Source organism: Lonchura striata, chromosome 7, assembly GCF_046129695.1.
Source record: "Lonchura striata isolate bLonStr1 chromosome 7, bLonStr1.mat, whole genome shotgun sequence".
NCBI classification, from domain to species: domain Eukaryota; kingdom Metazoa; phylum Chordata; class Aves; order Passeriformes; family Estrildidae; genus Lonchura; species Lonchura striata.
The window spans coordinates 13,693,835-13,838,013 of NC_134609.1; the positions used below are offsets into that span (position 1 = coordinate 13,693,835).

At 44.4% G+C, this 144,179-nt stretch overlaps 1 protein-coding gene across 8 annotated transcripts; it reads right to left on the minus strand.

Annotated features, from left to right (window-relative positions):
- Window positions 1-24,356: 24,356 nt before the first annotated feature.
- Window positions 24,357-107,132, minus strand: PAX2 (paired box 2). Of its 8 annotated transcripts, none has more exons than XM_031505242.2 (11): window positions 107,011-107,132; window positions 103,079-103,244; window positions 101,563-101,760; window positions 73,126-73,211; window positions 70,987-71,106; window positions 49,497-49,672; window positions 47,566-47,692; window positions 36,409-36,618; window positions 32,691-32,792; window positions 26,766-26,852; window positions 24,357-24,833 (listed from the first exon to the last, which is right to left on the minus strand). In XM_031505242.2, the coding sequence occupies exons 1-11, from the start codon at window positions 107,051-107,053 to the stop codon at window positions 24,712-24,714; spliced, it is 1,437 nt and encodes a 478-aa protein (XP_031361102.1). In that variant the 5' UTR covers window positions 107,054-107,132; the 3' UTR covers window positions 24,357-24,711. The 8 variants fall into 8 exon arrangements, with proteins under 8 accessions (XP_031361102.1, XP_021403632.1, XP_031361101.1 ...); XM_021547957.2 differs by having other exon boundaries at window positions 24,357-24,852; XM_031505241.2 differs by having other exon boundaries at window positions 103,079-103,247.
- Between the last annotated feature and the right edge of the window lie 37,047 nt (window positions 107,133-144,179).

A 144,179-nucleotide genomic window follows, 5' to 3' on the forward strand; every position in this document is an offset into this window, starting at 1 on the left:
GTTCTGTTAAAGCCAACAAGAGTAAAATAATTTTCATTGTATGTTTTCCACATACTTGAACAAAATCAAGTCACTGCTGTAGCATCAAGTCACTATTACACTAGAAACTGATACACTATGAAAGGCATATGATTTTTAACAGTAAAGGACTAGATTCTTTTCCTGGTTGGACTGATGTATATCACAGACGATCCTTTCCAGGTCAGGGTGAACCCTGACAGGCTGAATAAAGCCTGATCAAGATGCAGAATTACCTGGGAAAAGGGAGTAACAGGGAGACCACAGAGACTTGGTAAAAGCTTTTTTCATCACCTTCTCTCATGGCTATACACAAAAACTCTACCCCTACTTAGACTGTCCCAAAAATACACCCCAAGCATCCCTTGCAGAGACCTTTGCCTCTGTATCAGGGGCAACTTCAGCCAAGCAGTGAGGTGGGCATACTGACCTTTTCTCCCCAAGGACTATCTCATCCATCCTTGAAAGGAGACCTGAGGAGCAGTGTGCAGTCTCATGCCCTACCGCACTTCTCAAGTGGTAAATGGGTAGCACAGAGAGAGGCTGTGGGATCTCCACTGACACCAAACATGTCACTGAGCTGCCAACACAATGGGAGCTGGGAGAGCTGCTGGCCTGGGATCGGATGTCAAGGAGAAGTGCAGGAGGTGAGAAGTGCCAGGAATACTGCTTCCCAGCTGGCTCTGGAAACAGTTTATGCTTGTGTCCATCTGCACTCAGATCAAAGCCTCCCTGAATTATTCAGGTGCTCTTTGAAAATTCTCATCATGCAGAAAGTGAAGGCAGCTTGGCTTTACCTGCTGGAAAACAAGCACTCATTGTAAGCTCCAGGGCCAAACCAAGGTTCCTCTGCTCACACAATGACAGCAGCTCCTCCCACCTTTATGGCAAAGTTCTCTCCTCCTGTTACACCAGTTTCTTACATATATGTCTCAATGTGTGGGCCCTCAGTCCTTGCAGGCTTCAGTAGTACTTTGCATCAGCCTTGCAGTCCTGATCCTGCCTTCTCCACTGATACATGTGCTCCCGAACAACCACTGGCAAACACACCTGGATGGTGTTGAGTGCTTCCAGCTGTATCAGTGAGAAGAACATTCAGTTCAGCCTAAAAAAATATAAGATAACAAAATCTTGAGATTTCCAGGAGGGCAAGGGCAGCATGTAATCTTTTGTGCTGTGATGCTGCAAACACTGTTAAAGTAATTGGGCCCCGGCACTGACCTCCACACTCTGAGAGCTGCTGCACACAGCAGCTTAAAATAGAAAAATGGCCTGAGAAGGATGAGATGGGGTCAGAGCTTTCTGCTGTCCTTTAAGCTACCAACAACAACTTCTTCTGGGGAGTGTGTCCAGAACTCCTTGTATTAGAAGAGCTGTTTTTGTGTCATGGGCAGATGCATCTGTCTTATAAGAAGGGACTACGTGCAATCTTCATGTTGCTTTCTGCATATTAAGCCCCCTGCTTATCCAAGGCTGGGATGACTCCAGCATTATAAACTGTTATGTCTTTGCAATATTTAAGTTGTGTATTTTCTTTTAAATGTCAGCAGCAGGAGAATAATTATTACCCTAAAAAGTAACTTTCACTATAGAACATAGCTTTACTAGGCATGTAACTGAAAGCTGAAAGGGTTAAATGTAAGATGAAAACACTCAGTCATCCTGTCATTTTTGCTTTTGGACTTTTCAGGCTGTTTTCTGACTTGCTGAACACTTGAAAATAGCAAGCCCCATTATTAGAAAGCTCATCAGCCAAATACCACCTTTCATCCTCTGCTGTTGACTAACAGCCTAGAGAGTCAAGCTGTTCTTAGAAGAAAAGGTATCAGCATTAGTAGTGCTTATGATAGTCCACACTGATCTCCTAGAATCACAGGATTCTTTTCCCTGATTGACAATATTAGTTACGCTGCAAAGTCTGTGTCCTTGATATGCATAAGCATGGATGATGATGGTCTGTACCCTCTGAAACCCCCAGACTCCTCCTCATAAATCATTATCAGCTGCATCACAGTGCAATTGCCCAGTAGACAGTGAAGAGGTTTGACATTCTCACACTAGGATCTAGTGACCTGTTGTGTTTTAGCTTAGACAGGTAAATTGTCACTTACCAGAAGATACTTCAAGGACAAATGTGTGTTTCAGAGAGGAAGTGACTATGCAGAATGATGTTCACAGCAAAGCTGCAGTGAAGGAACACTCTAACTGAATTTTTTAACCAGCAGAGAGAGTTCCTTGTGGCCAAAATATGGAGCAAACATAAACAAGCAAAATACAGGGTGCTCCTTCTCTCAGAGTAAGTAGATGGAAGTCCAAAATATCTTTGCATACATGGAATGAAATCTCTATTGCCTTTCTAGACAATGAAGGCAATCAGAATCTCCATAAGAAAGTCTATCCAAGACAAAAGTAAATTTTCTGACCTGACTGTTATCAGGTCCTCCACCATTAAGGCTATTTCCTATCTGATTTCTTCTGTCATGACTGCTCTGTGAAAGGGTAATTTATTTCTGGTAATATGCAGGATTATTTAAATATATTTCTTTTTCTTCTGTTTTTGTTATTTGTAGTATCACTACAATATCTGAGTGTCATCAGCAATACTTGTGGTTTCAATGAATTCATGATTCCTAATACAAAGAAGCTATAATCTACTGAAAATCAGTTAGATGGTCCTTTATGAATATTATCTGCAATTTGAGAGAATTAGTTTTCAATATGATCCCTTTTCTGAATATCTGAAATATGAGGTTTTTGAAGGCCAGCAAATGACAATTGTATATTGAAGTTTCACTTTTAAAATTCATTGTTTTCCCTATCACATTTCAGATGAAGCACAGGGAAGAAATGAACAGAACTAGCATCGATCCTTGAGGTCATTGAGTTAGATTTTTCCCATATGAAAATCACCAGGCTTTTTTGACTAATACTGTATTATAATGATTACAAAAAGCAAAAAGAGTGGTTACTGTTTCTGCATGCATGCTAATAAGGCGGCTACCTAAGAGTCAGTCATCTTTACCACTGTGCAGTGCAGACTGTGCATCCTGCAGATTAGCTAAAATCATCTTTGTCCATATGAATTACTCATTAGATTAAATAAAAGATTCTCTTTGTTTTCTTACATGGAATTAAGGAACAGAAAAGATTTTTTTCATCTAAATTCCTCTATTAAAATGTTGGTTATTAGTTACAAACAGATGCTAAAAAGCACTCTTAAAACATGATTGAGAAACACTACCATAGCTGATTGTGGAAGGCATTTGTAAGGATCCCATGTGACTTAAGTAGTCTTTTGTCAAATGAGTTTCCTGATCAGCCTGTACCTTGCACCACACACTAAGGTTTACCTATTACTGAGTGATTACTGAGAGTGCAGCCATAAATAAAGATAAATATGTAGATACAGATTGCCATTAGATCAGATGTTTGTTTCCTGTCTCTTGTTGTTCAAGAGATACTTTAGAGATACTGTTGTCTCAAGGACACGATATATTTCTCTCCCTGGCTTGTATAGAACAACTCTCTCTTAAGGAAATTGACACAGTTATTCTAATTTGTCATCTAGCCTGCGATGCTGTAAGGTGGTTGTGGAATTGTAATCTTGGAAGATTGCCTTTTGGATAGGGATAGCGATGGGTACAAGGAAATAGCCCAGTATAGCCCTCCAAGGTGTCCTCCAAGCCTTAGAAGGTTCTGACGTAGGTCCAAATCAGGGGAGTATGTTTTTGTAGTTTGTGGTATTAAACTAAATCTAATATGCCATCTGATGTGCTGGAGGGTCTCTGTGTATCTAAACTTGCAGGTGTGTTCTCCCCTCTGTGTACCATGACAGGCAGGGAAAGGATTTCTGGCCTCTTTAAACTGAACCATGGTGGGCTTGGGAGAGGTAAAGGCAGCAGCATTTTGCCAAGATGCAACTGCAGTAGTTCACCAACTTAGACTTTTGGTGTGGTGTCCTTATTGTGCTGATAAGAATGAAGAGACAGGTGTTTATTTAGAGAGTCTGCAGAAGAAATGTACTTAACCCTTGTTCTTGAATATTCCAGAAGGCCAGACCAGGAATCCAGAACTTGGGATTATAGCTCTGTTTTTTCAGGCATCAGGTGAAATCATATTGCAGAATAGTCTGACTTGGAAGGGACCCACAATGATCACTGAGTCCACCCCCTGAGTGAATGGCCCATATAGAGGTTGAAGCCACAACCTTGGCATTTATTAGCACCTTGCTCTAACCAGCTGAGCTAATCTCAGGGTCAGCTGGAAGGGTCCAACAGTGCAGTTCTTCACTGGACATCAAGTGTGAAGGAGAAGTTGTTTCTTCTTCAGTGGGGTACTTGAAAGAGCAGAGCTGCAAGTGAGAAATCTAAAATCTGCAATGCTGGTGCAGTATCACCACTCCCAGGATTTCTTCATGTTTTTAAGCTGTCTAATGGAGGATGAAAAATTTGGTTCTACTGGCCCGATTGGAAAATGCATGTCCTGTTAGATTAAACCAGAATACATCCCATTGTTTTATAAGCAGACAAGAAAATGTTAAAGAGCAGCCCATACATCATCTGAAAATCTATACCGTGTTGTAGAGACATATGTCTGTCTCTTGCTTAAAGGTGGAGATACATTTCAGGGCCTGGATTGATGGTTTTTTGTGAGGGAATTGTTTTCAAATCCTAAAGCCACAGGAGGATGAAGAGCAAAATGGGGTGGTGGAGAACTGAGGTGGACTGTATTGGGAGTTTGTATAGCCTTTGTTTTTGCTCTTAAAAACAGGCCAGACAAAAAGGCTGACCCTGCCTTGGTGAAGGCATGGTCTTTTCAACCTCCTAAGGTCAACTTCAGACTTATTTTCTGTAATTCTGTGAAAGGATAGGATTATTGCTGTTGTTATAATTCTTTCTGTTGCTACCATTTGAGGAGCATTTCTCAAACATCAGGCATTGCCTGGTGCTGTACTTGTGTGTGAGAGAAGGATGGTCTTGCCCTCAGAGAGCTTACAAATATGAGCCAAGAAGCAACGGCCAGTACGGACAGCTGGGGGAATACAGTAAGGAGCGATGAGACACTATTGATCAGCAGGATAGGCAGTACTCATAATACATCAGCAGCCTAACTGCTGTCAGATTTTTGCAGGCATCATGGCTAAGGAGAGTTTGAAGGAGGATAATGAGGAAGCTTTGCAAATGAAATCTCCAGGCTCCCACCATCCCTGCTCTAGAGCTGGGCAGCAGCAGGATAATGGTTTTCCTTCTACTTCTGAATGTTCTTGTGTCCCCACCTGCACTGCCCACTCTCACTGAAGGCACAAGTGGTCCTCTTCCAAACATGCTTCTACCCTGTATTGTAGCAGGATGGTAGGAGACAGAGCCAGAAAAAGGCCTGGCCCTCTATCTCACATGCTGTGGGATCTCTCCCAGTGACAAGAAGTAAAGTTGATGAGTCTGTATCGAGACAGTGAAGTGACCCCCGTGCTGCTCCACATAATTAATAAATAAAGCACTGGGGGAGTTTTTGCCATGCTGGCTGCTATGACAGGGCTGTCTACAGTGCACTTAAGCATTAAATGACCAATTTCTGTCAGACTAACTTCCCAAGCCTCTCTCTCTCACACACACACACACACAAAGCTAGCTTCCTCGCTCCCTGCACTTGGAGTTTTTCAGCAACTGATGGCTCCTGGTTCATTTCTGTGGAATTAATTGGTCCCTGAATGAATTCTGTTGACAGGGCAATTTATCATGTGTTTGGGTTGACAGTGTTGGATACCAGTAAAGGGGGGGAGTGGTGTGTGAGTAGGATGAGGGGAGATGGACAGGATGGGGGTGGGTGGGAGGATGAAGAGGAGGAGTGGAAGAAAGAAGAGGTGGAGAAGGAGATTGTTTAAAAAATAAAATGAAGGGCAAGAAAAATTATATTCCTTTTTGGCACTCTTCATGCAACTCAGTGCAATGGATAATGCACAAGAGGGATTGGGAGAGGAAGGGAGTGTCACGTCTCCTGTAGTGGGAGTTACGATGCTGCTTTTCCACAAATAACACCATGGCTTGGGAGGAAAAAAAAGAAAGAAAAAACCCCAACAATAAAAGCTCATAGTTGTTCTGTGGTGTCTTTGGGGCTCAGCCAGAAGCCTCCACCTGTAATGCTTATATCTCTATTTCTCCCTCATAACAAAATGAGTGGGAAATTAGGGACACATCTGGTTAACCCTCAAAACCCTGATAGGTGCCCAAGTACCGTTTCAATAGGTACTGAGTGATGTCTAGAACCTTGTGATGCATTGGTGTCTGTCATTGTCAGGGACATCCAAGAAGGAATCACATCTTGCAAAACAAATTCTGTGATTTGGGTTCCTAGTTTTCTCTCTGTAGGGGTCAGAAATGGGTGCCTGGTTTTATACATGCCACTGATGATCCCAGGTTACATCATTTCACATTGTCCAAGACTGAGACAATGCAGGGCTTCCCAATATAGTTAAAATGACATCATTGTTACACTTTCTTTAAAATGTCATGACTCTGGCATAGGGATTCACTTCTAGTCAGAGCAATGTAGATGATAATTTTAGTGCTTTTGACTTCACCACTTCTGAATGCAGAAGAGTGGGTATGCATGAACATACATGTGCTACAGCATGGATAATGTTAAAACCAACCAAAAAGAGAAAGAAATTCAATTTGGGTGCAACAAAAGTATTTGCATAAACATTAAATGGATTTTTAAATTATGTATGTTCTAGAAATATTTGAGTGCCCTAAAGAAATGTACTACAGACTTGGTCAGGGGGAGATAGGTCTGTGAAATGTTGGTTGTATGCATGAGTAGAGGACAGGCTTCATTATCTTCATCTTCACCTCTGTCTCCTCCTGTGGACTTCTCTCCACTGCAAGTAGAATATATCAAAATACTCAATGCTGAGATCAGTGGAAGAGTTACCAGTAGTTTTCCTGCTCATCTCATTGCATCAACATTAAGTCAGAGCTCAGCAAGTCAGAGCTCGGAACTGCCATCCAGAGCCTTTTCCTGCAGGCTAGTGGGGCCTGTTTTGGTTTTGGAGCACTGTTGCTCAGTTTACCAGCATCCAGACATCATCTTTATCTTGGGACCCAAGGTTTTCTCAGTCCAGCTGTCAAAATGAGTGCCCATATTATAAACAGCCTGGAGACATAACTGATTTTGAGTGGCAAATCCCAAACCAGGGTGTTAAAACACAACAATGTGTGGTAGATGGTCTCTCATTTTTTTCGGTCATATTAAAAGCAAATGCAACTATAATTCTCATCTGGTAAAAACTATGCAACTGAGCTTTGAGGAGACCAATTGCTTGTTTATAGTGGTCTTTACAATGTTGTTTTTATACTGGGTTGGGTCAAGCCTCTAGCCTGCATCCTGACAGATAACATACGAGCATCAGAACTTCTAGGGTGCTAAAACAAAGTAGGTTGGGTGAGAAGATGTAGAAAGCTAGCAGCTATCATAGTAAAGCTGCAAAGGATTTGAGACACTCTTTTTGTAGAGCTCCCAAGTTTTCTGCCAGTTAGAAAGACAATTAAAGTTACTGTGCTAAGAGCAAGTGCACAGGAAAGAACATTGGAATTGTCTCTTTTATTTAGAGTGACTCCACACAAAGATATAATGTCTAAATTCAGATTATTTATAAAAGGATTTTTATTCATCCTTAGAAGTAAGATTAGTAGTATTACAGTTTATAAATATGAACAAAAATGAAGGACATATAGTTTGGTAGCAAAGAATTCTGCAATATAGTTTGATCACAGTTTGGTATCTGAGAAGCTCCAGCACCTAAAAGTTGATACCAGGTAAATTCAACCAGAAAAAATGTGCATATTTCCAACAGTGCAGGTAATCAGCTGTCAAAATATTACAGTTAGGGTTCACTGTATTTTACAGCACTTGAACCTTTACAGTTGGTAGCAAATATTCCTCAGCAATAGATTCTCCTACTTCAACTCCAGTTATTGGACGCACAGCAGGAATTAATTCAGAGCAGTCCTATGGGTATCTCATATCAGAGGCCAGACAAGATGATCACAGTGCAATAGGAGTCTCCTCTGGGGTAGCTGTGGCAATGAACTTGAAAACAGCTATCTTAAAAGTCAGTGCCTGATTCCAGTTTCACTTGCTCACTGTTTACATGAATGTTACTCTTTTGACTTCAGAGGGCTGACTGACAGTGGTGCATACAGAAGGCAAATCAAGCTTCTGAGAAAAATGGTTATGATCAAGCTGTCCTAAGACAGTGAGGTGAACATGACATAGGACACATTAAAGGAGTAAATGGGCATATTTTCTCCTATAACACTGAATCTTGAAGACAGGAACACAAACAATTTTATTTAAAAATTACCCCTAAAAATTGAAGAGAGAGAATAAAACCTGAAAAAATTACAAATCTTCCTGCATTGTGAAATACAGATGAAGAAACTCCTGTTGCTGAAGAGGCAATGGTTCAGAATGGAACTCTGCATAAAATAGTGGAGATAAAATTAACTATGATAAGCTCCAATAGGGTTGTATTTAGAATCAACCAGGATATAGTAGGTAGCTAAAGCAGCAAGACAAATTACTTAAAATTATTCAATATACAGCTCCCTACAGCAGGCCCCACAACTGGAAATGCTAACCAAAGTTGCAGGATGTTTCCTCCCATTTAATGGTATTTCTGTGGATTTAGAAGTATAGGATTTGTAAGAAAGGCTCATGTTTTGCCTGGTTGACCAACTCTAGCAGTAATTTCAACAGATTCTTTACAGGAAGGTAGAGCTGTGCAATGGGCAATGGACAGAGGAATCTCCTCCACTTTGTTGTGAGCTCAGATAATCTGCAGAATGCTTGTTGAGTGCTCATAACTCTGGATCTTTTTCTGTTTATAAAACTGTCCAGTGTTTTCTGGAATCTTAATAACTTCCTGTGGTTACAAATTCAGTTGGTCAAAATACAAACTGATGAGGAAAAATTTTAATCAGCTTTTAATTTGTAATTTAATTGCTACTTTGTAATTTAATCAATTGCCATCTTTTTCTTGTGTTCATGTGACCTGCAGAGTCTTGTTCTGCTAAAGAAGCCTGTGGCTTATCTTCTGGGGAGTGTTTAGGAACCATTTTAATGAATTCCAATTAAGAGTCTTTCTGACACCAGGGGATGCAGAGGTCAAAGAATGCCCTGAGCAGCACAGCAACAGACCATGTGGAGCACAGATAAAGGTAAGAAAATGTCACAATTATAAATTTGAGCAGAAAATTCCTGAAGACATGAAAAGCATTTGAATTTAGAAGGATTTTTGAATGAATTGTGCAGCTAAGATTTCCGCCTGGAGCCCTGGAGAACTATGTAAAGATTCTTGTATACTTGGTGGAGAAAGTAATAACAATGCTATGCCTCATTTATGTAGTGACTAATCTGGAATGGAGGTTTACAGAAAGTTATAGATGGTCTAATCAGAAACAAGAGGTTTTTATTCATGTGTGACTTGTAAGGGAGAATTATTGTGGTTGCTTGAAATAAGAGATCCCTGAGTGCCTTCTGGTGTGCTTGTGATTCAAGCAGGAGATGGCAGTGGTCTGCGTAGTAATTTGTCTTTAAGCAACTCTGTTTATGGCTAGTAAAATGCATTTTAGGTGACTAACCCAATATCTAAGTGGATATTCAGCCAGGAGCAAAACTGACAGATTCTCACTGACATTTGAAGAGTCAACCTGTGCTTTTAGCCCAGCACAGGTAACTTGCCATACCAATACTGCAGTGGTAACTGAGCTTGATAGGAATTCTCCAATGAATCTGAGCAAGTTAACCATTATATAGCTGAAGATCCTGCAGGATTGAGAAAAGGACAAAAAAAGCAAAATCTCATTGTTCAAGTTGAGAATCATAATGGGTTGTATATACAAGTTGGTTGCTAACAATATATGTATTTTCAAACACTGGAGTCATGCCTAAATTCACAGCAGAAACTTCTGTGAGTAGCAGTCTGCTACTTTGGCAGCACAGAGAGTAGCATGAAGGAGTTCTTTAGCACTGTGTTTATTCAGGGAACGTGAAGTCCTCCATGGAGATCTGGCTGATGTTTTTGGTTTTAAACTCTTTCCCCTCCTCCTTCTAATGACCATTTTCTTCTCTCTTTGGCTTTTTCAGTCACGGCTGTATCTTAAGTGACTTGTTCAGCATTTAAGTAAGAGGTTGACAAAAAGTTCATTTTAAGGGAGAACTATAATACAATAGAAATAGATGGCAGAAACAATATGTTGTTATTATTTTGGCCCTGCTAACCAGAACTAGAATCCTGTTTTTTTTTTTCAAAGTTGATCAGTTTAGGAGCAAGCCATATTAGACAGACTGCCCATTAGTTCTGTGTGTCAAAGGAGAAACAGTGTCAGGAAAAATGTTTTCTGTCTTTGCTAAGCAATCCAGACGATCAGTGGCTTACATATTTACCATGCTTTGAGATAGAGTTAATGGGACAGGGTGAGAGGATCTGCAATCACAACCCTTATTTCTGAAAAGAAGGAGTGTGAGGAAGTTCTTGCATCTGTGTGATTGTTGTCAGTTTGTATCTCCTCTGGTAGAAGCATGGGGTATTTCAAAATTAGTATCTGTTTTGGCAAATTAAGAACTATTCTGGAACATAAACCAAGCTCATTAACCTAAGCTTTCAGCTGCCTTCTGAGGTTTTTGGTTGGCCATTTAACGTGGGCTCTGATGCTCACTGTTAACAGACCCACATAGATACGTATTGTACAAAAAACATGTTCTGTGCATAAGCAACCAAATAACCCAGGCTCAACTTTTCTGTGTTCTGAGTGGTTGTGCAAGGGAAGAGATAACCAAAGCTTTGATTTTCCTGAATTAAAACCTTAGTAGTTCAGAGATGACAAAAAACCTAGTACCCTTGCCAATGTATGACTCACTTAGAAGGAAAGGCTCCAAAAAGCCTTCCAGTCACCTCAGAATGGAACACAAAAATGATGAGGCCCAGCCTGAGATATGACCTTGGAAACATCTTTCTTTCCCTGCAGATTGTTCACCATGAGTCTCAAATATTCTGGTGTCCCACTCTCTTCTGAGGGAATGGATGATATCTGTGCTCAGGCTCAGCTTGGGAATGCAAACAGGTCTCAGAGCAAATAAAAATTTATTTCTTTATTTTAGTTTTGTTGTATTATCCAAGTAAAATACAAATGAAGATGTAAAACACATGAATAAACAAGAAATAATGAATCAAAATAAGTAATCCATATTCAAAGACAAAACTAGAAAGGCACTTTTGACAATATTGGAGATATTGATAAAGACTGACAGCTCTCCAGAATCAAAGACTGTTCTGAGTTACTTTTAGTTTTGTTTCTACTCTCACTCCCTTCTTTTGGTGGTAACTTCACACCTGGCATTATGACCCAGAGCAGGATTTTCCAGGAAGGCAGTCATTTCAGAGAATCCAAGGAGAAGATCTATGCAACATCATCTGAATGTTTCACAACAATGGTATTTTGTGGCCTTTTCTCCAAAAATATTTTGCTGTTCAAAGTTTATTTTATGGGAACTCTTTGAGACTTCTGGAGGGGGCCAGGGGCCCATTATGGTACCTGCTGTACAAACACAAAGCAGTAAGAGAATTTCTCCTGCAGACAGTAATATCTAAATCTAGTGAGAGTGATCAGCTGATACAGACAAAGGGGGAGCACAATGAAATACTTGGCACACAGGGTATAATTTAAGTTTGTTTTGATTTATACTAAAACCTAAATGGAAGTTGAATGGTGAATATGTTATCTAGTTGGTAGAAGAACAGGGTGAGATTTTTCCTAATCAACCTAAACCCAAGAATTTTCAAAGAAGAGCAAGAATAAATGAATTAATTAAAGCTAAGTTCTGAGTAGATAGAGATGAAAATAATGGATGGGTTTTCAGGGATCTTTAACTAAAAAATTCAAAAAAGCTAAAACTCAGTGTGTAATGTGCAACTGAGTGTCTGAACACTTTTTAAAGTCTTGTAGTAAAAATACTGAGCTGTACATATTTACATACCTAGCTCACATTTGAGCCCTTTAGAAGAGCTGGTCACAACTGCAGAGACTGAGCCTCTGGAATATTTTGACAAAGGAGAAACCAAATACCAAAAGATTATGCATTTCAGAATACTGGCCAGTTTCTTACAGTTGCCAGGCAGTGACCTTACAAAGCAGAGTCCTGGGATGGGAGTAAATCATGGAAGGAATTCCACTCCTGCGTGCATCCACAAGAAAAGATGCTTATAAACAGGGAAAGTGCTGGGCTATTGGTGATTCTGGGAAACCTGTGGTGGTTGCTGACATCCTTGAGTGAGTTACATTTTAGAGAGCTGCTTTTGGGAATCTTGGCTGAGTGTCTCCCAAAACATTGAAATTAATTAAAAACCTCATAGCCATTCTTTGGCCTATTGGTGTGCTTCTGTGACCTCTCTGTTAGCACTTTGTTTCCACAAAGCAGTCTTATAAAGTTTCATGCTTTTTCTTGTCACAGTGTTTTCCAATTCATTTGCTTAGACGTTCTATGTATTACATGTATGTATTCCCCAGTGTATACCAGAAAATGATGCAGCAGGTAGAAAACCTCTGTTGAAGATTCATTATCTTTTCTTTCATTTACTGTCTCAAGAATCTGTTTTAAAAAAAAAAAAAAAAGCTACTTGATGATGGTTGCCTTTGCTTTTATCCATACCTGCATAGAGAGCAGGAGGATCCAGTTGGCAGAGCTGGTGGGATTTATGTGTTGTTCCTTTACTGTCAATGATCAGGTGAGCAATGCTGAATGAGCCCTTCCCCTTTCAGTTTGTCTAATGATAAGTAGGCTGGTCAGGACAGGAATGATGTCTTACTGTGTACAGTACTTAAGGCTGCACTTACTGTCTCAGTATCTGTAGGTGATATTAATATGTTTCATAATTACAGTTTGTAATGTTCCTTTCAAAGACTGCCTTTGGCTTTGTGTACTCATTCAGTACCCTGTAACCTGCCTGCTGAAAGCAGTTTTTTAGCAGTGTGTTCAAGACCTCAGACACTGATGTACAGATTGTATTTTGACCTTGTATATGTAGCCCAGTTGATGTGTATATGAAAGCTAACTGGTATCACCTGGTCAATATTTTACCAGATTCATTTCACGTGTAAATCTGTACTTTGTATGTCCAGTTTGGCAAGTCTCAAACACTCAGTAAGTAAGAATAATGACATGAACTTTAATGTCGTAAAGAGGTTTCTTGCAGTTTGATTTTAGGCCTTTTGTCTTTTGTTTTTGAGCCTGTAATTGACACTGGATGGTATAACCTAAAGAACTCACAACTGTTTTAGGGAGGCTGAGATTTCAATCTTTCGTCACATATCCTTCTTGGAGGAAAAGCACAAAACTTTGATGAGACTTGTACAGTAACTGTAAGAAATAGTCATGTGCTGTATTCTGATTTTGAGAGAACTGTTTGGCTACTGCATTGCCAAGATAATTACAATGATACCTGCAAACAGTGTAAATGACATATGAAGGCAGAGCTGTCCTGAGCAAAACAAAGTAGAAAGAGAAAATGTAAGCACCTGAGATGAGGTTTGTGATGGGGTGCCTAAGAGGCAACATAGATCCACCATCAAGCAACAGCTCTGTGGAAGAAAAGGTTCATTTATTGGTTTAGTGGCAACCTAAAGCAAGTATGCAAATGAAACACTTTTAAAAACAATTTAAAATCAGTTTTTGTAAAGCAAAAGAAAAAATTAATAAAAATTTGGTCCCCTTTTTTTGGGCAGACAGCAGAATTCAGAATTTTCCAGTGAAAACTGGACAAGTTGCGATGTCCTATGAAGTTCTGCTGTCTCTAGGGATTGTTCCCAGAGTATCATCAGCTCCTAAGTGCCAGCCCCTCTCAAGTCCCATGGAGTGAGCTATTGATCTTTGCTGCCATTTTATTCCCTCTTTTATACCTTTATATGAAATACTTCCTTTGACATGCAAACAGTTTGCAAACCCCTTCTTTCCTAGCAGACAGGTAGAAATCCTTTCTCTGCTTCTCCTCAGTGGGTGACCAGATAGGAACAATGGTACAGCAGCTTTGGAAAGGGGTTTGGAATATGTGCTGTCTCTCCTCTCTGGTATTGTGGCTTAGTTCCCAGGGCCCCAGGGATGTAGCATGTCATATTTACTGCTCCTTCTACATCCTTTTAGCCACCAGAAAACTTGCAGTTTAAGAAATCAAAGAGCTTGCTTAAGATGTGAAAAAAGCATTTTCAGAACAAAAGGTGATGCCAGTTCCTTGCCTCCCACCAGTGCTATGAGGAAGGAGCCAAGCTGCAGATTGTACTGAAAGTGAGAAGGGTAAACTCCCCCTTTCTCCTTTCCCATCCCAGCCCCAACCCAGCCCCCAATAAGGCTTCATCTCTCTGGGAATCGAGTTCCTCTGAGCGTGATGCTGAGCCAGAGGAGTGACAGGTGCCTCCTGATATGCCTAAATGAGAAGAACCAATCGGAGGAGCCTGCCCAGCTTTTGTTGTCATCTGGCTTTGCTCACGAAAGATGAGTTTGATTGACAGATGCATCAAGGTTCACAGTTTATTGGTTTTTGCAAAAGAGCCAGATCTGCCAATTTAGACAGGGGAGTGACACAAAACTTTCCATCTAAATGGACTAATTTTACCACAGGGAATTCCCAGGCAGAGCGCTCCAAGGCAGGCGCAGTCCTGTTTTATTTTTTAACAAGGACTGAATGACAAATATAAACGACAGTTCTAGGCTGACGGAACATCAGCATTTGACACTTCACAGGGGAGCGGTGAAATAAACAATAGGCAGAGAAATTGAATTAGAATCAGATGAGAGTCAGCTAGAGAGGGAGAGGAGGGCCTGATTCTCTACCAAATCATTTTTAAAAGAGCAAACTGAATACTAAGTAGCTATAACATGCTCACATTTTGGTTGATTAGCAAATTTAACCTATTAGCATATTATACTTGCTTGATGTTAATGGGTTGCTGGACAAAGGTGGATGAGGGTGTGTACAAGGAGTTTCTGTTCATGATGGTGCAAACATCTTCTGCTAATCTTACCCTGTTACTGATAGACTCTACCAAGTTAGGGAGCAAAAAGTATGACAAGCTAATTTAATTTCTTTCCTGTTCTCTCTGGCACATTGCCTGCAGAGTTCTGTACAGTCTTCCTGTGTTCTGGCACTTACTAAGTTTTGCGTACCCAGCTTTGTAGCTTTGGCTCAATTCTTTTACTGCTCTTTTTTCTCCGGGACTTTTCAAGTTCAAACAGGCAATTCATGACATTTTAAGGAGAATGGTTCTGTGCAGTCTGTCTGGCACTTTCTGACTATGAACTGTATCTGCTTGAGAAAAAATGTTGGCTCAGCTGGTAGCATTAGCAAGCTATTATCCTATTTCAACTCGATTTTGACAGGGGGATACGATATATAAACTTTCTTGATGGATTAGATAGCTAACTGTTAGCTAGATGTTGCTAGTTAAAATTTGGGTTCCTGGATTTTATGTCATGTTCTGAGATTTGAAGCATATCTAGAGAAATTATTTTCAATTTTTTTTCAATTAGCAAACAGTAAGAACAAAAAGCAAGAAGTAGAAGAATATCTGCCTGTACAGTTCAGCTATGTCCATAAACTCACCTTTCCAGTTACATTAAAATAATTTTCCTTAAAAATAAATGAGTGATTTTAAAAGCATACACTAAAAACTACCAGTCTTGATGTTAGAGAAAGCAGTATAAAAATAGGGGACTTTGGATTGATTTGCTTGGTAATGATGATTTGACTTCCATATATGAGTTTGTGAAGTATGTATGTGGAAGCTGCCTAATTATCCAGGCAATGTAACTAACCATTGCTGATGTATTAAGGCGGTTTAAATGCAGCTCTGTGGTTAAAACAGGATTCTCATGGATGCTGACATGAAAAAAAAAACCTAAAAAGCTTCTTTCTTCTGTGCAGAGAGGTTCTCTACCTGTGTGAAGTTTTACCATGTTCAGTCCATTTGAGTTTTCTGTGTAAGTTTTGTTTGTCTTCTTTTCATGAATGTCCAACAGGATGTGTTTTAAATTAGGTTAAAAGTCATTACAGAATCATAGAATGTTTGGGGTTGGAAGGAACCCTAAATTTTGTCTCAGTCCAACTCCCCTGCAGTGGGCAAGGATGCCACCCTCTAGACCAGGTTGCTGAGAGCCCCATCCAGCCTGGCCTTGAACACTTCTAGGGATGGGGTATCCATAACTTCTCTGGGCAACCTGTTTTAATGCATCACCACACTCACAGTCAAGAATTACGCCCTAAAATCTAATCTAAATCTATCTTCTTTGAGTTTGAAAAAAAAAAAAAAATCCAAACAAACCCTTCAAAACAGTCCCCTACAGCTTTTCTCCCAATGGTCAGAAGCCACAGAAGATTGCAGTTTCAGAGGGGCAGCATTTGCTTACAAATGGCAGCAGAAAGGTTGCCTATAGTAAAGTTGAATGTTACCTCCTTCATGAAACCTTTTGTTCCTTACTAAAGGGGACTGTAAAGAATAATGAAAACGGTAAGGACAGAGAAGGTCCTTTGCCTGTGTGGGGGAAAGGGAGCAGTGTGGAGAAGCCAGTAGTACCTGAGCATGGAATGTGGGGTGCTGGATGCTCTCCCCAGTGTGTATAAGAAACATGTGGGGGGTTATAGCTGGGAGGGTAGGAGGCAGAGAAGGAGGAAGAGAGTTTACAGAGAATCCATGTATTCCTCATTGTCAGCAATATCAGGGGTCAACATGCCTGGAGAAGAGCTCGCAAGGCACGGAAAGGGATCTTGAAGGAAGGGCATGGCAGGAGACAGAGACTGCCAGAAGCAGCCAAGGTTTACAAGAGGAGTTCTCTTGCTACATGGACAAGAACCAGTAGAAAACAGTCCTTTCCAAGCTGCTACTACAGAATGTATTTCCTGGTAGAATTTTGAACCTGAAATTATCAAATAGGCTTTGGATGGCATCTTCCACCAAACTGTTACACAGGAGAAAACAGGAAAAAACCCAAGTCTTTGATTAGCTTTGGTATCAGACCAACCCTGTCAGCCTTGCCAGGAGTTGCTGGGCCATTTCCAGGTCTTGTGACATTTGAGCTGCTTCCAAAAGCACTGAGCCACAAGGTCCCTATGATGCAATGAGATGCTTCCTTTTCACTGGAGGTAAGTTTCTGTCTCTTGCAGAGGAAGAGGCACATTAATAATGTAGCTGTAGATGTCTTGAGAACACGGAAACTAGAAGTCAAATAAAAGTTCTTTTGTATTTATTTTATATACATGTATATGAATATACATATATACAAAATAGTGTTGTATACAAATTACATTATTTCTAATGTATCATGTGATTTCTGCCTGTACTTGGATCATTATTTTTAAGTAGGAGGTGCTGGCATTACAAACATTCTTTACTTCACTGCAGACAGTGCCTGAATCATGTAAGTTAACTGTCCTAAGGATATTTCTCTGCTTTCTTTTCTAAAGCAGAGGAAAATTTATATGTGGACTGTTTACAAGGCATATCTTCATTAACTGCTACTTTTTTAGTGAGTGGATCCTTCCCTTAATATTTTAAAGCATTTTTCTTTGGACACAGACATCATTGTATAGATTTACTAGATTATAGTTTTCAAGATGAATTTTTTCCTTGTTCCTTTCCATTAATATTATGTTTGCTGTTCTTCCATTTTTGCCACTCCCCAGGTTGTTACAGTTTTTCAGTACTGATTGTGTGTCCAGTAAATTCTTCTGCTACCTAAATTAATACCTTGAGATGCATATTATATTTTCTTGCCTACACTCATTAAAGAGTGTATTTAAAGAAGGTTGTCTCATCTCAGAATGTTCAAACTTTTCTTTATTTTTCTTGTCAGAGTAATCATAAAGAGGATTTCTTTACTTAAGTGTTGTATAAACCCTCACAATATAATTTTCCTCATTAGGAGAAAGACTGGTGCTCTTTTTAGTTTTATCACATAACATTTTCACACTGAGAACTCCCATTGATTATGCAGGATTATAAAAGGAACATAATACTAGTTTGAATGGTGGAAATAGCTCTTTCATGCAAGTATTTATTTTTGCAAGATATATAAGTTCTTAAAAGTTGCAAAAGTTTTGTTGTAGTTCTACTGCCAGTTATGGAGACTTACACGGGAATGTCAGGGTGAAGATCTCTGGGGCTGTATTTTGTGATACAAATAGGATAATCATGCTAATTTCTAAATCATTCTTGTAAGATTAGTTTACCAGGATGAATTCTGAAAATCCATTTTGCATTTGTCTGACACATCTATTTGCTGATTCTTAGCCTGTCTTTCACCTCTGTCAGTGAATGTACATTCATAATTTCCTTTTATTCCAGTAAATTTAACATCTAGGATTCATCTACTAATTTGCTTTTTGATTCTTATCACTAAATCTTTGGTAGAGAAAGAGAATTCTGATGCATAAAAAATGTCAGAATTAGGGAATCCAGTTTTATTCCTATTTTGAGTGCAAGCCTATCCCTACTTCACATCCCAGGCCTGTCTCTCTCGCAGGCAGCAAACCCTGGGAACTTGAGGCCTCCAACTTCAGGAGACTTGGAGGCAGTTATGCTTCAGTATTTTGAAAACTGAATTGCTTTTACAATCTGTTTGTATTTCAATAAATTGACTTTCACTTACAGAAAATGTCCTGTTGGGGGATTTTCAGCCTATGCTATTAATGCTGCAAGGGATAAATAGAAAATAAACAAAAGGCAATGCTTTAACTCTCTGATGAGCAGAAGTATTTGATTTCATGACAGCATTTATGCGTAGACTTTCCTTAAGATACACATGCAGTGTCAGAAAATGGCTTTCATGAGGAGTTGTGAAAATATTTTATAATTACTAAAAATTGTAGGAGAAAAATTGGTGTGGTCTAGCCTGACTTCTTGCTACATTTTTAGTCCGCTTCCATGACCTTAAACTGCTTAAGACTTCCTGGAGAACTGATGCTTAACTGATGAGAAATTGACTGAATACCTCAGTATTTGGTATGTTTATAGCATACCTGATATAATGTCCATCTGTTTGTTAGGTGGTTGATGAATAGCTTGGAGAATGGATTATTTATGACTTTACATTGGGTTTTGTTCCCCAGTTCACCTAGACAGAGTCTCCCAGATGGGGCTATGAGGAAAGAAGCTTAAAGGGGAAGGAGACTCTGGGCTTTACCCCACATCTTTCTGATGTTGTGGCTATCCAATAGCATGTTGATTTTTTCAACTACCTGGGGGTACCTGATGTGTTATGGATCATTGGGAATCAATTGAGTGAGATCAATAGAGGAGGGAGTCCTGCTGGCAATGCACAGGAGCGTGTGGCAGCTGCTGAGGGCTCAGAGGCTGGATTGTGCTGGAGGGTGTTGCAGGCACGTTCAGCGCCGTCCATCACGCTGCGTGGTAGTTGTTAACAATTGTAATGTTGTTTACATGGTGCCCAAAGGGTGCCAGGTACAACAAATGTAACTTCCAAAAGACCTCAAGGGGAATCTATTGGAGAGTGGAGTGTTGGGGGAGTGGAGGAAGAGAAAGAAAGGAGAGGGAAAGAGAAGCAAGCCAGAAGCCACAAAAATGACATAGAAAAAAAAATTGCTTTTATTTCTCATGTGCACAAAAAGAGAAAAGAAAAGAGTCAAACAGAACTGAAGTGATGAGGAAAAGCCAAGAGGGGCTGCAGAAACCTAGAATGGATGTGACCCTGCACCTGGCACTGGCACCCTCCCTCCCCAGTCTCATGTCTAGCTTAGCCTGGAGATCATCAGCAGAGCTGCTCTGTGGTTACATTTGTTATCAGTTCTGTAATTTTTGGTTTGGTCCCTCCCTACTTTGCAAGTTTGCCACCATCCTGAGCTCAACCAAAGAGCACTCTGTGGTATTTGTGTGTCCCTCAGAAGCCCTCAGGCTGAGGGCCCAAAAGGGGCAGCTCAGCTATGATTCTTATTTTTTTTTCCAGAGGAGTGCTTTTCCTTAGAGAGAAAAGGGTAGAGTTTTTCCAACAGTTCAGCAAAACAAAAATTCCTTTAGGAAAATGTTAATAAGCATATATAATTTTATACTCAAGAGAAGAAAGAGGTGCAGGGCTTTTTGCTTTCATTTTCTTGTTTAACATCCTCACATTATGTTGTGATCAATTCCAAAGTCTTACTCTGAGTTTGATTCATCGCTATTGATGGGTCAGACAGCATGCAAACTTCTCCCTGTTTCCACTGCAGGGCTCATTGCCACCAACTCTCCACAACAGATTTACAGGCCTCAAGTGGCAGCTTTACTGCATCCACCTCATGCAATCCTCCCCACATCCCTTTGGGCCAAAAGGATTAGGGCTTCAGAGAGCAGAACTCAAAGGTACTGCCCAGTTTTGAGTGCCATAGTCCCTGTTTTTTCCAGCCAAGCACAGAATTTGAGATTTCATGAGATTCTTCCCCCATGATCGAGAGGAGACAGAGGACACCTAGTCTCACAAGATTTCTGCTTGGTCCATTAGATAAAGCAAATGTAGCAACAGAACTAGGAATGACCTGAGAAGAAAGAAATGAAGGGAGAGCTAAGGACGAAGAATAAAGAAACAAATAATGATTTGTGTAAAAAAGGAAGAAAGAGAAATGTCATGGAAACACCAATTATTATTCACAATAATGCTTAAAATTTTGATAGAATTTTCTATCCAGAATCTCAAAGCACTGAGCCGGTGCTAATTAATTCAGCTGTGTAATCCCTCTGTGAACTAGAAACTGTTGTTATTCCCATTTTACAGAATGTTGAAATTGAGGTGTGTGGGGAAATTGGACTTAACAAAGATTTTCTAGAGCCACAAGGAGAACTAGGGTGTTTGAGGTCCCAGAAACCTGTTCTCATATCAGTAATACTCTTCTCTCCCCAGGTAGAAAAGTGCTTTGGGAATGAGAAATAATAAAAGAGAGGGATAGAAATTGAATGGAAGGAGGGTATGAGAAAAAATGTGAGAAAGGTAAGAGACAGCAGAATGGAGGAGAGGTTTGTGTTATAGACTTCACTGGATTTTGCATAATTATTTCTTCCTCCAATCCTTGTTCCTTTTTTCCTGTAACACTTTTTAAAGGAAAATAATTACACCCCCACCCCCCCCCCCCACCTATAGCAAAGCAGCTGTTGGCCTATTGGGGAAAAGGTCCTTAAAAGGTTTGGCTGTTCCCTCAAGTTCTGGATTTGTGCTGTGCTTTATTGAACACATTGGTTTGTTTTCAGTGAGCACAACGAGACTTGCACAGTACACACAGCGTGTTCCTTATCTACAGGATGAGACGAGGCTGTTTTAATAACTACCATGATGAAGATGGAGATGAACTTATATACAAGAGGAATTGCCTTCACATTACACACATTATCTTCCTACAAAGCAGCAATTGTTTTTTGCAAATAACATAATATTAAATAATTGGTAGAATTTTTGCGTTTCCTGCATAGTCCAGTCTAATGGAATCTAGATGAATATTGATGGTTTTCTTCTGCATAATATCACCACATAAATCCCCATGTCAGCTACTAGACTTGGGCTATAATACTGCTTTACAATGCATCCACCGACTGTAAATCAAAACAACCAACACAAGAAACTCTTTGGCAAATGTAATTCAGTACATTCGCATGAGGGTCTGCAGATGGTGGTGGAAGAGGATTAGAATGCCCAGTCCTTTGTATAATTCTGCTTTCCTTTGAATTTTTCTGGTCAAACTACATGATGTACTTACGAACTTTCCAGACCAATCCAGTGCCTTGGTGGAAATCCTCTTTTACCAGTGGAGTTAAACCAACAATAAATTTGGCCTTCCAAGGGTCAAATCAAGCCAGCATTGAGTGAGACAACTAAATCCTGCTTTCAGACTCTAGCTCATGTCCTCAAGTTTAGTGAAACACCATTAGAAAAATAAACATTTCAGAGCTTCTGGCTTCTCTCAGCCTGGGCCCTGGGCTGCAGGTGGCCAAGTGTGAGGTGTGACAGTCTCCTTTTCTCTGGCTTCCTCAGGAGCTTCTCTTTGCTGGTCCTGGGATTTCTTGTCTCTGCACTGACTACCTGCTGAGTGAATCTGTGTGGTGCACAAGTAGAGCAGAGGTTGTACTGAGAGACTAAAAGAGAGATCATTCTAACAAGGTTCAGCATCTATCTGGTGTCTGTGAAGGAAAACATAAGGAGTGGTGAAAGCATTTGTTTAGAAATTGAACAGAATTTTTTCTCTCATTGAGTAAGGTCAGACAACAGGCCAAATTCTCGTCGTGGTGACAGTGTAACCACTCTGCTATTTGCATCAGGTTACTCAGAGGTAAAATGTGCAGAATGACACTTTTAATAGATCAGAAGTAACCTCTTGGATTTTATTCTGTACAGGAACAGATTTTAGCTCTATATCTTCTATGTAAATGTCCCCACAAACACCCTTATCATTTGGGCACCCCATTAAAGAAGACACAGACCTATAATCAGCTAAAGCCATGCAAAGGCTGAAAAAGTTAGGTGAAAAGGGCCTTTGGGATCAACACAGCTGTTTACTGATGGTGGGTTTCATACATACAAGTTAAACTTGGAGACAGAATACCAAGTCCACTACCACATCTCCTCAGAGACTTGGAACTTTGGATTTTAAACATGATGTTAGCTGTAGAGATTGCTCCACTGTTCACTTTTATGCCCTTTGGGAGTTTCATTCTCAATCCTGTCTTTGTCCATGGACAACAGCCCACGAGTTTTATCTGAAACCTCTCTAAAACAACAAGGATCTACTTTGGCAGACTTGGTGCCTGGGGACAGGCTATAGCTGCCTTCATGTTTTCTTTGAGTAATTTTGAGGAAGTGTCAGTGCAACGAACAGTTTATGAGTTTGCTGACAATACAGGATAATAAGCATTTCTATTGACATTTAGCCTTTTGCAGAACAGTGTTTGTCCATCACTTGGGAACCAAAATGAGCAGAGTATCCCTTGAGAATCATCAGGTGAGCATTTGGGATAAGGGGTAAATATTAGGGTGCACAATATAGGATTGAAGATGAAAAGATGAGGCTGTGTATTGGGTCTGGCTGGTAGAATGCAAGCATATGGATTTGAATGGGGGCCTATAAATTAGTAGGTGTATGAGCAGATGGGTGGGGAATCAAAGGGGGGCCCATATAGTAGGGTTATAATGGTTAGGAAATTAGGTGTTGGGCACAGATAATGAGGTGGTTGTCACCAGCAGTGGAGATCTGGAGAATGGGTGTTGGGCATATCTAAAATTGCAAAAGTTGGGATGTGGGTGAATTGAAGTCATCACAGGTACAGATTTTAAGGTAAAAGGACTGAAGGCTAAGGACTAGGGAACCAAGCAATTATCCCAGCCAATCCTGAATTTGTCCATCTCAGTCTCAGCTGTCCAGAGGGCAATCAGATGGGCCCACATGAAGCCCCACACTTTCCACCACACAGTGCAGTGAGAGCGCAGCTGGGCTTGTTTTCTTTGTTTGCCAACCAGTGACATGGAAAACGTTTGTTGCCTCAGAGTGCTTTTTTTTGTTGACTGATGTATTTGGTAACTTTGTCAGATGTGACTTGTCCACACTGCTCCCCAGAGACAAGATTTGGGAAAGGAGGGGGAGGAGGAGGCGACCGGGTGGAGCTGGCATCCAATCCTCTCCAATACCATCATCCCATTGTAGTGCAAAACAGAAAGGAAACAAAAACCTAGAGTGAAAGAGGAGCATCAAACGTCAGAGGAACTTGTCTGCCATTCAGGTGGTGGGGAGAGATGGGACTTGGAGTTTTATTTTTGTAGGGTTTTTTAATTATTATTTTGGTTTTTTTTGTTGGTTTTGTTTGCTTGGGTTTTTTAGAAAATTGGGGATTTTTTTGTTCCTTTTTACAGACCTTCATGACAAAGCATAAAAACACAGTTATATTTATATATCTATTTATATATTTCTTCATTTCGTTGGTTTGTTTGTAAATGTTGCTCCGTCCTCCTGTCTGAGCTGATTGTGTGTCACAGAAATTGTGGGTGTATGTGTGAGGTTCCTCCCAACTCTGGCCTGCAAAGTCACGACCCATGAGGCGCAGCCAGCTCTGGGGCAATCCATGCTGGAAAGTGGGGATGAGGTGCACAGAGAACCCCTCATGGGGTGCAGATCTTTACTCGGTCCATTCTTCATTTGCCAGATGGGCCAGGTGCTGCCATCTCTGCTCTAGCCAGACTGTTCCCTCTGTCCAGGGAAACAGGGTGAGCATCACAGGTTACACACGCTCAAGAGTCCACCACAGAAGAGTGTATCTTTGGGGAACAGTGTTTCATGAGCGGCATTCTCCCCTGCTTCCCTGGCCCTTACTGCTCCTAGAAAGGGGTCCTGTAAGGCAATGGTTGCCAGCTGCATTGCTTCCCAGTCCCCCTGGAGTCCTGGAAGCCCAGGGGACTTTGCATGGCTGAGCTTTACCCAGGGGTGTTGGCGGGCTCCTGCAGGGGAAGCCGCTTGGCCGCAGGCTGTTTCTGGCGAGGGGCTGAGGGCGGGGGGAACTAGGGGGTCTCAGTCTCATGTGGTGAGCGCTTGGTCCGGCGCCTTCGTGGCGAAGAGGAAGGAACTGGACTGCGGGGAGGAACGGAGAAGGTCTCTTCACCCTTCCCAGGGATGGAGGGAGGTGATCAGACAGGTACAATGTGGAGGCCTAAGCTGTCGCCCTGCAGTTTCATGTGGTTTCCATGGTAACTAGTGGCGGTCATAGGCAGCGGCAGCAGTGGGAGGTGCGGAGCCCCGGGATGTGGCACTATAATAATAAGGGGAACCTGAAAGTTAACACAGGAGAAGAATGGACTGGTTGAAAGGACAAACAGTAAACAAACAAAAAAAAAAACAAACCAAAAAAAACAAACAAAAAAAAAAACAACAGAAACAATCAAACTAGGAAAAGAAATAAAGGACAACTGAAAACAAAAGGAAAGGTAGAAAAAAAGAAAAGCAAAAGAACCAAAAGAAGAACTTGGAGGCTGAGCTCCTGATGGGATTAGGGAAAGGCAACGGAGGGCCACACTTCACTCGCTAGATGCTATGGTGGCCTCTGGATAGGATGCCCCTCTATGGGAAGGAGATCTTTTTGCATCCTCTGACAATCAATAAGTAAGCTCATGAGCCCATGTGCTGATTTTGGCTGGGGTAGTTAGTTTTCTTCACAGTGGCTGGTAAGGGGGTGTGTTCAGGATTTGTGCTGAGCACAGGGTTGATAATACAGAGATGCTTTTGTTATTGCTGAGCAGGGCTTACGCAGAGCCAAGGCTTGTTTCCTTCTCATGCTGCCACGCAGCAGTGAGGAGTCTGGGGGTACATGGGAGGCTGGAAGGAGACACAGCTGGGACAGATTATGTGAACTGGCCAGAGGGATATTCCAAACCAGAAAACACCCTGGTCACTGTGTGAAAGCAGGGAAGGAAGGAGGAAGGAGAGATGTTTGGAGTGATGTTGTTTGTCTTCCCAAGTAACCATTATGCATAATGGGGTTCTGCTCTCCTGGGGATGGCTGAACACCTGCCTGCCCATGGGAAGGAGTGAATTCATTCCTTGTTTTGCTTTGCTTGTGTGCGTGGCTTTTGCTTTCCCTATTAAACTGTCTTTATCTCAGCCCAGGACTTTTCTGGTTTTTATCCTTCCAATCCTCTCCCCAATCCTCCTGGTGGGGGAATGAACAATTGGCTGCATGGGGCTAAACCACAACAAACATTGCAGCATGATATGCCACACCTGATCTGTAGCCACAAAGAAAGCGTCTGGGCCAGATGCTCTGAGTATACCTGAAAAAGTATACTGGGTCACTTTAAAACAAGGAGGGGAGAAATGAAACAAAATTACAGGGTTTTATTAATTGGGATTTGGGTCACAACTGGCACGAAAGCTCTTTAGATGGTTATCGAATGTGTGTTAAATAGTGATTGATTATTAAGATCACATTTACTGAAGTTTAACAGCACTGGAATAAAATGTGCATCTATTATCCAGTTGTTAAACCTCAGTAAATACATAGGGAATAATCACAACTGATTTATTTTACATATAATAAATCTCTTCTTATTGCCCTGCAAAGAAATACTGTATCAGAAGTGAAAGTCTCATAGGAGTTTTTCCCCCCTCTGAAAAAAACCCTGACTATTTCTGAGCATATCAGTCACTTTAGATGGATATATATCCCTGCAAGAGAACTCTACTAGCTATTATAAATCTTATGACACAGCCTGTCTCCTATTCTAGACATTAGTCCAACTGGTCCAGTAGAGAGAAATTCTATGGGATTTAAAGATTTCCCAGGAATTGACTCTGGATTTAGCCTGGGAGAGGAGTGAAACCTTATCTGAATTTTTAACCAGACCTTAAAAGTATGCTGGTTGTGGCCTAAGAGTAGCAGAACCTAAATTTAACTTTTGATATAATTTGGAATGAATTGTGGATGCAGTCCATGGAGAAGCCAGAACTGAACTGTCTCATGAAAGTAGAATCCACTTCAGAACTGATATAAAATATGCATGAGGTATATATCCATTTCAAACTGGACTGCAGAGTGAGGAAAAAGGCCTCTCACCTGCCCAAATACTTGAAACCCCTCTTCAGAAACAAACAAACAAAAAAACCCAAAGAGGACAAAGAAAAGAAAACAAAGAGACAAACAGAAGGAGCGCGAGGCTGGGGGTGTGTGTGGGACAGAGGTACTCACTTAGTAATGCAGGGTTGCTGAACCGCCAGGCCTCGTTGTAGGTCGTGTACTGAGGGTGGCTGTAGGGATTCCCTGAGAACTCGCTCCCTGGAAGAAACCAAGGAAGGTGTGAAATACAGTAAGGAATAAAGATCTACATCTGCTATTCCATCAGACCAGTGTTCATGCTGAATCCATTTGCCAGCAAGAAAACTGGTGTATGTAGCTTCCTTGTCTAGCTGGAACTCTTCCCTTCAAGTCAATGCAGTGCCTGCTCAGTGCAAAGTTGCTTACCCATACCGTTAAGCATTACAAGATTGACTTCTTCACAATCAAAAAATCAGTTCAAATTCAATAATACAAATAAATTATTAAAGTGGGGGGTTTTGTTTCCTTTTGTTTTTTTTTCATTGCCTTCTGTCTTCCAATTCTCAAGCTGCAGTAGGACAGTATATGTAAGATTTATTGCACTTAATTATCAGCTTTCTTATGAATAACATTGAAAGTTCTCCAGTAATGTCAAGATAGCAGGCATGGAAGGCTGATGGGACAAGCTCACAAGAAACTCTTTGGAACTAGCAGTGCTGTTGATGGCAATATGTATTGCAAAATTGTTTTATTAGGGTACTGAGTGTGATGGCTTATTTGTGGAGATGAGTATCATTCATTTTTGGAAAAGTTCTGAGTTGACTGTGCTTAAATACAAAACAAAATGGAAAACACATGAATCACTTTCTTTCTTACTCTGAATGATGGTATTAGTCAGAAAAGTGATTCATACATGATTAACCTCTCTTTTATGCTTAGAGAGTTATAGAGAAAACTTGCTGCATTCTAGCTCTGGAAAATGTTTTTCTAATGATTAGCACTTTAGGTACTGTGCTGAATCTGAAAGACAAGTTGTGCTACAGTTCTCCTTTTCATATTAGGAAAATAGGCCCAAACCAATATACGTCCAAATTTTGTGACCTATTAAGACTCTGAACTAAGATCTGAATGGTGCAGAGTTTTCTAAAACATTCAGTTTTATTGTGCAGAAGGAGCTGAGTCTCCCTGTTTCTTAGAAGGCTGTGCAGGCTATTTGGTAACTGAAGGGGCATGGTGCTGCATTCAAAATAAACAAATCTCCCCAAACTTAAACATGTATGCTTCTGTTACGGAAAATCATAACCTCATCTGATCATAAGCTCAATTTAATGTAGTATCAATAGACTGTGGGCAATTAAGTCCATCTGATAGGCTTTATATGCTTTCAGATGGACTTGTAGCTTCTGGTCTGCCTGAAGACAGAGGTGGAATTGTTACAATGGAAGTGTTTGAAAAGCACTGGGCAGTTCTTGATAGATCCTATGCAACAGGAAAATAAGGTAATGCAAGATGGAATGGATGCCTATGATACAATTACCAAAGAATGTCAATTAATTATGGCATAATCTCTGCAAATCTCCTCTTATTGTGGTGTTAAAGCCAAACCCACAGATTCTCAGATGGTGGAAATGAAGTCTGTTCAGGTTAGGGGATTCGTACTGTTTTAAACTTGAGGAGAATCTTTCTGGAAAGGTTTTTAGAAGTACTCAGGGTGATAATCAAAGCAGTCAGTCAAAAATGAGTATGAATCAAACCAAATCATCATCCAAAGGTATTTTAATCACAGTAGCTTTTAGTTTCAGTATAAAACCTCATTTTGTGTCAGAAATCTTGCTGACTACTCTTTTAATGATAATAACTCAGCATAATTCCATAGCTAGAAACATCCTGCATGGAAAATACAACTAGCTGGGAAGGAATAGGTGAAACCTGCAATGCACAGTCCAGATTTTTCTCTACTGAATTGACTTATCTGTGGAATATACTGGAATGGGTTTGCTTCCCCAAGAAGGAGGAAAAAAGTATCCTCATGAGAATTTTTGCTTTTTGAAGTGTTTCATATGACATAACTTCACTGTATGGAGAGAAATTGTTCTGATATTTCAAGTCTTTTCTCTCACTCCCTGCTGAGTTGCCACCCTAAACTGTTTATAGTGTTGTTAAAGCATGGGTTAAGCACAGGAGGAAGAGCCACAGCTATGGAGCATGGGGAGGAGGGAGGGCAGCCACTGGAAACAGTGTTTATTGACGAGGAGTGAAAGCATGCATGCAGCAGGATAATGAGCTTTTGAGCTCAACTGTGACCAAGAGGAACTGAGCTATCGCCTTCCCCGATCACTAATGAAACAAGTGTAATTTCCTCATCAGCATTGGATTCTGTTTAACGACTCCCTACCGCTGCCGTTCCCAGACCTCTGCAGGCTCTGCACTGCTCTGTGTAAACTTCACTTCCTTCAATGGATGCTCACTTCACTAAAACAGTTTGCAGAAACTTGACGTCCTTTCTGGGAAAGAGGAAGAATTAAGACAGGGATCAAAGGTATTCTGTACCCTTTGTAGGAAACTGCCCTCAGACATGTAGGCTGAGTGTAGCCCAATACCTGATTCTTCTGTCTGTGAGTGACTAACCCCTGCTTTTCCAAGTGTGTGCTCAGGACCACTTGCCTTCATCCATGCTTACAGCCTGGGACCTGAAGTTAGAGGAATGGCAAAAGCAGGAACATGTATCTTGTCACGTCATCCACGTAAGCCTCGGAGACATGTGCATTTGCTGGCCATGTTGCACGAATGTAGTGCTACATGTAGGAGACAAGCTTTTTCTCTAGGCTACGCAAGTAGAAATCTAGTGAAAGGTTGTCATGGATAGAAAATAGCAGCTTTGATTAGCACTAGTTAAACAATCTTCTCAGAAACAGTTTTCCACTGGAAAATGCTGTCTCATTGAAATGGAAATGTTTTGCTCAAGCTTGTCAGCTTCAATAGAATTTTGGAAAGAAAAGTTCTGAAGTTATTGCAAATTGAAACAAAGTATTATGTTTCAACTTTCTTGTTTTGTTTCATTTTGTCTTTCTTGTTTCATTTAATTTCCTTTCAGTTCTTTCATTATTTTAATATGTCTTGGCATCTAGAACATGTTGATGTTATTGAAATGTTTCATCCTGATATTTGCAAACTGAACTATTGCAAGGTTCTGACTCCTCATACCAATGCAAGATGAAAGCAAATATCAAGGAATCAGAATTTTGAATGGGTTAGAAATCTGATTTCTGAACAGTTGTGTGTTTAGCCCTGCACTTTGTTAAAAGAAGACAGAACCTCTTTCCCATGTTTTCTCACATCTTAGCAATAGGTTGTTTGCATGTTAGTATGTTTCTTAAAGATACTTCCTGAGCAGTCATCTCACCGACTTCTTGTTTCCAGTGTAGTTAAAGCACTGGCTCCTGAACTTTCTTGGCCTGAGGGCACATAACAAACCATTGGCACCAATGTGTTTGATAGTTCAAACTGGACTCCTAGCAGAGGTTGCAAGTCAGCACAGAGGATCTCAAGACGCCTATATTCTGTGCAATCTGTGCTTAGGGAATCTTTACCAACACTATTTCTCAGCATCTGTATTTAAATCTTATTGGTTTAGTGCTCTAATACAGAAATGATGAGGCATGAAGTGAGCCTAGCAGGTGGCAGGCTCAGAAAAAATAAGGGATATAATTTTCACAAAATACATAGTTTAGGTATAAAACTTGTAAAAGTTTCTATGCTTGTTAAAGGCTTATATGCGTTCAGGAGACTTTTTTTTTACATTTGTAGAGGGAATACCTATCGAGATTTTAATATTAAATAGAAGGAAGTCTGGCTTAAAAAGATCCTTAGCTGCAGCATGGAGGCTGGGAGATCTCTGGAGAAAGTTCCAATGCATGTTTGCTCTACTCTTATATTCTTCCTCATATTTCCCCTGTTGTGCCCCTGACACAAAGTAGTGGCTGCAGAGATCTACAGAGTGACCCATTAAAGCAAAATCTTCTGTTTCTTCCCAGGAAGCCTCTTTATCTCCATCTTGTTGGCTTTAGTCACACTAGAAAACAGGAAGAAAAGGGCTTCCTGGCTGGGTCTGACCAGTGGGGTATGACTGAAACAGCCAGAACCTGATGCTCTGTTGAAAGATGCAGTAACTACTGCAGGATGCCCAAGTAGGCCACTGGAAAATCTCCCTCTGAATAAATGTTGACATCAGATTTAATGGGAAGATATCCATTTGACCAGAACAATTTTTTTAACTTTGAAGTATAACTTAACTTTTTTTTTCTGTATAATTATCTTCCTTTTCTTTTGGGGAATATTTCTGGTGTTTTTTGGTGGGTTTTTTGGGGTTTTTTTGGATACTACTATCTTATCTGCAGCCTTCATATCAAGGAGCTGAAATACATTATTCTTGGATAAATGACCCCTGATACTAGTGGTCTTAAAATTTTTGTCCCAGTTTAGAAGTCAGTATCATCCTTGTCATGAGGACATTAAACTTACACTGAACAGTTTCTACTCAAAGAGCCAGCTATTTTGATATTATGAATAATTTCTGTATGCTGTGGCCTTCTATAAGTTTTGACCTTAAACAATCTAAATATTGTCAACTGAATTTACCTACTGTTACTGGGGGGACTTGTGTGGGAGGTGTTAATTGAGTTTATATTGTCTCAGTGCATGTCCGATTCTGGAGCCAAACCACCTCTCTGAATAATTTAGTGTAGGACATGCCCTAAAATTTGCCACTGGAACAAGTTGCCCAGAGTGGTTGTGGATACCCAGTCCCTGCAATTGTTCAAGGTCAGGCTGGATGGGGCTTTGCACATTCTGTAAAGATGTCTACCCATGACAGGGTGCTTGAACTAGATGATCTTTAAGGTCCCTTTCAACTCAAGTGATTCTATGATTTGTCACTTAAAGATGTTCAGACTTTGACCTGAAAACATTTCCTGACAGTTATATTTTCACTGTCCTCACTAATGTTAATGTTCATTTAGCTGGCTGTTTTGAGACTTGGGTGAGGGTTAAGTTAGGCTTTCCACTCATAAGCCCTGGCAAATCATATGATAGTAATTTAAGAGCTTTCTGTCCTCAACTTTTTGCGGCTCCATTTCTGGACTCATCTCTTCAGAAGCAGAGGTTGCAGAATGGGCTGTGTACCTGTCCCTTAATCATCAGGACTCACAAACCATAGGCCATAAAAAGCAGAAATCAGTGGCAGATGAGTCCTGAGTTCTGAGCTACTGTATCTGAGGAAAAGCAAATCCTGCCTCTTCATTTATCTACTGGGGACAACAGTCATCAGAGGAGAGTAGGTAATAGAGCTTGAGGTAATACTCTTCAGTTGTCCTGGAGTAAATGGTTCGCTCTTCTTCCAAGAGTAGGGGATTCCATATGCTGAGACAAGGTATTTCTCCAAAGCATTGGGTATCAGAGAAAGAGTTTGTCTTTGGATGTAGGATTAGGTTGGTAATTTCTTGGATAGGAGATAATATTTTACAAACAGGAGGTGTTAAGTTGTTGGTTGCTAAGAGTGAATAGTTAGTTTCTCGTGAAATGCTGTTAATAATTTCTGAGTTCTTAGTAAGTTTAGGCTATATATAGACAGTAGGTCTTCAAATACTGCAGGTATTAAATTGCCATTGATAATTTTCAGCTTGCTGGCCATGGATTTAGACAGAAGGTGAGTTGTCACCCTTAGCTAGTGGATAGGTGAGTATCTTGAGCCATGAGCAGTACATAATTATCTGCATGAGTCATTGGAAAATAATTACATTAGTTAATGAATACTAGGGTTAATTAATTACCAATTAATTGCCACAGGTTATAGCTAGCTAGCTGCCCATAGCAGCAGTGAATCAGTTACTAGGGGGAAAGAGATACATTACAAAAAGTGTTGCTAGCTACATCGGTTATAGGCACCTGATGGTTTCTTTATGAAAAGAATAGCTCTTCATGGCAGCAAAGCGATAGCCAAGCCAGCTGTGACAGCTCTCACAATGCTGGTAAGCGCTCAAACATGTGTGCACCATTACTGAGGGTTGGCAGCTGACTTACCAGGAACCATTCCTGCAAGAGTTGATGTTGGGTAGCTGCCTTGTCCAGTTGGGGGAACATGGGGTGGGTAGCCAGGCAAGGTGGTACTTGCCATATCACGACCTGAAAAGGGAGAGAATCGGGACAGGTGATCAATACAGATAAGATCTTTCAATACTGATTTGGTATCACCTCTTGTCCCACTGTCACATGACTGGATAGGCAACTGCTGCACAGCCTTCTCTTATGTTGAGTTCTGTCCACCCACTGAAAATTCTGAGTTAAGATTGGGGCACTTTTGATCTCACACTGTAAGGATGGATGTTAAAACTTAGCTTTTATGAGGCTCAAAAGAATTTGGTTTGTTTCATTGTAGATTTTGGATCTATTTTAACTAAATCAAAATGGCCTTGATCTGCACAGAGAATGGCAGCATATTCATTGCCAGAGTAGCTGAGGTCCTGTCTATATGCAGTGGATGCAGTTCCAAAACTGTGGTGATGTTGCTTTAGGGCATGATCAATGTGCAAGGCACTGGGAAGTGATCCAAGAGTTTTCTGTGCATGTCTCTCTTCCCGACTTTGCCATTCACCTGCTGATTGTTTTAGGCAAGTCACTTTACCTCTCTGTGCTTCTTTTTATGCTGCAAACTCTTTGGTGCAAGAGCACACTTTTAGTACATTTGCACAGTGCTCATCACGAAACCATAAATGGTTGGACTCCTTCCAGGTGCTGGTGTACTATATGTAATAATAGGATCGTGCAAATTAGTTTGAGTCTCACTTCATTTTTATCACAGGTACAAGTTTTTGTTTATAATACTTTAAGTTGTGATATCTTTTCACCCCCAAAGAAGTAGAGAGGGGTATGGACTGAGTATATGATTGTAGTTTATTTTTCCTCTCTTAGGAAGTGCAGCTGGGGGTTTCTTGGTTGATGCCAGAGGCATTTCCTCATTTGGACTGGTTAGCCTGAAAATGGGCCAGCCAGAAGGGCATTTGCTGTTAGTGCTTATTGCATTTAAATGAACTAAAATAATCTCAGAAGCTGCTGGGAGTTTCAAGCCAAAGCAAAACAAAACAAACAAAGAAAAACAAAACAAAACAAAAAGCTAAATAAATTAAGATAATCTTTCCCCCACAGCTGCTGAGAGATTTACAGCTCAACCTCCAACACTGCCTACTGAGATGTCAGCCTGTTCCAGGCATCAAAAGCCTTTCACATTCCCTAGGTGAAGTGTAGCTCACCAAGAAGTTTGTGGTCTTTGTTCTTTTTTTGTTAAATTTTGTCTCTCCTGGCAAGAGTCTGATTCACCTTTAGGAGTGAGAGGCTACATATAGCTCATTAACACCACTGGAGTCACTGGAACCGTGCTGGGATATGCCAATGAAGGAAGAAGCGTTGGTTTAGCTCTACCAGCAGAATGATAACTGATAAAAGCAGACCCTGGAACAAGCATGAACCTTGGCTGGGGAATCAGAAATAATTAACAGTTACAAGGCAAAGCAAAAACTAATAAGCATGGAACATTAACCTGAAGGGAGGAAGTTTCTCTGGGATGAGGCAGGCTAAACCAGTGTCATTGCTTTCACAGGTCTTGAGTAAGGATTACTGAGGTGATTTACTCAAGAAAACAGAAATGCAAGTTCATTCTTTCTTCCAGAAGAGGTTCCCAATCAGTGGCTGAAGTTCCTAGCTTATGTCCTCTAAGTCAACAGCTGGGCCATTTTCCAGCCACTCCCCAATACTGATAAAAATAAATACATAATGTATCAGGGATTAATATACTGCACTCTTTTACTCTTTTATCACCATCATTCCTTTAGTGACTTGTAGCTGTATGTTAAACTGTATGAATAACACCTGGTAGATATAGTCATTTCTTTCTCACTTTGGTTTAAGGCAAGAAATTTTTACGCTTAAAATTCTTGTTCTTTTAGTTTCATTTATTGACTAACCTGAGAAAAAACAACAAATGATGAATGAGAAAACAGTGTCACTGAAAAGTTAGAGATAACATTATCTAGCTGCAGGCAAAATTAATTTGTTTTGACATTTTCATTCAGGTGGGATCACGTATACACTCTTTCTGCTACTTGATGTGTGCACATATGCCCCTGTGTTTTTATTCAGACATGAGCACGTGGAGGTTGATGTCCAAAACTGAGCATGGAAAATTTGTTGGGAAGTGATCATTTGTCATAATCTCAGTCTTGAAAAAGAAGATAATGAACAAGTACTGTATCGGTAACATCAGTAAGAGTCTCACAGAGAAACCTCTTAAAATGCTGTTACATAAAACAGGCCCCTTCCATAACCTCCTCCCATTACAAACAAGTAGACAGGATTATTAAATTCTTGTACTGCAGGGCTATGGCAAAGCTAGCTCATAATATGCTTCCAACTGCAGCCATTCTTCTTCCTGCAAGAACCTTCTGAGTGAGGAACAGCACCTAATCACTGTGACATTGTTTATGCTTTTGAACACTTTGTCCTATGTCTAATTCCCTATAAGAGTCCTAAGGCTTGAGCCTCTCAAGAATCACAGTGCCTTCTAGGCTAGAAGATGATCATACGTAACAGTATTCCCAAATATCTGTACTGTTGGAGCCACTTCTTTGCTTAGGAAGTTCCCAGAACTCAGAGGCTCTTACTGACTGCAGTTAAGGTAGGACCAAGATGGTCTCATGAACAGAAGCCTTCTCTGCTGTTACCTGCTGTTTTCCTATGTGGAAATGGAAATCTCACATGACAAAGGAAGGATATTAAGTCAAAAGTGAAAAATAATATAGGAACATGAAGGAGGCAGAAGTAAGATATGTTTCTTGAGTATTAGGAACTGTGATCTGAACTAAGACTTGTCTGTTCTGAAAAAGCCCAGATTTCATCCTTTGAAAAATGGTCAGTGGTCACCCAAGATGATACCCACTATTTCACCCAAGTCACCCTTGAGATTCTGCAGCAATGTTGCTTCTGTCACCTGGCTCAGGAGTTTCCCTTAGTACCTACCTGAAGCTTGACCTTCCTCCTAATTTTTCCCTCTTGCCTGCTGGTCATAAATGCTGCCATCTTCTGCAATCTATTTCTTCACTTCTGCTTTTCCCTTAAAGGCCACCTACTTCAGCTCTGTATTCCTTTGGCTGCTCTTGACATTCAGACATGATGCTGAGTTTCTTAACTGCTTGGTCTACTGTGTGAAGGCACCAGCTCACACTGACACTCCCAAACCAGGTGACTCAAATACTGTTCACAGCTAGTTATGGCAGTGCTCACAAACTGCCTGTGTCTATCTGACTTAGTAGCTGTGACCCATGCTGAACAACCCAGGTCAGCCTAGAGCTGGCTGGGATCTTCACACTGCTGTCATCTACCTTACGCTAGCACACTGTATTCTGTGCCTGCAGTACTCGGGGACACTGACTACTGAGTCAACACAGGATTCTCCAATATGCGTGTTTCTATACTAAGTCCCAAACCCAATCCAACTGGGATGCCCGGTCACTTCTAGATAGTTACAGCTTCTTTTCCCATTTTATTCTAAAAATGAAGGACAGGCATGAAAACTTTTTGATTCTCCATGGAGCTGAGAACATATGCTGCAGATGCAAACTTGGAACATGGTTGCTCTGGTTCCCACTTGCACTCAAAGAGCTTGCAGCATTTACTTGCCTCCCCATCAGACGAAACTGAACCCCTTGCCTACAGCATCCCCACTCAGTTTGCGGCCAAGGCCGGTTACCTGCTATCAGAGGCTGGCTGCTGGACTGCCCAAAGTGGGCACCATGATGAAGGAAGGCACTGTAGCAAGGCGTGGACGCATCGTCTGAAAGGGCCATGTGGAAGGGCTGAAGATCAGCCTGCCCAGAGCCGACCGGCGTGGTGGGGGTGAAAGGGGTGAGAGAGGCTCCATGAGGCTCTTGCTTTATACTGAGGGGAGAGGAGAGGTTTTCTGTGGTAGGGTAAGGGATGGACACAGACAGACAAAGGGAACAGGGGAAGGAAGAGGAGGGTGGGGAAGGGAGGAGAGGAAGAACAAAATGGGTAAATGAAAATGGAGTGGTTAAAATCTACAGGGAAATTAATTTTAAAACAAAAATAAAAATAAAAAGGCTAGGAGTAGATCAGAGGAGCCAGTGCTGAGACAACAGCAGTAAATGTGCCTGGGGGCTAGGCTCGGACTGCAGGAATGCCTCTGCAGAGCAGCAGGAGATGAGGGGAATGGAGTGCAGTGGCAGAGGGGAGGAATGGAGGCAAGAAGAGGAGAGGTGAGGGAGGGAACATGCAGGAGAGGGAGGACAGGAACAAGCATAGGATTGGGAAGAAGAATGCTCTGAAGCTTTTGTGCTCCCTTTCCTGCTGTTTTTTTTTGCTGGCCAAGGGCATATGAAGATGCTACACTTACACAGTTTGGCCCAAGGAACTGCACTTTTTCTTTTCAAACCCAAGGTAACCTTCCTCAGGAGAGTAGCTTTGCTATAAGCATCTATGAAACAGATTGCTGGGTGTAATGGCCAAAGCTTCTCTACCCAAATTTCCTAAAAGCTTGACAAAAATTATATAGCTGGAGTTTGAGGTTAAAATACAAATGTGACTGTGCAATTAATAGGTGGATAGACAGATGGATCAATCAATTGATCTTGTTTACAGTAGCACATTTTGGAGATTTAACCATAAAAACAGCCAAGGCTGACTCTGCTTGCTCCCCGAGTGTAGTTTTGCTAGATAGACACCTTGACAGAGAGACATAATGGAAGAGAGGAAATGTGGGGGACTTGTAAAAGGTCTGCTTTTCCTTGTTGCTTGCATTGGGCCTCCATTTCTGATGTGCAGATTTTCACAGGCACAATAGATTGATCTTTACCACTGTTCCTAACTTGGCCCAGTAGGATGTTTGGGAATCAGAGAACTCTGTGACCTAAAGCATGAGTACTCCAGAACACTCATTGCTGTTGGGTCAGCAGTAATAGAGTCCTGTATTTGGACACCTGAAAGCAAAGCATGGATGATGTGATCAGATCCAATCCAAATGATCTAGCAAACCGTCCATCCTCAGGTAAACAAATTCAAGCCAATAAATGAAAGCCATCTCTCTGCTGTGATGGCAACTATTGCCAATGGCCTATGAAATAAGTTAGTTCTGGTGGTTTTGATTTATACAGAGAAATAGAAATGTGACATATAATTAGGTCATAAATCTGACTTCATTAATTTAGAACTGGCTTAATTAACTTTAGGCACCTTGTTGCAAGGCTGTAGTGCCCACCTAGACAATAAAGGGCTGGGCAATTTCTCTCTGTGAATGCTGTTTACCCTGAGATATTTGTTTCCTAAAGATTTGCTACCTGGCAAGAATGACATCTGTGTTCTACTCCAAGTACTTCCAACATGAGTGGCCAGCAAAGGTCTCTCATCACCAAGACTCCTTTGCAGCAAAGACATATGCTTGTGTTTCAATTAATTGGGAACAATCAGTCCTGGCCAAGAGGGATACACTTCCTCTTCATTTTGTTCACTAGGTGAAGTCACTATGCTAAGTGAGGATTGTAATTTCTTTTCCCTTTTTGCTACAAAGCTCTGTTTGGCAAGGACCTTTTATGAAGGATATGGGGAATGGAAGTTGGGGTATCTGGATTTTGTTTTACAGTTAACAAAGTCCCCAGAGTAGGCAGCACATCAGCACCCAGCTTCTGCCTTTTACAACCATACACTGTCCTACTGCCCACTAGTGAGCCTTCATGTGCCAGTGCCAGTCTCTGTAGATCGAGAACCCCCCCAAGCTATTTTTCTCCTGCATCCTCTGTCAGATGGCAAGGAATGCACAGATTTACTTTCAGGCCAAACAGGCAGAGTCACCACCAGCATTCTGGGAGTGCTTGAAGCCTTTATCCAAATAATGCTGATACAAGATAATTTGGATGAATAGACCTATCTGCAGGCAGAAGTCCAAAAGTTCCCTGAGCTTTCACAGGCTACGAGTGAAGTGATATTTTTCAAGGAAATAATTTGACAGTGTTACATAAATAAAGTGGGGCACTTCGGTCCTGGGCATTTTCCATACTCCTATTTCAACTCTCTTTATAGTACAAGAGACAGCAGGTGTGGGGAGCTGCTGAGGAAGAAAGGGTGGAGAATAAGGTGGACATGGAAGCGTGGGTGGGCAGAAGCAAGAGGTGCTTTGGGCAGGGGTTAATCCTGTTTGCACAGCCCCCAGGCACGTTGTGTTTCCTAGTCCCTCCCCTGCTTTATTTCTCTTTTAAAGCATGGAATTTTCAGCTATAATCCTTCCTAAACCGCAGCATTTTTCAGGCGCTCTGTGTAAGTGAAACCATAATCTCTGGTAAAACAGACCGCTTAAGCTGCTGTAGCATTAGGCCAATCTGATCCAGCCCCTGGATTTCCGCTCTGCCCAGCCACCACAGAGAGGATTTCAGCCTGAAAGACTGTGTAAAGCCCTTGCAATGGGAACAACAGTGCTAGGCCTTGCCTTGCAAAGCTGGGAAGGGTTAAGGGACCAGGAGCTATTTGTCCCAATGTTGTGAGGCTGTTAAAACCCCTGTCAGACTCACAGTAGAGATGAGCCCAGCCCTCTCTTGAGCACATCAAGGCTTATGAAGAAAAATTCCTTGCACCTTTCAGAGGCATCACCACTTACTCAGTGTGTGGGGGGATAAAGAAGTCAACAGTAACATGGCAAAGAGACTTGAACACAATAATGCTAAACACTCTTCTTTCTAAGAATAGTGGAAAGGAGGCGAGGATAAGGTCAGACAGCGAATGATTGCCCAACCAAAACTCAGACTTATATGTGTCTATTTATCTGTCTGTCTTTCTCTCTACACTCTGCAACTGCACAAACATAATTTATATCCCATGTATCTTTACTGATGGATGGCATTTGCCATTTTTTACTCCTTTGTCGTCCAACTCTCCGCTGACTAAAAGCACCTGAATTCTGTCTCTGGTATAACTCCTTTCACTTCTATGCTGAAAAAATTGCCCCAGCAGTGAATTATAGCTCCAAAGCATGTCACTGTATATGAAATCAATTGATTGATCTATCTATCCATCTGTGAATGGCACAGTCTCATTTTTCATTTTAACCACCTCAAACTTCAGCTGCATCTTTTATGTTTTCAATTTTGATTTTCCCCATTCTCTAATTCTTTCATATTTGTGATGGAGAACTTGCCCCTGCCTATCCCAAGTCCCACTACTGCCAGCAATCTGTGGAGCAGTGCAATTTTGGCTTGTCTATGTTTTGTTGGGAGTGTTTCTTAGTAAGTCTCCTTCACTGAATCCCAAGGTATATCTTTCTCCTAAAGCTGGAATACCAACCTGTAATCAAATGAGAGGGGAGTGGAATAAGTTTCCAACCCCTTTCCCAAGCAGCAGAAATCTATTCCTGCCTCGGTCTCCTTTATTCTTCTAGAAGGCGAACAATATTCTTGTTTATAGGTGGCAAAGAAAATCACCCACTGTTATGGTGGGGGAAACTTGAAAGTCATCAGGGTGGGGAAATAGCTGGAAACATAGCAGAGGACAACATTTTGTGAATCACCTACTCCACTCTTTCTGACTGTATTTTCTGAGTTATGGTTGTTTTACTTCCATTCTAACCCCCTCCTCTGTTATTTTGGCGGAGAGCAAGAACTGATAATTTCTAGCCTAAATTCCTGCTGTGAATGAAGGGATTTTGGCCAGACAGAGTGAGAGGAAGATTCACAGCTTCGGGTTCCTATGGAGACTCATCTCAGCTTTTATCATGCTCTCTCCTGCTGAAGGGAAGGAAGTGGAGTGGGTGCTGGTTGCAGGACTACATAAGCTGCTTGGTTTTTATTGCTAGTTTCCTAGAGAATAAGCTATCTGCATCCAGTGCTGCTTTTCTTTATAGTACACAAAGAATACCAAGATGGTACATCCATGCATGAGGGATGACTTTTACACACCCACTCAACCCTGCTTACCATCTTGACAATATTTCCTGTTCTTTGTCTTTTTCTGAGATCTCTATCAAATATTTGTATGACCCCAATGCCCCACCCTTTACAACACATATCCTTACAGCATTGCTTAGGGATCACTCTTTTATCTGTGAGGAGCTGAGTCCAGAGAAGAATACTCAAGTTAAGTGTAGGAACCCTATGCCAAAGCTGAATCTTATCTCAGGCATTTTGAATTCTATCCTTCCACCCACCTCTGAAACATCTTTTTCTGTATTTGTGTTCTCTATTCCTTAGAAAAGTTTCATTGTGATAAACAGAATGGGACTGGGTCCTCAGAACTCATGGACTGGTGTGTTTACACTATAGGCAGTGGAGTTACATCACTTCCTCCCTTGTGATGATTTTGCCTCTAATTCCAAAAGCCATACAAAAGACCAGATAGGACTCACACAGCATATTGTTTGCTTTTGCTTACTGTCACATCAAAAGAATCACTTTTTCTATTCTTAGTTTCCTATATTTTCTGTTGTGAGAGCATTTTGCAAGTTGAACATAAAATAAATACTGTCTTGTGTTTTTTCTCTTCTCTGATCACAACAGACCTTTGCTAGAAGAACTTATAGGTGTGCTAATAGTAACCTGCTTCTCGTCATAACTTACTTGTCCTCCTACTGACTGCAGAGTGAACCTTGGGTGTTGAGGTTTTTTTCTGTTTGTGCACACATTCATTCATGTTCTTAGCCCATTACATAGTTGAGTACATGTTTAAAGAAACAACCTTGGGCTGCTTTCCCCTAAGAGTCAAAGCTGTTGTGACCGCATCCCACATCAAATCTTGTAATGTATTTTCTGTATTTTTTCATTAAACTGAATGTTATAAATCTAGATTTTATGTCTGATCTGATAACTGCTGCTTTTTCCAAGTAAACTGACCTGCTAACTCTATATATTACTTTGAAGAGAAAATTTTATACCCTTCATATAGAGTAAAGCATGGAGCTTCCAGTAGACCTGTGATCTGGACTTACTCTTTGAAGCTACTTGAATACTGATTAATCACTTGGGAACTCTACTGGAGTCTATTTCATGTGGGTCTCAGTACATTTGTTTAAAGATGGAGCTAAAGAAGGAAGATATGCTTTGAAGTCCTGGGTAGAGGGGAGTAAGATGTGCATGCAACTTGTGCACTTTAGAAACAGAGAAGTTCAGTGGAGTCCCCTTTCTTGAGTCCCAGCCCATTGGATTTGGCAAGTTCTGCCTGTCTTGAAATGTAGCACGTGCTTCTTCCTTGTTGTTTCGTGATTTGAGTGTTACCTCTTAAACAAGATGCTTTGGAAATATACACTGGGCAATGCAAAACGTGTTAGTTTTTCATGCAGTCCTCGTTATAATAGCTCCAAGGTTTCATCGTAATGGTATTTTACTGATCACAAGATATAGGATAGATCTTCCTTGGTAGCCCACAGCAGTTGTAAACTTAAAAAGATGGGACAAAGATTACTCTAAGTTCTCAATTTCTCTGAAAGACAGCAGTGGGCAATTTTGGTTGTACAAAAAGTGGGCCTGATTAAATCCAGTACAGCTGATGAACACCAAAAGTTATTAATATCTGCTTAACTCAGGTATAGAGCACAGTCTTCGCTACATTGGGCAAATGTCTACATCATAAGAATTTTTATCAAAATTGTACTCATTGGATCCTTCATTTAACCTCAGAAGAAAAAACAAAACTTGAATTGCTGGAAAGACAATATAATACAATTATTTTCTCTAAAAAAGTCCCCTTTTGTCCAGCAGCATAGAGTGTGGCAGCCTGCAATGCTGTCCTCTTGCTGAAGGAAATTGGACTGAGAATGCCAATTCACTGCTATTGTCATTATATGACATTATTTTCACTCACTGCTATTGTCCACTTAAATGCTAATTTAAGGAAAGCAAAGATATTATTTCTTTTAGGCCCATCCATTTCTATGTTCTTCAGTTGGATATGCCTTTAAAGCCCACCAGCTGTTTTTTTTCAGCATCATAAAGTTACTGTCAGTGAAAATTTCACTGAATGCATACAAATAGTTTATATGATTCCTTCCCCTCCACCCCCATTCCTGTCTGTTTCAGGAATCATTCATCTGACCATCTATCACTCTCAGCCATTTGGTCCCAGAGAAGAATACTAACACCTTTTGCTTTTACAAAAAAAGACTTTGACTAGATAAGAAGATATTATCTCTTTTTAAAGAGGGGAAACTGGTAATTAAACTTGGAGGTCCTGTGGACTTCTGCTTTTGCCAGTTCCTCATCTTAAATACGAGAAGTTTGCTCACAAAAAATACTATCTTCATTTTAGTGAGGCAGGATAGTAACAGCCTTGTAGCAGATGCATGAATAATTATCATATTCCATTCTCAGGGCATTGGAGCACCCAGAGCTGTGCCCAAGAGGCTGTTTGCCTGCTGGTGGCTGCAGCAGTTTGCTAAACAGGTTTTTTTAAGTCAGATGAGTCAAGCCCTGGCCAGAGAAGTTGCTCGCTGGGATCAGAGGCTAAAGTAGACTGGAATAAGACAGGAATTTTTCACCAGCAGAAACAAGGAAAAGGAGAAGGAAATACTTCCACTCTCACTGTAATATTAGAAGTACAACTGAATGTAATGGTCAGTTTTAGTCATGATTTAAAACAGCAAACTGGATCAACTTGTCTTACATTTCCACTGTGAGACTGTTCTCTACAAACTTGAATTTTATGGGATGTAACAAATATTTTGACAAATACAAAATTCACCCTAAACATAGTTATTTCAGTTTTGCTAAGTAGATGAACTACATTATGTGCACATTTATTTAAGCAATTATGTTGTTTAATATAATTTGTCTTCACATATTATTGCATGGAAAAATAGTGAACGATGAGTCCATATTATTATTTTATTAGATTATTAACTTTTTACTTGTTATCTGTGTCAAGTTATATTTGGATGGAAATTAGAATTAAATTAAAAACAGTATTTGTAATTATTCATGCTAATTAAATAAAATGACCATAAGTTCCCTGACTTCCTAAATATACTAGAACAGAAAAAGCAAGCTTTTCTAAGCAGGTTTTGCATTAAAAACATTATTTAAGAACCAGAGGAAAGGACAGCTATAAGGAGGAATTTGGATTGGTTTAAGAGCCCTATTTTAAAACTAATAGATTTCATCCTTTCATACCTACTCTAATGCACTTAATTTGAGGAAAACAAATGTTTCTGCTTTTTCGCATGAGAGTTTGTTTCTTCATTTTAAATGACCAGGTTACTGAACTAAATTCTCTTTGTTTCACTTGCTAATCTGAAACAAAGGAAATAATATCTTTTCACCTTGCAGGAGGCTAAAGTTCTCAAAGGATTGTTTAGCATTTCAGAAAATCTTTCCAAGTATCTAGCCAGTGATTTCCCCATGATTAGCATCACAGCTTTCCTGAAAATTGGATTCTGTTTGAATACTACTTTATGTCTTTCAAGTATAGCAAGCATCCCTTTTTGTCAGTAATTCCAACTTTTTTGCATACATTCATGTATGAATTTTTTAAAAATTAACCTGAAAAAAACCCCTGATTGTATGCCAGAGAGGGGAGGTCTGGAGGAAAGTAAAATCCATGAACTTTTTTCTCTCTGAATCTTCACAAGGCAGTTGAAAATTTCTGCATTGTCTGTTCCATAAGAGGGACAGCAGGGTAGGTTTCCTAGCCTAGTGTCCAACAAGTCACTAAGTGACAACTCATTCACGGACATTCCTTGCACATTCTTAATAGGGAGAAATAAGGATGATCTGTCTCATCCATAGTAAAAAAAATGGTTTTATTTACTTGCTTTCAGAGATTTGAGTAATAAGTGAGCCATATGTTAGTAGAATGATTGTCTGAAAGGGAGTGTTTGATATTGGCAGTACTAGGCAAGGCTGGGCTGTACATAGCTGTGGTGCTAAGCTGTGTCTTTGAACAGGTGCCCAAGACTTTGGGGAAGGCCTTCTAGCACGTTGAAGAGGTTGCTGCCTGTTTTGCAGCATTTCCACCTCTTCAGTTCCAAGAAGCTCCCAGACAAAGGAACTTCAGCAGCACTATTCCTTAACTATCTCACTACATTTCATGACGTTAGGTAGGTACATATTTTGAGGGTTTGATGGCTTTTGGAGGGGTGTAGTCTCAGAATGGTGTGAGCTGGAAGAGCTTGCTGAGGACAGCTAGGTCATGAGCCAGAGAGAAGGATTTTCTCTTAAGTCTTCAGAAAGGAAGAGTTTCTGAAGACTGTATGATCTGGTATCATACAGCTATGGTTTGGAAAGACCTAGCTATGCTTTTTTCTGTCTGGGAAGACTAAGCTGAGGAGACTTGCTTGTAGACTGAAGCACTAAATCTCACATTGTGAAGTGACTCCACACAGAATTTGTACCCTGAATGGGTAGGTTTGTTTCACTATTACGCCAACATCCCTTCCTGGGAGGAGGACCTGGGTGATACTAAAGAAATCTGCATGCCTCTTCCTTAATTTCCTAGCTGGGGTAGATCAGGAAGCAGGACTGAGTTCCTCACATCTCTGGTCCTTCCTGAACGCATTGTCCAGCCCCATAGCAAACATATCATGAATCATTCATCTTTAATAGATTATGCAAATTGAGAACATCGGATCAATGAAGATCAATACCTGCAACCATTTAATTGCCAGCAAAAACATTTTAAGAATGAGCATTATTTGAAGTCCTTTCTTGGGTAATGGCACCATTAATCCAAACATTGGATCTTGGCCTAAGTGTACGGGAAAAATTCTCCGCCCCTCTTCCCCTGATGCCTTTCAGGGTGTTGAGGGGCTTTTGCTTCCCCTTTTAATTTCTAGTTTCTGAGTTTCTCCATCATTACCACCAGTGAACAGCTCCCAGTGCTAATAGTTCTGCTTTTGTTCCTCTGCACTGATTGAAATGTCGCATACAGATTGAGATGTTAGTGCTAAGTTGCCACCTGGGAATGTCAAGCTGGGTCTGAAATGAACTTTTCTCACTCTTGGATCCAGATGGATCAGATGGGGATGTTCTCAAGCTGAGCAGGGAATGTGGCAGGGAACAGAGTAGGGGTAGCACAGGGTGGGAGGGACATGATGAAAATTTTGTTTCTCAGCCTATAGTCTATTCTGTAAGGCCAAATCTGTCTCCTGCTGTGCCCTTGTGAGAGTCATGTCCAAGGCTTGTGTAGTGGTCCAGCCTTCAGGAAGCCTCCTCTCACATTGACATGCTAGAATGCACCATCTTCGCTTAGGCAAAAGGACCAAAAAGACTTATTTTCATGGCCTCTTTGAATCTTAAACTCTGACTGTAGACACATCACCTTTACATTTAGCGGTGGGGATTTGCCTTGCTCTCCTACTGGCTTTCCCCTCAAAGACGAAGATATTTCCTGTAAGAGATGTGGATCTGCCAAACAGTAGATGAACAACAGCTGAGTTTTACAAATACAAAGAAAGAACAATTTTGCCACACCTAAGCCATTTTTCCCTGGTTGGCTAAAAACCTGCATGGCTACAAGGATTCTGAATCAAGCCTGTTAGCTGTAAAAGCCATGAAAAAGGTCTTGGATGTCATACTTTCTAGACATTTCCTGAATAATATAGTTCATCTCCCATGTGATTTTGTAGACACACTGGATGTCCACTGTGCTTGAGTTAACTCTTACTAATCCTTCCTGGTCCCAAAGTTCTTGGTAGCCAAAAGTTGTATGCAACAATATGCCTTTGCTCAGTGTTTGCTGAACAAGAAATGACTGCCTGCCTCAGCCACGAGCTGCCCTGACATCAGGGGTTATTAGCTGGGGCTTCTGCAAATAAAAATTGAGATACATATTCCAATGCTCTTGATTTTGCGCCACCACGGAACAACTTTTTGGTCAAGGGACAAGAAGCTTCTTCCCTTGCTAACAGGACTTCAACCTCTTTGTCATGAGTTGATTCTCAACTTCTGCCACAAGGTTTCTAGAGGGGCTACAAAAGTTGCTGAGAAAGGGGGATATACCAAACGGGGCAAGTCACTTGAGCCTTGCAGCCACTTTAGCTACCCGGGAGGAGATATGCAACTCTGTAGCTGTGTGAGCAGCCACTGATGGCAACTAAGGCCTCGAGAAGAAGTGCTGTGGCACCAGAATACTTCCTTATGGCTCTAGACACAGGACAGGCAGCCTACACCAGTAATCAGGACAGTATGGGAGTGACCCATGGCCCCAGGCCAACCTGTGCCACTCAGGTTCTGCCTGTGGCACCAGTAAAAAGGAAGTTTCAGTGAAGCAACTGCTACAGGATTGCCTCCTATTTCTCTGCATCCCCATTTGTCTGGTTTCATATGCTCGCTCGCAGTTTCTACTCTCCCAGACACACCTGAGTTTAATGTACCCACACATGAGGAAAGGCTGTGAACAAGTATTTTTGCCAGCTTTCCTAGGAGACTCGTAGACCTGAGGAGGAGGGAGTTTAGCAGTCACAGTTTAGCAGATTTCAGTTTTTAATTTGCAAATGCCCCTTCCAAGTGACAGGGCTGAATAAAACTTAAACTATTATTTCTCCAAAAGAAAACCAAGTGGAGATTGTGTAAGCCGTGACCCTGTTGTTCTCAGATACAAAGGAAAACAATCACAGTGCATATTTGGACATATTTGTCCTTCACCAGCATCCCAACCTTAAGCCCCATCTGGACACACAAGTTCGTGATTCACATCTGGGTTTGCCTATCTTTGTTTTACACCTGAACACATCTAAGTGTACCCAAAACTGCCAACACTGAATTTCAAACTTCTGTTGAGCTCTTATTTTCCCCACAGTCTTTCTGTCTCTTTCCTTGTTTGCCACAGAGGGGTATCTTGCATTAGCAGAAAAAGCAGAAGCTAATGGTGATGAGGGAAATAAATAAAAAGCTTGGTTCTGCTGTTTGGTCAGGCAGCTTACCGGTCACCACAGGGTACGTCTGGGGTCCTGACACATTTGTCCCCAGGTCTGGGTTAGCAGAGGTGGATAGACTTGATTTGACTTCATCGAGACCAGGGGTCAGAGCTGGGAGGGAGTACTCATTGCCCTGGGGAAGAGAGGAGAAAGACAGCTCGCTATTGATGCGATGGGAGAAAGGGAAGGGTGTACAGATGGGGGGGAGGAAGAGGAGAGATGCAAACCCTTGCACAGATGGAAGAGGAGGAGGAGGAGGAAATGGAGAAGATAAAGTGACAAGAGGGTTGAGGGGGATGAGGAGGGGGTGTTTAAGGATAAACTGTCCCACCTGCCTGCTTGATGCTGTGAAGGGGAAGAGAGGTGAGGGATCTGGCCTGTTATCTGTGGTATGGCTGAGCCCTCATTCATTGCTGTGGGGATGGGGATGGCTATCTGTGCCAGCCCACAGGAAAAGAAAGGGGAAATCCACATCCCCTCCTCTTGGCTGAGTGGAGATGGAAGGTGTTTACCCTGGTGACAAGGACAGCTGGGGCATAGGACTACAATGACATGACTAGGACAGGCTGTACGAAGCAGCCAGAGTTGGCCCGCTGTCACCAGGGTCTCTGCCTGGGTCGCCTGTCTCCCCTCCACTGTTACCTCTGTCCTAGCATTTTAAAAACAAAGAAGTCTCATCCCCTGCCTCTGTCACTCTGTGCATTGGGGTATGAAATTGGGGAGGGGGGAGCCACATGGCTAACAGAAGGGTGGGAGGGGGAGAGCCATTGAATCTGAAAGGGTGTCCTGTCCGAAAGGCTCTGGTAATTGCCTTTTTATTGTGGCAGCCTCCAGACCAGACGCGGGAGCTGGAGAAACCAGGAAGGCTACAAAACAGCAGGAAAAGTTGCTCTGATTAATATTACGTTAAATTAAAACTGATTTTCTGCTCTTTCTCCTCTGTTTTTTTCCATGCACTTCCCCAGCCCCCTCCCCACATCTTCCCCTCCTCCAGCAGGTTCTATGCATGCTGCCCCCTCCCCACCCCTGTCCCTGCTTGGCTAGGACTGCCTAGTCATTTCCAATTCCTTCTTGTATTGATCTTCCTGTAGAAATCAGTTTTGTAATTAGCTGCAAATTAGGCCTTCTACTGGGGGTGAGCCTGCCCCCTGATTTATCACCAGAGTAATTCGCTGTGATCGGAGAGAAATTAAAATGAACTCAATTAGGCTTTGGATTTGCTTTATGGGCCCTGCTCAGAGTTTCAGGGGGAAAAATGACTGTGCTGGTGCTTAATAGTCTAATGAAAGTAAATAAAGGTTATTCATTGTAATAAACCCAGGGACTCTGGGATGAAGGGAGTCCACAGCCAGCCTCTCCTTCTCTTCCTTTGTTGGTTTATGGCTTGGGGCGGTTTAAAAAGACTTTTGATTTTCATTTTATTAAGACAAACAGCTTTTGGGATAAAAGGCTGGGAGAGCGGGGGAGTAAAGAAAAGGTAGGCAGAGCTGCAGAAGTGTGGAAAACTATGTTGGAGATAGAAGTCAAGTCTCAGCTTTGGGCCATGAAGGAAAATAATCCATTAAAACCCAACCCTATGGCTTGTTGGTCACCGGTGTGATCTCAGGGTGCAGGAGTTTCTATGCAGTGCTGTCTGCCAGTGAACATGGATGGAGGGGTAGGCATGCTCATGGCAAGGTACAGACAGGTCTGTGTGCAGAGGGAGAAGGGAGCGTAGGGAGAGTACAGTGTGCATGTATATGGCAAGTTTACCAGAGGAGATGAAGCTTGTGTATAAACACAGTGATACAACTAGACAGGGCTGTAAAAGGTATGTGCAATAATGGGTCAGTGTCAGTACAAGGGATGGAGAGGGGGAGAGGGACTTTGGTGCGGGAATCTCCCTGCCATCATCCACTCAGTGCCTGCAGGTTCCCATTGCCAGGCCAGGCCCTCACCTGCTCAGATTTGATGTGCTCTGATGTTTGAAAGACGTCAGGGTAAGAAGGACGCTCAAAAACTCGATCTAAAGCTTCCAGCTGCTGCTGGGTGAAAGTGTCGCCACGAAGGTGCTTCCGCAAACTGTCCACGCTGCTCTGGGAATCTCCATTGGGAACTGAGCCCTCGGATACATCTGCAGGGCACAGACAGAGAAAACAGGGAGTTAGCACCACCCTGCCTTGGACTGGTAACAGATGCAGGACAAGGACAGAGCAGGAAAGAGGGACACTCTGTGCCTCCACCCAGGTAGTTGTGCCACTCCTGAGGGAAGAGGAGGCTGCAGGGGTCCAAGAGGAGTCCCTTCCTCTCTGATGGAGTTGCCAGGCTGTTCCAGTGGGTTCTGTGGGATTCTCCTGCCCAGGATGAGTGAGTCTGTGGAGAATGGCGCTTAGCTCAGAGATGAGTTTCGGTTCCGCTGATTTTCAGTGTTAAAAATTGCCAAATCTCCACTGCTGAGCATAAAATGGGAGCAAAGCACAGCGATTAGCATCGCTAGAAGACCACTGGAGAGGCAGTTCACAGAGAAACAAGAGTGCTGAGGATGGGCTGTACTGGAGAGGACTGAGGGAGCCTGCAATGGGGAAAAGGCTCTCTTACAGTTTGGAGGGGAGCCAGTCTCTGTTGTAGCTCCGCAGTCCTATGAGCAGCTACCACTCTTATAATTTCATCTGATCATATCCTAGATGAGCCTTTCATCCTCCTTAGATAACAGGGAAATCTGGTTTCTGACTTCATGATTCACCAGAGACAAATCTCTGTGGGGCAGTTGTCCCATCCAAGATATGTTGGTTTCTGTCCCATTCACCTATGTGTAGCTTGTGATTTATTGTGACCCATATCTCTGTTATAAAACTCCCTCCAAAATGAGATGAATCTTTGTCTCTGCCCATCTCCCTTCTTGTCCAAAATGAATTATTGTATTACAAAACCTAGGTGGGAATTACAAAATTCCCACCTGCTCAGTGGGATTCAGTCTTCCTGGTATTACTTGGTTCTTGCTAAGAATATAGCTGCCTTCTGGTAGAAGCTTCCCTAGAAGTGCATCTCTGTCCCTACAGCAGCCCTCCCTACTGCAGTCCAGTCTCATAGAAGCGCCTCCTGCCATGCTCCAGGGTGTCTCTCTTTCTGTTGTGCCATCCCATGTCTCTTACAGCCCATTCATTCCCTCTGCTGTGAGCCTATTATAAATGCCCTGCCCCATACAACATGATTTTTTTTTTTTCCTGTGATAAACCATCTGATCACCTATCTGGGTTTGGGTTTAGTTTGGTTTGTTTTTTCCCTCTGTTGTCCCCCAACTCAAATGAGGTGCATTTTTCTCTGTTATAACCCCTTTTTATCTCAAGTGAGTTTCCTGTTATTAGCATCTGTCATATCCAAGGTGAGTATGTCTGTTATAACCTCCTGTCCCAGCTGAAGTGAATCTTCCTCTGTCATAATCCCTCATCTCATCTGAGGCAAGTCTTCTCATTATAATCTCCTCCAAATGTGCTGAGTATCTTTCTGCTGTCACATCTCAGCCTAACTTTGGTGTGCCTGGTAATAATCCCCTCCTTTATCCATACTGATATACCTCCACACTCTCCATGCTGAATCCTTACTTACTGTGCTTCATCAGACACAAGTCTGGCTGCCTTATCACCTGACTAACCTAAGATCAGGTTCTCCCTCTTGTGCTGTAATTATCTTTCTGGTTTTTCACTAATATGCCTCATACTTAAACCTTTCTTGATGGCCTCCAGTCTGTGAATCTCAGAAACCTGCTGTCTCAAGAAATTGGTCAAGGGTTTTGTATAGACCTTTTCCTTCCTCCATGCAATCATGAGGTGCTCATGGACACATGAAGCTCCCAGGAGCCTGGAGTGACATTCACTGTGCAGCATCCAGAACAATACCATTCTGCTGCTTCCTCTTTTATCTCACAAATGCTTTAGCTCAGTGCCAAGATGGTATTTTCCTGGCACAGTTAATGCCCAACTGGTGGCCCAGAGTTATGACTAAGCCTGCTGCCTTCTGGCTATGAGATATATCCGTTTATAGGTGATTATACGATATGATATAATCAATAGTACATTATATACAGTAGCGTAGTACAGTACCACTCACAAGACCATAGAAAATATTACATATTGATTTGTCCCTGCCAGCAGCCTTCCCTCAAGCAGCCTTTTCTCTCTTTCTTTACCACCCCAAGCCAGAGCAAGGCTGTTTACTGGAGTTTTTTCCCCAGGCTTATTTGCCCAAGAGAAAGTTATTAATTTCCTGAAATCTGGAGTTCTTGACAGATTTGACTAAGAAAACAAAGCAAGGATCAGGCTTGGTGGACTGCACACTGTGTGGGTCAGTACAGTTTTCATGTTTTAGATGGACTGGGCTGTTTTTGCAGGTATTGAATTTCAGGAGGACTAGAACTCTGGTCTTTCCCACATAAAGCTAGCACAGAAATCCTGGGTCCAGACTCAAAAAAAAAAAAAAAGTTTCTGTATCAGCTTCAACCTGTCTGCAGTCTCTGAAGCTGTTTGGGGATTTTTCCATGTGTCAGTCAATGTGTGTGATCATACACACCATGATGCTAATACACATGGGTATTTTTGCAGTAGATAATTATTCTGTTATTCTTTAGATTCTGCATCACAGTACATACCTGACCAGGCATTTGTCTGTAGCTGCTGGTTTTGGCTATACCTGATTTTCAAGGATGGCAGCCTTAAACTCTGCATTGTGTTTGGTGTTAGTGAACTGATGTACAGTAAAACTTTTACTGCTTGTCATTAAACTAGATTTTACCCTTAGTGAATGGCCCTGAGTGGTTACACAGATTTGTGCACAGGTATTTGCAATTCTGTCTGCCTTCAGAGCCCTGTGCACATGTGTCTCCTGCATGTTCACAGGCCATGCCTTTGTGTGAAGAAGCTGAAATCACAGCTTTCCTGAGTCGCTGTAAGAGTCTCTTTTCCTTCATTTATTCAGAGGCCCTTCAGATCTTGACAAATCTGTCACTCTAAATTTGCGGGAGATTATGGTGCTCTCTGCCTAGCACGGAGAGAGGTGATATATGATATCTGCTGCCCCTATTGATTGCCTGATCTGGTGGCAGAGGGCTGGCGAAATGAACTTGAAATGAACATCATGCCTCAACTCATTGTGCGTATAATACACTACTTAATCCCACATTTTTGAGCCGCTATGGAATTCAATTGATCAATCATGTCCCTCTGATAGTACTGTTTTAGGGGTTATTGCTGCTCTGCTCACTGACCTTTCTATTTATTTATTTATTTATGTCAGTGTGTGCGTGTGCATGTGCACACATAAGCGTGTATGTGTATTTGGGAAACCCAGGACCAGCTGATGAGAGAGAATCTGTACAGACTGTGGGAAATAAAAGATAAGGATGAAGGAAAGAGAAGAGTAAAGAATGGGGTTAAATAAGAAATAAGAATGATCAAAGCAAGAAAATGGATAGAGAGGGATGCAAAAGTTGTAAGGAGAAAGATAGTGCTTTAGTTTAGGTGGAAATTCCTGGAGGGGAGAGGGAGGAAGGAGGGGGATGGGCTACTCTGCCCTAGCCTAGGCTTTAAAATCTGTGAAAGCAAAGAAACTTTTGACAGAGGCCTGTAGGGTACCTTGAGGCAGATCTTGTCTAAACAGCTTGCAGTAGTATTTGGCTTAATAATGGTGGAATGCATGAATCTCAAACTTCACAGAGCAATTATATGAATTGTGTGCATATATTTTACTTATGAAGCAGAGAAAGTTCCACAGAGGTGATCCTGAAAGACAGATCTGTATGTCTTGTGTTGCTAAAGTTGAGACATTCACAGTCACTGATCATTTTATTTTCTTCAAAACCAAATGATTGCAAGTCTCCTGAGTTTGTCTTCTGGTGTCAAAACCTACAGAGGATTTGTTTTCATTTTTTCCCTGAAACTGCAAGGACCAGACACTTATATCTGGTTTTAGATCCAAGTTACAATTCTCATCTAAGCATATGACTTTGTAAGCTGGACTATCAGGAGAAGCTTCAAATAGTGTAATACACAAAGTATGAGAGCTGACAGCCATGTGGGTATGAGCAAAGGTGGCAGAAAAGAACCAGAGAGGACTTTGGATAAGAGATGGAGTTCAGCAGAGGGCTGTGGGTACTAGTGAAGAAAGGGCTTACAGGGAAAATTTGAATTGGGAAAGATCAGCAGATCCCAGGAGGAATGGCACTGTGGTGGGCAACAGTCACTTCAGCTGATGAAGAGCAGTGCTAGGAGTAAAAGCTTAAGGAATAGGTATTTTCCAAGAAAGGAGATATTGGAAGGAGTCCTGTTCAAAGAGGTAAAGGAAAACTTCAGCTGCAGGATGTCTGAGGATGACACCTGGGTAACTGTGGTAACTGTACCCAATAGGAAGCAGTATCAATACCTTTCCCAGTTCCCTTTTATTGGCAAGGGAAACCTCTCTTTTAAATCATAAGAATCTTAACAAACAGCTTGAGAGGCAAACCATGGTCTCAATCACTGTGTCCCTCACAAAGGCACACATTGCTGTCAGTGTGGTCAGGCCTTGCATATGTGACAGGAAATATCTCTCCTCTGAGGGACAGGGAGTACACACAGTGAATGTTCAGAGCAAACTCTCAACACAAGACATAGAAATGCTCCACGGGTGTCACAGAAGTATTCTGACAGATAACAAGGAAATGCTGTGCCAAAGAACAACAGAGCAAACTTAACTACATCTGACACAGGGAATATGTCCATTAAATAATTCCAAAACAAAGAGACATTCTCAGGTCTGGAAGCCACAAAGACACCAAAATGTACTAGTAGCACAAAGTAGCATAATTCATTACTTCTCTGGCTACAACTGACAGACAGAGCTCTTGTTCAGAGTGGGACAGAACCATCTCAACAAATAACTCAGAAGTATTGCGACATAGGGACATCTTTATGGCACAGAAACATCTAGGAAGCTGTGTAGCTACCACACAAACATGGAGATACTGCTCTCTTTTAGGGAAGGGGCTGTTACCATCCCTATGACATATCTGCCTGCAGTGTCATGGGGCCCTGATCTCAGCTGGGCCCTTGCAGCTCTACCAATAAAAATCACAGTAATAATAAAAGCGATTGTGACTGGCATGAGAACTGCCAGCCAGGTGACACAGCAGAACCCATCTAATTGTCAAAGGCTCTGAGGGAAGCACAACTGTCTGATGCAGTGATGCTGAGCTGGCTGCTGCAATGCTGTCCCTCTGCACCAGCAAGACGACCCTGTCCTCTCTTGCAGCCTGCCTGCACCACCCCTGCTGGGGTGCTCAACTCAGAGCAGCCTTCTCCCCCTCCCTGAGCATTTGTGGATACATGTGCTGCCCCTTCCCAGATCACACTTTTGTGTTAAGACTGCTCTTTCCCTTTTTCTGGTTTCTCTTCTCTTTTTCCCCCTCTGATGTGTTCCCGTGTCCCCATGCAGCTGGGCCTGTCAGACAGCTCTTCTGTCCATCCCGGGGGGCTTTTCCCCACACTGCCAGTTGTTGCAGTTTCAAACTCAATTGTTCTCCTCGGTGCTGAGGCAAATGGAGTCATTAATTACCTTCTATCGGCTGGGCCGGGTTCAGAACACGATCGATAGCCAGTGCTTGTCATTCACGGCAGCCAGCCCTGTGCAGACCCTCCTGCTGCACTCAGTGCAACACGAAGGACCCCAGCACTAGCAGAGCTGGCCTTCAAACCCTGGTCTCAAGCTCCTGCTGGGAATAGCAGACCTCCTGCATCTGTGTCTGAACTGACCCCCAGCCAAGAGAGAGACCGAGGACAAGGACCTTGTCCTGAGGTAGTGGGCCACACATTTGCAGATGGCCAGGATTGTCTGATACTCATTTCCTGATCCACACAAGCTGATCCAGTCTAGTTGTCACAATGTTTTCTAGAGACATTGTGTGCATCCTCAGTAATTATTCAGTTAATAATGTACTCCCCCCAGTAAGGATAAGCACAAGGACTGGCAGTCCTAATTTGGTGATCTTTTTGCCTATGTAACTTTCTTGTCCTACTAGTTAGAGATTTGGAAAAGGAAGACTGTAAATTTTGGTTTACATTTTCTTCCAGGAGAAATCTTGTGGTCTTTTAGACAGTGTGAAAGAAGAGTTCATCTCTAGATGGGTCAGTTCTGTGTTTTAGCATGTAGTAGTGTTGCAAAAATTCTGAGTGCTTTAGTTGTGATAACTGGTGAGGAGAAAGATGAACCTCAAATTCAGATGGGAAGGATGCTAAGTGAGTGCAGAATAGAGATGATGGAGCATGGAAGGGGCTGGCAAGGTTCAGGAATGCATAGAGAAGGAACGTTACCAGGGATCTATGCTGCGATGGTGAAAGAAGATATAGTACAAGTTCAGGTTATGTACAGTATCTTGCAGAAATAGAGATAGTGGGACATAAATACTGGAGGATTATCACCTCAAGGAAGACCATCACCCTTCATGAACTCCACAGTTGTTCAGATTCCCGTGTCCATTTGCCTCAAGGGAATCCACAAACCTGAATTTCAGTATGCTAATTGATAGTACTGTGCTAGTCCATGTGTCTCTGTAGTTTAAGTGTGTCAGCAACACATAGACTGTGGGTATTTATTTCTTACATGCTCAGGCTTAAAGCAGAAAGGCTCAGAAACAGATTTTATGTTTTGAAATTAGGGTATAGCTCACATGAGGAACTGGTGAGTGAGGAAGGCTGCTCATGCAGGGAAATGAGTGTGCCTGACTGAGGAAGAGTGAGATGTGTGCTGGTGCCTGACAGCAGTGCTTTTAACACAGGGGTTGTATGACTGAGTACCCTAGATGGAGCAGGGCTTTCATGAGAAATGGCAGTTCTCAGTGAGAATGTAAATGTAATGAATTGTGTGTGCAAATGTGTAATGAAGTGTGTGCTCAGATGTGTCTTGGATTATCATGGAGCATGCAAAATGCATTTAAGGAAGTGAGTGTGTATATGCATATGAAAATCATATGTATTTACTACTACATCTAAGTGTATGATTGCAAATTTGGACAAGAGCATCCGGGAAACTAAGTCTGTGTTGGATAGTAAAAATCAGCGCATCCAGCCTTACTGAAAATGCCAGCAAAAGTCTTTCCAGGTGTTGGGATGCAAGCAGCTGTCTCAGATGTGTGTACAACATGTACTACAGCATGTGTGGGTGTGCAGGTAAGGGGTTTAGCCTAGGTAGTAGTTTCCTAGATCCAGTATCTCTTACTAGTGCTATTAGGTTTGTCTGTTAGACAAATAGAAATGCAGCTGCCTCTAGGATCCAGTACACTGGCTTTGTTTACATTGACAGAGTAGCAATTGGCACTCTCACCCAGTGAGCCAGATCCTCTGGTCAGTGTAAATCTGTAAGTCTCTTATATTCAGTGCTTATACTTATTTACATCCTAAAAGTTATCAGAAGGTTATCCTGATAACTGTTGTGGTGTCCACAACATTGCCTTTAGTGCAGCATCCTTGGGTATAGCTGCTGCTGCAGGGCAGCAGGGCTCCAGAAGATATGCTTTCCCTCTGCCAGAGAAGGTGATGCTCTTAGCATCACTGGCATGACTTAACTCTCTTCTCTCATCTTCCTAAGCGTGTTTGCTGGGGAGCTACTTCTTGGCAGGACCCCCCTTGGTGACCATATAAAAAGGGGTGGCTTTTGTTAGCTCCAAAGGACAGAAGCAACACAAAAAATTACATCGCATGCAGCCCTAACTATGCTTGTTTAGAGAAACTGCTTGCATTTATGAAGTCTTTGGTGCGGAAAGCAGGGTTGCAAATGACTGCATCAGAGCGACAGTAAAGGCCATTAATTTCCTGTTATGTTTTCCTGTGTTGGGGGCTTTATTAATTTAATTTTACACTGTCGAACAACAGCGAGCGCTGACACCGCCACACTTGGAGGGTTTTTTTTTTTCCTCAAGCAGTGCTTTGCCTGACATGGAAATCAACACTGCTATCAGGATTGCTAGACACAAAGCAGGGAGCCCAGAGCTGGACTGTCACCATCTAGTTTCACCTCCCAGTTTGTGGGAATCCTTGAGGTTCTAGTGGAGAGCACTGAGAGAACACCAGCATATAGACTCAGCAGATCTGGGTCAGACAATGGACACCTTAATGCACAGTCTAGAAATACGAATTCCTCTTTGCTTGGTTCCATTGGCTTGGTCCCCCACAAATATGCCTCTTAATTTCCTTCTGTTTCCCTTGCTCTACACTTTCCCTTCCTTTCTTTCCACCTATTTTCCCCTCATGTACACTTTTACCTTAATCTCATCAGTCAAAGGAGTCTGCTGCCCCTGAGCCAGATACTTGTGGATCATGTTATTGGAAGCTCTTCTGAGTCAGCACTAAACCAGTATTCAAGCAGAGTGTTTTTAGAGCTGCCATTTTTGACGTGCCATAAAACAAAGGCTCCAATCACTCAGAGTCATTAAAATTCCCATGGCATTTTTTGCAAGAGTGCAGACATTAACCTGGCTGTCCTGAACAAAATCCAGCCTGAGTGATTACCCACAGCATATCTTAATTCTCCTGTGGTTTCATTTGGACATGGCACAGCAAAATTTCACAGTTGATGCTCTGTATTGTTCAACATCTGCCATGGTCCACCTGAGAGTCAGCCACATTTTAGTAGAAAATGAGATCTTAAGAATGGGAAGGTTAATAGACAACATATGATACAAGATGGATAATTATGAAATGCCATGCAATAAAAGAGTTACAGGCTTGCAATAGGCAGCAATTTGCTTGAAATATCACCATGCAAAATATTTTTTTGAATCTTTGTTCCTATAATAACTGTAAACCATTTAGTAGAATAATTTGTCATCTTTGTGCATAAGGTCACATGAAGGCCATTATAGGTTCATGAAGGAACCTATACTGATGTGACCTCTATAAAATGTATATTGCAGATATGTTGCAAATTGTAAGAGGTAGACTCCAAACAAAAGAGGGCCCAGCCATGGGCAACAATCAGTTTCACAAACAAGTGAGGTGTCTGCAGAAAAGACCCATGAGTATATTTGAGGATTAGCTAGTGGAGTATTGTTTTTTGTTTGCTAGGATTTAATAAAGTTGTCCCAAACTCTAGAACAGTTTTGATCTTCTTGGAAGGTCAACCCTTCTGTTCAAGGCATACCTCTTCTCAGACTAGATGCCAAAAGCCAAAGCAAAAGAACACCAGGTAATTTGGGAAACCAGGCATGGAAGTATACCTGTCCTTTATAACAGCCTTTTCTAGAGATTTAAGAAAGGTGTAGAAGGCACTCAAGGTTTGATGAACATTTCATAATAATAATCACCTCATTAAGGTTTAATCAGATGTCTAAAAATCTGTTCCAATGCAGATCCCCTAGCTTAAAAGCATAATAGCTCCTCTGACCAAAAAAAATAGGCAGGACCAAAGAGAGAAAGAAATCCTGACCTGATGCACATCCAAAAGGAAACTGTGATATCCATGACCTGGTTCCTATTCTGGCACTGTACTCATATGTGTTTCGTGTAGCTGTTGACCTCTGTGGGAAGAGGCCTTTGTACCTTGATCCTCTTGGGATGTAAGCAGCCAGATGTTTGGATGAATGAAGGAAAAGTGAAAGGAAAATGTGGATCTAGGCATTATTTTTAGGCCCCTTAACAAAAGTCTGACATTTTAAAGGGCCTTAAGATTGGCATTAATTGCATTTGACACCTATTTAAAGCATCCTTTATTTTATCTGATTGATTCTTGAAAAAATCACCTTCAAAGAGTTATGGATAGAGACAGACAGAAGACAGTACATATCCGGTGTGTGTTAATAGATAGATACAAATATGTATCTGTAACTGCTTCTTTCCAGCCAGCTACTACTAACAGAGTTGTCCTTCATATGCAATATCCTAGAGATTAGTTTAGCCTCTGCAGGCCAACACAAAATGCTGTTTTATCAGGTCTTGCTTGGCAGCTACTTAGATACCCGGAGTCCTGAAACTCCTGAAAGCATCATAAAACGTTCACAAACTGTATTTCTTTAATGCAAGGTCTGGTGACAAAATTAAACACAGTTTTTTCTTTCTTTCTTTCTCCCCTCCAATCAAATTACCTCCTTGCCCCTCATCTATCCAGTCAAGATTCTCACGGGTTAATCGCTTGGTGGGATCTTGTTGTTCCCCCAGGACCCAGTGAAACAAGGCTAGAGGATCTGATACTATCACTCAGGAAAGTAAAGGGTTTCTGCTTTCCTTCCAAACAGCAGGAGCAGCAGCTCCCATTTTTGGAAGCAGAGGTTTCTGTGGGCCTGACTGAGAACAAGGTGCTTAGTGTTTTCTTTTAGCACAAGAAGACACTGCTCTATAGGAATTATTTACATCTATGAACAGCAAGCGATGCTTAACGTTACTGATGTAGACTTGGGAGTGCAGAGATAGCCAAATTAGGAGCTAATTGATGCACTGGGGATTGACTCTTGGGCCCCCTTGGCTGCTGGATGTGATCACGAAGAGAAAGAAAGAAAGGAAGAGAGCAGGAGCCATCCTCCAGCCAATGCCTCTCTAAAGGTTGGGATTCCTGAGGCCGCTTCTGTCTAGTGCTGTCAAGGTCAGCAGGTTCAGGTTCACTGAACGGTCAGGATGGTTTGAATTACTGGCAGTGCCTGCCGATTCCTCCGCTGATCGTGATCCGTCTTCCAGCACCAGCTGCGGGATGATGCTCCCCAGCCATGTGCTGTGCACGGTGTGGGGCACAGGGAATGTCAGAGAGGCAGATGCTCTTGTTGAAAGGATAAGTTTGTAGGAAGATTTAAGGACCCAAGGCAATGCTGAAGAAAGGCACATGCTCCAACCAATGAGCATGTGGAGACTAGGTTTCTAGAAACAGCCACTCTGATCAATTTTTATTTTACCTGGATAACTGAACATTAGTATGTGCAAGTCTTTATATTTAAACAACACTGCTTGGACATTTTCTTCCCAAACACACGTAGCTGTGTGACCAGGCTAAAAGGCAGGATAGTCAGCATGTTCCTACAAGGCAGTCTGCAAGAGAGTGCCAGAAGGTGCTCAGAAAGCTGACTGCCAGTGTGCCCCACAGCAGGTAGTCTTGGAGCCACTGAAGAGAGCTCACCAGAGCAGGTGAGGAAAGCCATGTCTGCAGATGTATGAGTTTGCATAGCCAGGCTGCCAGTGTCACAGATGTGTGGCTGAGTGCCTACATGTGTGTGTGTGTCTATATTGTACAAGTGCCATCCAAGCAGCCACAGCAGCAGTGATAGCAGAAGTAAGTATGTGAGAAAGACTGTGGCAGGAAAGAGCAACAAGAGGGATTTAGAAGACAACAGGGCTGTGTAGAAGTAATGTCTAGTGTTTTTCTCAGCTGAGAACATCTCCACAGGCATTCTTTACCTGCTTTTGTTGGAACTGCCCTACAGAGAAATCTGGCCCTCTCAATCTGTAAACTGAAGTGCTTACTCTTGCTTCTTATTCTGGGCTCTGTTGTGTACCTCTGTGAGTCAGTCAGCTCCTGGTGCAGTCACTCCTGTGCAACAGCTATGGATACGCAGCTTTTATACTCAGACCTCTGTGTCTGCTTGCCACACACATTTCTACACCTGTTGAAAACTCTGTGTAGGGCTGAGAATGCAAGGGACTGCCCATACCTGATGCCCATACACTGTGCCTCTTGCACAGCACCCTCAGTGCTCACCGAGACATGGAAGAGATCAGGGTTAATGTCATGCAACTTGCTTCTCAGAAGAGAAGTCCCCATCTCCTCTAAGCTTAGCAAAGGTCTTCTAACGAGCTCTGTGTAGCTTGCTCTAGGAAGTACATTGTGCCTACTGTCACCTGCCTTCAACTCCTCTCCCAGTTCCCTCTTCCACTGCAGCAAGGGGCTATGGCAAGAAGGGTCAGAAATAGTGCCCAGTATCATGCTGGTTTACATTAATGAGATACACACAGTGTAATCCAGCAATGGAATCAGCTCTACAAAGGGAGGTAATAGCAGGCTGCCATGAGCAGAGCAGCTCAGGTAATTGGTTTATCTATCTAGAAGCAGTAGTAGCAATCTCTGCACAGACAGAGTAGCAGTAAAGTCTCTTCCTTAAGGCTATTTCCTTTGTCTTTTCAATTGCTTGCACATCCATGTGAGATAGAGAGAGAGAGAGAGAGAGAAAGAGCTAGAGAGAGAGAGAGGGAGAAATGTTAATTTGTGAATTAATGGCTTTTCTCTGCGGAATTGTAAATTCAAATGTCACCTCACAGGGTGACACTACGCTGGGCTGCTGAGGAAGCAATGATAAGATCCCCCCCATCCCCATGCCGACATATACCCATGCCCCTCCCCTCCCTGAAAGATAGCTACGAAGTGGAACATGCTACTTTTAATTTGCAGTAACACCACAGCAGAGGGATGCAAGAATGACTGCTTTCCAACCCTCCCTTCCACAACAAGCTGGGCCACATCTTTCCCTCTCTACCTCTACCTCCTTCCACCCCCTCTTCAACCCCTCCCATTTTAAACTGTGTCCAAGACAACACATTATCTCAACTCCCCCCACCCTGAACTAATCAAAGGATGAGCTAAGGGAGGGCTCTTTAGAATGGATGCCTCTGCAACCCTCTCCTCTCCTGCAATAATCAGGTGAATTAATGACCCTGAAGTTAAAGTGAGCGCTGATACTCAGGCGTTGTGCAGCGTAGGGGAGAAAGCCTTCATTGTTTTCGAGCAGGAGGCGGGCAGCAGCAAGGGAGATTCATGGATGGAGATTGAATATGCAATTTTCTTTCACCTTGCCAAGAGCTGCCCCTGGGCTGTGCCTGGCCTAAATTTTTTTTTTTCCTCTTGCCATCTCTGCCTTATCCGGCCCTCCCACCTCCCTTCCATTCTTTCCAGAAAATTACCTTCAAAATTGATTTCCACTTTTACAAACAAATATAATGGGAACATGAGGGGGGAAAAAAATCTTGGGCTGTGATGAATTAGGGCTGTCAGGTGCTTCCAAGTCTCCTTTGTTTTTGTTTTACTGCCTGTTAGGTTCTTTGTTTTTCCAGCAACTGGGAATAATGCCCCTGCCCACACAGTCCACATGGTCCATGGCTACCTTCACAGGATATGGCCACCACCTGATGTCATCACTGTGTTATCCCTGCTCTCCATCAGAGTGAGCAAACAGCCACTGCTAACAGGCTGCCCTGGCCCTTCACACCAGGACAAAACTGATCCCATGGAGACACTGCATGTCCCAAACTGCTGGTGATCTGGGTCCTACAGCCCAGGTACAGGTCTGTTGATTTGCCTTTGATCTTCTTCACCCTTCTCCTCCAGTTTTCCCTTGCCTTATTCAGCTGATGGACAGATTCCAGCTCTCCCTTGTTCTGACAGATCAGCCTGGGTCATTGGCATGTCACCGTGACCCATGTTTTGTCTCAGTGCCATGTCACCTTGATTCCCCGGTAGTATTGCCCTTATGTCTCATTGCCATGTCACTTGACCCCAAACCAGTGTCATCTCTCACTGGTCATGGCATCCTCATTCACTCTTATACCAACAACCCTCTAAAATACCATTTGCCTGCACATTGCCAGCAATTTCTGATTCCTTTTGCAGTTGATTCTGTCATCCACTATGCATTAACCTGGACCCTCATGGATTCAGACACCATGCTCCCTCTGACTCCCATACTCTTAACATCCATGAAAACATGTAACAGTCACCACCATGACTGCAGGCAGACCCAATGTAAAACTCATCTAAAGTGAACAAGAAGATCCAGAGAAGCAGGATCTAGTGAAACTGAGGAGCAGCCTTTGCACAGGTAGAACCATGGAGGAGGCAGAGACACTGGGAGGAGTGGTAGCTGCCTGACTCCTGTTGACATGTGAGCTTCAGCAACTACTCCCAAGAATGAGTCAAAAAGTGGAAAAAGATTTAACCACAAACTAAATACCCATAAACAGTCAGAAAAGCACACACTCATGGTACTCCCACAAATAAATGCAAAGAAAAGCTCTATGCATAAGTAGCACCCACAAAACATAGCAAATTAACATTAAAGACACAAGAATGCAAACTGAGACACACAGAGGTACTAATGTAGGTGCATGTCAATTAAATGTAATTTCTGAATAAACAACTTACAAAAGTATATGTACACTAACTAAATGAAAACCTGTAACTCAAAGTAATTTCCTTAAACATGTACAGAATAAAATAATGTAAACAAATACAAAATATTTACATAAATAAACAGCCTTTATACAGGCAAGAATAACCAATATGTGTATATATAAATATATATATATATATAACATACACACAAATATATAACCTCAATGCAAATACACATCTGTACAAACTATATACAGAAGTGCACAGCACTAGCAGGCTACATATTCATATCCAGCAATCACAAAGATAGATTTATACTCCAAGTATATAACAACATATACACTCAGAATATACATACAAATATACAACATTCACATATATGCTCAAAATGTGAATACAAATACCTCGCATTCATAAAAATACATAGCACTAATACTGAGCCTTCATGCCCAAACATCCATATGATCCACAGTATCCATCCTCCTACTAGGCAATATTATACACAGTTTAACATACACATTTTCTAGGTCTCCACAGGCATGCACAAAAATACAGGTCCAACCTGCCACTCACCCCAGTACATAAGCACAGATAAGTAGAGACCAGTGATCCTAACACAGAAATACAAAAAACAAACAGACATGCAGGATTTGTTCCTGATTTGAGACACAAATACACAATCAGAGATGCACACAAGTACAACTGAAGCCAGACCAGCTTGTCTTCAGAGAATACCAGTCCCTGCCAAACTAAGCAGCACCATAAGCTTAGGAAGCAGGGCATTCTGTCCAAACTGCTTTCTGTGATGCAAGCTGTTAACTCTCCCTTACCTGAATTCCTCCCGAGCAATGCATATTCCCCAAACCCTCAGCATGTGTGCAGACATGCTCACAGAAAAACACATATCCTGTTTTTCCTGCTTACAGACTGACCTCCAGATTCCTGGTGCAGCAGCCCACATTTCTATCACTGCTATGCTGCTTATTCATTGTCTTCTGCTTCATCCAGTTTCCCCCTCCTCTGTTTTCCTATACATACTATCCCTTTTCTGACATCCTCCTGCAGTTTATTTATAGAGGTGCAGGATGAGTAGCAGGTGCTTTTCTTATGTCCTTCCAGGGGTCTCGCTAGCCAAAGACCTTCAGGAGGGAGAAGTGGTGATTACTTAGAATAAACTCCCGCTTCAATTTATATTTTCATCTAGAATGGCAGGGAGTGTTGCCTAGACTTGTGTGTATAAACACAGTGACCCTGGTTCCCTGTGACTGCTCCTGTTTGCAGAGATACACCACTGCTGCAAGCTGCCTGCCACTGGAAACTCAGCTGTGCTGCATAAAACAGTCCCAGAGAAAGTAGGAGAAAGACATTGTGAGAGTGTGAAAGACTCCAGAATCTGCTCAGCCCATCTGCACATCCATAAACTGCTGTGTGTACACCCCACAACTCTGTGTGCTGGTTGGAACATGGGGTTAGCACCTGAGGCAATATAACTGCATGTGTCTCCAGTGTCATTAAGACTATTGCTGACCTGCAATAAAGCAGTCATATAGAATAACACAAACAAGTCAGCTGTGGTGACAAAAAATCACACTGTGAAACACTGCAGGCTTGCCACAGACATTAGTGCTGTTCCATCACCTGCAGGAGGACATCCAAACACACCCTGTTGTTTTCAACAGTTATTAGGGTTTGAGGAGAACAGACATATACCTAATAAGCCCAGAGATGAACATACATCAGGCCATGACACAGTCAAGTGGAATGATTCACTTATATTCGTAGCAAACATATGCAGCCAGCATAGAAAAATGAATGAATGCATTTCCCCAAAGGACAGTTCTGGGTTAGACCTCTGCTCTGGTACAAGTCCAGCATAAGCAAAGCATCACCATACTGCAGATGACAGCATAAGCACACTGTATGTTCTGAAACTACCCCAGTATGCTCTGGAACACTAATATCACACTTCATGAAAACACACCATTCTGAATATGGTGCTGCAGTGACATAGCTGTATTGACTGTCATAGCCAGTCTGTTTCCAACCAACACGTTATATCAGCTGCAGTACAACTCTATGAATTGCAGTGACATCACAGTAGAAACTGCACCAGTGAACCAACAATTACCATGTTGAAACAACCTTACTGCATGTCACGATGCAAACATACCACAAGAAACAATTCACAGCAGCTCCTGTGGAAAGTGTAATGGCCTTGAGTGTAATGGGGCAGCAGAGCAAGTAGTGATACAGTTAATCTCATCATTAGTGTCACAAACCCACAACCCATAGTGATAGCTACAACAGGATAACCACAACCAAACTGCCTGCAAACACTGTGTGCCACTGACAGTGACACAGTCATCTGAAATGTCATAGCTACGTCTCTCAAACTCTATTATCCCTGCCACTCTGAACAACACAAATGGGATCATATTTGCAGTGGCATACTCAGCTGCTGTATATCTGCTCAAAAACACATTACACAGCTCTCTGCTCTGTGTTACTTTCCACTTGAAGAAAATTTTGAACTCAAGTCTTTAAAACAGTCTATGTCCTGGGGCAGTATTTTAAAAAACAACTTTCAGCACTGGGACTGTCACAGATATCCCTGCTTCACACTCCACCAGAAGGAGACATTTTTAATTTCCCAGTACAAAAATGAGATCACAGCAAAGTAGAAAAAGTCCCAAACTAAGTAGTTTCAAGACCCTGCTCTGCACTCAGAGTCCTCCCATTTGGAGTGAGAAAGAGAAAACCACCTGCAACAAATGCACTGATTTTCAGCAGAGGGTGTTGTGGCAATAACAGTCAGAAAATTATATGAGCATAACCAAAGAGAATGGCAGGCCTATCCTATAGCTCCAGTATTAACAGCACAGATGCTCCTACAGATAGTGGGTAGCACCCTGTTCAGCATAGCCCAATCCCATTTGAAGAGTATGGTGAACCATCTGCACTGATACACCTAATTCTTCTTGGAAAACACCATCAGATCTGTAGAAATCTTGGTGACTCCTCATTGTTCCCCTGCACTGACACAGCCCTGCATTACTAGGCATCAATGTAACTCACTCTAATCATCAAAATGACAAGTGAAGAATGGGAAGGAGAGACTTCTGCCTTCTCAGGTTTGCTCCCCCATCTCTGCTGGGGATTCCTTTACTGGAAACAGCCTGAGTATTATTGCCATTTACAGTAGCAATCACTCCGTCCTCTCCTCTCCCACAAACCTAGTGCTGATATTAGCACTGATCACACTAACAAGCCTTTGGGTTTTATTACTACTGATACTAATAATACTGGACACATTACGTCTGCTCCCACCAATAACAGGCTGCAGATATGATCCCTGCTAATGCCGATAATACTGGGGGATATTATCTCTGCCATTGTCAGCACTGCAGATATTATTACCAGTAATGCTGTCAAATGCTACAGATACTGTCAAGGACCAAGATTAATAATGCTGAGAATGTCACAGCACCAACCTCACTGGAAGTTGAATCCCAAATTAGAATTTAGGTTTAGATAGGAAGTCTGTTTGCAGCCCATTATAGAAAGAAAGGACTGTGTCTCATAAGAATGGTTTTTTAAAATTGCTGAAGTTTCACCTAGCTGAAGATGCTGTGGTATGCTGGCAGCAGCTAGATATACTCTTTTCCTGTTATCTAATTATTTATCTATATCCATCTGTTTATCTTCCTATCTATTTATCTGTCTTTTGCTTTCTCTGCATTTCTCCTTTTCTTCTCCTTGTACAGTGCTCAAGACTACAATATGAAAGATACTAAGTTTTTGTTAGTGCCTCTGAGTTACTTCAGTTCTCATTCTTTTAGCTGTCAATTAAGGGGTTATGAAAAAGCAGAAATAGTTGTATATTTTTCCCCTTTGTCCTTCTGGACATTATATTACTGCATCTTAGTCTGACAATGACCCTGCTGAACCTGGTTGGCCTGCCATCACAGAGCACTACAACGCTCAAACCATGAAGAGCCAGGAATTCATGTTTTCTGATGCAACTTGATAGTGTAAGACCCTCACTAGTCCTGAGAAAGTCATTACATGCTGCAGGGTGACCTCTGCCTTTGGAAGATGTTGGGTGTAAGGTCAGATGGAAGTTACAGCTCCATTGCCAATGCCCACAGAGCACAAGAAATGGCACACAATGTGCTACACAAATGATGGTGAACTTTTTTAGTCAAATTATTTTCAAAATTGCAGGAGACCAACTCTATCGAAGTCAGAAGTTTTGCAATCCCTGGTTATAAACTGAAACAAAACTGTAATTTGGTCTTTACAAGGCAAATCCTGATCATCTGTTCTTGGTATTCACCTGAGGATGATATATTGAGTTTTGAGGAAAGACTCATGGCCAGACAGTTCCTTGTTGTGACTAGTAGACACTCAGAGCTGCTGCCCAGCTAGCTCTCTCTCTAGCATACATAGCCCAGGCCACCCTTGCACTTGCAACTTGGTCTATCTGGTAGGTTGGGATTCCCACTCTTCCCTCTAACTCCCTGTTAACACACCTGGCTGTCAGCGTCCATCTCTGGGCCTACCTCATGCATCCGTCTGGCTCCTTCTGTCCAGCTCGGGAGTTCTGCTACATCATCTTGACACATAATTATCTCTCCTCTTCCTAATCATCTGTGCTACTGTCTAATGTAGGCACCAGCTGCAGCAAGGAGGACCTGGGGGAGGGGGTGTGCTCACATAGAAGCTTCCCTGTCTTTCTCCCACCCTGTTCCCCCCAGCCATCACAGAGGTTGCTAACAAGGTTTTCAGAACTGGTGATTCAGGAACAGCTTTGTACTTCCCCTTTCTGCTGAACTGCATTCCTCACAGAGGAATCCTTGCAGCAGAGCTGGTCCAACAGAGCGGAAAGAAAGAGCAGTGCTGCTTCTTCTGCCTCCTTTAGGGAAGAACCACTCCCTAAATGCTTGAAAAGTAGATGTGCAAAGCTCACAAGGGTTTTTCAGTGTGAGAATAAAACCAGCCATTAAGAAAGAAACTGCAAAAAAGTGTTCAGAAGCTCTGGGAAATACTGAGAAGGTGTATGCATCCAGCATGAATATGAAAGAATATTCACATTATATCTCTTGACAAACTTTTCCTACTCCCCATCTCAACTAAAAACAATCAGAATGTTCACAGCAACAGAGGAGACTGCCCAGGAATGAGTGCAGGTCACTGGCTTTGCAAAATTTCCCTTTGGACCCTTCTAACCTTAGGAGTCAGGCCCACAAACAGAGATATTTTTCAGAATTTCTGAAGGCCAGTGTGAGCCCAGATAACTCAACTCATAGTTAGAGATGTTCAGCAACTAGATGGTAGTCCCATATGAGCCTTCTCTGGGTCAGGAGCACAATGTGTCCCCGCAGCAGATATCTGGGATGGTAGGATTAAGGCTTTTATCTAAGGCAGTTGCAATCATGTCATGTAACTGCCACCTAAAACTCTGAGAGCTAAAGACAAGCAACATCTGCAGGATTGTCTGGTTGGTACCTTTTTGATTCCTAGAGGGATATGTGGGCACTTGGCCAACAACAAGGAGCTGCATAGTGTCACTTGCCTAAATCAAATCTGGAATGAATTAAGGACAGACACAAAGAATAGTTCTTACTGTCAATAAATCGTTGTGAAGTGTCACAGTCTTAGATGGCTGCTCTGTTGTTTCTGTGTTTAATTGTACTGTTCCAAAGAAAGCTCAGGTTCTGAGGCTGGAAGTGACTGTGTAGCTGCATCTAAAGTGGGATGATCTTTCCAGGTATAGCCTGAATAGTAGCTAAAGCCGGATTGAAGAGCTTAATTTCTAATGAGATATGGAAGCACCATGTTGAGAGATGGTGATCACCACACTGGACTGTATGAGAACAGGGATTCACAAAACCCCCAAATAACTGCCAGGAGATCTGCACAACCATTAGAGAAACATGTCATTCAGTTTGAAATGTCAGTGTTTCCTGTATATGTAATGATGGCAAATGCTGGAAAGGTTTGCAATACTTGTCTCTAATTCCTGACATTTTTTGACTTTGAGGCATTGACTTCCATTGCTGCACTTTTTTCTTAGCTGGGCCCTACTGCCATCTAGCTGGGAAATGGATCTTCCTCTGGGGCCCCAATCCAATTTCCAATGACATCAGCAAAAATCTTCCCACTTGCTTTAACAGAAGCTGGATTGGGATTGGGTCCTTGCATCTAGTTTTACTTTGTATAAAGGAGAAAGAGATCATGATGACTGCCTTTTATTCTTAGGACTACTGTGTTTATTTGGATCAAAAACTTACAGATGTGAATCTCACCAGAACCAATACTGAGAAAATTACTAGCAAAACCTCAAAATGCAATATCCATCTCAGGAGAGCTTTCTTTTCTCACCACATATCACAGAGAACTCTCATGTTCTCTTGCACTGCACAGCATTGGGATTACAGCACACACAGCACACTGAGACACCTGATCTAAGAGGTCTTTCCATGCAACAAGCAACATAACATACTGAAGTCAGAGCCGAACCCAACAAACAAGTTCACTCCTTACCCTCATTTTTAGAAAAAATCAAATTTAAAAAGACAGAAATAAGGAAAAGTGTTTGAAAGCCACTATAAGAGCACCAAGACCTTACCCACCCCTCCTAACTCAATCTATTTAGACGTGAGACTCCAGCTTTTGATTAATTTCAGAATCTTTGCCTGAATACTTCACAGCAAGTAGGAAGCAAAAGAAGATAGCTTAATACTATTTCATTACAACCTTAGTGAAAGGTTTAGAAATAATCTTAGGATCACAGTACTCAGAAGACCTTTCTGCTTTCAGACTGTTGCAAGCATGACAGTTCTGCTGTGGTAGATGCTACTCATTGAAAACTGGGCCCTTGTGATCACTGGGTAATGTAGCTCATGGCACATCACAGGGCAGGAACTTGTTTGCAAGGGGAATGAAAGACAACTCCCACATTGCTGGTGCTTCTCCAGGATGGCATTTTGTTTGAAATCAAGTGAGTCAGGGAAACCATGTTTACCCATAGTTCAAGTCTGGGCACCTGCTGGCACCTGGGGAGTTCAGTTCCAGCCGTTTCCAGCAGTGAATGAACTTGGGATCAGCTCCAGCAATGGAGACGGCTCTCTGCCTGCTGAGCAGATGTCTGGAGACGCAGCCTGTCATGAAAGGCCTCAGAAGAAGAGCATTCCAAGCCAGCAGGGCAGTGGCGGGGAACTGGTCTCTGTTGCTAAAACTGATCTAGCCCCTGGAGCAGCTGCAAACCTTGGCCTGAAATTGGAGCCTGTACATGGGGACAAAGAATATAAAAGGGAGGATGAGCTTCTCCCCTCCCCCTACCTTCATCACGTTTCCTCTTCTCGCCATTCGACCGAGGAATCCCCAGGATCCCGTTAATGGAGTAAGAGCCCACTGGATCATTGGAGGCACTGGAGACAGGAGGGGATGCTGTGCTGGGCACTGGACAAAAGGAAAGGGAAAAAGGGCCATCAGGAGAGCAGCACAGCATGCAGGGATCCCTAGCTGAAAGCTATGCATGCCACCAATCTAATAGGAAAGCCTGGGCACTAAACAGATTCCCAGTCCCTCATGCTGAAGGACTTACTCTACTGTATCCCAGCAAAGCTGCATCCCAGCTTTGCTTGTCCGCTTCTATACTGTAGATTCACAGCCTTCCAAAACAGGGCCCTTCATAACAAGTAAGGGTATTCCATCAAGAAACTAAATGTTGTTACATTCCAGTTCAGAGCAGGCTTTCAAGGAAATCGAGTGAAATGCTGCATAGGCCATATTCTCTAGTGACTTCATACTCCATCCATATTTTACTAGATCATTCCTCTCCGCATTTTTTCACCAGGAGTGCATATGCTCTGTCCTAGGCAGACTAACCTCTTACATGCCCACCTGAAACACTTAGTGAAAAATTAGCTTCTTAACATAGGCTAGAAGCACTTCAGTTCTGGCCTATTAAATTCAGTTCCCTACTGGAATGACTGGGTGATACATGCTACCACCCAGATTAGTGAAAATCTAGTGCCTTCCTTTTGTATTGACCAATATCAATAGGCAAAATGCTCTGTCCACTTGGCTGTCCAAGATTGCTCATGAGTTTCCAATATATCAAAAGTGACAAGTAATCCAAATTAGAAGCAATCCCTTCATGATAATCAGGCCTTTAGAAAATAGAACAGGTAGACCTATGCATCCAGCAGGCATACCTATGGTGTCCCAGTGTGTCCCAGCAATGGAAAGAATATCCCAGTTCTCTTACAGGCCACTGTTCATCATTCAGCTCATAAAGCACTGACCTGAAGCAATCTTATCCAACAGAAGCATTTCAGGATGGAGCAGAACCTTTCAACACTCTCAAATGTAGACCCACATCCTTAGAACATCCCAGAGCAATGAGACTCCACTAGAAGCACTCACAATCACTATCCCAGCTCAGCCATTGCATTCCCCAGATATTTCACTACTGTTCCAAGAAGGAATCTGCCAGCTCCATCTGTTGTGATTAGTGATTGCCAGTCCAGTGAGCAAGTCCATATTGAAAGGGCATCCAGAAATGCTCTTCCCTATTGACCCATTGTAATCCTTTTGTGTACAGGACATCTACCAGCTCTGTCCCATACAAATGAGCATTTTCCAGTAAATCCTTGTGTAGCAGCAGATTCTCAACAACCAACAGAATCTAAGAAAGTCTTAGGCCACAAATAAGCCACCGTATTTCATAATATCCTGGAATACTGCATGTTTTTCCTGCTTTAGTTTGTCACTATATAAAGCTGTGCTTGCACGAGCACACATATCTAGCCCACAGCCCACAGATTAAAAAGTACCTCATCACACATCTAACACAGTACCTTTAAACAGACTAGGAGGCATTTGGTCACTGTATTACAGCCTCCATCTTCTGTTCACCACAACAAACCAGCAAAACATCGCCCATAGCAAAAAAAAATGCACTTTCTCACTGAAATGCACCCATGGGATACCTGACTGCAGAGCTAAAACAATGAAGAATTTAGTTGTGAGGTAGCTGGAATATCTTACCCATGTTTGTGTATTACTACCATTAAGAAATGGACCACAAAGGGAGAGAAGAAAAATTGATAGGGGAAAAAAAAGAGAGTCAGCGTGAGGACAAGGGAAAAGGTGAAGACTGATGCTTAGACAGGACAGCAGTAAATACTTCTCTATAAGGAGGTGAAGGAGAGAGCATGAACATGAAATGGACATTAAGGTAGAATCACATGGGCAAACCCCTACTTTGGGCTAGTTTCTCTGTGATTCACTTCTCTGCAATGCAACAGGGGAGACAAAGAATAGGAAACTCTGCTTTTCATGGAGGCTTCTTTCTCCCCATCCCTCCTCCCTTTTGCTCTGCTTAGCATCTGCTTGTCAGACTTTGTTCCCTCAACTAAGCTTCATCCCAATTTCCACTTGACCTGTCACCACCCCTCATGCCAGTCTACTTACCAATAGTATGTCCTGGTGCAGTCACACCTGTCCCACTCCCATCTGGTGTTGGGTGAAAAGGTTGCTGAACTTTGGTTCTGATGATCCTAAAAAAGAGTGAAACACATTCAGAACTCAGATGCATCTTCTCTGTGCCTTTGCAGACCCACAGTCCCAGAGATCAAAACCTGAAGGCTCAGTCTGAGCTCTTGGTGCAGCAGAGTGGCTTCATTTGCCTTGTGGTCCTGATTCTACTGCTTTAATAGACCAGCTCTCAGATAATTATCCTACTTCTGCTCTGTCATCTTTATTCCAATCTTGGGTGTTCACTGCATAAGGGTGGTGTTCAGTGAGCAAGCTAGGATCTTCTATGTGCTAACAGCTACATTGTCATTTATGGTCTGATCTGTGAGCATAATCACAGCGCAGTTTTCTCAGCTAATAGAGACATTGCTGAATTTACAAATGGTGTAGCTTTAATTTTATTGTCTGCCTGAAAAATACCCTTCTGACTGACTAAATGCTTTGTACTGTTGGAAGGCTTGCCCAAAGCTCTTGCCCTTCACAAATGAGGTGAGAGCAGAAGGCATCTGTAGGGACTGGTGATGGGATATAGATCACTAAGGAAAAAAGGTCCATCAAACAGGGAAAAAATTGGTGTTTGTCAGGTGGTGAATGATCACAGCATGGGAACTCAAAAAGACATCACAAAGCTTATAATGTAGCTCAGAATGACAATAAACTGAACTGTAATTGTCAATGCTCTGTTTCTTGTTGTGTGAAATCTTTCACTTCTAGGTCACTGGCTTAAATCCAGCTGAGGTCAGTGGTGAAAGAAAATCACTAGTACCTAGTACCTGATGGGCAAGGTCCCTGACTCCTGGCAGATACTGGGTATCTGTGAGTTGGGAGCAGTGGTTCCACCAAGGAAGTCAGGAAATAAGCCATGACCTGTGAAGGCCATGGAAACCAACTTCCTTTCTGAGATTAGAACAAGCCTTTCCTCTCTTCAGCCACTCCAGTTGGGGTGTAGGCTGCAGATTCTCTTCAGCCTGAGCTTCTGGAACTCTTGGCCCTGCATTATATTAGCTTTATTTTCTACCCATAAATCTCTCCAGAAAGTGAAAGCAAATGGAAGATTCTTCCTACCCACTTGAGAGCTTCCCTTAAAAAATTCTTCTAAAGAATAAGCTGGAAAAACTTCAAAGAGCAGATGTGTGGCTAGTGGGTGCTATGGCATGGATAGAGATAGGCAGAGACATTGTGAGGGCAATTTTTTAAAACTACTACTTCTGAGAGTGAAGCCTTCTTAGGAAAAGAAAGAGAGCATCTCACCTTAGCATGTTAGAAAACTCTGCTACAAGCTTGATGAAGCCTGACCAGTAGCTGGAGTGCCTGGGACATAGCTGGAGACAGAGAATGTCAAGGTTCTAGCTGAGGATGGAGATCCTGATCCTCACTCCATATAGATCAGTGCTACCAGATGCCCTAATCTATAGCTGCTGAGAACCTATACAAAAAGTTTCTGAAGGCCTCAGGGCCAGATTCTGAGGTCATATGATTTGTACTAGGTGAAGAGCTGATCTGAAAAGTGTGCTACAGCGAATAATGTAACTTTTTTTCTTCTTTTCTGTTTTTTTTTTTTTCTTTCTTCCCCTCTTGTCTCACATTCCCCCCTAAAACCCCCTGAAGTGCCACTCTGGTTCTGTGAGTTTATTGATTTCCCCCAGTCCTGAGAAACAGAAAAAGGGGATGGGGTGCAGGCAAAGGGATGGAAATAGAAAGCTATAAATTATTTGTGACAGGAAAGCAATAGTGCCAGAGTGCTGAGCACAAGTCCCGTGTCACTATTAGATTCCTTTTAGCCTGATGACACTGTAAAAGAGGTTAAGTGTCTGATGGAATCGTACACCTTGGGGGCAGGGGCAGTCCAGGAGCAGAACAAGCCACAGAGAGCGGGTATATCAATTCTCCACGCCAATAATATTCCCCTCATTGATCGCAACACAAAGTTCAAAAATCTCATTATAGCTAGGCAGTCCTGGAACTTTTTTAAAATCAATAGAGTGATATAATATATGTATACTTTGTATAAATGTTTCTATCCATCTATCTATCCATCTATCCAAAATCTGCCTGAGGGTGTCTAAGTTAACCTACACATTATACTGTGTTATGTTCTATTGTAGTGTAGCATAGTGAATGGATTAGAAGATTTCCCCTGCAGCCTTAGATGACATATTATAAAACGTCCTGTTAGCACTGAGGTGACATCAGACAGTTCCATTCATACTGAGATATGACATCAGATTTACCATTTGCGCTGGGAGATGGCAGACAGCTCAGCTTCTACTGAGGGGAACCATAAGATGAGTCTAATTATATCGAGATGGCAGATCAGGCTGTGCTGAATCATGCTGCATGAAAATTGCAAAGTTTCAAAAACCCATTTAGAGTAAAAACAGCCTGTGAAACGCTGCAGGTATAAAATGCCTGTCCATAATATTCCAAAACCAAGGCAGGGGATGAAGAGGAAGGTTCAATTTCCTTTCCTATTCAGTTTGAGGCCTCTTGAATGAGAACACCAGTTAGTGCCAGTTGTGACTGTGTTTACTGAGATGTGTCCATTAGAAACTGGAATGAGACTCACCAGCTCATTGCACCAAGTAGCTGTCAGCTGGTAATGATTTTCGGTCACTACCAAGCAGGGCCAGATTTCTGCTGGTGACCCAGAGGTGAAAGGCTCTGTTCAGAAACATTCCCTTCCTAAGAATGAAACCGGTTTTATGTCAAAAGAAAGTGTCCGGAAACTGTGAGCAGAGGGGAGCAGTTCTGGTTGTGCTGCCTCCAGTGGCTTGGGTCAAATAACTTTTGGCATCAAATGCACAGTGAACCTAATGAGGTATCTGGTAGAACATATTTTCTATGGCTAAAAGAAGAGGCAGGTCTTGAAAAGACTCTCCCCAGCAGTGTTCCTTTGCCCTAAAGTCATGACTCAAGTCCAGTGTTTTAAGGCAAGAGGGGAAATTTCAGGATTCTAATGCTCAGTACAGAACATGGCAGTGCATCCCCCTGGGTCGATTCACTTAGGGACAGTGATGACAGCAGAATAGCTAGGCAGCACTGCTGCTGCTTTGAGAGGCTTCAAGTGAGTCTGTACTACAAAAGACCACCTAATGAAACAGCAGATGAAAGATGAAAAGAGCTGGCCTGGCCCTGCAGCAACAAATGCAGCACAATAATGCTGTCTTTAAACTTCAGTGTTGCTGAAAGCTTCTCACCCTTACCAGGGATTGAAATACGCTCTAAGCCAGCTCTGCTGCCTCAAATCTAGGATTTCTGGATTACTGCTGTATAGGAGGTCACAAAGCCTCGATCACCTCTTGCTGTCTTTGATGGGTTGTTTTCGCCTTCAGACACAGGAGAAAGACAAGTTTTGCAGATTACATCCTCAGCCCTTCTCAAAAGCAGAAGGGACACAAGTCCCGGCATATCAGTTAGCAATGCTGATTTCTTGAGATAAATGCCAATATTTTCAAACATCTTTTTCCAAGAGAAATTGACCCTTTGGACTAAATTCATGCCTGCTCTAATTCCATCAAAATCAGTGACTCCAATAATAGCATTTGTATTTACTCAGGAACATAAACTAGTACTTACTGTAAATTTGCATTTTTCATTTTCCTGTGGGAGATTTTTGTACAAGTTGACTACTTTGAGTTTTGGATAATAGAAACAGATTTAATACATAACCTGCTGAAGTTTCAGCAACAGGACATTTACAGATTTTTGATTGCAGTAAAGCAACTGAACTTCATTTCACTATCTGAATTTAATATGCAATATTATGTTAAGTGATGGCATATAATGTCATTACAGTAAATAGTATCATACTGTGAATTATACATCCATCCTGGAATTCATCAGTTGCTGTAGTTGGCTTGTAGTAACTTCTTCTAAACTTAAAATTACATACAGCACCAGCTGAAACCAACTGCTTATTTCCAAATGTCTCTGACTTTCTTAAATGTTCAACATTAGATCGTTAATTTCTAATGTTTGATTTTTATTTCATTATTTTTGTCACTTTTAATGGAATTCCTTTTCCTGATTCTGAATACAGATGGACAGACAAAAATCTCCTCTTTCTAGTACTACAATTTTAACAAGCTCAAATCAAGAGATGTAACAAGAAATATTAGAAGTTCAAATTAGCTAAGCCACAATGCTTTCTGAGAAGAACTTTCACTCCTTGTAAATAAGCAAGTATAAAATCACTTCTAAAATTGTCCAGAAATTACTTGCTAAAAGAACATAGAAAAGATCACAGAAAACTCATCTTGCTTCTCTGACATTTCTATCCAAACTCTCTTATAGCCTAACATGCTCTATGTTTTTTTCTCTCTTACTATGGCTGGCAGTGTTTTGACAGTATCTCAAATAAAAAAATCATACTAGGGCTGATCAGAGGGAGATAAGGTAGGTCTGAATAATCTGGAGTCACAATCTAGCAATTCTCTTAATCCTGGAAGAACAGAATGAAGTTGAACTGAAGGAAAGATTGTGTGTCCTGCTGCTTCAAGAAGACCCTGACAGATTTCAGAAACCTTGGGTATCCTCACTTTGATCAGATTCCTTTGTTGTGGATTATTTTTGAGAGTGGAAGGATACACTCAGCAGAGCACCAAACTCCTTGTAATTGTTTTGGAATATTCGTATTTTAAATGCTCCATATTAGAAGCACATTACAAGACCCCAGGGTGTGCATTACTGGGCAATTAAAGCGGTTCTTGGAAGGCTAACACTGTGAAGCTTCAGCCTGTTCTGTGCGCTGTGTCCAGGGGAGGCTGTGATGGCCAAGGCACACACACCCTGCTGTGCCGCGCCGCTTCATTAGTGCGGGCTGAGCCGCGGCGCACGGGGCAGGGCTGGGGGAGAGAAGCGGAGCCTTCTCTGCTTCGGATGGCTTCCTACAGCAGGGCTTGTGACCATCCCAGTGGTGCTGGCAACGAGGGACAACGTGGGATGAGAAGAGGCAGGTTTTGGGGTCTTTGGTGAAAGCCCCCTTGGAGCCAACAATATCCCCCCTGCAGATTGGTGCTGCAGAGGCATAAAGAACTCTGAATGTGGCTTCCGTGCAAACAGGAGACACTCTTATGTTTCTGTGCATAGGTTGAAACACAGCTGAATTCACGGTTGAGCAAAAGAAGGGGGAAGGGAAATCTTGTTTGCCCAAAGTTCAAAATGGAAAGCAAGCTTTGTAACATGGTGAGGAAAAACAGCCAAGGGATTTGGGGGTGAAGGAAAGGAAATAGAAAGTCTGATAGTTAGAGCCTAATCCGATTTAGGGAAGGGCTTCAGTTCTTGCTCTGTCATGGACCTCTCTCATCAAGAGTTTGGACAAATGGCATTTCTCTCTGTGCTCTGTTTCCTGCCTGAAGTGTGAAGATAGGAGCATTGCCGTGCCACCTGGGGCACAGTGAGGACAGCTGGAAGGAGGAGTGAAGGGCTCAGACTCTCTAATAAACGGGGGCCAAGTGAGTGCTTCAGCGAGCTGTAGCACAGTATTGGCTTCGTTCTCCTGCTTGAAGCAGAAGTGACATGTACCCTGCTGACAGTGGTGTATGTGAAGAGAAATGGGCAAAGGCAACAGAAATTGTATTTCAGCTGCACAGGCTTTGGTGGTGGTGTTTTAATTTGCAACAGCAGATGTAATTTGGAAGATCAGAGCTGCAGTTGCTACATAAAAGCCAACCAATAATTTCTCATAGGAATTAAGGTGGGAGCAGTAGAAGCTACTGCTCTCAAAATCTACTGCAACACTTAGAACCTTCAGAAAAACAGCTGACATTGGCAGGAGCAGCTTCCTTGCTAGCTGGCCTGGGGCTCTGGCACTCCCTGCCAAGACAGCAGAATGCCTTCAAACCCTGCCATATTCAGGGGCCACAAGCAATTTCCACACATTCAAACTTCTTTCTATAGTGAAAATTGCATTTCCTTCTCCCTACCTTTTGGAGAAGGAGAGAGAAGACGAGTGATCATGTACTATGTTAGCATATAAGTGTGAGTATGATAGATTATTTAGATTGATTAGATTGATGGTCCTATAAGGTACATGAAAAGGGATTATCTGTTTTCCCAAAGCTTCCAAATAGATGAGAGGTCAAAATGGAGATGCCTTACATATCTCAAAACACAATCTCAGCCCTCTCTAACGAGAATTGACTCTGTATATGCTGTTAATCTGTGTAGGTCCATCAATTTCACTGAGGCTAGACTGACATCATGCCTGCAGACATGGGGAGAAAAGTATCACTTTTTGCCAGGTTAGCCTGCTCACTAAAAACACAAGAGAAAGCCCAATCCTGCCCATTTCTCTCACTGCATTTCTTGACTGCACTCTAAGAAGACATACAATTCACAGCATCGGTTTTACTATCTGAAGGGCTTAGAGTGGAGCAAGGATTTTTTGTTGTTTTAAATCAGTGACCCATGATGACACCATATGGTTTTATTTCATTTAATTTGAGCAGAGCATTAACGTTCAGCTTCTAGCAGATCTCTACCCATTCCAGTTCTGCTGTGCTACATGGTACAAGTGCAGACATAGGGAAGAGGGGCAGGAGGAAAGAAAGGAGAAGATGTCTGCCTTCTGAGAGTAGATGTGCCAGGCAGGAGGCTAGCCTGCCACCTCCTTTTGCTGAGCAATAATATGCAACTTCATGCCCCTGGTACTGATGATTGACAGTGGTCAGCCTCATGTGTATAGAATGACCTCCTGACATGGGTTGCTGCATGAGGCTGTAAGAACCATTTGCCCACCTGGAAAAAACTTGTGTATTTGCTGTGTTATGTAAAGCTGTGGCTATGGAGCCATCAAGACCCAGGCTGGCTGGCTTAAAGGTGGCTAAAGTATGTCTACACAAGCTGCACTCAAGCAGTGACTGCAGGATAGACATGTGCTCAGGCAAGTGTTTCTACTTTGACTATACTCAGTTCATGACTGGAAGGCTTTCTTCCAGAAATTCATTAAAATTCAAACATTTAGAAGATATCATACAGATACCAAAATATTGTAAGCAAACTTGATCCTGAGTTTTTGACATCCTGGTTTTAAGGTGAATTAATGAAATCTTAAATGACAAAAAGAGTACTAGTGGTCTTGGACATAGAAACACAGACCTGGGAGAAACCACCTGAGTCATCGAGTCCAAATTTTAATACCATAGGCAACCATGGAGCAGACATTTAATTCAGATCATCCATCAAAGTATCCATCAAAGCAGCTACAGATCTACCTTTCCCCCTCAACAAATTCATAATCTCTGCAACAGAAGACCAAAAGCTGTAAAATTTACAAGCCACAGGAAGAGAACAGGAGAAAAACATCACTAGTAGCTAAAGTGCCTTTCCCTAGCAAGACATTTCTGCCATGAAAAGGCACAGAAATATTTGACCTCTTAGGAACTAAGAATTGTTTTCTGGTTACATCTACTCTGCAGTGATGTGTAGTTCAGAGTGTCATCTTCTGTTACCTCTAGACTGGCCAGCTTGAGTCCTGCCAGCAGTGTTGCTGCAGCAGCATGGAGCTGGCATGGGGCACAGCCCCACGAGCTGCCAGCACACGGTGGCTGCCACCAGCACGGGCTGGAGCTGTCAGAACAGCGGCTGAGCCAGCGGGGGAGTTAAGAGACCTACAGAAACACACGGTCTTGCCAAGGTTAAATATCTTAATCTGGAGTAAGGGAACTTTTAATTGAAAGCTTTGCTTTGAGCCCATTTCCAGTTATTAAAATTCAGGAGTCTGTGCTGAATTCCTTGTGGACATTCATTTTGATTAACAGAAGACATGTGTGTACTAGGAAGGGAGTCTTGAACTGGGAGGAATCAGATAAACGTAGATAACATTCTCATCCCTCTTGCAAGTTATGCCATACCTGGCATTTTGTGTAAAACCTCAGATCTTGAAGATAAACAATTAGTTCAGCTTTCATTTAATACCAAGGTATTTCTGGCTTTCATAACTGCAAGGACCGGGTGGAAGTGGAACCTGGCTGACTCCCAAGGGGCCAGAACTGGAGGCAAAGGGAAAAAAAAAATCTTATTTACAGCATTGGAAATTTTATGCCAGTCTCTTCATTTTGGAGGGCACTGACTCAGGACTTTTTAACTTTTGGTTTTGGCAGCATTGTGTATTAGCTGTGTATTATCTCTGTATCCTGCAGAGTGCTGCACTGCAGTAAGTGCTTGCATGTGTTGGATAAGTAAATATTTCCCTTTACAGGGATGTCATTTTGTGTACCTCCCTTACACTCCTCAGAACTGGGAAAAATTTTCACAGTGAACCCTTTACCATTAGAAGATTTTTCCCAAAATAAAAAAAAACTGCTGAGGATGTGTCTATTAAATCTAATGTTATTTTTACCTCAGCTTGTAAAGAAATCAACAAAATTTTAAGAAAAATAGAAATATTATTAGATAGGAAAAATTGTTGGTTTTCCCTTTAAAATTTCTTTTTTCAAGTGAATTGGTGACTATGCTAAAAATAAAAATAATATGTTTAGATTTTATTGAAAAAGCAGGTTCAAACTACATTGAAATGTAGAATTTTAATAAAATTCTGCTTCAAGAACACATAAAAATATTCACAGAGAACCAGAATATTTCCCTTCCTGTTCTGGTCCTTGTTATTCTTGGTGTCATTTAATCCTTGTTTCATCATGACACCCAAAGCAGTTAAGCATGAGCAAGCACTTCAAGGTGTGGGTGCTACATAGACTCCTAGCATCAAGTTGGTGTCTGTCTCTGCAGAAGATTGTCTAGGTTCCATATTTACAGGACAAAGCCAGTTTTATGTAGTGAAAAGATAAATCTGCAACCAGTCTGTTTGGCTCATGTAAGTCACTGTCAGGTCAAGTGTTTAGAGCTGTATGTTTATGTGTCCATATTGTGTTGGCAAATGCATTCGCATTTGTTTCTTGGTATGTTTTAATTCCCCACATGGCCAGCATTCCTGTTTATCTTAAACTGTAGGTCTGCATTTATAACTGTGGCTACATGGAGTTAGATATTTGGGTCACATATTAAATATTCAGACCCCATGAAGAATTAGTAAATCTTTTTCCAAACATTCCAAGTTTTAACAGAATTTTATGGGAAAATATTAAAAAGTGTGGTTTGTAACCATCATCAGCTATCTATACATTTTTGTACAGCAGACACTTATTACAAATAATAAGTCACAATCACCTAGCACTAGTCTTTAACAAGGCTATAATATCTATGATGTAATAGCTAACGTATCTGAATACCGATCCATAATTTATGTGGAACCTTCCTGCATTATAAGGCCCATACCTGTGTGTACATTTGCATAATTGTGTAAATTTGTGAATGCAGAACTGCTCTATTCTTAAAAAAAACATATCTGGCTTCTATCTGATTAACTGCAGAACTGTGGTGTTTGTGAGCCTTCACCAACCTATTATATCCATCCTTTTCTCTTAGAGCTGCAGTGGCTAGTGGAGTACCCTGAGCCTCTGGGTCTCCTTTTTCTGGCTCCTGGTCCACAGGAGTTAGCAGATTAAGGGTTTATCTACATAAGGATCTGTAAAATAATTTGAATTAGCTGAATGTGTGAAATTAAAGTGGTCTAGTTAAACTGCATTATACCTCTGACTCCCCTGTTTAGAATTAAGGCAGCTTTAATTTAGTTTAGCTTAATTCACTTTGGAAATGAAGTGAACTTAATTCAATTTAGGACACTCAAATTTTGAATGAGCACCTGAACAATGTTTTAATGCTTTTAACCAATGTAGTTGCAAAGTTAATTCAGATTAATTTTCTTGTTTGCCCCTGTGTAAACAAGCCTGTTTTCTAGTCCCTCTCAATGAAACCATCTCAGCTGAGACTCCTTCAACAACTCCGAATTGACAACCAGCCTCCCAAGAGGAGCAGTTTAAATGATCCTCCCACATGCACAAGTGTTTCCTTATCCCTACATCCCCATGCAGGCAACTTTTCTCCCAGTGAGCTTTAGTGATCTCTAAGACTGATTTGTCTAGAGCTTGACTTGCTGAACCAGGCTCTAGCTGGGGTAAACACAGAAGAGATGCAGCAATTGCTTAGCACTACCTGAAGACCTGAGTTATAAAAATTGAAGTATTCGAATTATTCAATCAGTTCAGGATTTTGTAGTGGAATACAATATTGTAAATTATGATCTATTATTTCTGAAAATCATTATATTCTAGAGAAATTTAGTGATTTTATTCAGTTCCATGATTTCAAAACATGGTCCCCTTAGTCTGAATTAAGTACTAGTTCACCTAATGAGTCAGAATGCCCCCAGCTGTAAATCCGCATGTATTTAATTTTTTAATCTAACTTAAGTTCAACAAGATCAGATTCAATCAGGATTCATAGGCAAAGGAATACAGGGGGACATAGGCACTGGTATTTAAAAACCTACACTCCCTTAACATTATTTTTTTTTAATGTATTGTATTCTAAGAAGACAGGAGGTAGCATAAGGTGAACCAAAGATTGTATCATGTCATTTTTAAAAGGCAGTTGCAAAATCAATCATGAACAAAATAAGCTTAGAAGTAAGACAGAAGCATATTTTAATGCAAGAATATTAATATTTTTAGAGCATCATTATGGAAATTTCAACATTTTCATTGTCTTCCTTAATTTTAAAACACACTGCGTATTTGGGCAAAAGATACCTTAGGAAGGAAATTCTGTCAAGTATCTTTATCACAATACAAAAAAACCCTTAAAAAATTGCCTTTTGGAAAATCTCATCTCAGCAGCTGCCCTAAGATTTTGCTAAAAAGTCAACCATAAAAAAAAAAAAAAACAAAAACCACACACCAAAAACAAACAAACAAACAAAAACAAAGACATCAAAGAAAGCCACTTAAATGTCCCAAGCCATCCAGTACTGATTAGATGGTTAGGCAATATTTTGTGCCTGATTTTATGGAGTTATTGCTTATGAATAGTGTTATTTGATGGCTACAGCAGTCTCAGATCTTTGAGTGGTAGAAAATTAGCATGGTTTCACTGAAGCAGCCACAGTATAATGCAATAAGGAGACAGTCCTATATATTAATATGCTTGTGCAGTATGCATTTGAGTGTATGTGGGCATCCACTTGGAGGATGCCCCGTAAGTAAAACCTAGGCTTGCAGAGGCAGTGACTTTCCTTGTGGCTGTGCTGCCCTGCAGGGCTGTACTGCTGTATCAGTGTGTGCATGGTGTGCTCGTGGGTTTGTGCACACAGGCCATTGCAGGTCTGTCTGTCTGTCTGTCTGTCTGTCTGTCTGCTGGTGAGCTCCCACTTGTGTGTGTGATCTGGCTCTGCTGCTTTCTGAACGTCCATGAGCTTAGAGAAAGCATGTACGTATTTGTATCTGTGTGCATCTATCTGCTCATGGAGGGGCTTGCATGGTGTCTGTAGATCTGTTTCTTCGTGTGGTTTGTGTGTCCCCCCTGTGAGATTGGTGCCTTCTTGAGGCCTGAGCTCGGTCACTGTGAGTGCTCTCATTCTCCTAAAAGGCACCATCATTCAGGTGCAAAAAATCAAACTGAGCACCAGGAGACCTGGATCCCTGTTGATGAACTCTGTGAGTAAGCAGTCTTTTAATTTGCTCAGAGTCTTTTAATCATGCCTCAGTTTCCCCTCCCAGCCTTTTTTTAAACTGGGACTGTGGACACACACTCCCAGGTAATATATGGCCATAATATAATTCCCTGTGTGAATGACTCTATCTGGTTCTGTCAAGATACTGAGTCCTGAGAGGACCTTCTGATGTTATGCCACTGCCTCCCAGTAACATTCATCCCTGCATGTACCTGCCTTTGTGTGTTCGTGTTTGGGGTGTCCATCTGTGTACTTTGTGGCTGGCTATTTGTAGTTTTTATCTCCCCCATGTACAAACAGAGCAGGGGAAGATGGAAAGGAAGGAGTTATTAAATTCCAAGCGGATATGCAATAAATCCCATTGATTTTACAAACTCCAGCTTGTCTTCAATCTCTTTCCATTCTTTATCCTGGGGGCATTGCAACAAAACCCTATTTTAAATACCTTTTCTTTCCCTTCCCCCTTCCCCCTCCTCTCACTCCCAAAAAAGTGTCAATATTTTATTTGGATTTTTAACTCCGCTCCATAACAGTTGTTTGACCTCCTGACTCATGTGAGTCACATAAATTCTGGGACTTTATTCAGGAGCCATGTTCCTTCTATTGAATAAGCAATTTGGGAGGGTGAATTAATGACTTGTGCTGTTGCTGGAAAGTCCCTGAAGAAATATTAAAATTGCTTGCAGACCGAATCAATACTCACTGAACACCCAGCATGAGGACCTGGGCTTTTTAATGGCTACAAGCAGCAGCACTGGGTAGAGGAAGGGGAATTCCTGTACACACAACACACGCAGGCACACACAACCAACAGCAGCCTTCCCCCAGCCTTGCTGGCTGTTTCAATAACAGCACATTCTTGTGCATGCAACCTGCTACAAGCTGCTGCCTGCTGTGCCAGGGAAAGGACTTACAGTGTGCTTCTCCCATCTCCCTCCCAAGAAGATCATGCAGGATTTGCAAAAGCTGGCTGTTTGGGCTGTGTGTTAAAGCTTGGGTTAGCTTGATCTGGCACAATCTGCAAGGCACAAGGAGGATTGGTTATTTGTGGCATTATGAGCCTGTTCTATGTGTCACTTTGCTTTTTTCCCCTCTGAAGAGGAAAGACACAATTGCTGTGTTAGTTCTGGGGGTGCTGCTGTGGTTTGGGAAGGGGATTTGGCTGTGTTGCAGTGGCACGTCTGGGAGATGGTTCTGTGACTTTGGGTGCTGAACAGTATTTTGATCTGTCCACAGTGTGAATTTGTTTTGTTTGTAATTTTCTGTAGGATTTCCTTTCTTATAATGGCTTGTGTTTTGGTGAGGCTTGAATGTCATGCACCCCTTCTTGTGTTAAGAGTGCCTGCATGATGCTTTTGGTCATTGAGAGGTGTCACTTCATTAGATCAGTCTATTTCAAGGCTTTGGGTGCAATCCTGAATGGTTCTGAGTGCCCTGGGAGTCCACCAGCCTCACTAGGACATGAATGTGCTCAGTTGTACTGCTCAACAAGGCTTTTTACTATTTGCTGCTCACTAGACTGACAACGGCCAGATTTTGCCCATACCCTAAGACCCCCTCTGGCAAGGGTGGGTTTTGTTACCAGAGTTTGCAAGTCTCCCTTGAGAATGTGGCCCCATGGTTTGGTGTTTTGCCCTGTGGTCGTGAATGGCTGTTTTGTATTCGCTTGTTGGGCGGCTGTTATTGTGTATTAACACCAGGCTGGGTGTGCTTTGTATGTCTGCATGTCTGTCTCATTGATTCCATCAGTATTATTTTGTAATCGTGTGATTGAGTTAGTGTGCATTTCAGGGCTCCTGTGTATTGAATAATGATGTCAGGGATTGGGTTGTTTGACTGGGTAATGGCCTCTTTTCAGTGTTGTAAGTGAATGTGTCCTTCTCCTGTTTCCCTGTCTCGGCTGGGGCAGGATCATTTACACTAGGTGATTCCTTAAGATGCTCACATGCACTAAAAGAATATCCCTTTGGCTCACGAGCTCTCCCTGCCTGTAGGGCATGCCAAAGGTACATCTCTCGTGTGTGTGGCACGTGGGGTGCCATGTCTGGCTGGTTCTCTGCTGCGTGCTTCAAGGTGTGTGTGTCTTCTGGTGTACTCAGGGATTTTGCTAAGATCTTTCAGTTATGTTTTTGGATCAGGTTTTTCACAATTACATGCAAGACAATTCTGTGCAGTTTCAAATAGATTTGACTGAGTCTGTGAAAGGATCTATAAACTATTACATGTCTTCAGTGAAGTGCACGCTTGCCTTTGCAAGGATCTTCTTGTATGACTTTCTACATTAGTGCATAGAAGGGCATCTGTGTCAGTTAACAGATGCCTCTGATCTGTGTGTGACTGACTAGCAATGTTCCCAAGCCTGAACTGACCTGGGTGTCTCATATATGTAAGAAAGAATGGGATTCTGTGTCAGCAGCATTTAGCACTAAAGATATGTGTTAGAAAATTTTAAACGTACAATGAATCTCTGGGTTTGTGCAATGGCTTCTGACTTGTGTGGGTATTGTGCAGTAATGCTTTAAGACAGTGTGGCCACATTTGGTCCCTTGGAAATGAACAAGAGAGTTCAGTTATTTTTCAGCTGATGATTATGTGTCATTGCTGCATGAATTTATTTGCTCTGCGCAGGCAATGTGTTTGGCATTGGGCCTGTTCTGTCCTTACTCAGCCATCAGGATTTAGCCCAGCAGCAGTCACATCCAGATAAAGTCTATAAAAAAGGCTGTGAAAGATCCAGAAAACTTCCAGAGAGAGTTTTCACTTGTACCCTCTCATCAGAATATCTCATCAGGGAAAGATCTGTGACCTCTCTCAGTCAGGCCATCTATATGGCTGGGATTTGGCAAACAAATGAATTTAGCTTATATTTTTCTGTGAGGATGCTAACAGGTAACTCCTTACTCATCCTTGCATTAGCTCAAGCCTTGTTACTTCCCTTGCTCCCTTGTTTGTGCTCTCACACTCTTTTCCCCACTTTCTCCTCCATATTCTGGCCTGAATTTGACCTTGAACAAATTACAGGATCCTTAGCCACTGCTTTACCAGATCCCACCCCTCACACTGGGGTAGCAGCATCAGGGTAATAGGAAGAAGGGAAAAAAATGAGGGAGTGAGGAAGGGAGAGAGGGAGGGAAAGAGGGAGAGAGACCTGTTTGAAAAATAATTGGAGGCTGTTAAACAGAGGAGCCCAGCATATCACTCTAGTAATGGAAATAAATTCCATTGTATTTGCATTTTAATTTTCCACATAAACAAAGGCCCAGAGTGAGCTGGCTTCGCCAGAATCACCGGCCAGAATTTAATTAGAAATGAAAAGTTTATAGGGTCCTCTTTAATGCGATTAATGCACAGTTAACATTTATCACATACATATGCTGGAATCGCCTTTTTTAAGCAACCACCGGCCATGAAATGAATTTCTTTTCAACTTTTTTAGCATGCGTGAGGAAGGCTGTCTCTGGTGAGGCGGTCCAGTGAGCACACTCCTGACAGCTTGGTAAACTGCAGCCCACAGAGGCTTAGTAGCCCCCATCCTCACTGAGGAAAGTTCAAGGTGGCTTAGAGGGAAGCATGGTCTAGTGGTTAAAGCCTGAGGTTGGGAGTCAGGGGATCTGAGTTGTATTCCCAACTCTGCCACATGCTCACTGCATGACTGACTTGCTCTCAGCGTCTGTTTCTCTGGGTGTTAAAAATAAAAGAGAAATCAGCTGGAAGAAGATATCTCAGCCCTAGACCCCTCTGTGTCTCAGTCTCTCCAGCAACTTGCCCAGCCCTGTTGTATGGGATCTGGATTGTATCCTGTACTGTGCTGACCTCTCAGCTCATCTCCCTGTGCCTGAGCATTCCTATGCCAGCTGCAGGGACAGGGGAACATCCACGGAGCTTGCCTGATGTGAGAGGCTGGGCCTCCTGGAGGGTCTCCTTTACAGTGCCCCAGCTGCCTGCACATTCATATGCATCTCACATGGGCACGAGTTCCTATGGATCTCACACTGCTTCTGTGAGATACGCATCCTCCTGCCAAAGAGCATGAGTCAGGAGTGGAACAAGCTCTGCCTTTGAGGTGTGGGAGCCCGGCAGCCCTGCCACGAGGACCTGTATTCACTGCTGAGACAGCCTTGTGTTTCTTAAAGCGATCCCAAACATGCCAGTTTGGTCCAAAAAACTACTAAGAACAGCTTGTGAGATACTGGGTCCGTCAAGCCTGAACTTCAAATACTAATATAAACTTACTTGGGGCAGATACCAGCCCTCTTTGTGGAAGGGGTAATTATGCCTCAGTTACCCTGAGAGCCTGAGAGTTTGCCTGTGAGTGCTTATAAAAAGCTTGAGCTTGTCTGGGCATGGATGCTAGGGAAAGCAAGTCTAAATCAAGAAAAATTATCAATATCCTTTCATTGCAGAGCACAATGAGATAAGAGGCCAAAGGTGAACACCTCCCCTGTTAATCTGTGCCCTTGCCAGATCCAGAAGGGTATCAGACTTGTCACCTCCCTGTCTCCTCATGAGTCCCCGAGGAAACCATTGTCCCTTCCTTATGCCCCCTTGCCTGCTCTGGCTGTGTGGCAGATGAGCTACAGCCCCACTCTACTCCTGCACTTCCTTTCCAGTCCTGCAGACAAGCAGAGTAAATAAACCAGGCCCATGGACACAGAGTGTTAGCCTGTTAGGGACACAGCAGGGGAAGGAGGAACATGAAACCTCTATTGATCCCTTGAGGAATGATGTCCCTTCCTTATCTTATCAGATTCTCTTCACTCTTCAATTATAGTCTGTTGAAATTGGCCTCTTAACCCAAACAAGATAACCTGGGTAATGAGGAAAAGAGTGCAAGGGGAGGGGAGAGAAGAGAAGGGCAGAGTCCAGTGCATTAAACTATAGCTATAATTAGAAATATCTCCTTTTGTGTAATCTCCTCTGCCCCCACTATCCCCAGGTATCCTCTTCTTGCATCATGTATCAGGTGGACTACCACATATCCACTCCCTGACAAATGTATCATGCCATACATGCCCCTCGTTCCCTTGGTACCACAAGAGGCACATGACCCTACATTTGTGCATGACATTTTCTTTTATAGATGTATTTACCCTGTCATATACCTTTTGTGTTCACACATTTCTTTGTCATACACACGCTTCCGCACGTGTTTGTGTTATTTGACGCTGCTCATCTCACCAACTGTGTTTCCTCTGCACTTTGGTGGTATGGCTCCCACAGCACTTTATCCCCACATCTGTCCAAAAGAACTGCTGGTGAAGATATGAGCACTGTTAGGACTCTCCCCTGCATCTGCTTAGAGCCATAGCTCATCAGTGCATGTAGAAGACTCCCTGGCCATCAGGAAGCAGTGGCACAGAATTCGGGGCAGAGTCCCACGTATTGCTGTGCCTTTGCTTACCACTGTGACTCCCTGCATGTAACTGCAGAGTTGCGACGTTGTTTCCATGGATAAGACTATTCTTAGTTCTTACACAGACCAATAATACCTACTTGCTAAAAGTCTATACTCCCAGCAGGACTTGTTGCCCTAGTGATATGCCCAATGCTCCTCCTTGTACACATGTCGTGGGGTATAGGGCATGTCTCGCCCAAATATCCATTACAGAGAAGATTGTCTAGTGGAACAATAGAGACTCAAAGGTTTATCTGCACAAAGGCACCCAGGTTTCCATGCTCAAATTACTTCAGTGTGCACAGAGTGATCCTGGAGCATATTCAAGAGGTGCAGAAAGTGCTTTCATTTTGGAAGGTGGTGCTCTCAATAGTACTAAGGCTTCAATTTACAGGGCTGGCATCCTCCTCATGCATGCGTGTTTCAAAAGACTGTGTTCCCCAGGATCACTTTATCCCTTGTCTTTCACTATGCCAGGGGCATTTCCTTGTACACTTCCACCTGAAATGGGTCACACTCCTTTCTATTTCATGTCACTCTGTGCCACCAGCTCTCCCGGTTTTGTCTGTGGGGCATGAAGAGCAGTAGGTATGCCATAGGTGTGTATTTTTCTTTAAATATTTGCAGGTCACAAAAACTCATGTAAACTGCAAAGGAGGTTTAGAATCATGGCATTCATCTTTTTACAAATTTGTTTGTGCTTTCTCATGTGCAAGCATACAAACTCATCCATGCAGTTCCTCCCTGCTCTCCAGCCTGCACCCCTCACAAGAATCTACATGCAGCCAGACCCACTTACTCTTTCCCCATCTTGTCTGCTTGATGCTCACAGACCCTAAACTCAGGCACACGTGTAGCCTGAAATTGTTAAAACCACATAAGGGAGTTGGATGTTTATACTGAATAATTTGGCATCTTATTTGGCACAGTGGCCCAAATGCCTTCAGGAAAGCCACAGCAGGTCTGATTTTGGCAGTGTGCAATTCAAATCTGCTTTAGCCTTTCACTCCATCCTTATCTCTTGCCCTTTCCTTATCCAACACGACCCAACCATGCTGTCTTCCTATTCCAGACACTTTATGTTGTAGCTCATCTGTCAGAATCAGCACTACAAATATTGTCTCTTTTAAACTCTAAATTTTCTTTTTGTTCCATAGAGAAAGGGAATTTGGGACATTGTACATTTTCCACTCTGCCTCTACTTAGACTGCCTTGCCACATTAGTACATAGTGTATCCCTGAAATACACTCCCCCATGCACTTGGTTTGCAAACATGATATCCTTTTCTTCAGAAATATTATTCCTCCATTTTCTCTTCTCTTATACATCTCCTACATTCACATTGATTTTATAAATGAATATATGTATTTATGCATGTGAAATTTATGTATAAATGTTTAATTTTTCAAGTTCAAAAGTCTGCAGTTAAACAACCAAGAAGTGGCCTAAATTTAGGCAAGTATTAACAGCAGGCACTATTACCTAGCTACATTGTGCTGTGGTCTTTCTTTGTAGAGGCAGATGACCAAAACTTGTTCTTAAAAGAATTTTTAGAGAAATATGGGTATATTGAAAGGCAGTAATCCCTTTAAGAAGAGCCCAAATCTTAGTGCTCAAAGAATCTAGTGCAATTTTAAAGCGAGCACTTGAAAGTGGGCAGTGGAGTAATGAGGTTGCTGTAGTATTTTGGCCCAGCTTGAAGCAAATGAGGATTGATTTTGGGAATCAAAGGGCTGTGATATTATTCCTTCCTGACCAATGAAATGAGTGTTCTTTTTGTTGCCAGAACTATGCAAACTGCCCTGGAACTAGAGGTGGTACACGGCATCCTGTCTGACAGATACGTGAGGGTTTCTTTTGTGACTTTGTTGTCTGGTTATAGTCTCTGCTTTTCCTTGTGTAAATTAGCAAAAACAGACATCAGTCTGCTTGAAAACATGGGTAGCACCCTTATCAACTGAAATACAGTGATGGGCATTTTGAGCAGAGCTGATCACTAATCTTGAAGCAATTTGTCTTCCAAGCATAGATGGCTGTTTAACCCTTATGCCTTGGACCCATAAGAGAGGGAAGAATTCTTACCTTGGAAGGAGGAGGATCTGTTGAAAATGGAGCTAAACATAGGAATAGTAAATTTTCCCCCAGGAGAGGCAAACTCCATCCTACCTGTGTATGTGTGCATGTGTTAGGAAATTGTAGAAGCCTGGGGAACAATATGCTGTACAGGTTTTAGAAATGCTACAGGAACTGCAGAGCTAGGGTATGACAAAAGCAAGGAATGTCCTATTTCTATTTTTCATAGAGGCAGAGACAAGCCATCAGAATCTCCCTTCCCGAATTAACAGTGAGGTTTGGGTAAATGGTTCATATTCCATTTTCTTCCATTTTCTGGGAAGTGTATCTGGGTACACACAGTCTGTTAGCTCAGGCTTTTGGCACATCACTCTTCCTTCTCTCTGTCAAAACTAGTACACACATAAATCCCAAGCCAGACAAAGGACAAAGGAATATCCTTCCCTGACTGCATCAAACTCCTGAATATGCTTCCTTTTGCATACCAGCATTTTGTGTCACCATCTACGAGCCTGCTCAGATACATGTGTTCTCTACCATATACCAGTATGTAGGATCCAACCAACAGGCACGTTTTCCCAAAGGTACTTATCTGCCTTGCACTTAAGAGTGCCTATGTAAATGTCCTGTATAAAAAAATGCAGTATAGTTCAGCTTTTTTGTTCCCCATACCCACCTCTGAACACATAAATTTTTCAAATCTGCCTGCATACTATATACTAATGTACCCTCTACACTCCTTCTATATCATTGCTCCTCCTCAGTGTCTGTATGGACAGACATATTCTCTCCATATGTCTCAAACATTTCATGCATATATCCTGTAATTCTTCATACCTGAACCACAGCTATTCCTTTCCTATGGCTCCAGGATTGAACTATTGTGTTGTCCATTTCCCAGTGACAAGGGGTCTAGTTACAGGGTTATTGATTAGTTTTCATGCAGACAGATGGATCTGCCTTTGGTCTCCCCACCAAAATCCACCTCTGTATGGGCTGATTGTCACTGCTCCAGGGATAGGATTTCACCAGGAGACCACCCTCCATGCAAACATCCTTCACCCAGGCCACGGATGGTAATAAATGGAGTCAGGCTGAGCCATAATAAAAGCAATTGAGTGGGTTACCTGTGCAGACATGAGATTTATACCTCCTCATATTTGATGTGATTGTTTTATTGAGTTCTCAGTGCAGTTAGGATGCCATTTATTTATTTATTTATATGCCTACTTATCATGAAAGAGGGGGGAGGCTCTTTCAGCATGGCCGATGTTCAGCCTCCGTCTTGTCAAATATGAGCCCGTAGAAAAGGACTCTTCAGTTTTGCGCTGCTTTTTACCTAGACTTGGACTTGATGAGTGAGCCCTTCCCACATATCTCATTTCTTATGACAGACAAAGATGTTTGTTTCAGGACCCCTGAAACCTTGAGGAGTGTCTGAATTATGAGCCTAGTAGAAGCTAAGGGGCTGGTGTAAACCAAGACGTGTATATACTGATTTTCTAAAAGTGCCTCTTGAAAGAAATTCCTATTTACACTGTGCCTGTTTTGGACAATGGTTTGTGATCTATGCACAGAGCCTCTTTATGCTATTGTAGTAGAAATAGTAAACACTGGCATTTCTTCTAATTTTGTGATTACATGTAAGCATTGAGAAATATTAGCAGGTGTAAACTGATTGGAAATTAATATTTGTAAGTGCACCCTGAGGAGTTTGGAAACCACGATATTAGATTTGTGATTTTCAGCTGGATAGGCAGCCATGTAAGTGCTGAAAAACCAGCTCTCAGTTACTGGCAATAAAGAAAACTGGAGGCTACCACTGAATATCATAGTGTCTAGTATTTCATCACAAGCCTAACCATGGTTTCTTGGGTTTTCCAGCTCCTCTAGTCAAGTGGTAGCATGAGAACTTCTGTTCTCATTTAAGAAAGTATGTTGCCAGTGCTTGCGGGGGCTTGAAAAGGGACCTGTCAGCTCTCAGAAGACTCAAAGGACTGCATTGTTAAGATGTTTTTAAAGATGTTTAATAGGAGTCAGATATCCAAATCCCCTTTAAAATTTAGGGTAGAAAATAGAAAACAAGTGAAAGCAAACCTACATTGTATCACAAGTGGTCATGATTCTTATGCCAATTACACAGTTAAGCTCTACCTTGGCATTTTTAAACAGTTGGGACTGAAAAATATGGCAATAGGCTCCAATAGGTTAATTTGAATTACAGTGGGGAAAATGCTCATTCCTGTTAGTCTCAGTTTAAAAAAATAATAATTTTGGAGAAGAACTCAAACCTTTCTGATGCTTTCATGAGTAGTAATCATTGTTAGAGCCATCTACACACAGATGGGATTCCCTAAACCCCGAGTGAGCTATGTGGATGTCAGACCAATGGTAAATGCTTTTAGAAGTCTCTAGCTTATTCATAGAGACCAACAACAAAAGTATGATGTCTAAATATTTTTCTGATTTTAAGTGGGGAGCTTAAATTCCATTTGAATTTCACTATGCCTTAATTAAGGACAATGAAATCTAAGTGCAGCTCAGGCTTGTTCAATTGTTTTGAAGTCATGTAGTTATTCAAGTAAAATAAACATCTTTTGTTTAAATAAGCTTTGGGGTTAGAGATGGGAGTTTTCTGATATTTGTTATATGTCTGAAAACATGACTTAGTTTTGTATGTACCATGTCATCATATCATAAAAAGTCCAGCCAGCTTGCTAGACCATTATCTGTCTCTTTAGCCAACACAAGATTATTTCTTATTATATATTTGCTTGTTATTAATGCCATCTACTTATATATATTCCAAGAAATCAGGAATTCCTATGGTATGCAATTCCATGTTTTAATGGACCTCCCTATCAGAGGATACCTTCTGCTACCGTTTAAATGTTTCCTTTCTTATTTCCCTCCCTTCATTCCTGCCTATAGTGCTTTGTTTAAACGTGAATAATTCCTTTCCTGTTGGAAGGACTGTGCTCTTCAGATCACTATATTGTTCTCATTCCTTCGTCATTTCTTGGCCAAGCCACTTATATTTTCTCCTCTTTTCTCCCAAAGTCAAATGAGTTTTTTTCACATAATACTGATTCTGGTAAGTGAGGTTTAGCTCCATAAGACTCACTCGCCCAGCACGGAACTGCAGCTACCTCTGTGGCAGAATGCAGCAATAATTCAGTAGTTGTAAAACCTTGAAAATATTTAACCACAGGCAAAAAATCAAGCTTTTTATGTGATAAAGGGGTTCTGATACGGTTCTGAACTTCAAGGTTCACAGAACAGGGAGTTCAAAACTTCCCAGGCACAACCAATTCTACTTGCTGACTGGCTCTGTTGAGCTAATATCTCTGCAATATGAAAATTAGAAAAATGCGGCTAGCTTATTGTACTTCCCCCATACAACCTTCCAATGGCCAGATACGATGAATAAGACAAAGAGAAATGCTATGAGCATTCATTTACTCTTTCATCTGCAGTAACATTGTCTGTAACCTCTGCTTTATGAGCCTGTCCTTTATTTGCAATGATAAAAAGAAGATAATACCAGGTTTGTGTCTGATGGAAAGGAGTCTGAATTTAAAGGAGTATATTCCCTGCAATGAAGCCCTGTGTGACCCGATTACATTCTTTGCTCAGCTGAAAGCAGCTGGCAGTAGAAGTCTTGCACCTTGAGAGCATGCCCTGATGCCGGAAACCACATAGGAACCTTAGACTCAGCATCAGCTGGGAGAGAGGATTCCTGCTAGAATCCCAAGTTTCTTCTGTGCACTCCATGAAATGCCAGTTTACAAGTCTTGGTTATCTCCACTGAGTAGCATTGGATGAGTTTTCTTCACCCCTCCCTCACACCAAAACAATGTCAGACAGAGGCAAATCCAGTCTATATGACAAGTCAAATATTTGGTGTCTATATTGAGAAAATTGACTTGTGCCTACTAAATACTAGCAGTGGTGATAGGTTTGTGTGACATGCACACCCACACACACGCTTGCAGGTTAAAATTCGGGCAGTTCACCCCAAGTTCACTGCAGACAATGCAGTTGTCACTGCTTTTGATCACTATGAACAAGCTGCCATTAGAGATACTCTGTACTCTTCCAGCTTCTCCCTAGACCTGTCTTCCAAGAATTCTAGATTTGTTCAGGGGGGTGGAAAAACAAGAAGAGGTTCACAGTGACTTTGGCTGGGATGTCCTTTGGGGAATTCTCAAGTGCTGCTGGTGAGCGAGGGTGGCTCAGAAAGCTCTGGTTGCATAATACTGATTTCTTCTGCATATAACACAGCCCCTGCCCTAATGCGCCTGCTTCTTGCCAGACAATTGTTTGTCTTGAAATGTTACATTTACCTCAACTGCATGAGCTAAAGCCTCAGCTGATGTAAAACAACCCAGCTCCAGTTTTGAACTTTTTATCATTATATGTTGAACTCAATGGAAATTTTTAGTGAAAGGTCACAGAGTTTTACAAAAATAACTAAAAGCTGTTATTTTCATTTTACAGATGTCAAAACAGCATTCTAAGGAGTTTGTGTGAACCTGCTTAAGATATGTTAGGAAATTAATGTCAGAATTGTTAAGAGAAATCTTATATTCGAATATGCTATTCTTTGCTCTAAACTACAGGCCAGCCTGCAGCCACTGAAATTGGCCATATGCTCAATAATATTTCAATGTACAAGTATATTTCACTGGTCCTTATAATACACGTCAATGAATGTGTCTTTCCATATGTATTCTAAAAGCACATAATTACTGGAGACTTTAACTAGGCATCATTAGTCAATTGCTATGTTGTGAAAATGGAAACATCTCCCTAAACCATATGCTTAACACTAGAAATTAATGGATACCCAATACCTAAGAGAAGATCGAAAAAACATCCAGCAGTTTGACTGAGATAATATATCCACTAAACTCTTTTCTCTGCCATGGGGTATTAGTTAAGTCTGTTCTCAGGAACTCAGGGTCAAAAATGAATCCAGAAGACTGACTGAACTCTGAAATGCTTTACCTTTGGCATGCATTGGCTAAGAACTAACTGGGAGCTCCCAGTACTGAACCTGGCTATCCAAGAACTGGGATAGAGGTACAAATCAGGGGGAGGCTGTTTTGCTTTGCCTTTCTGGATCTCATTCATTAATCCAAAATTATTCATTAATTTAAGGGAAGCAGGAAATAGTGCTTAAGCAACAATTGCATAACTTAGAGTACCATGAAAGTATGTCCGTGACGTGCTCCCTCTTGTTCCTACTAACATACACTAATTCAGATCTCTCTCAGATGATTATCATCTCATGAAACCTGTGTTCTCAGGTGAACTATATGTTCTCTTAAACAAAAGAAAAGTTCTGACTAGCATCTGCCTCCAAGTTCATTTTTAGGAGACTGCCACAAGGAGCATCTAAATTTAGCAGTGTCTAAATCCACTTGAAACAGTCTAACCTGAAATGACCAAAAATAACTGGTTTATAGTTACATGATAGATGGAAAAGTTTGGGCTGGCAGAGTGTTCAAGAAGCAAGGTGCTCAAGTGATTTAAAGAATTAATTGCTTACCAAAGAATTAACATCTTCTGTCACTTGGCTGCTTCTCAATTACATGCACTGTGTATATGTGTATGAGTTTATATATATATACGTTTGTTTGTATGTATGTATATGTGTATACCTATACATACACAATTGGTTTATACTGCACTGTACTTAATGTATTGACGTACTAAAGTGCTTAGGTACTGAAGTACTAAAGTACTGAAGCAGGAACAGGAAAGCTGTTAGCGCAGAGATAACTGATCTCGATCCTGTCATTTCTGGTGCACTTTGCTTATTAACTCATATACTCTCTGGACTTTTCCCATAATTAAAAGAAATCTACTGCATAGCAGAAGACTTCAGTATTTTTTCCTGAATCTTGACAGGGCAGTTAAGTCATGTTTTTTCGCTAGAACTTATATCTACCCTTTGTCTGCATGACTTTGGAATGAAAAAGTTCCTGATAAAACTCAGAACTAAATAACATTCTGTCCCACATGTGTCCTGCCATTCTCAGTGCAATAGTGACAGACCAGTGCAAAGTAGACACACAGAATTAAAAAAATAATTTTAAAAAAATTAAAGTGTTTAAGGGAGACTTTTAGAACTGAATTGAAACTGTTGTTTTGCAGTCTCTCACCCAAAGACCTTTACTAATCTTAGACTAATTCTCAGAAATAAAATAAAAGGTAATTAATACATTTTCAAAAAATCTTATAATAAACAAAAGTAATTTTTTTTCTGTGTACAAGGACATCTCCATTTTGAAGCACAGTATTCACAGTCTATCTAGGGATATAGGTAACTTCTTTTTCTGTAAATGCCTTGCTAATTGCCTCAAGGTGTTAAAACAGTCCTGGATGTAGTTCTAACTGTTCTAGACACTGAGTAAAACCAGATTTTGCATTGGAAACTCCACATTTTGTATAAGAAGACAGATATTTATTGATGGCTAGGTTTTAAAATTATCATCTCTCGGAAGCTGCTCAGAGACTTAGTGTTAGATTAACTCCAATTTGTGATTGGTGATCAGAGAGATGACAATTTACTGCAGGTAAGGGATTTGCTGTTACAAAGAAACTGTCCTGATTCTCTATGTGAATTTTTACAATGAGGGAGAGAAAAATGTATATTTAAATTGTGAGCTTCTTTGTGTTTTGTGAGTTCTGTGAGCTGGAGTCATGAAAGTCACTGGAGTGATGAAGTTCACGCTACTCTCCACAGCACTAGGATTGGGCCCTAATATACTCAATATTTCCTATTTCACTGTAATTTTTTCCCAGTTCACTGGCCTGTTCTTGTCTAGGACAGACTTGCAAATTTTATGACCTGTGTTATGGGCTCACCTCCTCACAGATGTGAGTTTTGGGGAGCTTCATACAAAGGTGAACAGTGGGAAGTTTGGTCTGAATTTTTAAAAGGAATGGTGAAATACTAAATTTATGAAGCTAAAATGCTCTTGAGCCTTGGAGACTACACACTTAAATACCGGTGCCATGGTGGGTCACATCTGATCCTCCCTAGTATAATAATACTTAGCAGCTATGAAACACTTGTCCTCAAAATATTTTATAAGCCAAATCTAACTGGCATCTGTTTCCACCTCCTTCTGGGAAAAATTAATTTTCATTTCCAATGTGGAGAAACTGAGGTACAAAACTCCCAAAACCCTGCCGCAGGTAGGGTAGGATAGGGTAGCATAGTGGGAGCCAAATCTGGTGCTCAGCTTTCTTCCTGGGACATCACAACCCAGAGGTGAGGCACTGGGTCCAGCAAGCATTAGACTGAGATTCCAGTGACTTTTGGATGCTGAGATCCCTTCAGCTAGCTGCGGTATAAATATATGTTGGGTCTGTACATGCTATTTCTCCAAAGAGCCTACGGCCATTCCTCTGGACCTCCATACACCAGCTCAGTTCCTTACAGGGATAGCTGTCTGTCCTTCCACAGCTGCCTTTGTAAGGTGTCTGAATGTCAAGCTGTTATTATTTCAATACCTGACTGAAAGAGTAACAGAGACCTGGAGGTTTTTTAGGAGGGTGTATAATTAGCCGATCAGTATTATGTTACCCTGTTCATAACTTAATAACCATTTTAATACAGATGGCACACACAGGGATAATTTCCTAGGGTAGCCTAGCAGTATATTACAGAGACAGTGTGTCTGAGGGAATCTTTCTTAGCCAAGGTACATTCCACTAGCTAATTCTACCTGCTGTTTTCAAGATGATTTGGGATAATTCCATATCATTTGCAAAATATTAAAACCCATTTATATAGGATGCCAGATTTAGAAATACACAGTCTGAGTTATTAGACATATTTTGATAGATCTGCCATGAAAAGTGCAAGACAAAAAAATACCACTGTGTTTTCCTTGCTATTTGTTTTTTTACTTTCCTTGCTATAAATACACTGGGTTTTGGGGTTTTTTTTTACTCTGGCTAAATTTGTTATATATTAAAAAGGCCGATTTGTGCATTTTATCTATGTAGACACTACAAAAGCCTGCATGTTTATTTACACATACGCTGTGTATATTTATTTGGAAAGGAAGAGCCATACATTTGGAATTGCATTCAAAATTTCATATATTTTTACTCTCTCGGTGAGGTATATCATGCCTATATGTGTACCTTTTGCAAATATCTTTGCATTACTCTGTTTCTAGAGGTTGTATTTCTGTGGGCACAGTCAGGGTATCTGTACATACATAACACTAAAACGCTGTAATTACTGTTACTGTGTGCACAAGAGTGTTGTGTTGCCAAAGTGTGAAGATCTGATGTACGCTGTGTTTGAACGTGCAGGCATGTGAGCAGTCTGAGCGCTTTGACGTCTGTCAGTTCTTGATTACACCTATTCCTTTTTCTCCTGCATCGACCCTGGTTTTTTGCCTGTCATATAGTTATTTTTGTCACCTCAAACCTGAGACTAAATCTGAGTCCCTCCATCGACAAGATCAACCAAATCTGCAGCCTAGCAGCCGGGGGAGGAAATGGGGGAGGCGGAGGGGGGCAAATGGTTCGCTTGTGCGAAATCGATTCGGCGGCTGCCCAGCTTTCTGCTAGAGCAGGGATCAGACCGAGTCAGGGCCACAGGGACCGCGGAGAGCAGCGCTCCCCAGCCGGGTGAAGAACTGCCCGGCAAATTTAGCCGTTCCCTCAGGCTAGCGATGGGGAGAGAGCCGGGGGACTGGGTGCGAGGGAATCCTTCCTCCCGCGCTCAGCGGCTCGCGGCTCTGAGCCCGGCTTGGCAGAAGATGACGGCAGCCTTTCGCCTCAGAGTTCTGATACCCTGGCAAGGCTGGAGGTCATCCACACCCCGGTAGGGGTGTTCGAGGGACACGGGAAACCCCGGCTCCGCAGCCCGTCACCCCTCCAGCCTGAAGAGCACCCAAACCCTGCGGCAGTGCCGGGCTGCTCGGCGGGAGCTCAGCTGCTCCCGCAGCGGCGCTGCCCCGGCCCGGCGGCTCCCGGGCCGGCGGCGGGCACAAGCTGCGGCCCTGCCGCAGCGAGCCCCGGGACCGATCCGCGCACCCGCTGCTCGGGGCGGTGCTGCGGGAACGGGCAGCTGCTTTCCGTGCCGCTGCCCGGAGCTGGGCTCGGAGGTCACGGCGAGGCCAGGGAGCGCCCGCTGGACCGGACCTGGGACTGGCGGGCCATGCCTACAGGTCCCGCTGCGGGCAGGGGACCGGAGAAGGCTGGATCTACCCTGACCGAGGAAAGATTAGGCCGTCCTCGCTGTTGGAAGGGGTTTTATTGGGCCGTAAAGATGCGATGGGCCGCGAGCTGCGGGGCTGCTCTTACCTGTTTATGGAAGAGACGCTGGGGACTGTGTCGTTGTCGCAGATGCCCTCGGCCAATAACCTGTCCCGGATCTCCCAGGCGAACATTGTCGGGTTTTGTCTCTTGTACTCGGCGATTTTATCCACTACTTTGGGGGTGGCCACTTTGGGTTTGGAGCCTCCGATCACGCCGGGTTTGATGCTTCCCGTCTCGTAATACCTGCACAAAAGACGGTCAGTGGCCTGCCGTTCTTGAGCACCCAGAGCCCCACTGGCCTCAGAGCACCCCGCGGACCCCTGCCCCGTGCCCCACCTCGGCTTCGGCCCGCGGGTACGCGGCCTCGGGCCGTGGCCGCTCGGGCGCTGCATATCGCCGCTCCGCGAGGCGCCAGGCGGCATGACCTGGGGCTAAGGCAATCCCTTCCTATCTCTAGGGCTCGCTCTCTCTCTCTTTTTCTTTTTTTTTTTTTTTTTGGTTTGGTTTTGATTTTTCCTTTTTTTTTTTTTTTTTTTTTTTGTTGTTTTTTTTTGTGTGTGTGTGTGTGTGTGTGTGTGTGTGTGCGTGTATGTATTTATGTGTGCTAGAAGCGAGGGGCGCTGCCTCCCCCTTACCCCGTTTTACACGCACACACTTCTTTCAGACCCTGGGGTCGGAAAATGAAACAGAAACCCTCTCCCCGATGCAGCCGCCCGGAGGTGAAGCCCGCCGAACGCGGGATCGGGCCGGGCGGCCGGGAACGGGCAGTGGTGGGCTCGCACTCCCCAGCCTGGGTCTCCCCGCCGGCCGCTCCCGAACCGGGGCCGGGCTGCGAGTGCAGGAGCACGGTTTATCCCGGCCCCGGGGTCCCTCTAAAGCGGGCGTTCGTGCAGGACAGCGCCAGCCCGCTCCCCGCTGTCCATGAGCTCTGCTGCCGGCAGCGTTTCCGTCCCGGCCCTCGCCGGGCACGGCAGCGCGCGGAGCGCCCGCACCGGCGGCCGGGGCGCTGCCGCCTGCTCACACCGCGCCGCTCCCGAGCGGCCGGCCCAGGGCCCCGGGTCTCCCTGAGTGCCCCTAGGGATATTGCACACCTCATTTGGCGATGATCGGTTACCGCGGGCATTTATTTATTTATTTGCCCCGTTGTTTGTTTATTTACCCGTGTATTTGGTAAGGCTGCTTACGGCTTGTTGTGAGTTAGGATTTTTTTTTTTTTTCCCAGCTGGACTGGGGATTTGTGATAGTTCTTTCGGTTTTTTTCTCCCGTCCCTTCTCTTTCCCGCCCTCCCACCCACTCTTCTCAAATTATTTTGTCTTCCCAGGAGTTTTCTAACACCGCCGGTGAGGGAAGGGGGGAGGCGGGGGAGAAATACGTCCTTGCCAGCTGGAGGAGGGGGTTCTGCTCAGCCGCAGGCTCCCACTGTGCGAAGGTGCCGGGGCCGCTCAGGGTCGTGGCGGGGAGAGCCCGGTGCCACGGGAAGGGCGGAAGGTCATACTGGAGCGGGGAAGGGGTGCAACGTTGCAGTCTCAGGGGAGGGAAAGAAGCTGCCTCTTTCCTTACCTGCCCAAGATCTTGCTGACACAACCGTGGCTGACCCGCAGCTGCCTGGAAATGTCACAGGGTCGCACCCCCTGGTGAGCCAGCTCCACTATCCTTTGTCTCACCACGTCAGGTAGGGGCCTGCCGTTCACAAACACCCCCCCGAGCTGGTTCACACCCCCGTGCCCTGCTGGGGAAAGAGAAATAAAAAAAAACACAACAACCCACGCACACCAGAAACACACCGTTAGTCGTGGATTCTTTACCACTCGTACTGCAAATTCTCCAGTCATTACAGATGGATGGAGATGATGGCGGGGGGTCGAGAGTGGGGAGCAGGACGTGGGGAAGCAAGACAAGATAGACAGGGAGAAGCAGAGAAAGAAGGAGCTAAAATCAGGGAGAATGAGAAAATGAGATAAATAGAGAAAAAGAAAGAAAGAAAGAAAGAAAGAAAGAAAGAAAGAAAGAAAGAAAGAAAGAAAGAAAGAAAGAAAGAAAGAAAGAAAGAAAGAAAGAAAGAAAGAAAGAAAGAAAGAAAGAAAGAAAGAAAGAAAGAAAGAAAGAAAGAAAGAAAGAAAGAGAAGGAAAGATGGAAAGGGAAGGGAGAATGAATTTTCCCGAGACTGGAGGAAGACTGTTCTCCACCTTCCCGTATGCCGCCCTCCCTCCCCAAGCCGCTTTCCTCCTGCGGTCCCGATCGGGATGCCGGAGCGGTGGATTCTCACGGCCATTGTGATGGGCCGAATATGGAAACAGCGCCCGCGCCCGCTTCTCTCCCCAGAGCCAGGGCAGCGATGCACTCCCAAACTCCAGAGCTCGACCTCTTAGAGGCTCCGGGCGGACTCTGCCGCAGTCCCCCTTCTCTTTACTCCTGGGCTTTTTCTCTCATTTTCTTTGCAGGATTTTCTATCACGTTGTCAATTACAGTTCCTCGCGAACTCCGCCCTCCCCTCACCCCGCGGCATGTCCCCCATACAAGCAGTCCTATTCCGTTATTTTGGGATGCGAGTTGAAAGGACTCACAGAGAAAAACAGAAAAGAAAAAAAATTGGAGGGGGAGTGAGAGAATATTTTGAGTTCCACAGCTGGTGTTCCTTTACAGACAAACCCTCTCTCTCATTAGCTTTCGGTCTTTACAGGGAAAAAAAAATCCAGAAAAAAAAATAACAGAGTCGTACTCTTCCGGGTTTGTTTTGGCTTTTTTTTCCCCCACCATACAAATCTAATTCAGGGAGAATTTTAATTCTCCGTTTTCTTCTCTCCTCCTCTTTCCAGGCAGAAACCTGCTCTCTCTCAGATATGACTGCTAGGATCGCATTTTTTCTCCCGATCTGTCTTTCTCCATTTCTAGCAATAACTTGGGGGGGAAAAAAAATAAGTATGCACCTGCTCAGCGTGGACATGAGAAACGGAGTGACGGGGATAAAGGGAAATATCTCCTTTTGGGACGTAATGAGGCAGTTGGTCGTGAATGGAACGTCTACGTTAGAGCCGAGGGCAGCTCGCCGTTGCCAGGGCATGGGAGATGCCCGCTCGCAGGCGGTGCAGCTTCGCTGGCGCTGCTACCTGAGCGTCTCTGTCTCCGGAATATCCAGCTGATATAGCTGTAGCGTGCACTCTGTATTAAAGCTTTCCTTTCACACAACCCTAACCTCCTGTATTTCCCTCGCCAAGAGATCTTAGTTCGTTTTGCAGTTTGCTGAAAAATGATCTGTTTGTATTTTCGTTGAGGTTTTTTTCTCTCCTGCTTCTGACACTGACTTATTGGCTCTGAACTTAGTGGAAACTCTCATTGCCCTGCGATCGATCCAAGTCCTTTCGCACAAATAGAGTTTTTCCCATCTCCCCCACCCCTTCAGTAACACCTTCACACATCCCCTCCCAGCCCGATCGGCCGGGGCGCCGGCTAGCTTTCCCGTCGTTCCCCGCTGAACCGGAGTTATGTTTGCATTCTTTTGTTAGTCTTTTTAAAAACATATTTAGGGATTTAGAGAGCACGGGAGATATTTATCTTCTTCCACTAAAACCCGCGGGTATATATTGTGTTCTTCCTCCATTTGTTCAGAACCCCTTTGCACATGTTGCCTCTAAAGTTACAAGATAGCAATTTCTTCGGCAACTCCATGATAAATAATTCAAAGCACCTATTATAACTCGCATTACAAAGTATTAAAGGGCAACAGATGCAAAAAGATTAAAAATTAATAATTCAAATTATTGCAGTCCGGATATTTTTCACACGAGTTTGTTTTGTTCTGCCCCGTGGTTTTCTAAGATTCTTTCTATCAGAGCAGCCAGATATTTACGTGTATTTATCTGCATGTAAGTGCCGGCATCTGTATTTGCACAGACAGTGCCGCTGTCGTACCGATCGTGTCTGCTGTCTGTGTGTCAGGAGCCTGTGCCGGCATCTGTTTAAATTGCTTAATAATATTCAGGTCTGTAGCTCTAGAAATACACTTTAGGAAACGAATCTTATGTTAGTGGGGTCTTTTTGTTTTGTTTAGATTTGGTGTTCTTTTGGGTTTTTTTTCCCCTAATCGGAAGCCAAAAATCGGTCAGGAATCTCCCTGGATTTTTTTAAAAACAAGCTACAGTGAAATGCCTCTTTCGTCTGCTGACATGTTTCGGATCGTACTGGAACCGGAATTACTGACATCGCGTCTGGAAACATATCGCACTGCTGAAAACTAAAAATAATGTCTAAAGCAGGGAGTGTTTGCTGTTAAAGCTCCCTGGAAATCAAACCTCACATTTTAAGCAATGTATTCTGGAAATCAGTTATTAGGAAACAGGCAGTTACTTACACCCTCGTTTGGGGATTTAATCGTGGTTTGTATTTCTGCCCCTTCCTTCTGAAGGCAAAATCGGGATTTTTTTAAAGTTCAAGCATTTCCATTTTTTATCTTTTCGATTTGTGTTTTATGCAGCGGGCAGGGCGTGTCCTCAAAAGTTTCGGTGTCAAAAGTTACAAATTGCTCTTAATTATTCATTTCCTGACTCAACATACTCTCAATCACGGTTTTCTATTTGTATTTTTTCTTCTTCAATTTAAATCTCGAAATTATTTTCTCTCCTGAGATTTAATTAAACTCACTGGAAATTCCTTGTTACTGTCCCTGGTAAAGGAGGCTTTTCACGTTCCTTCTTCCCCCTTTTAAGAAAGTCTTTTAAAATTGAAAATGTAGCACGAATGCCCTTTCCTCTGTACCAGGAATGTATTTAAAATTCACACCGGGTATCTGGTAAATAAACCAGGAGGGATCATGACTTCTTGGGAGCCTCCAAAGCCACCTCATCTCCCTACCATACAATTGTCCTATTTTTCCCGCAGTCCAACCTTTCGCCAAACGAAAACGACTCACAGCCAGCCGCCGACTAAACCCGCCATTAATTCGAAACTGGCATCTTCCCTCTCTGCCACCGAAATCCGAAATCAAAGCAAACAGCATCGCATCGCGGGGAAATCTGGGGGGTCAAAGCCGAGGAGCTTTGCGGGGAGTCCCGGCCCGGCTGGGCACAGACAGGGAAAGGGCCCGTCCCGGGGGCTGACACGAGTCAGAATAAACTCTTGTTGTCTGAGGGGAGATGGAGAAAGTGTATTTGTGGAGCATGGCTCTGGTTCGGAGGGGCTTTCCTTCGCGTGCTCGGGGCACGCAGCGCAGGCACAGCTGCTCTCGGTCCCTGCCCTCGGACTGGGGGTCCTGGCCCCCGCCCCGGTGCCGGCACGGAGCTCTGCTGCCCTCAGCTCCGGGCTGCCCGGCATCCTTGCCCTGCTGCTCGGGCCGGCAGTATTCGTCCTGCCTTCTGAACGCCTCTCTAAGCCCGGTATCGGCCAGGGAGGAAAGGTGGACCTGGAGGAGGATCAGGTGAGGAAGGATGGTTGAGGAAGGAAGAATGAAGGGATGAGAAAGGGACAGCAGCGGAAGGAGCCGGGCTCCAGTACTCACGGTGCATTGCTGAGAAGGGGTCTGCTTTGCAGTGCATATCCATGGGGAGGCAAAGGAAGGGGAAGAAATCGGCTGAAGCCGCCGTGTCGCCTCTAAAACTCAACTTCAAGACTTAGGGGAGAAAAAAAATTGAAAAAAAAAAAAAAAAAAAGGAAGAAAACAAAACAAAACAAAAAAGCACACGAGGAGAGGAGAGGAGGGGAGCGGCGGGATGCGCTGGGCCCCCGGCCCGGCGGAGCGGGCAGCGAAGTACTTTCCGGGGGGCGGGAGGGCTGCGCCGGCCTTGGGGGAGTCAGCAGAGTCCGTGGGAGCGAGGGACTGGCGGCGCCGGGGGGCAGGTGGGTGTCATGGCTGGGAGGGCTCAGAGCATCCCCGGCGGCGGGGAGGGGGTGCCGGAGCAAGGTGCGGCCGGCGGCCAGGCGGCAGAAGGCGCAGGAGGACGCGGCTCTCCCTCCTCCTCCTCCCGCGGTCCGGGGCTAGTTCATTTAAGTTCAAAGCAGAGTAGCAATCCCCGGGAAAGCGGCGAGCGGCGGGCGGGCGCGACCCCTCCTCTCGGCCGGGCGGCGGATCCGGCGCCCGGCGGACTTTCGCCCGAGGTGGGAAGTGCTTGCGAGAAGCCGGGGCCGGAGACTGGAGCCTCCGCTCCCGGTGTGTGTCTCTCTAAAAGCCGCAGCGCCCTCAGCCCCCCGCCCGCCTCCCCGGAGATGGATGACTTGTCAGACAAAGGCAATAGATTCCGACACTCTCTGATTCGCCAGCGCGCCGAGCCGAGCGCGGCCAGGAGAGGAGAGGAGAGGGGAGAGGAGAGGAGAGAGAGGAGGGCCGGGCCGGCGGCGCTCGGTGCGGGGGGGGCCGTCGCCTGCGGGACCGGCGGCGGGGGAGCCCCGGCCGCGCGCTCCGGAGCGCCCCGGGCCGTGCGTGTGCGGGGCGGCGGCGCCGCTGCCCGGCCCGCGGGAACGGACGTGAGCCCCGCTTTGTTGTCACTCGCGGCTCAGGATCCTGAACTCCCTTATTTAACACAAGCACACACGCCTTGCTAGTTTCACCTCCCTTCTCACGCTCCGCTTTTTTTTACCGGAGACTTTACCCGGGGTAAAGCGGGACAGGAGGGGGATTCGATACACATCAAGGCTTCCGTGGTGTGCGGCTTAGTGTGGGAGAAAGAAAGAAAGGAGGTGAGGGAGAGAGAAGGAGGAAAAGAAAAAGGAGACGTAGAGGAATGTATAAAGAAGGAAAAGAAAGAAAAATAAATAGAAGCCAGACAGAGAGAAAGAAAGAACGAGACATAGAACGAAAGAGCAAGCAAGCTTCTCGCACCTCTTTAAACCAAGAGATTAGGCCCGTTTCAGTCATTGCAAAGTTTTCCCTCACATGCATTTAGGGAAATAACAGCAAGTCCAACCTCACAATTTACACATTTCTGCTGCTTCTCCCTCCCTCCCTCCTTCTCTCTCTCTCTCTCTCTCTCTCTCTTTCTCACTCTTTTTTTTTTTTTTTTTTTTTTTTTAATACTAGAGTGGGATTTTAAAATTATTTTACAAATAAGTCTACTGCTAAAATAGATATGGCTTTGACCTAGCAGAAAAATATAGAGCAATTAAGTAACACCTTCTTAGGGTAATAACCAGGGACAAAAAGGCAAGACAAAAATTGCTGTGAGCTGAATTTTGATTTTCAGATTTGAGAGTTTGCCATCACCTGAAATGTACTTCCTTCTCTTTTCTTCCTTCATTCTTTCCCATCCCTCTGCTTATCTGTCACAAAACAGCACCCCCCTTTTTTTTCGTCCTAACTGCTTTAAGTAAAGAATGTCTGAGAGATCTTTATGAAATATTTTCCACTGTCTCATAAATCATTTTGGCACTTCAGCTGATGTTTTATCTTTCTCTCTCCTCTCTCTCTTTCCCTTGTGTGCAAAAAAAAAAAAAAAAAAAAAAAAAAAAAAAAAAAGGGGGATGATGTGGAAAATAAAATTTTTTGTTACACCGCCGGGATTACATAGAAGTGAGTCCTCGGTGGGCGCGGGGCTGCGCTGCGGACAAGCGCGACGGGCACGGCCGAGGCGGCCCTGCTCGCCCCTGCCAGCAGCTCCTGCACAGGGGGAATTTTCCACGGGAGCGGGGACTCCGCGCTGCCCGCTCAGGATCGGCGCTGCCGCCCGCCTGGCCAAGGCAAAGGCACCGCTCCGTCTCTCCGGGGAACTCCCGCCGCACGCCAAACTGAGGGCGGCCGCTGCTGCCCGCGGGCTGCCCCGCTGCCGGGCCGGCTGCCCTGCTGGCCGTGGCTCTGACCCGCCGGTCCCGCAGCAGCGGCTCTGAGCCGCGGCTCTGACCCGCCGGTCCCGCAGCGGCGGCTCTGAGCCGCGGCTCGCCCACCGCCGGTCCCGCAGCAGCGGCTCTGAGCCGCGGCTCTGACCCCCCGGTCCCGCAGCAGCGGCTCTGAGCCGCGGCTCGCCCACCGCCGGTCCCGCAGCGGCGGCTCTGAGCCGCGGCTCTGACCCGCCGGTCCCGCAGCGGCGTCCCCGCCCCGCGCCCGGCCCGGCCGCACTCGGCTGCGGGCCGGCGCGCTCCCCACCGCGGCCTCTAGATGGCGCTCTCCGGTCGCTTGGCGGAGCGGAGAAGAGCCGGCAGCGGGCCCGGGCCGCTGCGATCCCGCCGGGATCCCCGGCACGGCCCGGCACGGCTCGGTACGGTACGGTACGGTACGGTACGGTACGGTACGGTACGTCACGTCACGTCCCAGCCCGGCACGGTCCTGCTCGGGACGGCACGGCCGGGCACGGCACGGCACGGCACGGCTCGGCTCGGTACGGTACGGTACGGCGCGGTGCGGCACGGCCCGGCACGGCCCGTGCGCATCTGTCGGTGGGACAATGGTGACTGTCGAGTCCCCCCGGCAGCACAGTCTCCTGTTGACGGAGGGGCCGGGAGCCCGCTTATCGCCGCTGCCGGGAACCCCTCCTGCCACTCGGCGCCTCCCGTGTTGCCCGCGGCTGGAAACGGCCCCGTAACAACTCTGTCACCGACCGGTCTAGGTCGCTCTCGTCTTCCAGCGGTCACCCCCGGCCTTCCTCCCTTCTGCCCCAGGCAGTCCCGGTTGCCCGGCGCGCTTGGGGCCGCGCTCAGGCACACAGGCGAGCCCGAAGTCAGAGCGAGAGGTGCGGGCAGAAGCCCCGGCAATGCCGGGTGGAAGGGAACTCCCTGCGCCTGCACCAACACTTGGTGAGTTCATGGACCCTCTCTCAGAGATGCTCTGAGCCTTTGTAACTGACGATTGTACGGTGAGAAGATAACAGCTTGGTGGTGATCTGAGGCAGCCGGCGAATCCTAAACCTCTTCCAGATAATGTATTTTGCCTTAGTTTCTTCACTATTTTCCCAAATCACTGGGAAGAAAGACAGGAATAGCAGGGTCGAGAAATACAAAAAATGAGCATTCTGCAACACGAAGCCTGATCCCATGCATGGAGGTCATCCGAGTAAACCGGGGAGCCCTGAGCCTGGTAGAACAAGACAGCTTCTGAGGAGAGGGAAGGGAAGGGAAGGGAAGGGAAGGGAAGGGAAGGGAAGGGAAGGGAAGGAAGGGAAGGGAAGGGAAGGGAAGGGAAGGGAAGGGAAGGGAAGGGAAGGGAAGGGAAGGGAAGGGAAGGGAAGGGAAGGGAAGGGAAGGGAAGGGAAGGGAAGGGAAGGGAAGGGAAGGCTCTGAGTTTTCTGTCCCCTTCCCCCACCACACATACCACAATATCACCTGGTACCCTTTCCCACACAAGACTTCCTGGAAGTATTGCTTTGTCAACATTTAAATCCACTGAACAATTTCTGCCAACCAAAATCAAAAATACCAGGCTGTCCGCATGCCCTCGGGCACTGCCGTGTGCCCTGAGGGATCAGGTGAGGCCAAGACCACGGGCCTCTTTCCACTCCCATATTTTCCCATATATTCCACTTCATGAGCCCTATGTGCTTATTTCCCTCATCCACTTTAGATTAATCTTTTCTTTTTTTTTCTAATCTCTTTGCTTTGCTTTGCCTTGCTGTTCCTTTTTTCTCTCCTGCTTTTATTTCTTTTTCTCAAAGAGAATCTGAGGATCTCCCCCTTCTTCTCTAACCCAGCCTTCCCCCCACCCGCCTTCCCCCAAGCTAGAAATATTTACACTTCAAAAGAGACGGCCGCCTCTCTGCGGAAATTTCAAGAAAAATAAACTTTTGAGGGAGTTGCAATGATAGCCATCTTTCGATCTGCTTCATTAGCTGGCTTTCTCCATCTGATCAAGTCGAAATCTTCTCCATTGATCCTGTTTCCCACCCTCGGTTCCAATACACATAACCTCGAGGGTCCTGTCAGCTTCCCTTCGAAGTCATGCGAGTTCTCCCGAGCTGCCTTGGCTTCCCTAGCTTGCCGCCTCGCCTTGTCCCTGGGCACCCGGTCCACAGACGCTGCTCTCGGAAGCTGCTCCCCGCTCCCTCTCGGCTCGGGAAGGGCGCTGTGCCCAGGAACAATAGGGGTCGGGCGGAGGGGGAGCCCCTCGGAGGGCTCAGGCCTGCAGCAAACGGTTGTGCCTGCGATCACAGTTGGCTCCAGAGCCAGGACTTGTGCCCACGTTGGTTCCCTGTTTTCTCCGGGTTGTCTGTAGCCAATTATGCTGGAAAACAGCTAAACGCGACCTATGGCCATAGCATGCAGGATGGTGTGCTGCAGAGCTAGAAGTTTTGGATCTGTACACCAACGGAGATGCCGCTAAGTTCTCGGCTCCACACCCTGTCTTCTTCCTCTTGTCAAGTGCGTGAACACTTAAAGCCTAAATGTTGATAGTTTGAAGGTGATTTATATTTAATATTAATATTCTCAGCACCATATTTATGAATTCAGAGAATAAATCTACACTGACCGTCCAGGTGTATTTTTCTGACACATAGTTTCTGCATCAACTAGCTTAACTTTCTCCCTGAGAAAATCAGTGGCGAAATCCCTGTCAGCGAAAAGATAGAGGAAAAAAATGATAACACCTCTCCCCCTTCCCTCCCACCCAAAGATGTGAGCATTTAAGGGACTGTGTATCAGAGGGATCTTCAAGAAAGGGGACACTTTGATAAACCATTCCTGGACAACTTTTGGGGTGCTTTGTCTGAGGACAGGATGATTTCTGGCCTGAGTCTTCTCGCTGCCTCTCGCCAACGAGCACCCAGATAAAAAGGGTATCCACATCTTCGCTGTAGGGGTGCTGTGATCTGATCACACCGGAGAGGAGCGGCTGATGGGGCAGGGCGGAGGTGCCGAGCAGTAGCGTGGAGACATGGAAACAGGACCGAAGCTGCGGGAGATTTCCGAAGGGTGCATCGGGCCGGGCAGGGCCGGGCAGGGCGGGGAGAGGCAGCCAGAGTCCAGCTGCTCCTCCCCGTGCCCCCCCAGCCGCTCTGCCCAGAAGACCCGAGATTGCTCTTGGTGGCCGAGTTTAACAAATAAACATAAAGTTAGGTTTTAAATGAACAATTATTAAGAAAGAGGGCGCGAAAAGAATAAAAGACCCCCATCCTTCCCCTCCCCCTGTGCCTCCGAGCCCCTCTTCCCCTCTCCCTCTTTCTCCCCCTCTAAGCACCTCTGGTCACGTTGGAGGATGAGTTTTTGGAGAGCTTCTGGTACAATATGGAGCACCACGGGCTGCAATTTCACACTCCACAGCACATTCCCCCTAAAGCTACTTTCTTTTTTTTTCCCATCTAAGACCCCCTCATGTCTCCCCCTCTCTCTTTCTCTGGCTCTTTTGTGAGCCATGGGTGGGTTGCATGTCTGGGGGACGCCGGGGCCGCGAGGAGGCCGGCGGCCGGGCCCTGCCAGCGGGGCGGGTGCGTGTGTGTACCGGGGGGGCTGCGCTCCCCCCTCGCCCTGCCTGCTGCTGGCTTTTCCCTTCTCTGCATTTGTTTGCCCTGAATGGTAATAGCCCACGTGTGCTGCTCTTTATTCAGTCACCGACACTTTAACCTCTCCTCTTTACAAGAGAGCGTTTGCCACAAAAACGAGACAAGCCGAAGACCTTTTGCAGCCTCATTGAGGGAAAAAAAAAAAAAAAAAAAAAGGAATAAAAAAGGAATAAAAAGGAAAGGGAGAAAAAAAGAAAAAAAAGGGGAAAAAAAAAAAAAGAAAGAGTGGAAGAGGGGGAAGAGCCAACAATGTGAAGAGACACTTCTGCAACAAAGCCGCCTCTCAGCGCACCGGGACGGCCGGAGCTGGGGCGAGTCTCCAAGCCTCCCGGGCCATAGACATATGGAGACAGGAGCGGCCTCAGCACAGCCCGCCCCAGCCTGCCTCTTCCCACCCTAAGCAGGCAAGCAGGGAGGGGGCACACGGCTCCCAGCACCGAACTGGGGTCTCGGTCCCTCCCTGCCCCCGAACATCGCACCCAGTGCGGGCTGGAGGAGCCCCCACTGCAAGTGGGGTCCCCAGACCTGTTTCCCGTCGAGGCGGCCTCCACGGGCTGGCTTCGCCCGCTCACCACAAAATTCCTGCCACCAATCTCTCTGTTTGTCTGTCCCGCAGTCCCAAAGCCCCTCCGGTCCTCTGCCTGCTCATTTATTTGCCCCGGAGCGGCGGAGCAAGGGTGAGGGCAGGGGGTTTCGTGCTGCTTCTCTGACCCAAAAACGAACTGGCCCAGATGTGAACCCTGCCTCTTTTGTGATAGGAGACTGAGCCTCTGGCAAGGCCTAACTGTCTCTTGCCTTTGCCCTGAGCTGCCTCGGGGTAGAGGCGTGGGAGCCCCCTCTACTGCCTTCCCCCCCCTTCCCCCCCCTCCCAACGCTGGAGATATCTCTTTTTTTTTTTTTTTTTTTTTTTTTTTGTCCTGTAATTTCTCCATAAAACTCCCGATGAGTGAATTAGACGCTTATTAAAGTCTCCTTTTAATCAGCAGTAGTGGGAGATCTTCCCTCCCTCTATCTGCCCGTCCAAGGTTAGTTTGCCTCAGGGCGATTTGCAAATGTTAGGATTTACAGTTATCACACGCAAAAACATTTATATAACCCCTAACTATAATATACCCATAAAAACGGGGAGGCAGCGAAAACTGCTGCGGATCAGCGAAAAACCCTATGGCTTGCCCATTAAAGTCCCCGGAAAGGGTAATTCCAGCAGTCAGAGGGGCCAAAGTGTGGTAATGACTGCCTGGGATTCACATCTCCAAAAATGATCGCACAAAAAGACCCGCCGGGGAGAGGGGCGACTGCTTCGCTCCACTCCCTCCACAGGGCCTGTGGGGGAAGTTGGAAGCAGACTTCTTCACACATGCACTAGAAAGTGATAGATACGCCTTGAGACTTCCTTCCTTCCTTCCTTCCTTCCTTCCTTCCTTCCTTCCTTCCTTCCTTCCTTCCTTCCTTCCTTCCTTCCTTCCTTCCTTCCTTCCTTCCTTCCTTCCTTCTTTCCTTCCTTCCTTCTTTCCTTTCCTTTCCTTTCCTTTCCTTTCCTTTCCTTTCCTTTCCTTTCCTTTCCTTTCCTTTCCTTTCCTTTCCTTTCCTTTCCTTTCCTTTCCTTTCCTTTCCTTTCCTTTCCTTTCCTTTCCTTTCCTTTCCTTTCCTTTCCTTTCCTTTCCTTTCCTTTCCTTTCCTTTCCTTTCCTTTCCTTTCCTTTCCTTTCCTTTCCTTTCCTTTCCTTTCCTTTCCTTTCCTTTCCTTTCCCTTCCTTTCCTTTCCTTTCCTTTCCTTTCCTTTCCTTTCCTTTCCTTTCCTTTCCTTTCCTTTCCTTTCCTTTCCTTTCCTTTCCTTTCCTTTCCTTTCCTTTCCTTTCCTTTCCTTTCCTTTCCTTTCCTTTCCTTTCCTTTCCTTTCCTTTCCTTTCCTTTCCTTTCCTTTCCTTTCCTTTCCTTTCCTTTCCTTTCCTTTCCATTTCTGTACACACACAAATCCACCTCCCCAGAGAAAGTTGCCGCGGTCGCGTTTCTGGCAGCGGTTCCCAAGCCCTGTTGTGAGCCCGGCTTGTGCCCCGCTCCCCTCCGCCACGGACGGCTCTCCGGTCGGCTGGGATGCGCCGGGAGCTGGGTCGGGGAAGGCAGGCTCGTTTCCACCGCTAAACAAAGGCTGGGAACGCACCAACAAAGGACCTGGCGCGGCCCCTCCGCCCCGTGCGAGAGCCGCAGGTGAGGGCTGGGGCTTGCCCGGCCGGGCGCGGGGGGTCCTGCTTGCGGGGCAGTGCTTGAATCGGCGGCAGGGGGGAAGATGCGAGACTGCAGGGCTTCAGGAGAAACTGGTCGTAAGTTGGTGGGGAAACTTTCTTCCGCTTTCCCCTCTATGTGGGAAAGCCGGGGAAACGGGCGAATTTAGCTCTCTCTCCTCATGTGCCATTCGCAAAGACGGGCTCGCTCCTTCCCTCCCCTCGAGCCGCCAAAGCTCAAGTTAGGCGCCTAATTAAAAAAAGTGGCAGGAAGGCTCATGCTTCTTTAACATCAGCTGTTAATGACCTCGGAGTTTACTGCCTCTGAAGAGGAAGATACAGAGGGAGAGGCAGAGGGATGAAGTGTGCAGGGAAACGGAGGGGCTGAAAGAAGCGGGGAAGTCTTTCAGTGTAGTGGAGGAAGAGAAAAAGAGATTAAAGGAAGAGTGGGGGAAATAGAGAATTCTAACTTATAAAAAGGAACTGGAAGGTGGAGGGGGAGGGGAAGGACTGAACTGTGAGCCGACACTAAATCCTTCCAGTTTCCCCGGCTGCCTCATCTGGGCAGATCGTGCGGGATGAGGAGTCAGGGAGCAACTCTGCGGGGCGGGAGGGTGGCACGCAGAGAGGAGAGAGGACGAGCGGATCCGGGATGGAGGGACGGACAGAGGGAGGGAGGTTTTCCAAGCGTGGAGCGTTGTTCCCGGGTGCCTGCCTTTCCTTCTCACTCGGACCCTGGTACTTTGCTCCTTCCTCTCCTCTCTGAGGTTTGCAAACCAAACGTCACCAATCAATACGAACCCCGGCTCTGTGGGTGCGTGTGTGCGTGTGTGTGCGTGTGTGAGCGTGGTTGTTGATCCTGACCTGCTGGACTTCAAAAATCTGCCTCTTCTGACTCCCTCCTAGCCTGTAAGTTCAGAATTACAACCTTCTACATCTATGCAAACTTTTATTTGTCGGAGAATTCCTTTCTCTAAGAGAAAGAGAAATTGCCACCATATGAACGGCTGATTTCTGACACATGGGACTTTACCCCTCCCCCAGCGTGGGGAAAAATATCTCCCGTGGATGTCTTTAAACGGTGCACAATCCATAACTTTGGCAATGTATATGTAGTGTTATTTCTGCAAGGCAGTTTTCCAGGGTTAGGGGAGGTGGTTGCATTCTGCTAAATGGATCCTTTGTGGTGAGTGCAGATTTATGCCCAGTTTTGATTTATAATTAAATTAGCTTCTAATTTGCAATATGTGCGTCTGTGTTTAAAATGTATCTAATCTGTGAAATTGAGGACTGGGGCACTTTAAATTAAAATCTACCTTTCGCCTCAAGGGTTTCTTTATGAAGGGATAGCCGGGAGGGCAGCGTGCAGCAGGAAAGTGAGGCTGTAATTTCCATTAGGAGATGTCAATCAATCTTTCTTTTCAATACATCAATTAATAAATCCGATTGGTGCTGCGGGCTGCTCCCCCCCCGCCCCCCCGCCCCGAGGCACTCTTTTTTGGCCGGACGGGGAAGTGTGAGGGGAAGACAAACTTTGGCAGGGAAGTCCCCGCAGGCAGAGCCCGACCCGACCCGCCCTCCCCCCTCCCCTTCTCCCCCGCTCCGGCCCTGCGCGGGGCTCCGGGACCGGCTCCAGCCTCGGCGCGGCGCTGGGGGCGGCAGGCGAAGCCGGCGGGACTCCCTCCGTCGGCTCTCGGGGTTTGGCAGAACTAAATTGATACAACTTGGTGAGATATGGTCCATTTTTTTTTCGCCCCGATAGTGGGGGTGTGCACACGCGGTTAGATCTGGGCCCGGGACCCCCCGTCTTAGTTGATTTATATTTAGACTTCACTTATTTAAGCGACCCTCCCCCACCCTCCCACCCCACGCAGCTCTAACCCGAGCAATAGTATCATCGGTTTCATTGGTTATTTTTCAATGGAACCGCAGCCCCTAGCTTTAATTTTTCACAATTAATAAGCGGCCGGGATGGCGGGGAACTCCTCCAGCCTGACAGCTCGCCCTAGCTCTCCCTGCTGTTAGCGTATGCTCCACACCTACAACTAACCGCGGAAATGGAGGAAAGAGGGTATTTAGTACTATTTTTTTTTTTTTTAACGGGCAAATGCAGTAATGTCTCTAATTTAGCAATTACACCGATTCTCCTTTATTTTCAAGTGGCGCTGGTCGTTCAGCAGAATGTCACCGTGGTGGGCAGGCGGGTAGAAGCCCGAGGACAGTCCGGCGCAGGAATGCCCAGTGCCCACTTTGGGAAACTTGGCCTGGCAGGGACAGGGCAGGTGTGGGGAACGGGGACAGCGCCAGTACAGGGAGGCACCGAGGGCCTCCCGTTGGATCTCTGCTCTTAGAGATTCGCAGTCAGTAAAACCGGACAAACAAAACTAATTCAATGTATCGCCTCTCCCTGACAGAACACACAGAGTATTTTATAGAAATCCGGCTACAGAAAGGGATGGCTTTCCTGAACCCAGGACCAATGTTAAAAAGACGCTCAGAAGGAGGAGAACATCCTCAAACTACTCCGTTGTCATCGTCATCATCATCATGTCCGTTTGATTTAAAAACAGCACGATAGGGAGCACGCTTTCACTGAACGCTATCTCCTCAGCTTTCTTTTTTTCCTCCCCATCACACGGCTTTGTACTCTCAGATTTGCGGGCTACTGCTGCCGGTTTGAGTTGCTCGACACAAGCAGCGTTTTGCGTGTCTCCAGCGAGAGGGGGAACTCTGGGTGAACAGAGGGTTGCTAGCGGGAACACGGGGGCTACGGGGCTGAACTTCGGGAAGGAATGAAGTAAAAAGAAGAGAGACAGAATGAGACAGTCTCCCAGGCAGCTCGATCCCATTAGCTCCGTCCTTGGGTTGCATATTTATACGGTCTAGGAGGTGAACAGATGGACTATCAATTTAATTCCATCTTCAACACCATCAGAGATTGATTTTCTACTCGCTTTTAATTTTGCCATAATTAATTAGATCATTACAACTGTTTTCTATTGATCTCCCTATTTAAACCTCAGATGCAAAGGGACTTCGGCAGATCCTTTAAAAACACAGAAGGGAAAAGGAACAGAGGGGTTTGCAAACTTTCTGAATGTTTTTGTTAGCTTTTGCTTAGAACATTTTCCGTGCAGAATAGCAAAAAACTACCTCTGTGGCCTTTTCTTTTAGAAGGCCCTTTTCGTTGCCTTTGTAATTTTCTTTCATGTTTGGTAAACCTTTGTCATATTTATATATGGTATACAGCATATATAATAGATTTGATTGGCTCGATTATGAAAGCATAAGCTTGCACGTGTATATGCATATATATATATTCATACACAACGTGTTTAAAATTGAGATTTACAGAGGTGGTGCATTCACATTTATATATGGGAAAACTATCGATTGAAGAGATGTGGTTTTCTGAAGGGCGAATATTTTTATTTGCCTCCCGTACGTGTCTCTCTGTTTGTGTACTTGAATCCCTGTCTAGGTGGGGAATATTTCACCCTGCGACTCCATCAGAAATGACAAAAGAAAACCAGCGCTCTTAGCTCTGATTTCTAGCCTCGGTTCCCAGCGCTCGCCGCAGCCTTTCTTTTCCAAGCCTCCCGTGCAGCAAACGACTGGCAGCCGAGGCAACAGCTCGGCTCTCTGCTGACAGTCGGTGAGGTTTGTACTTTAAACCTCTATGTTCTTTCCCCCACAAAAATATCCCTTAATTAAAAGCTCTGTTTATATACTTAATTTGAGGGAACCAAACCGAGTAATTGTGCTTTTACCGCGAGCGGCAGCGCCGAGGAAAACCTCTCCGGCGGGGTTTGTTTGAAGCTTTGTTTGCAAATCATAAAATTGCTGACTGGGAGACGGGGGCGATCCGGAGGCGCGTCCGTCGGCGGAGCAGGTTTGGGGGGCTCAGAGGGGGCGAGGCGGTCCCGGCCCCCGCCCGCCTCAGCCCGGCCAAGGCGCTGGGCTGCCCGAGGGGCCGAGGCGGGGACAACGCAGATCCAGAGCCAGCGCGGCGAGCAAAGTTTCCCGAGGTGGGGAGGGGGTCCGTGGGGGAAGAGTTTAAGCAATGCCCTGAACTTTCTGCCGGCGGGGGAGACCTCCGGGACCGGGGCAAATAGGCAGAGGCCGATGGAGGGGGCTGGCTCGGCCGCCCGGGGCACCTGGAGGGCGGCGAGGCAAAGTGCCCGGGGCCGCCGGCGGTCGGACCGGGTCGGGAGGGAAGGGACCGGGGCTCGGCCCGGCTCTCGCTCGCGTCTGGGGCTCCGCTGCGGGTCCTTGCGAAGCTGCCACGGTAATCACGGGAACCCAGCCTTTCAAGGGGTGCTGGAGAGGACGCCCATAAAGAAAAGGGGTATTTTCAGGTGAGATAGCAAGTGTTAGAAGGGGATCTGGCGAGGTGAGGAGGGTGTGCGTGGAAGAGAGCAGAAGCTGGCTGCCTCCTGCCAAAGGAGGGAGTTGGGGGTGAATGTCTCATCCCTCCCTGCTGAATATTCAGCGCCCCCCCCGCCTTACCTGCTCTCCCTGAGCTCTGAGCCATGGCTCCTCTGCCTAATGGCCCGTCTCCCCGGGACGGCTGCAAGCCAGTAGATCCGTCGCGGCCTTTTCTTCGCTTCTCTCCTCCCCGCTTGGGTGTCTTGCTTTCCCCCGCTGACTTTCGAGATCTAGGCGCAACCACCCAAAACTAAACGGTTTAGATAACAACACACACACACCAGAGCACCACCACTACCAAAAAAAAAAAAAAAAAAAAAAAAAAAATAGCCAGCCACAGAGAAAGAAACGTCGCTCTACTGAGCCGGGACAGGCTAAAAGGAGGGGAAAATAAATAACAATCAAAGCAAATGCAGCGCTGCTGCTTATAAAATTGGAGAGGGGCTCACCTGCTCCAGTCTACCAGGGCTGTGCAGCGAGGGAGGAAAGAGGCTGGGGGGGGTCCCGTAGGGATCCTGCGGGAGGGGGGACAAAGCCTGGACTTTGAATATGCTTCCCCTTGCCCCCCTCCCTCAAGCTGGCTACCTGTAGGGAAGTCTTGTTGCAACAGCAGATTAATTTGTTGTCTTATTACCATAAAAATGTGTTCGGAGAGGGGCTGGCAAGAGAGAGGGGGACGCGGGACAGAGGAGGAACTTCCTCCAAGTTGAAAAGGGAGGCGGTGGGCTCAGGCTGAGGGGGGGAGCGCACCGGGGACGGGCGGGGAATTGGTCAGGATGGTGGCACAGCCCACCCGGGAGCTGGTAGCTCTCAGCTCGGGGTCCGGGCAGACTCCAGTTGGGGTGGCGGGGGACGGGGATTCCGCCGTTTAGTTTGGAGGCGGCAGAAGGCAATCCTGTAAAGTCTACCTCTGTGAGAGCCTAGCTTTTTGCCTCTGAGAGATTATTTATCTGTCCATCCATCCATCCATCCATCCATCCATCCATCCATCCATCCATCCATCCGTCTGTCCGTCCATCCATCCCTATATTTATCCATCCACTCGTCTCTTTTCTTGCTCTTACAACCACGTTTTGGTAAAGGCTTTGCGACTGAAAATAAATAAATAATAAATAGAACAAAGCTCTAAGGAAAAGAAGAAAAATTCTCAGTGCTAAAGACATCACTGAACGAATATTCTTCTTTCTCTCTTTCTACTCCCCCCTTCTATCTCCCCATTGATTGAAAGTCTCTCTCAGCTCCAACAAGGAGTCCCAGGAAAAATGAACCATTCTGCTATCGATTCTTCATTAAAATTACATTTCTGCATTTGCTAAATTGGTTTTAAAAAGCTTCCCCTGTTATTATTGTCTTGTCAGAGCCGGCGGTGCTGGGCAAACAGTATTTAAAAGCTTGGGACCTCTCCAAGATGAGGCTGTTGGGGGTTATGTGTGTGCATGTGTTTCTTTTTCTAAAGTGTTTAGGAAAATGTTAACAACGTGGACTGGCGAAAAGCACGCCCCAGACAAGTGGAGAGTTGTAACAATAAAGAAGGCGGAGGGAATGCTTTCCTTCATATCACTTAAAAATCATCGATTGCCTCTTCAAGCAAAGGAAAAAAAAAGTTTAATTTTAAATATTAAAATGGGACACCAAAAGTCAATAATTGCATCAACGAGTGTTTGCCTCAGACGCCGTCTCCAGCCCGGTCTGCAGCAGTCGCTGGATCTGTCTGGAGTGGTTCCTCACCTCCCTGCAGCCCGAGCTCGCAGCCGCGCTGAAATGCTTCCTCGGTGTGATGTTTAAATAAGTCCAGCTAACCCTGACACATGCACCAGATTCCTCCGACCTTACCCCACCAAACCCCACGGAATCCCCGTCCTCCCTCCGCAGACTGGTGTGGGAGAAACCCAGAAGGGACTCTGGGAGATTTACTCTGAATTCTGCAAATCTCTCTCGAAAGAGCAGGGAAGCAGAAATGTCTTCCTGATGTGTTTATCCCCTAATCAGTTCATTAGTTATAAACAACATGACATTAGAAGTTAGGAGGCAGTTGATATTAATTTTTATTTAACTAGTTGATGTTTAATCCGTCACGCCAGACTGCTTAGAGAGAGCTGCCTGACACAAACCAGTTAGAACTTCATACACCGCGATGATCGGCCGGGCACTGGGACAAACAAACGGCGGCGGGGGGGGGCGAGGGGCAAGGAAACAGAAGGGAAGGGATCAAGGGGGAGAGGGGTAAACCCGGGAAATAGGGGGAAAAGCAGCAAAAGAGATTGGAAAATTCCCCTTCCCCTGTATAAAATGTTTGTGTGAATGGGCAGAAAAGGGAAAGGGGTGAGGGGGGCGAAGCATGAAAAATACTGTCAGGAGGCTGAGCCGAGTGGGCCGGGAAGGGCAGGTGCCCATGCCAGCCACCTCTGCGGGCCATGGGGCGGGTCGGCGGGGCCGGGGGCTTGGGGCGGGCTGGGCGACAGGGCTGGTGCTGCCCGGGGGTTCAGCCCCGGGGGGCAGCAGGGGCGACGTGCGGCTGCGCGCCGTCAGGCAGAGCGGGGGGCACCGCCAAGAGAGTCCTTTCTTAATTAAAAGGGGCACAGGTTAATTAGCACAAGGCTAGCCGAGGGAGAACAGCAACACATGGTGGGGTGGGATAAACGGAAACCGGACTTTTCCCGGTTTCCCGGTATGTAACAGTCCTCTTCGGTGTCAGACTGCGACCCTTAACCAAGGAGCGCAGGTGCTGCTACAGACAAAAGGAGTGACCGATTATGGGTACCTTAACGGACACACGACTCTTCTTACCTTAAAGCTGTGCTGAAGTATTATCTAACGAGAGTCTGGAATTACAGACTTCCCTGTTAAAATTTCTCGTTTTATCCCTTGCAGTAAACTGGTGCCCCTGTTTGGTTATAGCATATCTGTTTGGCTCTACACCATCTCTATATACATGAATCTCTGCTCTTCACCCTGCCGACAACTTAGACGCTGACCGTCGCCTTTGCTCCCGAGGGGAGCGCCAAGCATTATCCCAACACCTTCCCCTTCTGTGGCGGGACCCCCGGAGTTTCTTGCCCCGCGTGAGTCCTGCTGTGAGCCTTCAGTGTACCCTTTCTCTCAGCACTGTTCAGATGTGTTAGTGCGAGCTATTTTAACTATATCTGCATGAATTTCACAATTAAAACGTTTCTTGGCAAACCAGGAAAACCCTCGGCAGCAGCTCGGAGCATTGCTTGCCCTGGACTTCTATTCCTCCGTGCTGCAGTAGCCGTGAGACTGCGACTACGGGGAAAGTGTTCTACGACACATATTTTAATATCAGTTTCCATATTAATCAATCACCTCAAACATCAATCTGCTGGATAAAGGAAATAGTTCGCATTCCGAAGAAAATTGCCTGCTTTCCTGCAGTTAATAGTTAACTCCGTAATAGAAAGTTCCCAGGGAAATGCGGAGGCAGAGTGAGCGCGGCTCTCCCTGCTCCCAGCCAGCACCGGCCGCCGCTTCCCCTCGGCCGCGGCCGCTTGAGCCACTCGGGAAAATCTCCCCGCTCCGCTGCGGGCTCGGGCTCTGCCTGCCTGCACCTTTGAGCAAGGAAACCAGGACTGAGGGCTTTAAGCAATAAACTCCTGATGGGGCTGTGGTGTGCAAAAGGGAAGCTGACAGGCTCTTTCCCCATAGCCCGAGACAGAAAGTGGTGCAACAGGTAATAGGGCAGACACTAGCGACACGGGGAGCAGGGACGATTTCCAATGGCGGGGAGAAATTCACATTGCTTGGCTGTTTGGCTTGAGAGCATTGTAAAGAAATGGGTGCCTTTCTCTTCGTCCAACATCTCCTATCCCTTTCTCTGAGGCAGAGTGTGTTTTGAAGGGTGGAGAGGACATTAAAAAGATGACCTGCAGAGGAACGGGCAAGGAAGTCGCAAGGACAGAGGCGAAACTGGACCCCGGCCGGGGTCTTCGGCACTCGGAGGCCCGTTCCATGCGGTTCGTCTGGCCGGCAGCCGTGCTCGGGCAGATCCAGCCCCTTCCCGAGAGTTTCGGGGTGACTTCAGAGGCACGGGGTGTCCGTGCCGCTGTCGCTCTGCCCCGCACTATTGCCATAGAGTTGGGCTGGCCACCTGGTGCTTTTTTCATGGTGATGGCGGAACGGGTGAGGACAAAGGGAGAGGTGAGAGAAGGAGGGCAAAGAGTGAGTCTCTTCCCTATTCCGGGGCTGTCCGTAGAGGCTGTGAGATGAGCAGGAGTAGTTTGAGCTACCAAAGTCGCAGGGATGCTACTGACACGGGAAAAGGCTGCCTTTCCCGTGGCTGAGCTGGTGTCAGGGCAGCGGAGTGGGAAAGGGTTTGCGAGAACTTTAGGGAGGGGTGAATGCCTAGGGGCGGTGGGTTCGGGCTGCCGTGGGTTGGAGCCCTCCCGGCCGCCCGCGGTACGCAGCCGCAGGGGCTGTCGTCTTTCGGGTCTCTCCGGCGGGGTGTCCGGGTGCTGGCGGGGGTGGGAGGTGGGCGGAGGGACGGAGCCAGGGTAGCTGGGCCAGGCAAAGTCGGTGCAGGGGCCTCGGCGTGAAGTTGCCGACCGGGACGTGGCGCAGGGACGAGCGGGCTGGGCGGGCGTGCCGGTGGCGCCCCGGGGCACGAAACCAGGCCGGCTGCGGGAAGCCAGGTCCCCCGCCAAGATCAGGCCGGGAGCTCCTGCACCTGCTCGGGGCAGCGGGGAGGAGGGTGCGGCTTCCTTGGCTCGGGGCTCCCAGCTCCGAGCAGCCGGGCGGCCCCGGCCCCGCTCCCCGGCGGGCCGCGCGTCCCGCCAGAGGGGGCAGTGCAGATCGGCGGGGCCGGCCGCGGAGCTGCCCCGGCCCCGGCCCCGGGCACTGCTCATCCCTCGCTGCCCTGTGGTGACGTTTATATTCAAAAGCGCTTCCTAGAATGTTTCTACGACCCCGGCTGGTGGTCCCCGTTGGAGGGGGTGGCTGGCAAAACCCGGCGAAGTCGGGGCTACCTCAGCCCCTGCGCGGGGCTGTGGGCGGACGGGTGGCAATGATCTCCCGAGAGCTGGGGAGACGTCGCTATGATCTCTTATTCCTTCTCCAGGTAGTTCAACACAAGTTTCTATCTCAAGGAACGGGCCCCGGCAGCCAGACGGCCTGCGGGCGCCCTGTGCTTAGGGACAGCCTGGATCCGCAGGGCCAGGGGAATCTGGACGGTTTGGGGAACCTGGAGAGTCCCAGCGTGGATTAGGATGGGAATGGGGGAAGTGGACACGTAGGCGTGGGGCTTCCGCTCGCCGTTGCCACAGTTGGAGAAAAGGAAAGGAAAAATGGAAGGTCACGGAAAAACCACGAGAGACTGCGGCAGCAGAGCATGCCCCATGCCAATCTGCAAAAGAAGGTGTAAATAAAAGAAGTATGGACCTAAGTGAGAAGATGGAAATCAGGATGAAAGGGTAGACAGAGAGACAGACATTGATCTTTACCAATATTAGGGGAAAAGGTCTGAATAAAGAAGGGGATGTTTAATTTGAAGATGAAAGGGGGAGGGATGGATGGATGGATGGATGGATGGATGGATGGATGGATAAATGAACAGAATGGGCGAAAAATTAGAAAATATGAGAAGAGGAAAACAACCCCCTGCCTTTCTAGCGTTTGTGGACAGAAAGAAGTGAATGAGGGGGCAGAGGAAGAGAAAGGATAAGAGAGGAAAGGATAAAAGGAAAAGAAAAAAAAAGGAAAATAAAGAGGTTTTTAAGAGCCGTCAAACACTTGGTAGACATGAGAATTAGAACAGAAAAGCTGAAACATTCATGGCAGCCTGTGCCGAGGTGATTTCCCCATTGGCATTTTATGGAGCTCCTAAATCTCAGCTTTACGCTGTTTTGAGCTGTAAGAATTATTTTCCGCCGCACTTTTCTTTTTTAGGTTCACTTCCAGTTTCCATTGCGAGTGCCCCGGAGCAGGCGAAGCAGCCGCCCCCCGAGCAAGCGCCTCCCGTCGGGCCGACGGGCAGCGGGCGCGGGCCCCTCCGCACCGTGGGGGACGCGGCAACTCCGGCTCTGCAGCCCTGGCCACCCTCGGTAGCCCGGGGGTCCCGGGGGCATCAGCAGGAGCGGCTCGCAGCTGCCTCGGAGGCGCCGGTGTGGGCCCGTACGCAGAAGCAACAGTTCCCGGCACGTCGAGGGAAGGGAAGAACCTGCTTTTCCCCGGGCACGGCTTTTTCCGGGATGGAGGAGGGAGCAGGCGGCGGCACGGCTCCTTGCTCCGCGGCTCTTGCTGGGCGCAGGGCGAGTGTTGGGGAAGGGCTACGGGAACAACAAAAAATAGACCTCAAGGTGCAAGAAGTGAGGAAGCAGTGGTTCTCCCTTCCCAGACAGCCTGTCCTTACACGCCGTCTCCACGTCGGTGGAAAACTCCAAACCTCGGTGGAAAACTCCAATACTCCAGGCACTAGTAATGATAAGAGGAACAATAATGACAACAATGATAATGTGTTTCCGTACATTAAAGCACAGAAAATAAATATCTTCCTATATCCGCTGCCTCCCTGCTCCCCGGATCTCTTGAACGTGCTGAGTTTTCAGTATTTTGGGGGCTGGAGTAAGTTTGAGAGAGGAACACTGAGTGGAAGAGTAAAAGCCGGGGGAGACGTAACTCGTGTGCCTTTCACCTTTTCCCGGGAACACAACCATTGTCCTTGTGACAAGAATCTCTGTTATGGTCTGGGAGCTGTAGAGAAAAGGGAACTTTGCAGGTCTGTCTCCTAACTGTGCTGCAGGCAGCTCCCTCCGCCTGCCCCCCTTGCCCCGCAACCCCGGCAGCCCCCGGGCTCTGAACCAGTTGATATAAAAGTGTGTGTGAGGGGGATAAAAGTTCCAGTCTCTCATGAAGGGAGAAGGCTGCAGGGGCAGAAGCAAGTTAATTTCCAGCCGATTTCTCATTACTCTTCTTAACGCCTGTAAGGGAGAGAAAATTAGGCACACAGCACACGTTTTGGCCACTTCATAAAAAATGCAGATTTGAGAGATGATGTGAAATGTGCCCTCGAGTCAATGATTAAAGATAGCTGACTACATTTTTTTTTTCTATTTGGAGTTGAGATGAGAAATGCCCCTGAGCTCTGTAGGTCCACGAAGGGTCCTTTAATAACTGATAAATTGGCCCAAGAACTCCCTCTTCCCCTCTCTCCTTCCGCCCCCCCCCCCACCCAGTCCCCTCCCCGCCCTATACCCTCCACCGTCACACGTCGTCGGCCGTCAGGGGACAGAAGCAATCCGCTGCTCTTCGCCCGGCGGTCAGTAGGAATCGCTCTCGGGGGATTGTTTCCCGAGCGGTCCATGTGCCTGGACAGGACCAGGCGTGACACCCCCACCCCAGCGAGTGAGTACGGAGGGGTGCGGCCACACTCCTGCCTTGTCCCGCTCACTCGTGTCGGTAACTTTCGGTCCCCACCGTCCCTTTAGCTTGTCAACTTTGCGAACTAGCCAAGAGACAGAGATTCTGATTCAACAGCATTAAAGATTTGCACTTAAAAATACTTGATGGAGGAGATGGCCATTCTGAAAAGAGGCGTTTTCCCATCTGTTTTGAAATCAGAGGAAGCTAAAGCTAATGGCCACGGGCATCTCTGGCACTTGTCATCTCTACACGATTGTCAGAAGTCGAGTCTTCCTCCAAGTTTCCTAAGAAAGTTTTGGCATCGACGGATGTCCATGTAAGGAGGAAGCGCTCGCATCCCCCTGCCACGGCCACTCCTAAGCGGACAAAGGAGCGTTTGCCGAGCCCTGCCAGGGGGAGGTTTTAAAGCACAATGAAGGGAAAGAAACTGTCAGGAAGAGCCCTGATCTGTCTCTTCCCTGCCTGGCGTCGGAGGTTACAGAACGCCGGGCTGCTAGCTTCCAGGCTGGCATTGTCGGTGAAAACGGGAGTTAGGAATGCTGAGGGTGAGGCGAAGGAGAGCAGTGCCCTCCAAAAAGGTGCTTCACTTTCTCAAAAGCATCCTTCCCTGCGGTCCCCATCACAAACTTGAGAGGAAGAAAAAATAGAAAGGGAAGATAAGAGAGAGGGGAAGGGGGGATAAAATAAAAGCTTTCCAGCCCGCTGGAAGAAGAAATGTGTATTTCTTTTTTCTAAACACTTCTAATTTTTCAAACCAATTGAAAAATAATAAAATGTATAAAGAAAGCAGGGATGCAGTTTTCCAGAGCTCAGCTGCTGAATAACTCCTCATCAGCCGCACCGATTTCTTTGATTAATCCCGAGGTCTGAAGTGGAAGCAGTTCCAGTGTGATACTTTACACGCCAATATGCTTCTGCTTCCCTACTTTGTTAGACTCGTTTATGCGCATTTTTTAACAATAATTTCGACTCTTTTTCCCCTTAATAAATCCATTTTTTTGAAGCGGTACCTGCTTTCTAATTGCCCTGAATAAATACCTTTCCCCATCTCCGGTTTCCTAAGTCCAGTGGCACCCCAGTGGGAAGGAGGTCGCCGGCACCAGGCCGGGGGACCGGACCACCCCAGCTTCTGACAATTTCCTCCTGCTCTTTAGTCAGGAACTTGTAATTGCAATTTCGTGTGTGAAACGGTGCAGACCGACATTCACTGTCTTAATGGGACTTAATGTAACTGTACACGATCCTTTATGCAACCATATATATAACGAGCGCTTTCGTTGCTAGACATATTGCCAACCCTCAGATTCCCTGCGTAACTATAAGTATATATGTTATGTTCCCAACTATGCACATATACCCAAAATAGATTCGTCTGTGGAGAGGAATACGTGGCAATATATAAGAAATGTATAATATAAACCCGAATCTTTATATCAAAATGAAGAGACTTTAATTTATATATACTTTATTGCATACAACTATTTCTTTTGGAGACAGCTAGGGAGCATTTATTACGTGGCGAGATGCACCTGTGTGGGGATCAGAACGGGAATGTTCCCTTGTGATTGCATAGCCTGTGCTCATGAACATATATCACATATATCTCTCTCCTCCCCCCCCTTCTCTATTTATAAAATATCAATGTGATGCTTTAGAAAAGCTGTGAGCTCTGCGCAGTTCTTTACCCTTTTGCCAGATGATGCCGTTGTTTATAAAATCGCACTTTTCTGCCAGGCGGCTTGCACCCTCCGCACTAATTCACACTACCGAGTCATTTATCCAGCTTTCATTTCTCCCTGAATTACCCGTCTCGGAGTCAACCAGAAGCACCAAATTCCTGCCTTTCTGATGAATGGACAATATTGTCTGCTCTTTTCAGGGCGAGAGAAAAATAGCTCTGGCAAACGAGAGCGAAGCCGGGGGCTTCTCGGCGGCTGCCCCACAGGGAGCCGAGCGGGGCCGGTCCCCGCTTCTCGGCCGAGCCGGCTCCGCGCCTCTCCGCGCCGCGCGTGGGCGAGCCGGCGGAGCGGCCGCGGCCGCGGCGCGGGTGGGAGACGCGCCGGGGAGGCTCGGGCGGGAGCCAGGCTGCCCCCGGCCCCGAGAGCCACAGCCCGCCGGGGACGCGCCTGCCTCCGCGCCCCGGCGTGCGGTGCCTGTGCGCGCTTTTCCTGGGCTGGCTTTGGGCTGCTTCGCAGGAGGCGCTAATTAGAGTGTAACTGCCAGGTCATTGATTTCATGTTACCAGAGTTGTTGTTGTTGTTTGGTCTTTTTTTTTCTCTTTTTTTTTTTTTTTTTTTCCTCACATATGGAATATCAGCCCAGCTCAGAGGCAGTTAGAGCTGGGTTGGGGACAGTCTCAGAGATCCCCCAGACCCACAAAACCCAATTAACCTAATACACGCACACTGCTGGCTTGGGAGTTTCAAGCTCCAGATCCGCGGATCTGTCTGTTTTCCCTTTGTTGCTTTGTTGTAAGTCTCCTTCTGAAGACGATATCTGAATGCAGGGAACATTATCAATGACTTTTAAATAATAACAAAGGGGAAAAAATAAAAAATAATCAGCCCCGCCTCTTCCAGTTTCAATTACTCTAATTAAAAACCCGAAAGGCAATTCCTAGGCAATACCTAATAATAGAATTAGCAATCGGATCCATCATTTCACACGGGGATTTACTTGCAGGGGTTCTCTGCGAGCTCTATTAATAATAATAAAAAATCCTGCTAACCCTCTTTTTAAAATTAATAACTCTGTAATTATAATAATTTTATGTGCCTTTTTATAAGAAGAGGTTAATGTTGCCACAGTCAGGGGATGGGAAGGATGAAGTGAAGCGAAATACTGCTGCTTAAACTGACACCTTCCTATTTTATTAGGAGACATTATTATTATCAGACATCTGCAGGTAGAGAATTAAAATTAAAATCGCTTTCAACAATTCAATACACTTTTTATCAGCCATCTATCTGAAAATCATGAACATTCATCATCGGAGGCATTCTCCCTGAAAACAAGAACCCATTCAAATTTTATACAAATTATCATATTTATCATAGTCTGAAACTCTGGAGTAACATCTCCACAAACTGTCTGCTAACTCCCCAGGGAACTGAATTCCACTCCGCAGTCGCTCAGAGCAATTCTCGCTCCCTCTCCCTCTCTCCCGGCCCTTTCACACTATCTGCTTCTCGCGACTCCGCAGCCCCAGAACAGAGGGAGCGAGGACGCAGAGGGAACGGGGTGGGGGAGAAGGATGCGGCGACAAACAAGACATTAAAATAACACACAACAAGGGGAAATGCGTACCTACTTCTTGCGAGAGAAATAAGTTTTGCCTGATGTAGGAGACTCTAAAGATTAAAACTCTCTGCCGATTTTGGGAGAATGACATCGGTTTATCTTTGAGGTTGATGTCTTTGCATGGGAACATTACTAGGAGCAGAATATCAGTAATAATAATAGCAATAATATTAATATCTGATCCTCGCCAGATGAGTGGATTTTTTTGTAGTTGTTTGGTTTTTTACTGGGCTTTGGTTGTTTTGCTTTTTGGGGTTTTTTTGGGGGGGGTTTTTTTGGATGTGCTTGTTGTTTTTTTTCTTTCTTTTTTTTTTTTTTTTTCCTTTTTTTTCCTCCCTCTTGTAGAATTCCATCAGCGCAGGGAAAAATATTGGCTGTTATTTGTGTAGGCACTAGGTGCTGGTGACAAATGACACGAATCCGTGCTTCCTGTTTGCGGGTTTGGATGAGACAAATCACTTCCCACGCTTTGCTAATGACATAAAGTTCATCAGTGCTGAATCAGGGGCTGGAGCCGCGCCGGCTCCACGCCTCCCTGCGTCCCCTCCGCAGATGCGCTGCTCGCCCAGGGACCGGCAGCGCGGAGCGGCTCTGCCCCGGCCCCGGGCCCGGCCCCGCCGCCCCCGGGCCCGCGCACCTCAGCACCGCGGAAAAAAAGTAGTTCCAATACAATGTTTGTTAACTAGGTTATCTAGGCTGTAGAAGATTTTAATGTTGAATTTTATAGCTTTACCACGCTCTACCGTCCTTGTGAATATTGTAATATTGCATTTTTTACAAGTTACTCTTCTGTTAATGTTCCAGCTAGTAACTTTTATAATCCTCCTCAATGAAATTTTTTTGTATTCTTCCGCACCGTTAACCTCAATGGCGGCACCTCAGCCCCTGGCAGGAGGCAAAGATGAAATGAATTCCTCTTTAATCAGAAATAATAATAATAAAAACACACACAAGGCTCCCTCTGCCTTTTATTTCAGTTTCCCTTTTCGGGGAGGGGTGATGCCTTGGGAGTCTCCAGCCCCTGCCTCCTGCTGTGCTCCTTGGGTGTGCCTCTGGCAGAGCTGGAGATGGGCCAGGGGTGGTGATCACCCATCCCTGGTCACTTCACTGGGGATGGGGCCTTTAGCCTGTTCAGCTCTGGTCCCTTTGCCCCCCACCCCTTCCTTTGCTGCTGTGTTCTGCTGACAGCCTGGAAGCTGGCTGTGCTGCAGGTGTGAGCAGGAGGCCTTCTCAGGGCTGCCCACCAGAAGGGAAAGTTAGGCACTTATTTTCCCTCCTCTTCCGTATTTCTGTCTGTGGGTTGATTGAGATGCTCCACAGAGCAGCAGCAGCTTTGGAGCAAGTCCTGCTGGTGTCAGTCAGTCGAGCTCGACTGGCTCTCTGGTTTCTGTTGACCTCAGCTGGGCTGGAGGTGCCCAAGTCCTAGCTGTTTGTTTTGCTGAGTAGTCTGAGATGCATCTATAAGAGGTACATGTTGAGAAAATGCACTCAGACTTCCAATGAAATAAATCCCTTTGGATGTAAATAAAGCTGGAAATCACCTCCCCCCCCCCCCCAACACTGCCCAAGCTTCCCAACTTCTAGATGCCCTTAAAAACTATTCAGACATGCAAACAGAAATGATCATCAACCAACAGAAAAAGGAATCATGCAGTAGCAACAAACTGAGCGCCTGTTAGCTGAGGGGCTGCATTGTGAACAAGGCTTGGATGCTTATTTCCCTTGGTTGTTAGCTTTTAAGAACTTTGTCTCAGGCTCAGTCTGAGTCTTGTATCAATTAAATACTGGAGGGGTTTCTGTATTCATTGCAGGGCATATGAGGGCTGCCTCTCAGCCTTACCTACCAGCTGCCTTCAGAAGCTGCCCTGACAGCCCTTGGAATACTGTCCCCAAGATTACCCCAACAGCAGCTTGGCTCAGTCCTGGAGTCAAGTGATTAAATGCAACTCTCAGCTTTCATGTATTTTCAACTAGTATGGTTGTGAGGAAAAGCCTAGCTCAAACCTTAGCAATAAAATGAGAAGGATGTAAAGTTTGTAAATTTGTTCCTATCTCAAGCTATAACTGACTCACGACTGATATAGGGTGTGGGAATCTTGTATATTTTATGAATCAAAACATTTTTCTTCTTTAAAAACACACATCAAGATTACTAGTAATTTCTGAGTGTAATTTCTCTCTTAGAAGTTTACAGCTGGGTAATCAGATAAATTCATATGTGAGTGTTAAAGAATAACCTGAAACCAAAACATAGAAATAAAAAACAACTTAAGTTTTAAAAACTATTTTTCAGTTATACTAGTCCTTTTTAAATTTATTTTTAAAAGCTGAACAAGTTAAATAGATACAAATTTCTCTTAAAAATAAAATATGCAGGTAGGCTAAATTATTTTAACAGAAATGTCATTATTTAGCTAGTAAATACTCTGGTGTCACCTTGGAAGGCAAACATACAGACTAGTCTTTGCTCTAAAGTCTTCATTTAGGAAAAAATTTTCTTCAAAGCACCTATTTGACAACCTTATGGGATGCCTTTCAGAAATGATTTTTGAAGACCAGACAAGTAGGAAACACAGTTACAGTGTTTCTGTGTTTTTGGTGAGAAGCAAATGCAAAAGTAGATGGAAGGCACAGAGAAAAAGAGTAGCAGATGTGGGAACCAGGTTATTGCTAATATGGTAAAGAGCTATTAAACTAAATGTTTAAGTTGCCTCCTCAGGCTTGAACAAAATCAAGAGCAGGTTTGATCTTCTCCTGTCTAGAGACCAGCAGGTCACACCAGGTTTCCTGAATCCCACAGGGAAGCAGCTCCTTGTAGCAGAAGCACCCTGGCAGTTCCCAGGTGCTGTCCTTTGGGATGCCCATGGAGTGACACGGGCCATAGAGCACTCTGTTCTGAGCAGGGGTGCATGTTGGGCTGCTGGCAGCCTACTGGGACAAACTACCTTCTCCTGAGAAATAGTGACCAATGTCCCAGGGGACTTTAATGCTCTGACCAGCCTCACCTGCAGCCTCCACAGGCCCCACACCCACTGGCCATGGGCTGGGGCCCAGGAGGTCTAGTTAAGCTCAGACCTGGGCTTTGCTTTGTTTATGGAGTAGGTGGACCTGTTTTCCTGACCTTTTGGATAGAGTTTGGCCTTGCACTGTAGGTAACTTGTTTCCTGGCTGCCCCCATTACACACATCTTACATTTTACCTCCAGTTATGTCTGCTAGCTGTGACTTTTGTGTGGTCTTTAGACCCATGTGCAGCACTTTTTCCAGTCCTGTCTGACCCTGTTGATGGAGCCTGCTGGCAGCTCCTGGCTGTGCCTGCTGTGCTCAGGCACTGTCCCCACCACTGTGTGCCTGTGCTGGGGCTGCTCTTGGCCCCTGCCTTGTTCTCCCCGAGTGTTCTTGTTCTTCCCTCACAGATGTCTTTTCTTATCCCACAGAGCTGCTGCAGCCCTCTATGCTTCCTTTGAGGTTTGTATTTTTTTTTTTTTTTTTGGTGAGGTGATATTGTAAACAGAGGCCTGAAGGCTCCCTCAAGGGATTACTGAAGGTTCTTGATACTGTTTGTTTTTATCAAGGCAGCAGTCAAGAATTAGAAAGATTACATAAAAGCCTATACTCCTCAGTGCTTTTCACCATGAGAGCTCAATAAATACTTGCAAGGTAAGATTGTAATATTTTGTGAAGTGTTGGCACTTAAGACATGCCCCTCTTCTGTTGTCTGTGAAATCAGTGAAACCCCTTTCCTAGGTTCCATGAAGGATTCTTGGTCAGACAAATTTTGATGGGGAGATTGAGAACATTCCCTTTCCCCTTCTCCTTCCCTTAACAGTTTGGATACTTTTTTTGGATCAAAACCTTTGTAGTCTCTGATTATTCCATTTAGAGACTTTAAACTTCTTTTTACTACCTCTTCTCCTACTTAACATCTGTATTAGGATATTTTAGTGCCAGTACCTTTCTTTTCCTGAAGTTTTTGGGAATACTCCAAGAATGCATTGCTAGGTGCTTTTCTAATATGACCATGTTTGCTCTTGTATGAGCCCTTATGGCCAATATGAAAATTTGCAAGACTTGACCTAAATTTGGTGTTCTCTTAGTCTGGGACAGTAGCCCCCATGTGTTTGCTTTGGTATGTGAAACAAAGTTAACATGAATTTCTTAATTTTAACAACAAAAATACAGCAGAATTTTTCCTCATAATTATTTTCCTTTTCCTTAAACTTACTGCTTCTTGTCTGAAAAAGATTACATAGAGTTTGAAGCTAGCTTATGACTGCTGAAGTGATTTGGAGGCAGATCTACCGAAGTGTCTTCTGTGTAAGTGCTAGCAGTTTTGGACTTAGCACCTCATACTTCTTGGGGGCAGAGTTAGGGAAAAGAGAAGACATAATTCTGAAATAAATAAGTTCGTACATGTAGCTTTTCCATTTCAGCAGATCACTGACTAGTGAAGAAAATATGCTCTCAAAAAAGTATGAAAAATTCCTGTTGGAAAGATCAGTGATGAACTAGCAGCTTTGGAGAGAGGAAAATGTTCTTCTCTGCAGGTGAGAATTCGAATTCACATCAGTGCAGTGGGAAAGGGAGAGAGTGCAAGCAGGTACTGCTCACCCAAGCCCAACAGGCCCTACCACTGCCATAATCTACCACGCTGCCCAGGAAGGAGTTCAGCTACTGGCTGTGAGGTCACTCTGTACAGCTCACTGTGGGCTCCTGACCCCTTGCCTGGGACCTGGCATTGCTGTAGTACAGGTAGCAGTGGTGGGCACAAGGAATAGGGCAGAATTTTTTCTCCTAAACTGGTTTGTGAGGAATCTTTAATGGTAATTATGGTAACAAATATCTGCAGTTTAGGACTGCTCCATGTTTCTACCCCAGTGATGAACTGCAAAGAGAAAAAGAGCTTAATCTTTAGTAAAGAACAACTTTTTCCCTTATAGAAATGTCAGCAATTCATTTCTCAGTGAGGCTGCTTTGCACACACATAAATGAACATTACTTAAAATTTATTTCTGTAGGTTTGCAGTGTATTTGCAGTGTCTGCAAGCATGTTCAAATATGCATGTTGCATGCATGTCTTGTATGTGAGAATTTGTCTAAGCATGTCTAAATGGTATGGGCTTTGCATATGGAATCTGTGCTGTGGTGTCTGTGAATGTTTGAGTGGCGAATGGAGATGGAATGTATCTCTGCAGGTGAAGGCGCAGTCAGACATGCACACACATTTATATGGATACAATTATGCCTGAGGGTGAAGGGAGAAAGTGTTTGTGCCCGTGTGACAAGGTAAGTTCCGCTGTGTATCCCTGAACACTTGGTGGATGCCCATATGCAGGTAGCCTGGGGATTCTTATGTGTGAGCACATGTGCAGTGTCTGAGTCAGGAGTGGGAATGTGTGGGGCACATGGCTGAGTGGGATGTGTGGGTAAGGGAGCACTAGCAAGCTGCACATCTCCTCCTTTTGAGTACGGGCAGAAAACCACAGTATGGGGAGGACTTGGCTGACAGTCTGGCGAGAACCAGGCATGTTTGCAGAAGATGAAGCACAATAGACAACATGAAAGTTATTTTTGTCTATCAGCTGAGGCTTTATAGAGACATCAACAAGCTCTTGTCTCATGCCAGCTTAATTCCTAGTTAATCAGCAGTCTGCTTGGGCAAAGGAAGGAACTCGCATCAGGGGCTGATGATGAGCCAAACTTCCCAATACTGTTTTGGGAGCCTGCACGAAGCCCTCAGAATTGCTCTGCCTGTGTTTGGCTACATTGCTAACCACTGGGTAATGCTTTGGGGTAGCTGAATGCTTCACCAGTCGTGTTCTGGAGGAAACCACTCCTGCACAGGGAGCATGGGTTGGTCCTTTGGGTATTCCTCCTCAAGTGATGAGCAGAAGTTTTTCTTCACTGTGTGTGATTAGATGGCTTATCCAGGAAAGTTTCAAGTGACCTAAATAATCCCAAGGCTTTCATTCTCTCTTGGGGCACTTCCATGTAACCTGCAAGTTGACTTTTGCTTGCTTAATTTCCATTACATTTACTGAGATCTTCCTCTGTTGTGGTACTCTATAGAAATACTGCTTCTTCCTTTCCTCATTAATGAACAAAAGTCTTTTGCTCATGAGATTTGTATATTCAGCTGAGGGCCAGCTCACTGTCTTTTCTAATAGGAACTTTCCCATCTAAAAGGAGAAAGCCACCTTTCTCCTTTTTTAATTTCTAACTGGTTTCTCTAATGCCACCAGAGTGATGTGGGAGGGTATCAAACCTGCTCTGTGACTGGCATGTGTTTACCAGAGACCTATAGCCAAACTAATTAAAATGCTGATTGCACAGATACTGGCCACGAGTCTGATGGTTACTTTCTGGGAGCAACTGCTATGGTGTTCAAATGCCCTCAGATAGTAACATGAAACAGGAAATTCTCATCTGTGTCTGGTTGAGATTCAAACTGGTTACCATGGGGTGAAATGACCTTGGGAATGCCTTGACCATTGGTTATTTCAGGCAGGTTCTGTGCATGCCATTGTCCTGCAGCACTCCATATGAGGGTAAAGTCATCCAGCAAACATTCGTCATTTCTTAATGCTTCCCAGAGAAAAAAAAAAGAAAAGAAAAAAAAAAAAGACTAAGCTACTATGAATTTCATAGGTCTTGAAAAGCACCCATGGGTAGTTGTTTTATATAGCTGGTGTTCATGTCCTTTCTGTTTTCATATTGGGTTTCTATCATGATGAAGTATGGTGTGATTCAACCATCAAGCATTCAGGTAACCCCCAGCACACCAGCTTGCCTTCAGCTTTGCTAGGAAGACTGATCTCTTTTCCTTTTGGATGCTGAGTTTATTTCATTGTTAAAAGGGAAGTCGGTCCTGTGACCATAACTGTGGCACAAGAACTTGTGTCAGACCATAGGCATAAAATGAGTCTTCACTTGGCCCCGTCTTCATTGCTGAATTGACAAAGGAGAAAATTTGGTATCATCTATTAAAGTGTTTGATATCCTTTGCTCTATGGCATTAATAAGCCTTTGAATTGGCCTGACATGATCCTCAGCTATTCCCTTCCCCATGCCGATCATTATTATGTTACTTTACCTTTGTTTTATGGGCCATCAACCAGGTTTCAGTCCACATGATGTGTTCTGTGTAAGCCCATCTGGTGCTGCTTTCCTACTAGGGTTTTGTCATGCCTTTTTTCAAGGCTATGACAATACTGCTGGACTTCCCACTCTCCTTTCCTGTACTGATACAAGTTCATTTGTGTTCCAGATCTTTCCCAACTTCCCCAGCAGACTGTCTGCCAATGGAGTTTGTCACTATTACCACTGTAAGGCCAACAGCTGTGTGCAAGGTGCTGTAGAGACAGAGCAGATGTGTCTAAAAGCACTGAGGTAAGGGTGGCTTGAGAGGGAAAGTTGAGAAGAGATAAAAACAGGCACTGAGAATGGAAGTGGCTTGTATTGCTTCTCCTAACACACTTTGATTAAGAATTGTTCATCTCTGTTTGCTAGAAGGCCAGGTTAAATACTTCTGATCATTTTCCTACCTTGCTTCTTTTTAATCAAGTACTCCAGAATCAAATATCTCCATTGCTTTCTGAAGCTCTTTAACAATATGTTGTCTGCTCTAGTATCTTCCTGTCTAACTTCAGCTTCTTTGACCAAGGGAAAATGGAAAACAGATTGTGAGAATTCTTTGATGGAAAGCACCTGGCCAAAGCCTGACAATAGGGGAACAGCTGATGTTGGCAGGAGGAATGGAAGAAATTATCTGGAAATGGGCTCCTATTCTCTTCAACGGAGCAGTGTTCCTGCTGGGTTGCTGGCCTTGGGCAGGTATTCCTCCTGATGGAGCCAGGCTAGCCAAGTTGTTTCCATGGCAGTCATCTGGACTGCATGTCCATGCAATCTCTTAAAGCCTCCATCTCTCCTTGCAGTTCATAGTGCAGACTGCTCTGTGAGTATTGTTGGGCAGCGTGCCAAGAGGGGGCTGCATTATTTCACATGATCTTTTAATGTGCTAGAGGGGAGGGTGGGTATAGATGCACAGTGACCTGCAGGTCTGAAGGCTCCAGTTACCTCCCGGTATTGAACAGGATGTGACACACTTTCCAGCTTGGCTTGGGGAAACTGATGGCAGTACAGATGAAGCCCCAGCACTGTGACCAGTATGTGTCAGTGACTGACTCTCTGAAGTTTGGCAGTATTTCAGTTTCACCTCTCCTGCATCCCTCATGTATCCCCCTAAGTACAGTGCCTTGATGTTCTGCAGCACTCACTCCGACTCCTTTTTTATTCTGTCTGCTCATCTGCAGCCCTTTGCCCCACCCTGGCAAAATGTCTTCTTGGATCTTTTCACTTGGAATGCTGGATATTTGAGGCTCTTTCTATTGCTAGCAGAGCCAAATCTGACCTAGGATTCAAGTTATATTCTGGAGCAGTTCTTGTTCTTACAGGCTGACTCAGTGCCAGTGAAGTGCCTAGGTTAGATGAGTGGAAGGGCTGGAGAAGACTTAAGGGAGACATGTCAGTGAGTCAAAAAAAGTTGTAGAATGGAGGTGGGGAGGACAGAGCATGGGTAATCAAATCTCTATCCTAGAAACTCCTCACTGATCTTCCTGTTAGTTCCACAGTGGTCAGTGCTGAGCAAGTGCATATCCCATCTCTGTTCTGTCTTGTCTGAGGTCTCCAATATTAAACAGTGCTAGGCAGAGAAGTTTGCCACAGAGGAAAACATTCTGGCACCTAATAGATTGTGGCCATAACCACTGGAGAAGGAGTTGAGACTGATGGGAAGGATGGCTGTGTTTCTGCCTCTCTAGCCTATTATCAGGATTTGGCAAACCCTCCGTATATTGTGGTTTGCTCATCTCTTCTTAAACCCATCATCTTCATTATAAATGACCTAGGGAGATGTTCATCACCAAGAAGTGGGTGGGGAAGGCAGAAGAGACATTTCTTGATCAAAGTGACAGGTGGAAAGTGCCTTGGTATCTCTGCTTTGGTCCTGTCCATCTTCATATCAGATTGAAGGAAACCTGTAAACATATTCCAGCTTCTCTGATTGCATCTGAGTAATTTTGGGCTCTGCCTCTGGGGCTTTGTTTACTGTTTGGGAAGTGGTCTTTCCAGCTCTCCTTCCTGTATCCAGATATGGTCCAGGACTTGCTTCCTCCTTGTCAGCCCTAACAGTGATTAATAAGGACACACGTTTCCTGGGTTTTTCACCCATTTTTCTTAAAGACTTGCCTGCCAGAGGTAAAGAGACTGAGAAAATAAACCACTGCTGGCATGTGAAGGGCCTGGGGGCAGCAAGTCTTGGAGAAGCTGTGATGTAGTCCCAAGCATATAGAGAACACAGGGCAGCTTACAGAGAGAAATTCTGCTGTCAGCTGTAGGTTTCTTGCAGCTGAAATGAAAAACTGAAATCTGTGGTTCATAGTTATCCACACTGATACCTTCTTGAACGTGACAATCCCAGCAATAGAGCTGTTGTGGCACTTCAGGCTCTTGTGAAGCATTCCTTTGCTGTCTCAAAGATTAAGAAAAGCCAACAAGTGAGCATCCTGGTAGATTTCTCATTGGACTTGTGACTTTTTGCCTCTCATATGGTTTATGTGAGATGCAATGTGCCATGAATCTCAGTGTTTAAGTGGATGTTCTTTTGCTCACCTTTCTCAAAGGGATCATGGTCAAGTCTTCCCTTGTAATCAGTTAGTCTGACCTAAGTACAAAGCTTAAGGCCAGCCCCCCTGTAAAAAAAATAAATCCTGACAGATGAGCGGCAGGGAGGTTTCCTGGGACTGCTGTTCTCCCTGCCTGCAATAATGTCATTTGGCCTGAGCTCTTATCACCCAGTTCTATTATAAAATCCATGTCTGGAACACATGTGTTTTGCAGTCAATCCTTTCTTCCCTGTTCTATCTCACAAGGGAGTAATTGTCAGCAGTTTACTTTCACTCCCATCTTTAATGACTCTTTTAAACAATTTGGTCACATATTTAATGTTTAGACCTAAATCAAATCTAGGATAGGATCCAAACCTCCTGAATATTCCTATTTGTGGCTTCATTGAGTGTTGTAGAAGATACTGGCTGAATTTATTCTGTGTTTTTACCCTGTCTTTAAGACAGCAACAACTGTCCTGGAGATACTGTATAAGCATCTCCAAAATGTCTTGGTCTGGAAATACTAGAATAATCAAAATGATTCAGGGAGAAATATTGTAAAGCTTCCAGACAAACATAGCCCTGTCTTGAAGAGAGTAGCACAGCACTATATAGATGTAGATAGCAGTCCTATGGGGCACTGAACTAGAAGATTCAATCTTTGTAGCACCACAGCCAAACTAAACTGGAAGTCTGATTGCAGCCAGAAATATAGCCTGGAGAATCATCTCAATCCAAATGACTAGAACCAAGTTTGAATGGACGTTACAGAACTCTCACAGCTGCTGAGTCTTAAACTTTTCTTGACTGCAAGAATGGGCTGTCCATTATAATTCAAGTGATGTTTTAGGTTGAGGAAGCCAAAATAAATGTGTTCTTTAGGGTTGTCATCTTTAGGGAGACGTTTGGCTCTCATCAGGACTTGGTTCTCTCTTACTACAGGATGACAGTTCTGGCTATCACTTGTTTAATTGGACACTATATTTTTTTATCAGAGTGTGTTGGGCCTTTACAACAAAGAAGAGATCTGGTGCTTTAGGACTTCATTCTACTTTACTGTAGAGATGGGTGACTTGACCCTGAAGCTTGGGATTTGGGCTAGGGTTAAGACCAAGTCTTGGTAATCATAGACACCAAAGCTGAACGCTCTGGGAACAGAAGCTTAGAGTAATGTGAGAGGGAGTAATTTGTTTTCCTGATATAATGCCGAGTTGTTCTAATGGCATATTACAATGATATTGAAGATTATGGCTAATAGGAACTGTGTCTCTGAAAGTAACCCCACCCTGAGAAATCTGAAGCAAATGAATGCATTTAAAATCAGGCACTGAAAACTTTCTTATGGTATTTTTTCCTAATTACTTCATTCAAAGAGGAAGAAGCGAAATGATTCTGTACCTGTTTTTCAGTTGTCTGAGGTACTGTGAAAATTCCCAAGTTCAGTATTTCAATCTGTCATGCTTTGAGAGGTCCTGGGGACCTGGCGCTGGGAGGGGAGTGCAGCCCCTTCCCATCAGCAGTTTTCACTCCTACCTTCCTCCTCTTCCTCACCTGACACAGCTGTACCTTCAGTTTAGACACCCATCAGCTGGATGCCATGCTAAAATGCCTTGAGGAATCAGAGCTCCCTGGTGCTGCCCCAGGTCCTGTGGGGACTTGCTGAAAGACATTATTTTCAAGAACAGTCAGTGCTCAGCTTTTTGATGAATTTAATTCCAGCTGCCATGGGGTAAACTCAGTCTGGTGCAGGGTGGCAGAGAGAAGGATCACTGTATGACTGCTGCAGCCCACACGTACAGGAAGGAAAGATGGAGGAAAAAGATAAGTGAAGACAGAAGAGTGGAGAGGATACCATTTAGTAACCTCTGAAACTGGGGTTAACCATGTTTCTTCCAGTGAGGGCCACATCCTGCTTAGAGCCAGACTTGTGTGAAGCTGGTGATAGCAGCCAGAATGCACCAGCTCACAAACAAACAAGCAGAGAGAGAAATAAAGGAAGGCAGGAAGACAGATGCCCCTTGGGCAAACACTTGTTAAATTGACAAACTTGTAGAAAATGATTAAGGCTCTGGCTGTTCCTAGTCCAGAGGGGCCCTGAGCTGCTGCCTCGAGCTAAGATACAAAGGTAGTTCCTTGGGAGCCTACAGTGGACAGGGCACACAGGGAGGTGAAACAATTACTGCCTGTCTCTATGGTACAGTCTCTTGTCAACTGTTATTTATGTTTCCCCAAATGTTGCAGTCTTCTTACAGGGAAAGCAGGCCCTGCCAATCTATGGCAAAATAATTGCGGCAACGTTTTCCTCCCTTCCTTTCTCCCTCCCTTCTTGCCATGTCTTACTCTCTCCAGCTCTGATTTACCTTGGACTCCTTTGATAATGAATTGTGATTTAAGCTCCACTGAGATTTCAGATCTCTCACAGAGTAGGGCTGAGTGCTCACTTGTGCTGGGGACCCTGCTGTGAGCCCTGCTGGAAGCCACCCTAAGACAAGAGACCCAGGCCAGTGCAGCAGATTGTGCTGAAAGAATTTACGCCTTATTTTGTCTTTTCTCCATAAGCTTGCAATTGAGGCAATCTAAGAGTTCTTCCTTGCCCTTCACAGCTGAAACATACTTCCAGAAAGGGTGATTACCTGCTGAGCCTGGAGTAACTCAGTATGAAAGTGTGGTGCAGGGTTATAGTTGTGTTGAGCTGGTCCTTCACCAGGAACCTCACGTTGTCAAGCAGCCCATGGGGTTTGTTTAACAGAGGAGCCTGTGCTCCCCTCTGTCAGGGCACCAGACAGTCCAGATGGAAGGTAAATGGAAACAACCAGAGACATTTGCCATCTCTTTTGGACTCTCTTAGAGCAGGGATGCTTTCAGAGAAAGCCATCAGCACTAGGACATGGTTTCAAACTTTGGACTTCCTCTCGCCTACTGTTCTGTTCAACATCCCACCCTTCCCTTCATTCCAGATACGCATAAAGCCTGTCAGGAAAGGGTTAAATGCTGCTTACCCCAGCCAGCTTTGCGTATTTAAAGTGAGTAAAGGTTTAATTACCAAATGATGACAGTGTCATATGGTTTTGGTGATGGCGCGTGGCATTCGATGAATGCAGAAGAGGGGAGGATGTGAGAAAGACACTGAGTGGCAGTGGGGAAGCGAGGAAGCTAAAAATGCCAAAGACAGTAAAACATCTGTAATTTGCAATTCGCTAGTGTTCGCTGATTGCTCATGGATTAAAGATTAAAATCTATTCTCTGGCAGATGGGGGAGAGAGAGAGAGGAAATTCTTACGAGCATGTTTTGCATCTGCATTTCATTCTGCTCCTCTTTACAATAATCACGGATGAGGAAATAAACCCAGATCTGGGCTGGCAGGAGGCGGGGAAAGTGCACAATATAGGCAGGACTCAGCATGCTTCTCCTGTTCGAGAAATGCCAAGCACAGAGAAGGAGCTGACATCAGGATTGCTCTTCTTGATGCCTGGGACTCTGTTTTGGCTGCGTGAGGATGAATGTTCCCATGAGGTTTGGAAGTGCCAAGAGCCAGAGCAAAGTCTTTCTTCTGGTCACCCCAGTTCTGCATTCTGGGGTTTCTTTGATAGGAAGGGGACGTTAGCCATCTGTCCCGTCTCAAGGGATGACTGAGCCTGGCTACAGTGTCCATGACGTGATGTTAACGCTTGCAGGCAAACAATACAACTAGAAATAATGTTTGCAAGTATAAATCATTTTTATAACTTCAGCTAATCAGAATCTGTCCCTTTTATGGGCATGATGAGCTCTCTCTCTTTCTCCCTCTCTCATTCTGACTCTCACACAGGGTTTCTCAAGTGTGCAGGACATTAAAAGAAAAATGGATAATAAAATTGCAAATACAAGGTCTGCTCCTTAGCGGGGCTGAGTACTCATGACTGTGGTTGGCTTCACTGGAGCCAGCTTTTGTGGTGAAGCCAACAATTTAAAAGTATTGAGGCAGCCTTGCACACTCCAGCAGCCTTGTGGAGATTAGGGCACTCTCCCCCTGCGATGGAACAGAGCTAGTGTTCTCCTGTCTGCCAGATCTGCCTGGTCTGCAGAAATTCTGTCCTCTGGAGGGAATAGGGATTACATCAAATGACCAGGATAGCACTAAGGGGCTCACAGTTCCTGACCTTGCTCCTGGCCCTGGTTCAGTTCTTTAGATAGCTGTGGTTGCCAGGAAGGGTAACTTCTCCCTGCAGCAGTATAAACCAGAGCTGGTGAGGAACTGTAGTTCCTTTCTGCTCCATCTGCCTCCCACT

Bases quoted from the DNA above. Each gene is read 5' to 3' on its own strand.
- PAX2 (XM_031505241.2), bottom strand. From the start codon at position 107,053: ATGGATATGCACTGCAAAGCAGACCCCTTCTCAGCAATGCACC. The intron at 103,248-107,010 runs GTGAGTACTGGA...CTCTTTCCCCAG, and splicing joins CCCCTTCTCAGCAATGCACC to CAGGGCACGGGGGTGTGAAC. The intron at 32,793-36,408 runs GTAACCGGCCTT...CTCCCTTTTCAG, and splicing joins CAGCCAGCCTCTGATAGCAG to GTCGTGATATGGCAAGTACC.